The following is a 143,942-nucleotide window of genomic DNA, read 5'->3' as shown; positions in this document are numbered from 1 at the left end:
TGGTCTAGACCAAGGTTGGACTAAACAGTCCGTTCTCAGAAGTGATGAAAACCCTGGAGATCAGTAAACACAAGAGGATTACGGCCCTTGTGGACTTAAGGGTAGCCCAGGAGAACAACGGGGTTGGTTCAGGACGAGGTTCACTAATGTGGACCATGCCACATCTAAGGAAGAGTAAAGGGAGATGAAAGGTCCCAAAATGTGGTGCTGCGTTGCTTGGAACAAGAAACTGAGTCACACTATTTATGGCAGTCGGGGTGCTCACAGGATGTCATGGGCAGGTCCCACAAGTCAGAGGGAAACTAGGACCCGGCTTCTGAACAGAACTATAAAAACATATTATCCTTCTGCTAAGTTAGCTCAAGTCTTACTACTGTTTGTTATTCTTTCCTTGTCTTTCTTCCTTTCTGTTTTCCTTCCTTCCTTTAATTTTACTCATCTTTTTCGCCATAAAATTTGGAGGCAGGACAGAGAGGAGGTGAAAACTTGATCAGCCTATTTGGTTATTTGTTAATTGTTACATCAGGAGTCGTCCCTTTTCAAGCAACAGAAAACCCATCCTTAGCTATTAAAGCACAAAGAGGACTTATTGTCTCTTATAACTGAAAAGTCCAGGGGTATGGACTAAGCTCAGGCCCAGCTGTGTTCAGGAGGCCAGATGACATCATCAACATCTGGGCTGGCTGTCTCACCAATGTTTTGGTGTTTGGGCTGTAATAACATAAGACTCAGCGAATAGAGGCTTTGATAAAGTGCGATTTGTTTTTTTTTTCACATAAGAAGGCCAGAGATAGGTTTATTTTTCTCAGATAACAGTTAGGCCCAGAACAGGCATCGATGGCATTACTATGCAGCAGCTAAGTAATGTTATCAAGAACGCAACTTCTTTCTTCATTTCTACTCCAACATCTTCAGGGTCACAGGAGGTCTGCTCCCGCCCCAGGCATTCAAGACGTAAAGAACAGGTAGCTATATCTGATTCTTTTATCGAGAAAAGCAAATTCTTCCCCCAAACGCCCAGCTGATCTCTGCTTCTAATAGATTGGACATATCAGGGTCACATGCATATGTCTACATAGCCACCAAGGAGGCTAGGAAAGCATGTTTTTAGGTTTTTCTGGCCCCTACAGTAGAGGCAGGTTTTGGCTTTTGTTTTGTTTTCTTCACATAACAGTCAAAGAGAAGCCATACCCAGAATTGTGGGATGATTCTGTCTCTGCATCACAGGGTTTGATTGGTTGCTCCATTGTTGTCATTTCCCAGCCCAGAGGGGAGAAAGTAGAAGACAGGAACAAGAAGCTTCCTTTTAAACATGTGATGCATAAATTGCACTCATCACTTCTCTTCTGATCACATCCCATTGGCCAGAATCGAGTTACATGATCACAACTAGCTGCAAGGGAATGTGAGAAATGCATAATTTGGGTACCCACATGCCTAGCTGAAACTTGGAGAGTTCTGTTACTAACATGAAGGGGAGAGTGGTATTGCAGGATACTTAGCAACCTCTTCCAGAGCAGTGATGGGAGAACGGGTTTGAACGGGTGTGGGTTAGCCAGCCGAAAATTTCTGCCTCTGCCTCCATCTTAGAGAGGTTTACCTTTATGGTGGTAAGATACTTTCAGCTTCATAGCCTCCCTGATCCAAGCCCATAAGTAAAAGAGCCCAATATCTTTGCAGCTACTCTGGACAGACTTACTATATCTCCTTAGTTCTGACTGAGTCCCCTGCTTATCCCTGAACCAAGGGGATGCATTGCAGTGTTCTCATTGGTCATACCTAAGTCACTATCTCCATCAAATCACCAAGATCACCCTGGGCCTCAGTTTGCTTATCTGTAAGATAGACATAATAATAGAATCTACCTCACAGGGTTGGTGGGAGAATGCTACTGGTGGCCATTGTCCATAAATGTATCCTCACTCGACCAGACTCACCTTAACAATGTCATTTTTGAATAGAAGACTTCTAAAAATCAACGTAAAGAAAAGGTTGTTGGATAGCTAGCCTACATTTCACCTCACAGCACATTCTGAAGTAAAAATATTTATTCAGCACTTACGAGGTATCTAGTACTGTGCTTAGCACTTTACATACATTCTATTATAATTCTCATACTAACTCCATAGGAGAGTTACTTTCACTTATTTTTATTGAACAGATAAGGAAATTTAGCTCCTTACCTAAGGTGGCAGCCAGCACAGTGGTGGAGCCACAAACCTAGGACTAACTTTGAATCTCCACCCTGTGCTCCTTCTTTTTGTGCAAAAATAAATAACACCACACATTTGTGGAATCACGGAAATCTTGCTGATTGTGGCAGTTACGAGAGAGCACCCCTCAGAGCTCCCTTTAAGAAACTGCTGCAAGGGGTTTAGCGGGCTGACAGCCTCCAGCTACAGCGCCTTTGCGATCCCTGTATTGTTGACATTGAGGCCTTGCTGTCCCCAAGCACAGCAGGGGTACTTGAGCCAGGCCAGGCTGGCCCAATGGTGACTCCCTGGTTCTTGGGCTTCCCAGCAGCCCGGCCAAGATGTTCTTGTTGCCATGCTATAGTCTGACATTCTTCCTACACAACGCTCTTTCCTGTCCTCTGTCCTTTGACCAGGGCCAGGCCTGCACTGTTGCCTGAAGCCTGTCCTCCCCTTTCCCTCCTCCCTCACCCTTTATCCCTCACAGGCATTGTCCCCAATACACTTATTGTATACCTAAGTCTATCTTGGCATCTGTTCTCAGAGGTCCCAAAATGACACGCTTCGTGTACTTGCCTTGCCTCACTTGCATGGACTACACCACGGGTATGTATGATTCCAACAATTCTTGACTATTAAAGAACAAACAAGTAACAAAAATAATAATTCAAAATTTGGGGGTGGGGAGGATCTCATGTAGACCAACGAGGAGGTTGCTGGCCTGGCACTTAGAAACTGGAGCCGCCTGCTCTAAGCAAGTTTCTGAGCAGAACGGAGAGCAATATCCATTGCTGAGCTTAAAAGGGTGGAAACCCAGCTGCGTTGAGTGTGTTGGTGGGAGAGGGTGGGAAGGGTCCGGAATTTGCCAGGAATCACACCTGAGGGTCGCAGATAGATACCAGTCATTTCAATTCTCCATCCAGAAGCTTCTAGCACTACTTAGATGAGGAACTGATTCTTTATAGAAAGAGCAAAAGACAGCTATTTAACTCAGCCAAAGGGAGAAAATGATCAATTGAGCAAAATAAACTGGCTTTAGACAAGGCTCTCCAGACTGAAGTAGAATTACTCTTGTCACCTCTGGGAACCCTGACCGTGTGTCAAGACTAACCCACCCCCACCCCACCCCACCCTACCCCACCCCCACTTTAAGGCTGATCCAGTGATTGCTAACTGGTAGCCAGAGTGGATGGAGCCTACAAACATGTGAGATTTGGTTCCCACAGAGATTTTTACAAAACTGAAAATTAGTTGACAAGATCTATTAACTGGAATATTTCACATAAAAATATGGAGTCCTTGATTCTCTTGAAAAATGAGAAAATCTGACCATACTTGGCCACATCCCCACTTCCTGCTTCAGACAGGGCTGGAATCCTCCCTATTTCTCTTATTACACCTGCTGGCACAGAAGTCATTTGAGTTCATGACGCCAGGCTTAGACTGCCCAGGAAGGTAAACCTGTTGGATTTTGAGGCTCAGATTCTGAGACCTGGAGAGCACTGGGCTCAAGCTCACTGCGAGCCCTTTAAGGAAAATGAATTACTAAGCAAATGAATGGCGTAACGAGCATTTCAGGAGGGAATTTTTTTAAGTTATTTTCAAGCTCTCCAGCAGGAATGACGAACATTATTGTCAGCACAGCTGGGAGACTTGTTAGCAGGGACAGCTGGGGGACGAGCGGTGGTCAGAGGCAGAAAACCTGCGGGAGAAGAAGTGGGACTTTTGTCCTGCCTTTGCCCTTCCTAGTGATAGGACTTTCAGTGTTTCCTTCACAGTGAGATCAGGTGCCTGATGTTGTAACAAGAATAGTGAGAGCTAACATCTGCTGAGTGCTTATTACCTGCGAAGTAGCCTGGTAAGTGCTTTGCGTGCATCCTCTCATTTCACACCAAGCCCAAGGTCAAATACCAGTACTATCCCAAAGCACAGGAAGGCTTTGTGACCTGTCCGAGAGTCAGTAATTGACAGAGCCAGGATTGGAAGCCCAGACGCTTACCCCAGAGCCCGCACATGTATCTCCTCTACTGTGATTCTTTTACGTGCTTTGCAGGGATGTTGTAAGAATTACATAAGCCGAGGTAGGCCAAGGGCTTTTTGTAAACTGTAAAGTACTATAGAAATGTTCACTATGAGCGCTTGAGCACTACTACTTTTGTTTTTCAAAACTGGTCATTTTTTCTTTTAAAGACAGTATCAAAGTGAGCTATAACTCAAACCATTAGTCCTGTAGTGCCCTCTGCTGACGACAGCCAGGAAAATTATGAAATTCTAGTAGCAGATGATGCTGCTTTCCTCAGCCTCCTTGAACAATTGTTTCTAAAGCACCTCCTTTGTCCTGGGCATTGTACTGGCTGACACATGGTCCAGAGAGAGTAGAAATGGAGGACATGGCAGGTCCCTTTCCAGCCAAACCCACCCTCTGTGATTTAGGTATAGGAAAAGCAAAACAGAGAAAGCCACAGGCAAGAATAAACCCACACACCACTTCTTTTATCTCTAGAAAAAATATACCTCCTAACCAATCAACTGGACTCCAAAATTCTTCTAGCTGGGCACATTGATGAGTGGGGATAGATCAGCCTCACCCCAGCAAGGCTGACTCCAAACAAGAATGGAGAATGCCACCTGGAGGATAGCCCCTCAGCATCCTCAGGTGGCTCTAGCTAACGGTCTGCTTAGCTTTCCCCTCCCTCGCGCCCTCTTTCCAGTTCTTTTCATTTCTAACCAAATGCAGAAAGAGGGACAGCCCAGAACATCATGACCCAACTCTGAAAGATGGAAGAAACATCCTAACCTGTAGAGAATTTTTATAATAGTTTATTTGAGCCAAACTGATGACATATGCCAGGGAACAAGATCTCAAATACTCCACAGAATATAAGTTTTGCAACTTCTTTTATGCATTTGAAATTAAGGCGAGACCATAAGGAAGGTTACATGGAGGTAGGAAAAAGCAAGGTAGGGATTGGATTGCCCGATAGTTAACAAGACTTTGTATTCTCTTAAGGGTGGTTACGGCTTATTTCAAAGGTACGTGAACCTAGATGCACAGAAACCATGAACAGGGCTTGCTTAAGGCAAAGATAAACTTTTTTCTAAAAAGTTATATGCCTGGGGCATGACTACCCACCAAGACCTGCCCAGTTAGGAATTTATGATCAGATCACCCTGTGAGGTTACTTTCTATAGAACCCCTTTTTTCTCATCTACAAAGAGAACTTTCTTCACAATCCACCTCCTTGCCTTCATCTCCAAATTCCCTCCCCATGGATTGGGTTCACAGGCCTGCCTCAGCCCAGACACCCCCACCCCAGCAGGGGCACCTCCTGGCTCCGGGAGGAGTCCCAGGACCTCTATGTGAGGTGACTGGCCAACCCTGCACCCTATGCCTCTCATTTTGTCCCACATATAAGGAAGAAGGCCCTGCCTTCGGCCCAGGAAAAAAGGAGGAACCAGTAGGGCCATGTATGACTTGTCTCCAACTAGAGAGGTGTGCCAGGAAGAGCCAAACCCAGCTACTAGGACCCCCAGAGGACCAATCTCCCGAGGGCATGCTTTGTACTCAGCCTGGAAATTGTTCCAGGGCCCACCAAACAAAACAATAGCATGATGTCAGTTATCCAAACAGCAGCTACCAAGCCCTCACCTCCCATGAGGTTAGCAGTTCCTCTCTCTTCCTCCCACAACTTATCCTCAAATTTCCTTCTGCAACCTCAATCCAAGATACTAGTGTCCTAAGGGATGAGGAAACCTACAGTGAGAAGACCAAGTTCCACTCTGGCTCCGCTACTTGGAGTTGTGTGTTCTTAAGAAAGTTTCTAAACCTCCTGAGGCCTGTGTTCTGAAGCCTAAATAGAAATAATCAGCAGAGATGGCTGTTGAGAGGATTAAATTAGAATGGATGTGAAAATAACTTTATAAATTAGAGTGTTAGATAAATGTTTGTGATTTTTTTTCTACCCGAGAGATGTATTTACAACGTTTTCTTCCTCCTTACAAATGGAACACGCATTCTTTGTGGAAATTTTGGAAAACACATTTGAGTATTTTTTAAAAATTAACATCACCCAGAGTTAATCAGCATGCACAGTTGGTGTTTTCCCAGGTCTCCTTTCCCTATGTGTATATACATATAATTTTGTTAAAAGAAAGGATGAGGGTACCTACCACTCGAGAGTAGTGGCCTCTCCCTTCACCAACCCGCAGACCTGACAATGGCAGTTCTTTCCGTTCCTGAAATAGGAAAGAGGGTGGAGTTAGTGTCCCATTAGAAAACTGGTCAAACAAAGCTGAGTGGCCTGCTGGGTCCCCAAATTAGGAGAACTTGGAACAGAACCTGTTCTTCCTGACAGAGGCCTTCAAACTTTTTATTCTGCAAGCCTTTTTGAAAAGACCATACACCTTAATGGATCGCCTTGTCTGCCTATCCTAATTTGTCAGATACATTTTTAAATATTAAAATTGGGAAGCTTTTCACTTAGTAAAGCATACATTGCTGCAGCCGTGTAATTAAAATGCTCATTCTTAGGCCCTTTTCAGTGCGGAACTAAATTTGCTGTAGGAAATACTTTCAAAAACCTCATACATTTTTCTGTGGCTGGGCCATGAATTACCAGAGTAACCCATGTAGAACATAAGTGCAAATTTATTCTGCTGGGTTCTCTCCGTATCTGACAAAATGTCATCTTTCCACCCATATTATCAAGATTATCTCTCGCTTCTAAAACAGGTGTTTCTTGCCTGTCAGAAGCGGTGTGGGTCTTTTTTCCTCTATAATGATAACAGCCGGCCCTCCTACCCGAGTCCACTTCCCCCTGACTATTCCAATATTCCAGTCCAACTCGGCGTACGGGGTAACTTCAGGTCTCAAAACCCTTGGAAGGGGCAGCAGATGCTCCCATGACTTAAAGTGCCTTGTTGGGAGAAGGTGTCCTACAACTCAAGTCTAAAATGTCACTTCTGGTGGCTGCAGGTACTAGAAGAGCTTGTGGCTAACTATTTCTAATCCAGATGTTTCAGGCTAGTGTGAAAACCAAGGCAAGCACTCTTCCCACAAATGCTTAGGATAAGTACAGCAGCTTCTAGCCACCGCTTCTGTCCAGATACACAGAAGTTCAAGGAGCAAAGGAGGAGCAAAGAATGTCCTCTGTTGATTTAAAAAAAAAAAAGTCTCAGTGACTTCTGTCTCCTATGAGAATGTTTAGCTTTACCCAGAGGTCAGAGTCCCTTGCTGTGTGTGCAGGGTCGCTAGTGTCCATGGTAAAAACTAAGGCTTCGACCCCAAGTTGAACCGTACTGGAATCCTGGCTCCACTGCTCCCAGGAAGTTTGGCTTCAGGCAAATGCCCCTACCATCTGAGTTTGAAGAAGATGGCTATGAGTATGTCCAGAAGTATTTTGTAAAAAAAGAAAAAACTGCTTGTAATTCCAGAATACTGCCTGGGGTATACCAAGTACTCAGGGAATGGTCATGAGAAAGAAGGAGCTCCTGAAACAGGCCACTCAGCATTTTGCTCTCAAACAAAGCTGCAGCAGTGGGACAATCTGGCTGGGCTGAGCCAGAGGGCTCTCCCTGCTCTCTCTTACCTGTTGGCAATTTTCTCTTTTCACTGAACTTTCACAGTCCCACCACCTTCTTCCAAAGTCAGCAGCAACCAGCCAGAACTTTTCTCTCTGATTGAGCTGAGCTTCTGAGGCCAAATCTGAGATCTTTTCCCGCCTCTTAACCAGGATGCCCCTCATCAAGTCTTCCATCTAGATAAAGGTGTTTGGCTATTTCCAGTTCAGCTCTTGGTAAAGCACATCACCTTACGATCTCCTCTTTGCAGGCTCACCTCCCAGAACCCAAGGATAACAATTCTCTGATATCAGTCCAGGACTCCAGAACCGACTTCAAAACAGGACAGGAACCCTTAAGCTCCTTCCCCCTCCCCTGCCAGCATGCACATAGCCTCCCCTTCGAGGGGCATAAGTCAGTATAGAGGCAGGAGCCCCCTGCCCTGAGACCATCAGGATAATTTAATTACATCCTTCATCAGCCACCTAGGATATCCACTCAACAGTTGTCCCTGATTCTCTTCTCCATAAGGCTCAGATGTCACTGTCCGTGAGTCTGCCCCAGCAAAGCCCACCCTCCCCACTATCCCTGTGCCCCATTCTCCCTATTGAATGCAAAGTTTAATTTTCCATAAAGAAAGTTTTAGAAAAGCACTTCTCCCAAATTCTCTTGAGATGTGACTCAGACGATGTCACCCTGCCAACTTCTTAGAGTCCTTCCTAACCCTCAGGAAACCAGACTTCCGGCCCCTCCCCAGCCCTGGGAGCAGCCAGAGCTCTGTGGGGTCAGTAGAGCTGCTGTGGGAAGCAGCCATCACAGCCTTCGTGGGTTCACATCTTTGGGGGCCACCACAGCAGTATAAAAAAGCCCATTTCAAAGACCCTGACCTGACAAATGGGGATCCCCTTGGTAATGAGGGATAAACCCCTGCTAGTTCCCCAGCCTACAGCCTCCTCCCAGTTACTGAGCCCCATCCTCACCCCCACCCAGGCAGGCCTGCTGATGGGAAAGGAGCAGAGCTGAGAGCAGCAGCTTCTAACTGGGAAACTGAAAGAAACCAAAAGCCAAAAGGCTCAGATTACTTGTAGGGGCTGGTCAGCGTGGACAAAGCCAATGCTTTCAGCTCAAAGGAGACAATGGAGAGAGTGTGGAGACAAGGAAAGTGAAACAGCCCCTCTGTTCCTCTGGCCTCAAAAGCCATGGCCGCTGCTGGTTTGCTCACCCACCCCAGGAGGAAGTCACCTGCTGAATCTGCCTTGAATACTTCCAAGACCCAGTAATCACTAAGTGTGGCCACAGCTTCTGCCAGACCTGCCTCACCCACTGCTGGGAAGAGGCTTCGCCCACCTCTCTGCCCCCTTGTCCCCAGGGCCACCAGAGCCTCCAGGCTTAGAGCTTCAAACCCAACAGGCAGCTGGGAAATGTTGTGGATGTCACCAGGCTGCTGCTGGAGCCAGAGGGTCCTTATACCTCCAAATCTGCACCTGGATGACATAGGTGAGGAGGACCAGGAGGCCGCCCCATCACCACCCTCTGTGGGTTTTGCCTGCGCCCACTGAACAGAGTGAGAAATCCCATTCACGTGAGCTAGGGGTTTGGAGGAGAGGGATGGAGAAGAGGGTTTAAGCTGCAGACAGGAGATGGGGAGGGAAGGGAGGAAAAAGGAAAGGAAGGGAAGGGAATCTAATACGCAATGCCTACTTTTAGGGGAGTGGAATATTTTCCCAGCATACAATTGCCCATAGTGTGTACACAGTTATCATTAAAAGGCTGACAAGGGAAGTCATTTTTTCAAGTGGCCTAATGGTTAAGAATCAGGCATTTGGGGAGTTAATAGGTTAATATCCATGCTCCTCCTCTTCCCCCAGGAGTCATCTCTAAACTTCCATCTCTTCATCTATGAAATAAATGATGAGAGTTCCTACCTCTCAGGGTTGTCGTAAGCATTAAGAGAGGTAATGTTTGTAAAGCACTTAACACAGTGCCTGGCACATAGAAATTGCTTCTCATTATTTATTACTACTGTCATTAGTGGTGGATGAGCATTTCCCCAGGCTAGCCCTTATGGAAGATGCATCTCCAGACCGAGGACAACAAAGACCCAGAAAACCAAATTTTAAAATTGCCAAGGGTAGGATGCTAATGTTCCACTTATGGTGCTCAGTGGATCTAGGAAAGCAGTCGTCAGACCCACTGGGAACCCTCACTCTGTTCAGTCGGCCACGGAGCATGAGCCTTCTGGTCCTCCTAGCAACACAATGTGCTCCACTGTAATCAAAGCAGACAATTTGATCTCCCTATTTCTTGTTTCTTTTTTTTTATGGTAAACTTTCTCTGCCTCCCTCCTAGATGGGATCTGCAAGGGCCAGTAGAAACAGGGGAGAACATTGACACAACACGGCCCAGTTTCCCAGACCTCCTCACAGCGATAACTTGGGCTACAAGCCTTCTGCTCCTCTCAGAATGCTCAGGGGAGGTGTGAGGATGTCACGATCCATCTCACAGTCTTAGGCCTTAACTGTGGTGTCAGGAGACTGACCCAGCATTACGGCTCGAGGCCTCCTTTTTAGCTCCATATTCACGAGGTGACCTTTTGATCTTCAAATTGGGAGAAGATAGCAGGCGCTTAAGCTCTACAGATGTGGTACATCAGTGAGGAGCCCCTAGCCCCACAGCTTGAGTGTAGAGATACTGCAAAAACTGCCCCCAAATATTCCTTCTATACCCCTGCCCCATTACCGGAAATTTAGACCAAGAAGGTCACTCTTTGTGTCACAGGGATGGCAGTAGTTTCCATTGCCAATTATAACTCCAAATTATTGAGAACGGATTTTTTTCCAGAAAGGTTCTGAGGCCTTTTCTGGGCTCAGCAGGAGGATATTTGAATCAGTTAGCAAGTGTCTGCCATGGGCCCTGGGAAAGACGTGCCAATGGTTTGTTTGTCATAGAATTGTTCTCCTTAAATATATATAGATTTACATTTATAGTGCAACTGTATGGCCAGGAGAGAACATGAACCTGTTATGACTAGCAGCCATATTGGCAGAATCCTGAGGATACAGGAGTCAGTCAGGACAGACTTTCTGATGAGGGGGTTTGAGAATGGCATGCTGCCTGAGACCTGGTGTTGGCAGTTGAGGAGAAGCCCAGATGGAAGTACAGATGGGAAGCTGAGATGGCCTTGGAGCAGCCCCAGGCCTTGGGTTACTTGGAAAGGGACCAAAATGGAGTCAGCAGCCTCCAAATAGGTCGTCAAAGCAAATTCTAGTGCAACCCCATATGTTCTGCCTTTGAACGCACCCTTTTGCCAGTCTAGGGCCCTCTCTTGCCCTCTCTCCCAAGGGGAGCATCTGGGATTCTGACTCCCATGTAAGTAGCAGGCATCACGTGCCTTCTATCCTCCAGCTCCAGGCATGGTGCCTTTACCCAGACTATTCACATTTAACCCAATCCTATGTGGTAGGATTTTCCAAATTCACCGATAGTATATGTTATTGATATATTTATTTTTAAAATACCATGTGCTCATGGTTTTTTGTTTTTTGTTTTTTGTTTTTTTTTTTTTTTTGTGTGTGTGTGTGTGTGTGTGTGTGTGTTAACTTAAATAGTACAGAAGAATCTAAAGTGAAGAGTAAACGTATTCTCTGAGCCCTGGTCCCACTCCCAGAGATGACTACTCTTAAAAGTCTCTTATAAAACACCCATGTTTGTAGCAGCACTGTTCACAATGGGCAAAAGTTGGAGGCCACTGAAGTATCCATCCAGAGGTGAATGGATAAACAAAATATGGTATATTATGTACAGAATATTATTTGTCCATAAAAAGGAATGAAACCTTGACACATGCTACAACTTAGATGAACCCTGAGTACATTATACTAAGTGAAACAAGCCAGGCACAAAAGAACAAATACTGTATGACACCACTTACCATGTTTTCCCGAATATAAGACCTAGCTGGACAATCAGCTCTAATGTGTCTTTTGGATCAAAAATTAACGTAAGACCCGGTATTATATTATATTATATTACATATTATATCCGGAATTATCATATCATATCATATCATATCATATCATATCATATCATATCATATCATATCATAGTATATAAGACCTGGTCTTATATTATAGTCAAATAAGACCGGGTCTTATATTAATTTTTGTTTCAAAAGATGCTTTCGAGCTGATTGTCTGGCTAGGTCTTATTTTCAGGAAAACACGGTATATGAATAGGCAAATCCATAGAGACAGAAAGCATGAAAGTCGTTACCAGAATCTGTGTATGAAGGGACCTGGGGGGACAATGGGAAGTTGGTGTTTAATGGGCACAGAGTTTCAGTTTGGTCTAAGGAAAAAGTTCTGGAGATGAATAGTAGTGATGGTTACACAATATTGTAGATATTATATCTTAATATCATTAGTAAATTGTGCGCTTAAAAATGGTTGAAATGGTAAATTTTATGTTTTGTATATTTTGCCACCTTTTAAAACAACAACAAAAGAGTCTCTTACCATAGTCTTCCAGGAGGAGGTAGAGGCAATCCTTGCTTTGCATGGCAATGTAGGACCATAAAAATGACTGTGCAAGCTGAAACTATTCAAAGTGACCTAAATAGTAAATTGGAAAAATTATTATTGTTCCATGACGATTAAATTTTTCATCAAAACATTAAAAACCCTTTGTCAGTTATAAATATAGATGAAAAATTAAAAAATAGGAACTCTAATATTTACATAGTTATTTTGTTTACATTGTTATTTAAAACATTAGGAATGTTGAGAGTTAATGTGTTCTATTTCTTTGTAAAAAAACTTACCAAACAGTTTGAATAGTGCTTCTTTTCCTCATTATATAATTTACCATATATAGCAAGCATCATTTATATGCCTTGGTGAATTTTCATGCTCCCTTGGATCTTTCCAACACTTTATCCATTGCATTTTCAATGTTGTGAAGTATCTCTGAGAGTTTAAGTTTTTTTTTCCTGATGTCACTTTCTCTGGGACATCTCCCTCTTTTTTGTCACAAGCACTTTCGTCATTTATACTGACAAGCCCCCCTTCACTAAGATCCTCTGACTGCATCTCTAGAGTCTCTCTGATGGTGGCAGTGTCAACATGACTATGGCCAGCTGTTTTTTCTCTAATTTCATTTATATTAGATTGAAATCGGCAAAGATATTTGTACAGTGGAGTAAAAGTTACTGCCACACTCCATGTAATTCAAAGCAGACGTAAATGCTCTATTTCAACCATAAGCAACTTTCTGTTCCCAGTGCAATTTAAAATAAAATGTGTTGAAGTAACTTTAGTTTGCTTTTCTATTCATCGGACTTTTTCAATACGATTTGCATCATAGCTTCATGCAGGTTTTGATCTCATCCTATTTTTGCTGTGCTGTCGTCATTTTCAGATATTCTATTTATATCCAATTTCACCTCTGGTATTATCACTTTTCATTTCTTTGCTGCACTCTCATCTTCGTTGGCCAATCCTCTCTTTTGATTAACCATTTCTGTAAACTGGGTTTCACTGAGTTTCTCACTGAGAAGCAAGGAGGCAAAACAACCAGGTGCTTTGTTGTCTGTGCATAAATTGAATAACAGATGCCCAGTAACCAATAACCAACAGACTTAAAACAAGTGACATAAGTAGTCACTGATCATGATATCAACCATTATTTACATAATGATTTGCGGACTGAAGAGCTAGCAGCAAAGTCTGTACATTATGCAATTGCTCACATTTAATACACCGTGATAACTGAACTTTGAGTTTGTCAGGCACTAAGCCAGGTCTTAGGGATACAAGATCACTGCCTGCAGGGACTCACAGAGTGGCACAGGAGTATGACATAGAAACAAAAGACTAGTTATATGCAAGCCAAGCCCTGTGCCTCATGAATGAATGAATACATGAACTGAATTAAAGTATTATATCAAAATAGCAACATGAATAAAACAAATGTGGACCTTGACCAACATGAGGGCTTCATACACTGTGCACTGCATAAATCCAGCAGGTGTCATTTGCATGGACTCCAGTGTAAATGGTGCCCCCTGGAGTTGTGCAGTGGCTCTGGTGGGAACCCAGAGGAGGAATATGAATTCATCCGGAGGGAATATAAGAAGGTATCAGAGAAGGAAAGATACTTCAGCTAAGTCTTGAAAGCTGAGTAAGAACTTTGTCAGACAAATAAAGCAGGATCGGGTGGGTATTCCAGGAGAAGAAACAGCACAAAAGAACATCATGTGTACATACAGAAAAAAGCAAGCAGTTCTGTTTTAGCCCAGGGTGTGGAGGTGTATGCTATAGAAAATGAGGATAAGAAGGGAGCATAGGGGCCAAACAATGAAGGGCCTTGAGAGCCATGCTAAATAATTTGCATGTTATCCCAGACCTGCACTGTCCAAAACAGTAGCCATTAGCCATTTATGGGTATTTAAATTAATTAAAATTAAGTAAAATTCAAAACCTTTCCACAGTCACACTAGCCACATTACAAGTGCCCAGCAGCTACATAGCTAGCGGCTGCCATGTTGGACAGTGCCATTCTCACAGAAGTTGCTTTGGGCTTGCTGCTCTAGCCTCTCAGGAGCCTCAGGGGATTTTAAGCAGAGGAGAGGCAGCACTACCTTTTCATTTTAGAAATATCACACCCAAGTGGGCAGGGCACATTAGAGCATGGGGACTAATGCAATGATCCAAATGAGAAATGTGGACTATGTGAAAATGGTGTCATGGGAAAGGGAAGAAAGGGACAGATTCAGGAGATACTAAGGTGACAGAACCTGGTGACAGGTGTACATGGAGCTTGAAGGAGAGGACAAATCCCAAATTTCTAGAGTGAACCTGTATGGCTTCTACAACTTCAGTGAAGTAGCAGGAAAGTCAGCCGCTGAGACTTGGGTAGAACACTTGGAGCAGCCATTTGTCCCCTCCAGAGCCGTTACCTTGTTATATAATAGAGTGAGGTGAATATATTTTTTTAATGTTTACTCTTTCATTTTAAACTGCTTTTATTTAAATGCCATTTATGGGGCCAGCCTGGTGGCTCAGGCGGCTGGAGCTCCGTGCTCCTAACTCCAAAAGCTGCCGGTTCGATTCCCACATGGGCCAGTGGGCTCTCAACCACAAGGTTGCCCGTTCGACTCCCCCAAGCGATGGTGGGCTGTGCCCCTTGCAACTAGCAATGGCAACTGGACCTGGAGCTGAGCTGCTCCCTCCACAACTAAGACTGAAAGGACAACAACTTGAAGCTGAACGGCACCCTCCACAACTAAGATTGAAAGGACAACAACTTGACTTGGAAAAAACTCCTGGAAGTACTTACTGTTCCCCAATAAAGCCCTGTTCCCCTTCCCCAATAAAATATTTAAAAAAATAAAAAATAAGAAAATAAATGCCATTTATGTTAAGTTACAGGGTAACTCAATAATGAATTAAAGCCAAATTTTTCCTTATAAGTTATTATGTCCTAAAACAGTTCTGTATCATGTTATTTATCAAAAGTTTCAAGATTATGAACAACAATCTTAAGATTCTTCTCTAAGCATTACGTTCTTTAGCATTTATTGATTGACTGCTATCTTTAAGACATTCAGGATATAATGAGGAATGAGAGACATGATTTCAATCCTCAATCTTTGATGTAAAACATTTCAAATCATAGGACTAACATTAGATGCCAATGCTACCGATCCCCTCCATTGACTCTACTTTATGTTGGTGTTTGAAAAAATGATTTGTCTTAGCTTACTACTATCAACAGAATGTCTAAGCCGCTTCAGGACCTTCTGGATATGAACTTTAAGGGTAAGAAGAGTTTCATTTCTTGGCAAAAACCAGTATAAGCTCATTTTCTTAGACATGAAGAGGTTGGACTTTGCAAACAGACAGACCTGGGTTTGAATCGGGGCTCTGGCACTTACTGGCTGTACGACTCTGTACAAGTGTAACCTCTTTGAGCCTCAGTTTTCTCATTTGTAAAATAGGATATAATTCACCTCATAGGATCAATGTGGCAATAAAGTGAGATAATGCATAAGAATGACTTGGTAAGATGCCTGACACTTGGAAAATATTTAATAAATAGTGGTTTATATCAGTCATTTATTTCTTATGTATTCAATGCTTTCAGCCTGGGCAGGTGAGCTAAACATGGTCACTGCCCCTCATTCCTCATGTTCTCCATTGATCTATTCTGATCAAAACCAGGTTGGCTGGGCATAAGTGATTCTATTCCTCCTGATCTTAGAATTTTTTCTGTAAAAAATGTATTATGTATTTTTATTTGGTGAGAGGGCCTCTTGGCACGTGGTCAGCGTTTCCCCCAAGTCACATGGAAGCTGAGACATGAAGTAAGAACCAGAACTTAAGCTAAGATCTGTCACCATCCATCTCTGCTCATTCCTGTCACCAGCAATTAACAGTAACAAATCAAGGGAACACAAGACCACAGTTAAATTTAATTCTAGTATAGAGAAATGCACACAGTAAAAATAGACCACTAAATATCCTCAGATGATTTTAACTTTTTTTTTTTTTAACATGTTCCCCATAAAGCATAAGTCGTACTACGGGAAACGCAAGTGTTGCCCATCTGGCTGTCTCCACGTCCTCCAGCTGGCTCTGGTCACTTGCTCGGTTGGAAACCCAAAATGTCCACATGCTCCCAGTGGGACTGCGTTCTCACGGCCACCTCTTGTCCCATTTCTTGTTTATGCTGAAATCTGAGTCTCCTTCTAGCCTTGCCTCCTTACTACTGTTTTGTTCCCTCGGCTGGCACAGACCCAAAGAAGGAGATCAGTCCCTTTTGCTTTTCATTTGCCAAAACAGCCGCTGGCCCAACACATGAAGCAGCTTTTCATCAAGGGTGTAGAAATAAAGGCATGCGGATAATTTCTTTTTAAAAAGTAAAAGTGATTAGGCATCACCAGAGCTGGCTTCATGGGTGTGCAACTAATGCAGTCCCATAAGGCCCTGTGCTCACAGGGGTCCCATATTTGCAGTTTCACGCTCTGTGGTCACCATCTTGAAATGCTTAATAATTTTATCTTTGAATTTGTGTTTGTAAGGGGAGTCGAATGGATCAATGGTGCATGTGCCAGGGGCTCAGAACCTCACACTTAGCCTGTCTCCCACCAACTCTCTGACTTCGTGGGCAAGGTTCTCAGCTAGCCCCCCCAACCCCACTCCCACCCAATTACCTCACATCCCTGCCTGGTGTCCCAGTGCCCACCCCATGCTCACCCAATGACCCATCCTCCACCCCGTGCCTCTCCCCAGTCCACCATGATTTGAGGTGGCAGGCACAGGGAAGGGGAGAGGCCTGGGCTGACTTCCCCACCCCCGGCCTGGGCACGGTCTCTGGGTCCAGAGGCTGGAGAGAGGGGCAACCTGCAGCCAGCGGGTGGCGTGCACAGGCACTGAGTCACGGCGCAGGAATCCCGGTGCCTGGAAGGATCTGCACTCCCGGATTCCGTGTGCCTGAGGAAGCACGACATTAAACAGCAAATTAAAAACAGCATGACAGATCAACAGAGAGACTGCAGTTGAAAGGAAAAGCTTCATATTTCAGTACCTCTAACAGGACTTTTTACTGCATTTTGTACGTTATCATTTTCGTTTTGCTACGGGCTCCACAAATTATCTAGCCGATCTTGGCCATTATTGTTCCGATGTTCTGTAATCCTCTCTGCTGTAGGGAGTTTCTCAGTGGCTAAGGTTACCCACCAGGATGTACCTTTCTCATCTCCTTCTTTTCCTGTCCTGTTCACCTCTCAATCTGTCCTCCTAGATGAGCCCCAAACTCCAAATCGCCCTCACTGTACCATGCAGAATTATTTAACATTCTCTTTGTTTCCATTTTCCATCTTCCAGATCGAGTTCCTGGAACCTAACTTTTCATGACCAAATGACCTACTAAAGTGTTTCGTGAAACAAACAAAAAAAACAGGTTTCCCTCTAAGAGAAATTCTACTACCAGTTTTTAAAGTAGCCGTGTTTTGTTTTGTTTTTCTCCCCATTGTGTATATATAAATCACCAATTACTTTTCAGCAGTATTTACCAACAGGTCATGTTAGTCCCACAAAAGGGCCCATTACGAAAAAGAGAAAGAAAGAAAAAGATTCCACAGCCAAAAAGTTTGGGAAATACCAGATACTTTGATTCCCTCTTCCCCCCACTCTTTTTTGTAGATTTCCATGTTGCATTAGCTTATTAAAGAAACAGGTTTGATTTTATTGAAAATGGCATTTCCCAATTTATATGGCAATGGAACCTGTTCTTCCGAGAACACTACTCACGGCCCACTTTGCAAGAATTGTTTTAGAGCAGGCAAATTTTTCTGTAAGGGGCCACTAGTAAGTTTTTTAGGCTTCTAGGACCTACAGGCTCTGTGGAACTACTCATCTCTGCTCTTGCAGCTTGGGAGCAACCATAGACAATACATAAATGAATGAGCATGGCTGTGTGCCAATAAAACCTTACTTATGAACACTGAAATTTGAACTTCCTGTCATTTTCACATGGTACATATTCTTTTGATTTTTTAAAAACTATTGTAAAATGTTGAAACCATACTTAGCTCAAGGGCAAACAGAAGCAGGCAGTTGGGGCGGTTCTTGTCCAGCAGGCAGTAGTTTGCCAATCCTTGACTTAGAATAAAACTAAGGGAAAAAAAGTACTTGTCGACACAAATTGGATACAGTTTCTCTACCTTAACTGTTATCGATTCTGAATTTTTTCTAATTGATCATTTTATATTTGGACTATTAAAAAAGGTATTTTTTTATTATTAAATTTATTGGGGTGACAATTGTTAAAAAATAAAAAAGGTATTATTACCACTCACGTCTCAGGTGGTTTCAGCTCCTGATGTACTTCAGCTCTCGGTGGTAAATAATTTTCATGTCTGCTACTGTCTCTTTCAGCTCACACCCTCGTGATCCAAGCAGGTTAGCTCTCCAGAGTGCCTGCTTCCTGCCTCCTATATACACCGTCTTCATTCTCCGTACTGGAGTCATTCTGTTACTTGCCAGGAATAGAGTCTGGACACAGCAAAACTAGTCATGTTCCTTGAACTCTTCTTATTTGTATATTTTAAGATAGAAATACTTGCCTAGAGCCCAACACCAGAGCCAAGGAACCGAACCACAAAGCAGACACCCACATGCTTTACAGAGTAACTCACTCATTACTAATCTTTTCATAATTACACCCACAGACACATGTTCTTGACTTCATGATACATCCCAGTCTCCTCTTAGAAATGCATGGGTGCATCTATTTTTTGACTTAAAAGTAATTTTCTAGAACGTTCATAATTAAGATTATTCCCTAAGATAGCTGGAGATATCTTCAGAGTTGCAAAAAGCCAATTTGAAATCACATTACACGACATACACTTTAAAGTTCTTAAGTACATTTATGTTTTGTCTCTCTTTTTTAATTCCCTGAGAATGAGTATGTGATGGGAAGAGAATCAAACAAAGAGGAAATTATAAGGCAGCATCTGTGGGCAATGATGAAAAGGGAAGATGCATGTGGTCATTTCAGTGTTCATGTGACTACTTTATCTATTTTAGAAACAAACAGAAATCAAATGATAGAAAGTCACCCGTGAGTTTGAGAAACTCCATCAATACCTGGAGGACAAGGAGCAAAGACTTCTGTTCCAAATGAGGAACATTGACAAAGCCATTTTAAGAAATCAACATGAAAATAGGAATATAGTCTTAAATGAGGGGTCTCTCCTCAACCATCCCCACTTGGTCAATGAAGTCTTACAGATGGATGTTTTAGGGGACTGGGAATCAGGATGGTGTGTGTGGGGGGGGGATTGGGGTGGCAATACTCATCTTTCGGCAGCTCCAAACATGTGGTTTGACTAATCTGTGGGAAGATATGCGAGAGAAGCCATTAAGCAATACTCCAGGAGGGAAGCCATTAATATTGTTCATGTCTAAAAGCTCCCTGAAGACCTCAGACCTCACTCTAAGGAAGGGGAAGTTGATTACCTGACTCCTTGATTCCTTTTGACATAACACACTTAGAATAATTACACCTGCAGCACAGCCAGAGCTAGTGGCTGGGGCATTAGATGGTGAGTCAGAAGACATAGACTATTGCCTTGGCGGTACCACTGACTTGCTGGGGTTTTTTTCCCTCTCCAAGTTCTGCTTCTGCCATCATCATTACTAGATGCTTATTAGCATATCCAGGCCTTGTGGTTTAGTGGTTGATAACATGGTCCCTGAAGCCAGGCTGCATTCAAATTCTGTCTTTCACTTGCAAACTGGGAGACCTTCTTCATGTTACTTAGCATCTATCTCTGGGTTTGGTTTCCTTTTCTGTAAGCACTTGGCAAATTTTAGTTATTATCGTGAAGATTAAGAAATGCCTAAATCCCCTCCTAGCCCTACCTCAAAGGGTGGAGAGGGAGCCAGGTCTAGCCAGGTAAAAGATCTGGGGATTGCGGGGATGACAGCAGAGGACCCTCATTCTGATGTAATGAGACACTGACAACAAGGAGGAGACAAAGTGCTTACTGAGACTTGATGATGTTCCTTTGCATGTGGTGTCACGTGCACATAACAACTCTATGAAGTCTGTTATTCTGATTCTTATTAGCTCCATTTTGCAGATGAGTAAACCAAGACTTACAGAGATCAGGCAAAATGTCCCAGAGCTAGGAAGGGGCAGAGCCAGTATTCCAACTCAGCATCCTTGGCTCTAAGGTGTACCCACTTAAACACTGCATATGCTAAGATCAACATGTCTAGAGATGGGAAGTTATTTCTTAGTGGGTACAGACTTTCTGATGGGGTGATGACAAAGTTGGAAATAATGGTGATGGGCACACAAAATTGTGAAGGTACTTAAGGCCACTGAATTGTACACTTAACAGTGCTTAAAATGGTAAATTATGTATATTTTACACACACATACACACAAAATGCCAGGAGAGAGGTTGAAAGGGCCCTTCAACTTCTTGAGGTCAAAGACAGATATGGAAGTAAGGGACCAACGTAGGAATTAGCCATAGAGAAAACAAACAAACAAACAAAAAACTAGAATGTACTTTTGTCCATTGCAAAGAAGATATTTTGAATACAACCCATTTTTATATTTCACAAATATCTCAACTTGGAGATCCAAAATGGTGGAGTAGATAGACACTGTGCTCACCTCATCCCATGAACATATCAAAATTACAACTAAATTATAGAACAATCAACCTGAAGAACCAGCTGGACTAGCTGAACAAAACTTCTATAACTAAGGAGATAAAGAAGAGTCTACATGGAGACTATTAGGAGGAGCGGAGATGCAAAACGGGCTGGTCCCACACCCACTATGGCAGTTGAAAGTCGGGAGAGATATCTTGGCCACAGAGGTTCTCCACAAAGGAGCAAGGAACCCCAGCCCCCCACACCAGGTGCCCAGCCCGGAGTACTGGTGCTGGGAAGAAGAGCCCCCACAACTTGTGGTTATGAAAAACAGTAGGGATTCTAACCTTCCAGGTGGGATGCAAGGCTGTGAGAAATCCATGCATCCTTGTAAAGGGGCCTGCACAGGCACTCACCCTGGGCTCCGATGGAGGGAGAGTGACTCTGAGGGTATCAGAGACATATGGTAAGAGACTGAGTTGTGTAACTTCAGGGCAAGGACTAGAGGGACAGTCCCCATTTTCCATGTGTGGGGCCCTCCTCCTATGCAGCCAGCAGGCAGGTGCCATCATTCCTGTGTTGGGCCTGCCCCCACAGGCCAAATCTGAATCTGATTGGCCTGGCAAGCTCTACTGCTCCACCCTGCTGACTCACTGAAACCCTGCCTCACCCAACTTGCAAACTGCAGGAGTCTTTATCAGCAGCTGAAACTTATGGAAGCCGACAGGTGGCAGCAGGCCTTAGAGTATCCTGGCTTTTTGCGGAGCTACCCCAGACCTGGTACTGGTGGTAGCCATCCTTGGTTCACAGCTTAGCCTCTCCCATGTGCCTCCAGGTACAGCACAGGCAGTGACTAACTGTGGAGCACTTTGTAGTTCTTACCAGGTACTCCCCGGCCAATCACAGGCAGTGGCTGACCTGGGCCTCCACCGGAGCCCCTCCCAAGAGGCCCCAGAACCAACATACATGGAAGTTGGCTACGGACCACAACAAAGCACCACCCAATTAGCCCCACAAGCAGCACAAATGAAGTGTGGTCTCAACAGGCACCAGAGCTCACTGGAGCAAATCTTGCTCCATGGGCTAAGCCCCCTGCACAGCAGCCCATAAGCTGTGGACATGACCAAACCCCATAGCCAATCAGCCTGCAGGTCAATACCACTCACTGACATGCCAATAGCAATCAAGGCTCAACTATAACAGGAGGGCAACACACAACACACACGAGGTACACTCCTGGAGCACCCAGCTCAGGTGACCAGGGAGACTGTGCCACTGGGCCCCACAGGACCCCTGCTACATAAGGCCACCAGGCAAGACTGGGAGACATAGCAGCCCTACATAATACATAGAAACAAACACAGAGAGGAAGCCAAAATGAGAAAACAAAGAAATACATCCAAATGAAAGAACAGGAGAAAACTCCAGAAAAATAACTAAACAAAATGGAGGCAAGCAACCTACCAGAGACAGAGTTCAAAACAATGGTATACGGATGCACAAGGAACTTAGTGAGAACTTCAACAAAGAGAAAGCAAGCATAAATTATATGCTATCAGATAGCCACAGTTATCAGATAAGAAAAAGAAATAAAAGGCATCCAAATGGGAAAGGAAGAAATAAAATTGTCATTATTTGCAGATGACATGATACTACCCTGTTTCCCCAAAAATAAGACCTAGCCGGACCATCAGCTCTAATGCATCTTTTGGAGCAAAAATTAATATAAGACCTAGTAGTATATTATATTGTATTATATTATATTATACCTGGTATTATATTATATTATATTATACCCGGTCTTATATTATATTAAAATAAGAACGGGTCTTATGCTAATTTTTGCTCTAAAGATGTGTTAGAGCTGATAGTCTGGCTAGGTCTTATTTTCGGGAAACACAGTATATATATATATATATATATATATATATATATATATATATATATATATATATAGAGAGAGAGAGAGAGAGAGAGAGAGAGAGAGAGAGAGAACCCCACATATTCCACCAAGAAAAGTTAGAATTGATAAATTAATTTAGTAAAATAGCAGGATACAAAATTAATATTCAAAAATTGGTTGCATGTTTATACACCAATAATGAAATATCAGAAAGAGAAATTAATAAAACAATCCCATTTACAATTGCATCCAAAAAAATTCTTAGGTGTAAATTTAACGAAGGAAGTAAAAGACCTGTACTCAGAAAATTATAAGACATTGAAGAGAGAAACTAAAAAAGATACAAATAAATGGAAAGATATACCATGCTCATGGATAGAAAGAATAAATATCGTTAAAATCTCCATACTATCAAAAGCAATATGTAGATTCAATGCAATCTCTATCAAAATATAAATGGCATTTTTCACAAACCTAGAACAAATAATACTAAAACTTATATAAAACCATATAAGACCCCACAGCCGAGGCAATCCTGAGAAATAAGAACAAAGCTGGAGGTATCATCCTACCTGATATCAAATTATACTACAAGTATAATAGTAATCAAAACAACGTGGTATTGGCATAAAAACAGATACATAGATCAATGGAACAGAACAGAAAGCCCAGAAATAAATCCATGTCTATATGGTTATTTAATCTATCACAAAAGAAGCAATAATTTACATTGGGGTAAAGACAGTCTAGTCAATAAATGGTGCTGGGAAAACTAGACAGATATATGCAAAAAAAATGAAACTGGACCACCTTCTTAGACCATATACGAGTATAAACTCAAAATGGATTAAAGAGTTAAATTTAAGACTGAAACAATAGAACTCCTAGAAGAAAATATAAGAAGTAAACTCTTGGACATTATCTTTAGTAATATTTTTACTGATATATGTCCTTGGGCAAGGAATCAGAAGAAAAAATAAACAAATGGGATTACATCAAACTAAAAAGTTTTTGCACAGCAAAGGAAACCATCAATAAAACAAAAAGACATCCTACCAAATTGGAGACGATATTTGCCAATATTTTCTTCAAAGAGGACATAAGATGGCCAATAGACATATAAAAAGATGTTCAACATCACTAATTATCAGAGAAATTCAAATAAAAACCACAATGAGCTATCACTTCACTCCTGTCAAAATGGTTATCATCAATAAATCAACAAACAACAAGTGCTATTGAGGATGTGGAGAAAAGGGAACCCTCATGCACTGTTGGTGGAATTGCAAATTAGTGCAGCCACTATGGAAAACAGTATGGAGGTTCCTCAAAAAATTGAAAATAGAACTACCTTATGACCCAGCTATTCCACTCCTCAGTATTTATCCAAAGAAATCCAAAACACTAATTTGAAAATATATATGCACCCCTATGTTTACTGAAGTGCTATTCACAATAGGCAAGATATGGAAACAATCAAAATGCCCATCAATAGACAATTGGATTAAAAAAATTGTGGTACATTTATACAATGGAGTACTACTTTGTGATAAAAACAAATGAAATTTTACGATTCGCAACAACATGGATGGACCTAGAGGATATTATGCTAAGCGAAATAAGTCAGACTGAGAAAGACAAATACCATAGGATCTCACTTATATGTGGAATCTAAAGAACAAAATAAACTAGCAAACAAAACAGAAACAGACTCATAGATACAGAGAAAAAAACTGATGGTTGCTAGATGACAGGAGGGTTGGGTGATGGATGAGGTGAAAGGATTAGAAAGTACAAATTGGTAGTCACAAAACAGTCACGGGGATGTGAAATACAGTATGAAAAATATAATCAATAATGTTGTAAAGACTATGTATGGTGTCAGATGGGTACTGGACTTATGGGGGGATCACTTCATAGATTATATAAATGCCTAACCACTGCGCTGTACATCTGAAACTAATATAAAATAACACTGAATGTCAACTATAATTATATATATGTGTGTATATAATATATTAGGTTGGTGCAAAATTAATTGTAGTTTTTTGCAATTATTTTTAACTTTTTAAACTGCGATTACTTTGCACCAACCTAATACTATACATACACATATATATATACATATATATGTAGTCACAGGATGTGAAGTTCAGCATAGGGAATATAGTCAATGGTATTGTAATAGCTATGTACGGTGTCAGATGGGTAGTAGACTTGGGGGGAGGCTTATCACTTTGTGAGGTGTATAAATGTCTAATTATGACGTGTTGTACACCTGAAACTAATAATTAAATTTAATTACAAAAAAATCTTAACTCAAATAAATTAGTTTCTTGAAAAGTAAAAAGCAAAAAGGAGATAGTTTGTAAAACTCAGGAACAAGAATAATCTTGAGTTTATTCCTTGAAGAAAGCATTTTGCACTTATGGAAACCCACAAGCTCAAACAAATCATTCTTATGAGCCATTTTTAGGGCTTCATAGAGAAAAAAGCTGGAGATCTACCAAGGAGGAGAAGCCCTACCTGTTAAATTAAGAAAACTTTAATCAATACAGTAAGGGCTGAGTCTGTGGGACAATATTTCTTTCTTATATAATTAAGACTTAGAATTCAAAATGTTCTTACTGAGTAATGAATAAAGTTAAATGAATGTGTGAAAGAGCCAGAAAAATAGAGCAGACGACAACTCTGTAAAACCCACAAGGGAGATTTACAATAAGCAAGTTATTTCCAGTCATAAAACAGCCTATAAAACAAAAGTGCTGGATGAATGCTGGTCTGCTTTATTAAGGAGGCTAAGGATTATCCAAGAAAAGTCAGGAAGTCTCATGGAGGACGGGACTAGGATTGGCATTCAGAGAGTACCTGAGCCCTCTTTGTTTTCTTTACAGACTAGCAAGAGCATCTTAAACAGGTTAAGTAAGGGGAGCTGTGCCGAAGGGGAAGGACAGTGGTGTTATCATAATGTCTTGTTTTTGCTTCCCTATCAAGAAAGTGAAATGGTCTGAAGATGAGCAATTAGCCTGGCAGGCTCAGACATGATTGACAACATTCCCTCTGCCTCCGTTCCATACAAAGCTTTTGGCTGGATTCCATGGAAGCTGGGAATGGCCATGTTTCCACTGGGGAAGTGTCTCCAATCCAATGCACTGGCTATTAGCAATTATCAGCCTGGGAGCTGATAAGACGGTGGATCACTGAATTCCTTACAGACTTGTGTCCATGTGGCATTGAACTCTGGCCCAGTGCCTCCCTACTGGCCTCTTCTCAGGTGGACAGTGCACATGTGAGGGAAAGGACTTAGAGAAGACTGTGCCTTCACAGAAGAGGAAGGTCCTGAAAGGGGAGCTGTTTATTCCTGGCAGTACTGCCTTCACACCTGGGCAAGAAGCACTCCTGCCCTAGGCCCCATGCATTAAAAGGCCCCTGTCTGGCCCTGCCATCCCTCAGGGCCAAAGTGACATACTCATCAGACACCCAAGCCCCAGGCCCCTCTTCTAGATAACACTCCCAGAATTTCCTGCCCAGACAGCCCTGAGCTCACTTCCAGGGCCTGCATTGTCCCCTTCTCTGGGTCTGTCCTCCTAAAGACAGACCTCCGCAAAAGCAAATATTCCCAAAACTAAAGGAGTGGCCAAAGGGTGACATATGGATGGAGTTTGGACATGTGGGCGGAGGTGTCTACACCGCTGTGCACAGGCCCCTCACAATGCAGAGCAGAGCCAGGGTAGGAAGAGAAAGGGATGGGTGGGAGCTGGGTGGGCACTCCCTGGGCTGCCCTGTTCTTGTGCAGAACCCGGAGAAGTCCAAGAATTCTCAATTTGAACATGAGTCTCATGCAGGGTCTCTGGTCCTGCTGCCTGCACAAGAACGCAGCCATAGATAGGGGAGTCATACCGCTATATTCTCGCTGGCAGCTGGGTTGGAGACACAGGAAGCACGATCCACAGTCTGCTGTTCACTTCTCTGCCAACCAACCAAACCCCTAGTGTAGCCACAGCAGTTATATTAGTGGCTAATGGCTAACCGGCAACAGCTGATGACCACCCATCTAATAACCGAGCCAACACCTTTCCACGTGAAGCCAAGAGCCAGGAAACTTCTCTCTGGGACTCTGTCCCCACAATGACCTTCTAGGTTGTTATGAAAGTATACGTGTCAAGGTAGGAGGATACAACTTATTTTGTTAAGCAATTTGTAGGTTTGATGTATAACTTTTAAAGATGTAGACACATGGTGTGTGGCCCTCCATTTGTTCTCTTGCCTCAGGCCCTGCAAATGTGAGGGCTGGGCTAGTTCCTAGGTTGCATCCCTTTCCTCCACTTCTGGGGAGCAGAGTGTTCGGTTTCTTCTTCTCTCTCTAATACCTGAGAAGTAAATCAACTCATCCTTGATTTACAGAAACCTGTGTTTTTTCCTAAGGGTGGAAGCATTAAAGCTAAATCATTGGTCCTCAAGTTAACTGGTCAAGAAAACCCACCCTTTCTCCAGGCAAGGTAAACAACTCAGTTCTATCTTGCACAAGTTAAACAGCAATGAAAAGGCCTACTCTCTCTTGGGGTGGTCACTGTTGATCTAGAAACAGTGGAGGGAGGACAGGCTTCTCCCTGCAGCTGGGAAGCAGCCCTGACGCTTTTTAAAGGACGATACATGTGGAAAGCACCCGTTGGCTGGGAGCTCAAAGCATTTTCCTTTTGCTGTCCCCAGAGAATCTGCTGACCACCCTGGAGGAAATGGGAGGTAAATTGCTCAGAATAACAAGCCCTATGAGGAAATCTAAACGGGCACCAGCCTGTGTTCTGGAATGGAAAGGGGATAAAAAGTCTGACAAGCCGAAGAGATGTGGAGACAGGTTTGACAGCCATCTGCTGCCCTGAGTACACAGAGAGGGTGCCAAGCAGGGCTCCTTCTCACATTCCTTGTGGTCCTAAAGTGTCTCCAAACTCTTAAGGAAAACACCTAACTGATGTTGTTGATATTCATGGTACAGACAGAGGAAGGAGGACAGGACGGAAGGGCATCTGACAGAAGGGAGGAGGGAGGAGAAGGGAGGAGGGAGCAGTGGGTCTGGACGAACTGTCTGGCAGAGCTTGGCCAGTGGCCTCAGGATGGCAGTAAAGCTTAAGCCTGAGAAACGCTGGCTCCGGACTATTCAGCCCAATGCTGGGGAGAGGGGCCAGAACTCCAGGAAAAGGCGCCTGCCTGACCCTAAGAGTAAGCACCTCCCTAAACTCTATGCTCTAGGCACCTCGCTAGCCAGCCGGCATCCTGGACTTACCAGCCTAGCAGGTGGTTCTGGGAGTCCTATGCTGACTGTACACTCACTGGCAACCGAGCCACACCTGGGTCTCACAGGATTTCCCTGTATTAAGAGAGAAAAAGCAAGTCCTGTTAGAAGGATTCTTCTCACAGCCAATGGCTCAGCCCAAGGCTGGAGCAGGCCTGGCTCCCCTGCTGTGGGAGAGTTGGGGAAGGTCACTCAGCAGCCACAGCTTTGCCCGACTCAAGGCTACTTTCCCAAAATGACCTCATCCCTGCCCTCAGCTGCCTCCCAACACTCCCTCTTCCCCTCTCTCCCCAGACAATGAGATTCTAGACCCAGAAACTGCCAGTGCTTACCTCCAAGTAGTAGGTAACCTGAGCAAAATAAACACAAGGCAAAACTGTCCGTACCTCCCAACCCAAAGAGACTCTCCTACCCCGCCTGTGTGCTGAGCCCTGGAATCTCCTCGGGCGGTCACTACCGGGATTGGAGGACACTACTGAGGGCTCGGCATGGTCAAAGAATCCGTGCATAGGAAAGAGTGGTTTCAACTAAAGCCTGAAGACGACGTGCGCTATAAGGCTCTACCAAAGTCACTTTCAGACTCTCACTTACCTCTGCACTGAAATCTTAAAAGACAGACCCAGGGAGATTTGAATGTCTGCATGTTAACTACAAAGGGGGCCAAGTGTCATTCCGCAATATGGAGAATTTTACCCCCGTCTTCACCTTTTCTGCCATAGTTACTGAGAAAATCTTTTCTTTTTTTCTGGTTGCCCTCAAAATGGGTCCTAAAAACTCTCTGCCCCTAATAGGAAGCCCCTTCTGAGTATATCTCATCCCAAAAACTCAGGGTGTGAGAGTCACGAGTGTCCAGGAGCTGCTTCTTGACCCATCTTTGCTGATGGCAGGAGAACACTGGCTTCTATTGCTTATGGGACAATTGGTGTGGCTGACTGCATAGCAGAAATAAAATGCACAGGATGTCCCAAAGCATGCACCTGGTATTGAGTAGTCATCAAGCAAAACTTTTCAGAGCTCATTCTTCTACTTTCATCTTCGTCAAATGCCATTCCAAACTTTGAGTCTCTCAAATAAAACCCAACTCATCTGCTCTCAAAACTCTCTTCCAAACAGTGGCAAGGACAATAGGTGAAGATAATTGTGTATCCACAAAGGCATTATTAATAATCATATTTAATATATACACGTTATTTCTAGAGCAAGATCTGATGGGAAGGCAAAAACTATTGACTCTTTATGTTTAAGACAGTGTCTTAAGTATATTCCAGACAGACCCTGCTACATGAGTATACCACCAAATAATAAACTTTTTTTTTTCTAGATTTCAAAACATGCATAGCTTAGGGAGGCTTTTTCAAGGACTGGCAAAATTAGGGGAACTCTTCCCTCTGGTCTAGATGATGCTTCTGCTCCTGTTCATAGTAACAAGGTAGGCATTATAGAGCCTTAAGACAAAGTCTGACAAAAGAATTTTACTTTGCCTTTATTTCCTATTAAATGCAGCACCAAGAAATGTCCACACTGTTCCTGTCCTCTTCCTGAGTGTTGCTACTTCAGTCTGAATGGTCTCTAACCCCAAAACCAGGCAGCTCACCGGGATTGGGATTGAGGACAAAAGGGACAGCCCATATCCCTGATAGGGCCTCTGGCAACAAGGGGGGGTGGGTTGCCTCCATTGATCAGTTTTCTCAGAGCAGAAATTCTCCTTACATGGTGACATCCCATCACAATTCTCATACCACATGGGACCTGAGAGGATGTGCATTCCTATTGTAAAATCAAAAGCATGCATGATTTCTAAACAGAGCTATTTTTACAGGAAATTTGTAGGCATTGTTTCTCTTTTATTGCAATTGTCAGCCTATCATCTGGGAAGGGAATTCAGATCTTGGAGTTCCATGCACACAAAAATAAGCATCATAGTGTGATGTTTGAAGAACATAGACTCTGATGCCTGATTGGACTGACTAGGTTCAAACCCTAGCTCTGCCACTTACTAACTATGAGTGCTTAGGTCCGTCCCTCACTGTCTCTGGGCCACAACTCTATGAGACTAATGATTGTCTCACCTCAGAGGGCTGTTCGAAGACTTACATGAGTTACTACTCATACAATATCAAGCACATAGTAAACACTATAAAAGAGTTTGTAAAATAAATATATAATTACAAATCTATTCATCTTATATGCCTCCCACAAGAAGATAAAATCGTTTCTTGGTAATGTTAGGAGGTATCAGGCCCCATGGGGGATATCCTAAGGGTCTCCTTTACCAGAAGCTCAAAGAGTTATAATGTCAGCATCACAGAGCTGAACAAAGTCACAGAGCTGAGACCACACCTGATGCAGACCCTTATCTTAGAGAAATCTACACAAAAATCACCCTCAAGGACGGTCCAAACTAAATTAACCCAGTAACTATTATAAACTAATAATTTTAACAAAGAAGTTTAAATTAGTTATACTTTGAGTTGGGTTTTACAAATATCCTTATATTGAGTTGAATATGGGCACAATTTTTTTTAAATAACTTATTAGGGTGATATTTACACAATTAAAGAAAAAACTTTAAACCATTAGCTGAAAGAAGAGCTTGAAAGAATATCTCAAGCTTTCATCTGCTTACAGATAATACTCCCAAGCCTACTCAACATGTGCCCTACAGGCAAGATTTCACCACCTCACTTGGTGAATGAGAATGGTCTTCCTCAATAGTATAACCGTACTAATTCAACTGTATGACTGGAATGTTTACTATGTAGTTATTAGTTTTTACAAGACCCTTCCTTGTGTGGGGGGATTCATTTGAGTGAATCATCCCAGAATGCTTCTAAAGTGGGTGGGGCCAAAGACATACATAGGAAGGGCGTAAAGATGTCCATCAGTATTACCTGGCAGCTCAGCTATGAACTCTGTGTAACTTGTACTAGAAGAAATTGACAGGCTTCCAGAGGTTCCAGAAGGTTGAGTTTTAATGGAGTTGGAGTTTGTCTTTACATAGAGCAAGATATAGTTGTTGGATCACCTTCCCTGGACTAGGAAATGAGACAGCACCCAGAGACGACATGGCTAAGAGGCAGGCAGAGGAACTGGGAGGCTAAGAAGGCAGACCTGATGCCTGCAAAGTTATGCTAAGCCTTTAAGAGCAGGGAAACTTAGAGCTGTGCACAGATCTCAAATATTTTCATAGAGTTGTTTTAAAATAAGGAATCTAGATATGCATTACTTAATGTTTTTATGTTAATTATCAGGCATTGTTTTTGTTATATATTCCCTTGCTTTTTCATAAAATAACTTTTGTTCTTTCAGCTCTATTAAGGGAGTTCTGACCGGGCTTTCCCTGGAGTGAATTAAGGGTACATTTTACCCCTAGGGCCCTGGACAGTGGGGAAGGAGGAATCAAAAAATGAGAGAAGTTAAAGGAAAGACAAAAAGGAGGGAAAACTACCTATTACGTCAGCTAAGTATATCCCTAGCTCAAATCTCTGAACCAGAGGCCCACTTCCCCACTCTCAGAAAATAGCCCTCTCTTTGCTTCCAGTGACCCTCCCCTCTGCAAAATCCATCTCATAGCCAAGACCTTTACAGTCGTGCCCCATTTGTTCAGTCTCTCCATTTCCGCTGGTATCAGTCTTCCTTCCTTTTCATGTCCTCAAACATTATCTATTTTAGAGCTGTAGTTTACCTATAAATTTGTGTTTATTCTATGTTGTTTTGATAAGAATTCTGTAACATACAAATAATGTTTACATTGTTCTATTAGATTGGAAGTTCTTTGAGGGTGAATACCTTTTATCTCCTTTGTAAGTCTCTGCCTCACCATTTATATTAAAAAGTTCATCAACAGTAAAATATCTTTATTATTTTTTTTCAAATGCATCACTCTTAAAAATCCAAACAGTACAGAAAAAAGAAAATTTATAATTCCATCCCAAAGAGATAACATCCATTAATAGTTTGGAATACGTCCTTCATCACCCCTTGGTTTGTGCATGTACAAAAATTAACAAAAAAGGGATCTTACTTAATATTTCACAACTTTCTCCATTATTTTTATGTTGCTTCCAAACCTCCTTTATTTCTCTGAATAGCACCATGATATTCCAAGGCACAGCTATTTCATAATATTATTGATCTTTTAATAGATATTTAGGTCATTCCACCCACAAAAGAAAGCTGTCAGCAATGACTCCCCTGTTTCAAGTTTGAGTTTCTGGATAGATGGTGGTGGCACCAATTAAGAGAGAAACCCAGAGCAGCAGCAGGTCTTGGATGGATAAACTGTTGATTTTCCCTTATGATTTTCTCTTTACAATGACATAACTGTTAAAATCATGAACCAATATTGATACATTACTGCTATCTAGTCCTCATATTCCATTCCAGTTTCACTAATTGTCCCAATATCATTCTTTATAACAAAAGGATTCAATCCAGGATCATGCACGTAGTATTTAGTTGTCATGTCTCTTCAACTTGCTTCAATCTGAAATAGCTCCCCAGTCATTCTTAGTCTTTAATGGCCTTGAAACTTTTGAAGATTACAGGCCAGTTTTTTCCTTAGAAAGTTCGTTATTTGGGGTTTATCTGATGTTTCCTCAAGATCAGATTTAGGTTATGCATTTTTGTCGGGAATATCACAGAAGAGATGCTGTGTGCTTCTCAGTGCATTCTGTCCAGAGGTGCTCAGTGTCGATTTGTCCCATCACTTGTAATGTTAACCTTGATCACTCGATTAGGTGGTGTCCGCCAGGCTTCTCCACTGTAAAGTTACCTTTTTTTTCCTTTGTAATCAAATATTTTGGGGGAGGTACTTTGAAGCTATGCAAATATCCATCCCTTATTCAACATTCACCCACTATGTCTAGCATCCCTTGATGGTTCTGAACTGAATTATTATTATTATTCTGGTTGCCAAAGTGATTTTATAATTCCATCATTATTTTACATTTGTTAGTTGACATTTCATGGTAAGGAAAATCTTTCTCCTCTCCCCGCCCCATTTATTATTCATTTATTTATTTCAGCATAGACTCATTGATTCCCATTTTATTACATGGGTTATAATCTGTGACTATTATTATTTATCTTGATGCTGAAATTGTTCCAGATTTGGCAAGTGGGAGCCCCTTCAAACTGGCTTCTATGTTCTTTTGACATGTCTCCGTTATGCTTTTAACACTTCCTTAATTCTGACACAAAAAGATATTCCAGGTTCATCTTGTACTTTCCCTGCCCTAGCCCTGAAATCAGCCATTTCTCTAAAGAACCTAGGTTTCCTTTAGTGGAGAACGGTATTTGGAAGCCAAGATCTGGGTACTAGGAGGTATAGTCATTGCTACTGAGGTGTTGTTCCTCCCAGAACCTCTCAGAGGATAGAGCTAGGAAGAGCTATAATTCTATATCTATTTACATATAGGAAAACCATAAATTTACAGTTACCTTCAATTCTAATCCAACACCATGGGATTTATTACTATATTAGTCATCTTCCTCTCCATATCATAACTTCTCTCTCTGATAAGGAGACACTTATTTTCATTATTCTCAATATATTTATTTGATCAAGGGCCCTGTGTGTAAACAATCTCCTCTTGTTGCCATCACACCCCTGCACAAATGCCCTCACCACCTCACCTACTCTGGGCCTACCCTACACTGTCCTAGAGGCCCTCTTCACACAATTCAGACCCTGACAGCCCAGTTGGGCCATCACCACCCCCCATTCATAGGTGCAGACTCAGCCCATTTATATTCCTATATCTGTGACAGCCACCGAGACTACCACTCTTCATTCCCCACTGATGCATACTTTGGCCCACACGAATTGTTTTACACTAACTTTTTCAGAAGGAAGGAAAGGAGAGAGAGAGAGGAAAGTTTCCCTAATTATTTTTTAATTTAAAAATTAATGCAAATATCATTAAAGATAAAGAAAGATTAAGGAAAATTTTTTTTTTAATAAAGGCGTCTAAGGAGACATGACAACTAAGTACAGAATGTAACCCTGGACCAAAAAAAAAAGCCATTATTGGGAAAGTAGTGAAATTTGAATATGATCTATGGGTTAATTAATAACATCATATCAATATTAATTTCCTGTTTTTGATAATTGTATTATGATTATGTAAAATGTGACCGCTATGGGAATCTGGGTGATAGGTATATGGGAACTATGTTATGTTATGATACTATGCTATATATTATTTTGTAACCGGCTTCATCATGTCACTTTTCATTATGGATATTTTTCCATTGCTCATCAGCACATAAAAATCTCTCTCATCTCCCATGTGTGGACATCTTTTTTGTAAAGAATAGAGTGGGTTTTCTATAAATGTTGTTGAGCGTCTCTGCTTGCCATGAGTCAACTGGCCAGAGAGGGTCGGCCTGACTGAAAAGAAGAACAGACTTATTCCAGCAGCTGTCAGCACCCACAGGACACTGTGTTCTTTGGGCCTGTTACCAAACCAACCAGGTCAGTTTCTCCTCCTATTTCAAAGCAAATTTCCTCTCATTCTCCTTGAATTACCACAGCATTTGGCCTGTAATTATGTTACAGAGATGGGGGGAAACAGGGTGTGGCCTTCTATAAATACAGAATAATTGTTTGCACATTATCTTTCCTATTTACTTATTTGTTTATTTATTTTAATCAACATGCTTAGAGCTTAAACACTTCCACTGATCCTTGAGACACTTGTTCCATGTCACACAAGCCATTGGCCGCGACAGGAAGGAAGAGGGTGAGGTGGCTGCATTGTCCTCAGCCTACAGACAGGCTGTGCCAGGCACTGCCATTCCTACCAAGCCCAGAGGGGAATGCCAGAAGCTCAGGGTTCTGCATTGCCAATTGGAAGAAACAGTTGGATTTTGGAAAGTTATATGACAGCAACATTTTCATATAACTTTCTGTCATATGACAGCTTCAGCAACATTTTCCCCACTGACTCTTAGAAAAAGCACCTGAGTTCTCTAGACACCTAACTGTCTACTTCTCAGCTTCAAGGAACCATCACCTCAGACAGCTATCTTTCATTACCCTGACACGCCTTCAAGTTGCATCTCAGTCAACCACATGGCGATTTCAGACATAAAAGTCTCAATCCACATAAGGAATTCACAAGCCAGGGTTCTCCAATTCACTGTTCTACCAACTAAAGGAGGCAGGGAGCTTATATGACTTGATAAAGACAGAGGAAAATAGGCTGAAATCGATTAAAAGGAGTAGTTTGGGGTCATGTGACTAGGTCATTTCCAAGGTTCCTTTTCATTTTTTATTATGTTCCTGATCAAGGCAGCAGTGCCATGGTGAAAGGTACTCATTTCAGTATCAGAGACTTGAGCTCAGGTTCCAGTTCTGCCACCTACCAGCTAAGTGATGTTGGGCAAGATACCTGACCATGGTCAGCTTCAGTTTCTCCATCTTTGCAGGGCTGTCGGGAGGTTTCTGAGACATGATTCTGGGCTTAGCACAGCACCTGGCACAGCAAAAACACTCAGTACGGTGGCTATCATTATTACTATTGCAAGAAATGTATCTTTCTGGGAAAATAGACAGAAGGTTTTTCTAGACACAAGGATCCTTTCTTCTAAAACTGTTACTGAATAGAATAAAGGAGAAGGTGACAATCTGAAGGAGAGGACTGGTCAGACAGTTCTTTCTATTTTTCTTTAAAATGTCGGAGTGAGTGGTAACCCTAAGGAACAGTTCTCAGAGGTAATTATTGAAGAAAAGTGAGAGGGGAAGTTAAATGACTGCTCTAGATCACAAAGCTAATTAATTTGTCGATTTGTTCTTAGCCTCAAATTTCGGCTGTGTCCCAGCCAAGCATCCCATTCGAGGCACCACACTGCCTAACTCTTAACTCTGCTCTGAAGAACATTGGTGTTAGAAGTGTCACTAAAGGACTCGGGGTTGTATTAATGGAAAACTATCGTTTTTTTTGAGCACTTGATTTGCCTGGCACTGTGCTCTAATCATTGTTCATTCAGTCCTTACAACACACTGTGTATATAAGTATCACATCCCTATTTTATGGGCAGAGAAACTTAGGCACAGAGAGGTTAATCACCTTGCCCAAGGTCACACTGCCAGTAACTGGCAGTCAGAATTTTGGCAGTGATTTAATTCAGTGGGTCCTAGGGGTCAGAATATGTGATCTCCAGGGTCCCTGTAAGCACTAAGTCACAGCTTATGGATCTTAGCATTCCAAAGCACTCTGAGGCACCCAACATTTGGAGCACAAGATGATTCCCCTAAAACCCTGACTCTTTGTGCTTCCGTGTGGCGGTGGAAATGGACTCACATCAAAGCAAGAGCTGGAGAGGGAGAAGTAGATCCACCTCTTAGCAGCAGACTCTCCACTTGACCTTCTTAAACTGGAAGAGAGTGGTCGTTCTATCAGACTTTCCCACGTTCAGTTAGATCAGCAAAAGGCTTTATTCCCAGAAAATTCTCCAAAGACAAGCTATGTGAGTTACAGCATAATTTGGAGGAAGCCAGTAAGGCTGAGAGCCGAGCGTTGAGTCTGGCAGGAAAGCCCTGTGGGTTTGGACTAAAAGAGCAGTGGCAGAAGGGCTCAGGACTATGTGGTAAAAAGCTTGATTTCTGCCCACTGTTCTTGGCCCAGTTTTTGTGTGCAAGGAAAAGCAGAAGGTGCAATCTGAAGAGTGTTAATAACTAGTAGTTATTAGTAGCTAAAAGGCCATCATAGGGGAGCAGTTATAGGGGTACAGTAGTTGGAATCCAACACACCTGGGTTTCATTTCCTGATAGGTCTCTTATGATCTTGGTTGCCTTTGGCATATGATTTACCCTCTGGGCCTCATGTCCTCATCTGTAAGGTGGGGTAAAAGAAGGGTCATTGTGAAGATCCATGTAAAGCGTGAAGCTCAATGCCATGGGCATGGTAAGTGCTCAATAAATGTCTGCCAGTATTAACTGTGATTCTAAATACTGTTCTTTGCAGTACTGCTCCTAAGACTTAGTAAACATTCTCAGCTGATTTCTGTGGCCTCTGTTCGCTAGTTTGGCAAACAATTTAGAGTTGTCTCTAAATTGCTATTCCCAGTCCTGGGAAAATTGCTTTTTACCTGCCTTTATAAGTGATGTGCACAAATTTTTAGTTTTCAAAATATTGTCACAGATTGCCGGTGGAGATACAACAATAGTACAGCTACTTTGGAAAACAGTTTGGCAGTTTCTTATAAAGTTAACACATACCTGCCACATGACCCAGCCATTCCACTCCGAGGTACTTATTCCAAGAGAAATGAAAATGTTATGTTCACATAAAAACCTGTATGGAAATGTTTATAGTAGTTCTATTCCTAATCACCCAAAACTGGAAACAACCCAAGTGTCCTTCCACTGATGAGTGGAGAAACAGCTAGTATGTCCATCAGTGGAATACAACCTAGCAATAAAAAGAATGGACTGGTGACATATGCAACAACTTGGAGGCATCCCAAGTGCAAAGGGAAAGAAGCCAGACCCCAAAGGCTACCTGTTGTATGCTGCTGTGACATTCTGGAACAGGCGAAATTATAGATACAGAAAATAGGTCAGTGATCATTTTCGGGCACTGAGAATGGCAGACGGGTTGACTAGAAAGGGGTATAGGAGAATACGAGGGGATGATGGAACTGCTCTATAACTTGATTGTGGTGCTAGGGTGCGTGACTATATGTGTCTGTCAAAGCCGGCAGAAATGTACACTAAAAAGGGCGAATTTTACTTTAGGTAAATTACATCTCAATTAAAAGAAAACCAAGACAAAAAATTGGCGTATACATAATCTCATTTTATCCCCTTATTGCCATCACCGAGGGCAAATTCTCTCATTTTTGCTATGGGAAGGTGAGGCTTGTAGAGGGAAGTGCACTACAGTGGAATCCAAACCACACCCCACACCCCCACATCCCACCTGCCACCCCTCACTTAGAGCTACCCCCACCCTGATTTGATGAGGTGCTCCAAGATTGTAGCCCCTGCAGTCAGTTTTCTCTCCCACCTTCCCGTTCCCAGGAATGCCTAACATTTTAAGTCGTCAGTTTAAATAAACCAACAGTTAATCAATTAAGTTGTTAATTGAAAGTTTGGTGATGGGTATCTGAATTCCACAAAGCTTCAGAGAGCCATATTCCTTCCAAGGTCCCTAGTTTTGTCACAGGGAGGAGACAAAGGACACCTCTTTGAAGGAACCACGTACCCTGGCACATGTTCCCCTACTATAAAAGGAACTTGGGGTTTGTAGGCAAAATATTCTTGCTGTGGTAAGCAAGAAGCCGATCAAAGCTACGGAATCTGTCACACTTCCCAGCGGTGACTTCAAAACTGCCTCGGAATAAATTTTGCCTTTTGGAGAGCGTCACAATGAAGACTGAATTATTATTGTTTTAAGTAGAAGTGATTGTTTAATTTAACCTCAAACATCTGCATTAAAGAGCTGTGATTTTTCTTCCTTTGTAAATTGGGCTTTGACTATATGATGGAACATATAATATGTGCAATTTTGTTTTATTATATTGAAATTTTTCCTACATAATATGAAATCTATTGTATATCACTAACAGTAGTCAAAGTGAGCAATGGAACAATTTCCATCAACAAACTTCCAAAGTCTATAAGGAAACTAATCCTGGCGCTCAGGAACAAAACATACTCTGTGGCTCTTTCTTACAAAAGCTTTGAACACATGCCTTTGGTTTTCTGACAAAGGAATCAAATTAGCTCAAGGACTACAAGTAAGGTATAGGCTAAACACAGATTGGCTCTTGACATAATCTTCTCCTCTCCACCCTGACCCAAGTCCTCAGAATTGTTAAAACACATTTTGAGAAGAATTCAGAGCTGGGCATCGTCAGCAGGGACAGCACTGCCAAACACACTGTGTGGAGCAGGACCAGACAAATAGTCTCTTTATTTGCCATCAACCCTGGGGGATGTTTATGTCAGGTAGGGAAGCTCTACTCAGCTCCCCGGCAGAGGTAAAACCATCTTCATGATTTTTTGCCCAGTATTTCTAGGAGCGAATTAACATTTATCAATGCAGCCTAAAGCATGATGGGATTGAGATAAACAATTGCAAGGTTCAGTACCACAATATTCATTGTGTACCCACCACAGGCCAGCTACCACACTGGGTGCCAGGGACATAAGTAGGAGCAAAATGGGCACAGTCCCTAACCTCATACAGCTTATGCTCTAGTGGGGTGAGAGTCCATAAATAAGTCGACAAACACCAAATAAAAACAGATGCTGATTATCTTAGTCTGTTCATGCTGCTATAACAAAATGCCACAGACTGGGTGGTTTCTAACATCAGAAAACTATTGCTCACAGCCTGGAGGCTAGAAGTTTAAGGATCTTGACAGTCCACTCTGCAGGGAGGGAAAAACATGAGAGGAATATTCTGACATCTTGGCCCCCTCCTTCATGCCCTTTGAAGGAAGTGACTCATCAGCTAGGCCAATTTGAGAGGATAAACTGGTTTTCTGTGACTTAGCACATTCTCCCTAATCCAGTCTTGGAGAATCAAGAAGGACTTCCTGGAGGAGATTGTGGCTATGCCAAAAAAGGTGGATAAGTGGGAAAAGTTTGGGGCACATACCTCTCAAGGCAGAGGGAACAGCATGTGTCATGCGGGAGACCCTGCTCGCTGCGCCATTTGTTGTGAGGGAGACCCTGTGGGGTCTCTGCTCCCGCTCCCCACACAAGAACGCAGGACATGGTGAGGCCAAAAAGGAACACCCATGGAGCCATAGGTAGGGGAGTCATACCACTATATTCTCTCTGGCGGCACTATACTCTCACTGGAGGCTGGATCCACACTGTCCGCAAACCGCCATCCACGCTTGCCAGCCCAGCCGCCATCTTCTTGCTAGCCCCCATTCTTCTTCTCTTCTCTCTCCCTCTCTCTGCTAGCATAGCCACAGCAGTTATATTGTGGCCAATGGCTCACTGGTTACAGCTGACGGCCAACTAGCCACAGCTGATGGCCATGCAATCACAGTTGGCCATTTACTACCTGAGCCAGCACCTGTCTATGTGAGGCTGAGAGCCTGGAAACTACTTTCTGGGGCTCTGCCCCCACAGCATGTGGAAATTCCTGGAGGTAAAAGGAAACATGGTCCTCTGGACAAAAGGCGAGAAATTCTGCATGGCTAGAGTGTAGAGAGTGAGAGAGCAGGAGCTAAAATATGAAACTGGCCAAGGAACCAAATCATGAAGGGCTTTATATGCCAAATTATGGAGTCCAGACTTTATCCTGAGGATATTGAGATGGATGGAAAGGTTTAATCAAGAGAGTAAAGATATGAAATATATCTGATACATCATTCTGATTACAGGGTGGAGAACACACGGGAGGGTTGGAAATTCCCAGCCCTCTCTGAAAATGTGAGAAGAGGAGGAACGCATCCTTTGCTGTGCCTCAGAGATCTTCCTTTTGGCCCTCCAGGTCCAATTGCCCTAGGCTCCGGGTCTGAGCTCCTGTCAGAAGGCCCTTTCCATATAGCCCTCTCCCTAACTCTATAACCACTCATTCCCTGCCGCCGACAGGCCTAGGGGTGGGCACAGAGCCCCAGTGGTACTGTACAATCCTTTATAGTTTCTTTACACTCTGCCCACATATTTGTAAACAATCTCGTTATTAAAAAACTCCTCAAGTGATCCTAATTTGTATGTGCCAGCTGGTTCCTTCTGGGACCCTTGAAGTTATACCTCCTCCCCAAAAAAGGAAAAAGCAAGTATAAATGACAGAGGGAAAGCATGGGACTATTGTCCTGAGGATTGTGGCTTGAGAAGTTTGCTGCTTAGGAAAGACAACGGACTTACTGAGATAGTGGTTGTCTATTAATAGCTCTACTATTTTGGTGAAAATGATACTGCTCACTTAAAAAGAAAAGAAAAATCATTGGAAATTCCACCTCCCAGAGACAAATGTTAACATTTTTGTGGTATATCCTCTCTCATCAGAGCATCTTAAACTCTAATGTGCATATGAATCATTTGGGTATATTGCCATGTTTCCCCGAAAATAAGACCTAGCCAGACCATCAGCTCTAATGCATCTTTTGGAGCAAAAATTAATATAAGACCCAATATTATATTATATATTATATATTATATTATATTATATTATATTATATTATATTATATTATATTATATTATATTATATATATTATATTATATTATATTATATTATATTATATTATATTATATTATATTATATTATATTATACCGGGTCTTATATTAATTTTTGCTCCAAAAGATGCATCAGAGCTGATGGTCCGGCTAGGTCTTATTTTCGGGGAAACACGGTCTTACAATGCAGGTCCGATTTAGTAGATCTGGGGTGGGGCCTGTATTTTTAACAAGGTCCCTGGTGATATGGATACCACTGGACCAAACTTGAAGTAGAAAGGAGCTAGACTGGGCTGCCCAGTGACAAGTCCGTCTTGAGAAGCTCACATAGGGCTTTGGTGAGCTCACATAGAAGCTCACCAAAGACACTCACGCATGCAGAGATGCAAATGAATTCTAAGAGTCTTAGATTATTATTCACATCATAAAAATACTAAAAAGGAAAACTAGAGGAAATTTATGTTCTCGTATGTCTAATTCTTTGCTGTATATATGCTTTGCCCGTGAAAGTACCTCCATTTGGGTCACTTAAAAGTGTTTAAGTTCCAAACTTGTGAAGATTTTCTAGTTTTGTTTTTGTTTTTAAAGATTTTATTGGGGAAGGGGAACAGGACTTTATTGGGGAACAGTGTATGCTTCCAGGACTTTTTCCAAGTCAAGTTGTTGTCCTTTCAATCTTAGTTGTGGAGGGTGCAGCTCAGCTCTAGGTCCAGTTGCGTTGCTAGTTGCAGGGGGCACAGCCCACCATCCCTTGCAGGAGTCAAACCAGCAACCTTGTGGTTGAGAGGACGCGCTCCAACCAACTGAGAGCTCCAGGAGCTCCGTGGCAGCTCAGCTCAAGGCCCCTCTAGTTATCTTTTAGTTATTATTTCTACTTTGTGTTAGGTCCAAGAACTTGTCTTCTAAGATCACAGTCCTTTGAAATTTGTTGATATTTGCTTTAGGGCTCAGAACATGATCAATTTTTATAGATGTTCCATGAGAGCTTGAAAACAATATATTCTACAATTTTTGGGTGCAGTGTTTTATGTGTCTTAGGTCAAATGTATTACCTGGGTTGGGGCCGGCCTGGTGGCTCAGGTGGTTGGAGTTCCATGCTCCTAATGCCAAAGGCTGCTGGTTCGATTCCCACATGGGCCAGTGGGCTCTCAACCACAAGGTTGCCGGTTCGACTCCTCGACTCCTGCAAGGGATGGTGGGCTCCACTTCGCACAACTAAGATTGAACACAGCACCTTCAACTGAGCTACGGCTGAGCTACCGCTGAGCTCCTGGCTGGCTCAGTGGTTGGAGCGCGTCCTCTCAACCACAAGGTTGCCACTTTGACTCCCGCAAGGGATGGTGGGCTGCGCCCCCTGCAACTAACAACGACTACTGGACCTGGAGCTGAGCTTCGCCCTCCACAGCTAAGATTGAAAGGACAACTTGACTTGGAAAAGGTCCTGGAAGTACACACTGTTCCCCAATACAGTCCTGTTCCCCTTCCCCAATAAAATCTTAAAAAAAAAAAAAAAAAGTATTACCTGGGTTGATAGGTCTTCATATTCTATCATTTACTAAAAACATATCTGTTAAAATCACCAATCTCTCTACCTGGAAAGACTTTCCTCATCACTTCTACCTACTTCTCCAGGCCTCCATCCCACAACTGGGGATTCATGTTCACCAAAATATGATCCAGTCTCTGCAGACCCCGTCCTTAGCCTGATGGAGCTGACAGCCTAACAAGACTTACCTGATCACCAATACCTCCCCACCCCACCTCAGACCTGGAAATAGTTCTCCCTCCTCTGAGCTCTTACAGCGTTCACTGCCTGCGTAGCTAATTTAACACTTAGTTTGTGTTCACTCCAATTATTTGTATTCATAATTTACTCCCCTATCAGGTTTTAGATTCCGGGTGGGCAAAGATTATCCTATGTTTTATGTCACTGCTTTATTGAAATATAATTATTGACAAACCATAAAATTTGCTCTTGTAAAGTATACGATTCAGTGGAACACTATCTTATTTACCTTGGCATCCTCTGTAGCAGTGGTTCTCCATCGTGGTTGCACATTGGAATCACCTGCAGAGCTTTAAAAAAAAATACTGCTGCCTGGTTCTCACCCCCAGAGGTCCTGACTTAATTGGTTTGGGGTGCAGCCAAGGCATTGGAATTTTTAATAGCCCTGGAGTGATTTTAACTTGTAGCCAGTGTTGCCCTATAGTGCTTTGCACATAACTGGCACCCAATAACTGTTTGTTGTAACCATGAATTAGCTCTAACTTCTAATATCTAGCTAACTAACTCATGCAAGAGCTTCCTTCCCTGTCTCCCTTATAGCCCATCAGCTTTTATATCATAATGGTCTGCTTACGTCTGTCTCCCCCACGTAGTGTGAAAGAAGACTAGGAGACAAAAGCATTTAGAAAAGATGTTTACTTGCAAAGCTGTGCAAACTTCAGGAGGACTGGATCACTGAATAAGAAATACAAGTTATTTAAAGGGGAAAAATGTAAAGATTACCACATTTACATGTCTCTTCAGCACGAATGATATGGGGACATATGTCACAAAGGTTGTGACAAATATCCTCAAACATCTGTATTCAAAAGTCAGGGATAAAATGGTTTTCATGAGGGCATCAGTAATTTAAGAGAAATGCTCAAGATTTCATTCATTTTGGAGACCAGATGTCAAAGAGTAGTTCGGGTACTGTTTCTGTCAGGGGTGAAAGTGTCTTGTTTTTCCTTCCTGTGGGACTTGATGTACACTCTTAAAATGGCAGCAGGGCAATCTCGTTTTTGTTTCCACAGCTGTGAGCAGCATGAAGTCTGGGACTGTTCCGGTCTGATACATGATGGTATCCCCATGCTGGCACATGTTAGGTGTTCAATAAATATTGGTGGAATGGATACAATCACACCTCATGCCACCGCATCTAAACATGATTCTAAACGGACAGGGAGGTGCAGTTTCACGTTTTGATACTTTTTGCAGTTCTAAATTATGGTATTCTGAACTGGGGCACTCCCTAAACTGCCTCGACTGCAACAAACTCAGAAGAGGCTTTTACTTCCACAGAAACGGTTGTTAGAGGTGGGGGTGGGGTGTCTGGGAATGTATGAGCCTCACGTGAGTAGCAAAGATGGTCATTCGGAAAGATTCTCGCCTCTGGCAGCTGTCCCTCGGTGAGGCCGGTCATCCTGACGGTCCTGTAACACTAACACCTGACATTGACCCCTCTTCATAGCCAGATCCTAAGGGTCCTCCTCGTGGACATCCCGAGCCTCGTCCCCTAGTCTGCCGCAGCAGGATCCCCCAGCTGGAGGGTTACGCCCCAGGACGCAAAGCTGGGAGACTCGGGAATTAAGAAGACAAAGTAAAACCAGTCGCACCAAGGAGAGGCAGCGTTATTTAGGAAGCTGGCTACTCCCCCAGAGCCTCCACCCTGTCCCCTGGGCCCGGCGCCCGGCGCTCAGACCGTGCCCGGCTTCAGGAGCTCCAACTCCCTCCACGTGTCCTCTCTTCCCAGGAGTCTCCACGGCTGCCTCGGGAGAAAACCTCCTGACAACTAGGAGTCGCAGACTACGACTCCCAGCAGGCACTGCGCCGCTTCTCTCTTCGCCCACTCCATGGGACACGCAGGCGCTCTGGGCTCCGTCAACAAGCTGGGCTGGCGTCGACTAGTTGCAGTTCCTTACGGGATTTGTAGTTTTCTTGGCGCCAGCTGTGCCGTCAGTCAAAAGAACGAGAACTACAAGTCTCGGCGGCCCCCGCGTGTCGAGCCTGGTCACGTGAAGGGGGCCGACCGGGCGTGCGTGCCGCCGTTGATCTGGTGCTGCAGTGAGGAGGTGGTTCTCGCCCGTGTTGAGTGTGTGTGTGAGTGAGAGAGTGAGTGAGTGAGTGAGTGAGTGTGTGTGTGTGGGGACTCGGCTTGTTGTTGTCGGTGACTTCCCTCTCCCCTCCACCCTTCCCTCTTCCCCGCCGTCGCTGCAGTGGCCGCTCCCTGGGCCGTAGGAAATGAGCGATAACGATGACATCGAGGTGGAGAGCGACGTGAGTCCCGGGGTTTTTTCCTTCCCTTGCGGGTTGTCAGGCAGGGACTGCGGCCGGGGCTCTCAGCGGGGTGACGGCGGCAGGGGGCCGGGCAGCCGCCGCCTCCTTCCCCTCCCCCGCCCCCCGGGCTCGGACCGCCTCCGTCGCGCTCCCGGCTTGCTCCCCTCCGGGCTCCTGGCCCGAGCGGCCTTCTGAGCCTGGAGGTGGGAAGGAGATACGCGGCCTCTAGGACCCTCACCCTCCCCTGGTGGAGGAGGGTGCTGCGGCCTCCTGCTCCCACCCTATACCGCTCAGGATCCGGGGGACAGGGACGGGTTGTGCCGGGATCCCATTGTCCGGACCCTAGGGAACGGGACGGCGCCCAGGACCTGCCCCATCGGTCCGTGATCCCCTCTTCTCTTGACCCGCGGATCTTGGAGGGGGTGAGGGAGGACGGTGAGGGGTTGGGAGTGCCCAGATACCCAGAGCTGGGTCCGAGGAAAGGAAACAGTGCTCTGGTCCCCTCCAGCCTGGGTCGGATCCTGGAAGGAGGGGCGGCGCTCGGGACCCCCCTATCCCGCCACCGGATCCCGCTGGGGGGGTTAGGGGTGTGGGGGAGGGAGGGAGGTCGGGCTGACTCCCCACCCGCCGCTTCCTCCGCCGCCGGCATTTTCTTTCTTTAATGAATGTGAAGTGTAAAAATAACTTCTATATTTTCTATTTTTTTTTTCTCTCTTATTCCAGGAAGAGCAACCGAGGTTTCAATCTGCGGTACGTCTCCTACTCTCCATTTCATTTTCATTTCCATTCAGTTCTAATCCTTTTTGGGGTCAGAGAGAAAAAGATCATTCTATTACTTTTAATAATGTAGTAAGCTCTCCTGTTGATCGCTAAGGTGAGGTTGGGGCCTTGCTCTGGGGTTCTAGTGGGGAGGTGGGTTTGCAAATCTCATAATTCTAGGTTCTCAGGTGACAAGTTGCCGTGACTGGATGAGTGAGAGGAGCTATATGCAAAGGAATGAATCGTTCCGAAGTTTTCAGATGGAGGAATCTAGCTGTCACTATATAAGTTGTAGATGAGAAATGCATCATTCTAAAGTAAGTTGTAGTATTATTTCAGGGCAGAGTGGTCGAAAGATTTACTTTGGAACAAGTAGATTCTAAACCATATCTATCTAGTTGTGTGAAGCTGAAGCCACATGCAGTGATCGCCTTTAACCAAACGTCATGTGACTGCTGTAGACTTACAGAATCTAACACACCATGGTATTATTCTAATACAGAAATTGGAAATGTGGAGGAGCCAGAGGTTGAATATGAGAGACACACACAGCTTATTGTAGTCTGATGATGTTTAAGTTGAAGGAGAGAGAGAAAATAGAAAAGTAATTGAAGAAAGGGGGCATTGCAGAGGTAGTTTTGCTAAAAGGTGATGGTTGAAACCATACGGTATTATCACTAAGTTGTCAGGGTTTTGATATTAATGTTCTCAGTAGACGGTTCTATGGATGTAGATACAGATGTAGATATGGATACAGGTATTGATATAGATATACACTAGTAATATCTTTGGAGTCTGAGACAGTACTGTGGGTGTTCCATGAATAGATGACAGAAAGAACAAAAGAACAGACACAAAATAAATCAGAATCAGAGGGGAAAAGAAATAAGTATATTAGCGTGTCCACTGTGTGACAGCTGGGAACAGTAAGTGTATAGAATGGGGGTCACAAATTCCGATGCCTCTGGGGGACACAGGCAGTAAGATGGTCACGAATAAAGTGGAGCGCAGAGGGCACGACTGGGGTAACGTGTTATTTTTCTGATTTTTAAAATGATGTGTGGGACAATCAGGTTGTTTGGAGGCTTACTGGACTTTGCAGGGTGCCACTTTGATACCTCTGGTCTAAGAATTTAATTACCACAAGATAAAAGCAAGCCCTCTTGTATTTTCATTAGAGCAAGCAAAGATTCTGCAGTTTGTCCAAGCAGATCGGCATTAAGAAAAGTTTTATTTATTGAGAGCTGATATTTCAATAAAAATCTGAGGATACAGTTTTAAAAATTAAAAATTACCCTGGCTAATAGTCACTAAAAAGAATGTATTTCTCCTTGAAGTATTGTCAGATACTGAAATTTATACATATATTTGAAAATTCAGTTCCTTTTTTCTCAGTTACTATTACCATTAATAATGCGAACATGGAATTTCATGTTTGGGACCCAGTCTATTTAAAACATCTTTTTTTCTCCAAGTCTCTATAAAATCTGCTCCAGGGTTTGATCAGGGTTGGAGGATACGGATTTGAATTGGAATCATTATTTGAATTGGAATTACATTGGCATTTCAGTGGGAGAAAAGTTTTTCATGTGAAATTTTGGCTTACTGTTCTTGAAAGCTTTCTGCTTTTCAAAGTATTCATCCACATGGGCGTTGATGTACATTGCTTTATTAAATTATTTAAATGTTTCCACTCTCCTAGAATGCTAATCTCATTGTTTTGTCTAGATATCTTGAGTTTGTTGTTCAGGTGCCTACGATTTTTCTCTTTGATTTTGGTGGGTGGGCAAAGGGAGTGGGTTTGACCCTTTGTTTTTAATTTGACATCTACTTGCTGAGACTTTTCAGTATTAATCTGGCACAGGAAATTACAGTAGCATGGAGAGAAGAAGCCATAGACAAATTTTATAGTGTATCAAACAATTATAAATATGTAGGGTAAAAAGGATTACATTATTTTTCTCTGAATACATGTTCCTGACACAGTATAGATAATAAGTGTATTATTTAAAAGTTAGGGGGAGCTATTCTTAAGCTTTACCTTAGTTCAGAAAAGAATGTGGACTGTGAATAACTACGTACGTATTTAGGACTACAGGAGAACTTTAAAAAAAGTTACTTGGAAAAGGTTCTGCTGGGTCCTAATGTAGAAAGAGACATTTGTGCTTTATAATGTCACTACAGTAGCTACGGCCTTACTACATGAAAAATGTAGGATACTCCACAAGAACAGCCTTAGGAAGTGAAGCTACCTAACAGAAAGTGAAACTGATTTGATGAATATTTTTTCTGTTTCCTCAGTGCAAACAAAACAGCTTCTCCAGTGACCAATAAACTGTGTTCAAGGAAGTAACCCACAATATTTTTATTACTAAATTTAGTATATCTCAGAATCCCACTGATGTTAACGTTATTTTTCTTATTTTTTGGAGGGAAAAGTTTACATTTTAAAGAGAATTTTCTGTGACAGGTATATTTCATGCAAACTCATCTTTTAATTTTATTCCTCTTTGGCAATTTCCTTTTGGAAAGAACAAAAATATACTAGAAATGTAAGGTTAGTGTGTTCGTTATGAATCCCAAGATCTTTTTCAATTTCTTATCCTTCATGATAGCTGAATGCTTTGCAGTTAGAGTATACCTGTTGGGGGGTTAAAAACAGTTGTGCAGTTTCACTGTTGGACCTTTCTGGTATGAAATATTTTTAACTTCTCAGAGCTCTTTGCTTCTTTAGGAATTGTGGTATATCCAGAGGAAATGAGCTTGGTCATCTTTGAGATTAGAATTTTTATTCAGGAAACTAGTGTCTGTTCTACCTGGAATTAGTTGGCTTGGCAAAAGTGCAGTGTGATGCATGTACTTTGTATTATCAGCTTAGAGTGTTCACAGTGATGCAGAAATGCCGGGTTTGTTTTCTAAATATGCCTGTTTGTTAGAATAAAGGGTGGTCTTACATTTGTCTTTTTTCAAGATGCTGGTAGTGGTGAAATAGTTGAACAAGAAATGGTTGGTTTTCCATGAAAATTTCCTGACCAAGGCATTTTTACTCTCTAAAATAGCTATACTATAGTGGCATATTTGGGTAATAGCATTCCCAAGTTCTTTTAGACACCAAATGATTTTTTTTTTAAAGGGGTCGTTGAAAACACATGTATTTATTACATAGTAGAAATGCGTAACAGGCTTCAAGCAGGAGACGTTGGAAAGTAGAAATTTATAGCTTCCTATTAAGGATGTTAGTGAATTTCTCATTCTAGTTGCCCGTTATTTCATGTTGCATTTTTCACGTTGATTAAAATGAATATTTTAAGTTGCTTAGAAATTCAGTTTTATTTATTCTTCTTCCCATCTATCAGAAGTAGTAAATAGGTCTTTTCTGTTGAGAATTTTGAGGCTGTGTATTTCTAGTGTTAGTGTTTAATTAAAGAGTAGCTTATTAATAATCATAAGCAACACTGTCTTCCCTCTAAAATGCAACCTTTAAATTTCTTAAAGGCAGTAAATGGTTAGTGGGCAACTCTAATTCCCTACATGCTGAGAATTTTCTTTATTAGAATTGAGAGGACCACCCTTATAGACGGAATTAGTGAGGTAGCCTGCAAGAAGTGGCATTGTCCTGGAGAACCTCTGCATCTTTGAATAATGAAGCATTTATTTCCCCATGCTTTTGCCTACCTAGAACTTGCAGGAAATAAGGCTCTGATTGATGTAATGCTTTGGACGGTAATGCATTCTCTATGCAATAAATTGGAAGGAAATGAAGAGATTCCCCTAAATTTTGAACAGATCTCCTTAGCTTGAATGACCTTCTGCCAGTTTAGCAGCTTCTTGGCTAACAAAATAATCTTTGCTTTCAACATTTAGCAGCACTTACGATGCGCATGCTTGTTAATGTCAGAGATGGACAAATTGTAGGTGAAGATTTTTATTCTGGCGGCCAGTATGGAAAGTTTGGTAGAAATAAAACGGCTGAATGAAAACCTTGGCAGAGATGTCAAAGCTGGAAGCGATTTGGTGCTGGAGTTCCTGTTGAGCATCTGTGGGCCACTCTTCAGTATCGCTCAGCCCTTTAGTATTCCTCTTAGCCTGGGATGCCCTGAAGGAAGGGTTTTCCGGCAGAAACCGCAAATCCGGTGTACTTGGAGAATAGCGGCATCCAACCACTGCGTCTGTAGGATGTAGAGGGGAGGTGTTTGGGGGCCTGCTGTCCAGCCCAAGAATGCCTCCACTGTCTCCTAGAATTTGTCTGGTACCACCCACCCATTTTCATAATCAGACATCTTTCTCAGTACAGGTGAGACAAAGCTGGCTTATCTGAGTTGAGCTTTATTTGTTCAAGACACATAATTGTTTGCCACCCCCACCCACGCCCCCTTTTTAAACTAGTTTTGAGTTTTGTGGGAGGATCTCCGGTGCACTGGGAGTCTTCACCCAGTTTTTCATCCTCAACTCTGAAATCTTGGCCTTTTCAAAAAGGGTTGCCAGCAAATGAAGATAGTTAACAAAGCAGTGATAAGCTTGGCAACTGGCCCTCCATTTGAATGAATTAGGTTTGGGGGTAGCAGTGTTATCAGGCTGGATGGATCTGTGGTTTGGAAATGTTTCCCAAATAGAATTCTCTGCCTTTGTAAAGGTTTTTCAAATGTTCTTTCAAGCCACTAGAGGTATCACTTAGTTCAGCGTTGCCTGGAAATAGGCATGTTAGTTCTGCATATTTTTAACTTGCTCTTTCAAATGAGGCTTGGGAAGTAGAAAAATACATCATTGCCATTGTCTTTCAGAGCTTTAAAATTGACTCTGGTTAAGTGTAGCAGCTTCGGGATGGACATGGCAGCAGGGATTGGTCTAAGATTCCACTCCTCTCCTAGTTAAATTGGACCTGGAACCACCACAGAAATTCCATCCACTACTTTGAGAACAACAGTCCCCAGCCCAGGCTTTCTACCAGGCAGTGGACTGCTGCCTTTCTTTGTTGAGCCAACTTCTCAAACTTGGCTGGCTCCCCAGAGGAGAAGCCAAGATTTCTACTGATGGTCCTCAGCCAAGTTCACTTAACAATCCTTTAACCGAAAGACTTGTCCATTTGAGTCCTTTCAGGGCTCAGTGAATGGGAAGGGGGTAGTGCATTGTGGGATGATTTTGGTGTTAGATTAAATTCAGCTCCACCCCTCTAGTGCAGGACTGAGTGAAACCAACTTCAACTTGATGCTAGCTTTTTCAGATTTGCAGGGCTCTCCCAGAAAGAAAACAGACAATTAGGATTTTATTTGTGTCAACAAGAGGGATTGTGGGTAACTCTGGTGTCACTGCTTCTGTGCATAGCTCTTAAGCCGGGAGGAGGGCCAGGAATCAGGGTGATTTAGTAGACAGGAGTATCTTGGGCTGCTGCTGGAGACCAAAGCTGGGCGATTAATTTGCATGTAAATAAACCATCTTAGGGAGTAGGTTGCAAACACTGGAGAGGCAGTTAGATGCCAAATGCCACTTCAGCCTTCTAAGCTCTAGGTATAGTCCAGGTTAGAACCCAGCTCGGCTTGTGTAGGTGACAAGAGGGAACAGTAAGTTAGAAAAGGACTAGGTACTTAAATATGTTTAATTCCTTCACGCTGTTTTACACTGCTTTTAGAGGCATCTGTAATTTTCTTGCTCTACCTCTAGCTTCAGGTTATCTGGTGTCCAAGCTTGATCATTCAGTTTACTCATAGATTCCATATATCACTGCAGTTCAGCAAACACTCATTTAACGGTGAATTCACGTGTAACAAGATTAGGAGGACTTTCGAAGTGCTCCAGGCATCTGCCCTGAAAATGAGTATTATGCTCTGGAGAACCAAGGCTATGATGAGAACCATGAGTCCAGTTCAGCAGAGCTATAGGTTAGGTGTTGTGCTTGAGAGACCCGGAAGTGACTGAAATCACCACAGCTGTTCCCAGCCTCCACTTCCTCGATAACGACTCAGAGTTTTAGGATTAGATTATAGAATTTCAAGTCCTTGCATTCCCACAACTCTTGTCTTTATAGATTTTTGCCTGTACATCTTGTCTAGTACAAGGATTGATTTGAGGCTTTCTTGTGCTAAGCCAAGTTATTTACTCTTGTTGCTTCCTTTTGAAAATTCCTGATGCTCTGCTTAAAGCTACCTGAACTTCCCACGTACAGATTTGCTGTTTAGGTTGCCTCAGTGCACCCCGCGTATTCAGGGCAAATTCTTAGGGTATGTTATTTTCCCTAATTCCCAAAGTGTGGATGTGACGAAGTTCTTGCTTTAGGTGAGCAAGTGTTTGTGTTCCGTTTGGAGGGAATACCCTTTCATGGGGGCCTGCTGAAACTCTGTTGCAGTCTTTCCAGCACTGTTTCTTCTGCCTAAAAGCCAGTGTCTTGCCATTCCTGATTTACTGGCAGTCTTCGCCCCTCTCCAGCTGATTGTTCTATGTGAGTCTGAGCAGGACAGGATAAAGACTTTGGTCCATGGGTATTTAGATACTGCCAAATAAGCATGACCCGCCACAGGTGCCTGAGGAAATTTATTCAGAGCATGTGTGTGTCAGAAGAGTTGCCGTCTAAGAACTACCTTTCAGTCAACCTGTGTGAGGGGAAGCCCTTGGCAGGATAGCACTTAAAAAAAAAACACAAAGAATTTAGAATGCACTTAGCATCTGTATCAACTTTGTCGTAATGATCTCAGATTCATGCATCCAGGTTTTCCAAAGGTTTTGGTTTGTGTTGTATGATTTGGTGAGAAGGCCTTGAACGGGTACCTTTTAGCGATCTGGAGACCAGAACAGACTCATGGTGATGGGGTTTCACATGGAAAGAAGCGCTGCACCAATGACCTAACTCCTTTCCTGGGCACCCACTGTGGGAAATCTCTTACAGTGCGGGTGGTCACATCTTATGAAGGGGCCCACTGGAGCTTTTCCCTGGTCAGCTCCCGGCCATGGACTGGTGGCTTTTCTGTCACCTAAGTAAGTTGTGGGTTAAGACTGATGTTGCAGGAGAGTCACACTTTGTCCCCTGAATAACTTTTATTTTACTTATGCATGCGCTGGATGCATCGAGCTACTTTGGATGTTCCTGTCGCAAGCCTTGCTCACCGCTTTCTCCCCCTTTAGCAGAGCCTAAATCTGGAGACTCCTAACTGCCCACCTCGACAAGTCCTTCCCAGTCCACTCACCAGGGACTGCGCTGACAGCATATACTTCCAGGCTATACCCCAGCCGCCTGTATCAAGCAAAAGGAATGACTTTGCTAATGTGCTCTTTCTCCTATTCTTCTAGGCTGACAAACGGGCTCATCATAATGCACTGGAACGAAAACGTAGGGACCACATCAAAGACAGCTTTCACAGTTTGCGGGACTCGGTCCCATCACTCCAAGGAGAGAAGGTGAGCTTATTGAAGCTGTTTGGCCATCACTAGCTTGGAACTTGCAATGGGATACACTCACCTATCTGGAAAGAAATGTAGTCAGGGATATTCAGGTGATAGGGTTTTCTTAACTTTTTATTCTTTGGGAGATCATCACACACCTTACCTACTCTAATTTGTCGTTAGTAAACAACGTGAGATGTCATGGAGCTGCTTGTAAGACATCAGTAGGAGTTGTCTTTTAAACTAGTATTATTTGTAATAAATTACTCATTTAAAAAATTATAACAATACAGTAGAGAGTAGCCTTTAGTAGTTTGGAATAACACTAAGGAATCCTGAAGTGAGTGATTCCCAGACTTTCATGAGAATTTCTTTCGTATGGTTCAAAGTTAGTACTTAAATCAAACCTCCCAGGAATGTGTCTGAACGAACCTGGACACCAGTGAGCTCCCCATCCCAACAGCTGTTATTTGAAAGGCATGTAAAGAGCATTTTAAGCTGTGGGACAAACAACTCAGGTAAACAGCCATGTTCAAATGAAATGGAAGAAAAAAAATTACTGTTCTTCTCCTCCCGCCCCCACCACACTGGTGGCCTTCTAGAAACTAATGTTTTTCCTGGAGAGGTAGGCACCAGCTGTTTCCACATTTGAAAAACAAAATTGGAAGCTTTGCATATAAAGCCTGTGGGCTAGGGTCACTCCTTGGGATTTGGCGAGAACATCTGTTTGCACAGTTAGTTCTATCCTTGACACAGAATATAACTGGCCACTCTCTGCAGCAGTTCAGTGGTATAAGTGGCAAACTGGGAAGAGGGCCTGTGTTTTCTTGGTTCAGTGATTCAATGTTTAAAGAAGCAGCTGTTTTAAGAAAAATCATTGCGCTCAGGTGTGCTTTGAGTGGGTCTTCTGATTAAGCTTTGTGTTGGGGGTACTGGGTTTGTTTGGTTATCTAGAATCAAGTTTGGAACCATTATGGTGTCATGTGCTTTATACCTTATCTGAGGTGTGGCTGAAGCATGGGGTAGGTCTGACCTTTATGAAAACAATAAAACTGGCCATGTGAATACCTAGTATTGCAAAACCAGAATTTGCCATGGGTTAGGCCTACTTAATATGGACTTGGTTTAATGGCCTTGGACCAAGGTTCTTACCTGGAATAACAACATTCTTTGGCACAGCACTGTCTAAGCAGCACAGGAAATCTTTATGATGGGGACAGACTCGCCCTTTTAGTCAAAGTGCACATGTGCAAAGAATTATCTATAGTGCTTGTCTGAACTGTTAGCAGTCGGTGCTTATTCATATGCCATGGTATCACTTAAAATGGCTTCGGTGAACTAAATGGACAAGAGCTGCCTTCTCTTAAGTCTCACATCTGAATGAGGAGTGGTGCCAAGGCAGTGTTTTCCCGAGTGGCCTGTGGACCACCCACATCAGAATCACTGTTGAATCGCCTTTCTGGAAGCAGGCCTGGGATCTGTATTTATAACAAGCAGGTGATTCTTAGGCATTCTCAAATTTGAGAACATTTTAGGAGAGGTGGATCATAGGAGCTCAACTATGCCTTTTTCCTCTAGCCTATTTTACATTACTGTAACATTCTTCCTTATGTCCTTAAAACCACATCATCCTAAATCCTGTTATCTCCTTTCTTCAGGGAAATTGACAGTTTGAATTTGGTAGTCTTGCAGACTGAAGAGTTTGTTATTCATTGTGGCCCGTTAGGTTATTCATTTATTCACTCACTCCAACAAATATTTATTCTAGATATTAGGAATACAGCAGTGAACAAAACACAAAAGCAGAAGCTCTTATTTTGGTGATGAAAAGATAGAAAATGAACTGATAATTAAATATATACATATTTATATATAGTATGTCAGATAAGTGCTATGAAGAAAGTTGAACAGGAAGGAAGGGTTGCAGTTTTCATTAGCTCAGACAAGAAAACACTGGCAAGGCAACATTTGAGCAAAGATTCGAAGGAGGTAAAGGAAAGAAGTATGCATCTGATTGGTGATGAGCATCTCAGGCAGAGGGAGGGCGAGTGTAATAGTCCGGAGGCAGGAATCTGGAGCATTCCTGGGCCCCAGTGAAGGAGAACAGAAGCCACAGTGGCTCGAGTGGAATGAGTGAAGGGACTGGGCAGGAGATGAAGTCAGAGAAGTAGGAGACTGGGGGAGGTCAGTGGTGAGGGGCCAGGTTTCATAGAGCCCGTCAACAGAGCCCCAGTGTGGGAATTCACAGGTGCCCCTTGGAGTTCAGAATCCTGTCCTGCTTTTCAATCCAGATATTACTGAGCATGAATAAAGGAAATGGCTGTTAGCTCTGGTTGAACCCAACCCCTTCCCATCTAAATTCCATGCTCCTGATTAATCTGTGTGTCTGCAGCCCTATCACACGTGCTGCAGGGAGTCTTACGGAATACTTGGGTCTCTCAACTTCCGAGTTCTCACTAAATGTTGCAATTTTTTTTTTAATGTGGTATTTGAACCAAAGGAAATTGGCTAATTCTTGATTTGGATTGCAGTAATTAAGGTTGTGACATTATAAATAATCTCGAAATGATTATTTTATCCTGTGAGTTTTAGGGAGCTTAGATTAGATTCCTGGAGGGAAGGCCTCCAGTCTCCTTTGTGACTCTTCATTTAGTATTTGAATTATCTGTCATATGTATTCTAAGCTTTTTAAAGAGAACCCAGTACTGATTGAATTGGATCCTAATGGGGAATAATTGTATTTAAAAAAATAGTTTTACATGTAAGACCCAGGCTCCATTTATCCTTTGTTTCTTATATTTCTACATAAAGAATGGTCACCTTTTGCTTAAATAGAAAGATCAGTGATAAAGTTAACATCTGTGTTGCGGTAACTGAGCACAGCAATTCTATGAGGTGAGTGTTATACTACTGTTATGTTATAATTGGACAGTTACCACTGCTGCTTGCTGCTGCCATCATTACTGTATCAGAGGTAAGGAAGCAGACTCAAGATCATGATGCCAGTCTGTAGCTAGACAGCAACTAGAAGTCAGGACTGCCCATGGCCAAGTTTTACCTTTCTGCCACACTGTAGGGGTAGTTTCAGGTACAGGTGCTCCTCTACTTATAAAGGGATTGCATCCTGATAAACCCATCGTTGTTTTTCCTAACTCGAAAGTGCATTTAATACACCTAATCTGCTGAATGTCATGGCTTAGCTTAGCCTACCTTAAATGTGCTCAGAGCATAATATCCAAAAAACACTGGCAACACAGTGCACTGAATCAGTTATTTACCCTCGTGACGGCTTGCCTGACTGCTGTACTCACTGCCGCTGCCCAGCATCAGGAGAGAGTATTACACTGTATCCTAGCCCCGGAAAAGATCCATGGGCATCGCTTTTGCACCATCGCAAAGTCTAAAACGTAAGTCAAACCATCGTAAGTCAGGGACTGTCTGTATTTTAAAGAAGTCTTGCTTAAACACATCTTATTTTTATATTGGGTGCTTCCCCTGGATAGATCCAGTAATCTTGTCAGTATGTATGTCATGCCGAGGCTACTACTAAAATACTCTGAAGTGGCCTGTGTAGGTAACACTGGAGTGCAGAGTTCATTTAAAGTTTGTATATTTTTCTGCGTCCATGTAGTTTCTCTGAAAAATAGACCTTTGTAGTTGGCAGTCTATTTGGGTTTTGCCGTAGTTCCCAGTGTTAGCACTAGGGCTCTTGAACTCTTGTTTTAGTCTTTTGTTTCCCATGTAGTTTTTTAGCTGGACATGCCACTGGGAAAGGTGGGATGGAGTAAGGACCATCAGCCAGTAACTACCGTGTTCCCCAAAAATAAGACCTAGCCGGACCATCAGCTTTAATGCGTCTTTTAGAGCAAAAATTAATATAAGACCCGGTGTTATATTATATTATATTATATTATATTATATTATATTATATTACATTATATTATATACAAGACCCGGTCTTATATTAAGACCGGGTCTTGTATTAATTTTTGCTCCAAAAGACGCATTAAAGCTGATAGTATGGCTAGGTCTTATTTTCGGGGAAACAGTAGAGTAAGGGAGTAAGAACAACTGTGGCCCCATTTCTTATGGGAAGACATTACTTTCCTCGCACAGAATTTTTCTTTGTTTTAAGGGTCCTAGGTTGGGTATTAGAGAGTGTTGCCCAGTGGCTTGCCCCACCCTTTTTATGCGGGGGCAAGACCTGGTGGCCACCCTGTCAGTTTGCCTTTGCATGAGGATGTGATTCTGCCCTCCACCCAGTAAGTTAGCCCTAGTGCCTGAACTGGAGTGACTACATCCAATCACACTGTCTCCTTAGCATGGCTGACTCTAGTGATAGAAGGGTCTGTTTCAGCATTGCCATTTGTGCTGTACAATGCTTTATAGACATTTCTCATCTTTTAAGTTTCTTGCTAAATGTTTATCATACTTAATTGCTCTTGTGGGCAGTTGTGCTCTGGATTTCCCCTTTCTGGATAGAGCTGTGTTAAAGAGAGAGACTATAACCTAAAATGAAAATAAAAACAGGGTTTCTTCTAGTCAGCAGTAAGCTCAGAATTCCTTCACTTTGGGTGAGAATATAGGGCACTGCCTTTATCAGCTCCTGTCACAGACTCTAGCACATGGTAGTTCTCAGTAGGTACTTGGAGTGAGGGCGCCAGAGGAAACAGCCGGCTTGCTCAGCCCTTTAACAAAAACAGCACCAGCCAACAAACATGGTTGTGCTCGGCTGCTTAATTAGGAGCCATGTGAGTGCTGTAGAGGATTAAAAGGTATAATAATGTGTCTACTCTTGAGGGTCTTGCTCTTATTGGAAGAGAGAATTTTTCCTAACAATTAACAATGATAAGGTAACATTCTGAGCATCAAATAAGAGGTTAAAACACTGAGCTAGTCTGTTTCATCTCCATTAAAGCCTGGTTTCCTTAACAGGTACGTACTGAAACCAAAAGTAGTGATTCTTAAGGCTGAAGGTCAGTCTCCCTGTTAAACCCACCCAGCACTGTGACCAGGGCACTTATCCCAGTTGTAATTACATATATATTTGTGTGGTTGCTTCATGGATGTCTGCCCGTCTCTAGCACCACACCGTCATAAGTCCCATGAAGTCAGGAAAAACATCTTCTTTTGGTCATATATGTTCTCTCAGGGCCTGGCACACAATAGGGAGCAGAGTGAGTGTTTATGAACTGCAGGAAGGAAGCCCCCTATCTAAAGGCTTACTCTGGTGGACACCTTTTAAGGCTGGCAGTTTACTCAGCAGCACGTCTACATCATATCTGGGCTGCTGGAGGGATCATCTCTTAAATGAAATGTAAACCACAGCCCTGGCCATTTCACCTCATTACTCACTAAGGTTAGTACCTGGCTAGACTCCAACTTGGGAAAATTTATCTCCTTAAATTTTCTAATCAAATTGTCCATAGCTGTCCTAGTCTCCCTTAGCTCTGGGCTCAGCTACTATAAATGCATTGATTTATTGAATTCTTTGTAAACTGTATTTATGTGTTGCCAAAAACCTCCAAGGGCTTTTCACTGCCCATCAAAGTAAGAACTGGAATTCCATGCTCGCTAAACAAGGTATCCAACTTGCCCCCTGCTTTTTCTCCTCCTTCCTTTATTCTGGAGGGGTATATGCCCTCCTCTGTGTCCCCAGAAATGTCGTTCTCAGTTATCTGAGTTCTTTCCTTTCCTCAAGGTCCAACTCCAACCTCACCGCACACATGATGTCAGGGTTTTGTGGTGAAGAGACCCACTCACAGGGCTCCCTCTCCTGTAAATTCTTTTTCTGCTCACGTGCTTCTGCGTGTTTTTCCCGGCTGGTCAGTCCCCACCTGCCCGCCTTCAAGGCTCATGTCAAACACTTCGCCACCCTGTGAGCTCCATGGTTTCCCTCTCCCTTTAATCCTCTATGGAGCCTCTCCTGTGTCTTCTTTCTGTAATGATCTTAGACCTAACTGAAGGGTGCACTCTGAGGGAACTAGCCTTCTGGAAGTCTCTGCAGTGCAGTAGGGAGGCTCACTCCCATGGAGAGGACTAGAAAGCCAAGAAACTCTACCTAATGCTTTTTCAATCTTGAGATTTGGAAGAATGGGGATTGGATACTAGGCCTTCCCTTGAGCCTTTTTCTTTCTTTTCTGTTTTTCTTTTCTCGAACAGAATTGCAAAAACTAGAAAAATGGGAAGAAATAAACAGCTGCCCCCCAACACAACTATAACCTTTCCTTTATTCTAAGATTATAAGACAAACATTACCCAATAGAAGTTTAATGTGAGCCAAAAATACATTTTAAATATAATTTAAATACAATTAAAATTTCTAGTTGAGACAGTAAAGTAAAATAACAGGTGAAATTAATTTTAATATATTTTATGTAACCTAATATGCAAAAATAGTATGACTTCAATATGCAATCAATATGTTAAAAATGACTGAGATATTTTACTTTCTTTTCTTTCACTGTGTTAAAAATCTAGCATGTATTTTATCCTTACAGCACTTCACAATTCAGACTAGACACATTTCAAGTGCTTATTAGCCACATGTGGCTAGTGGCTATTGCATTGGACGGGGCAGTGCAAAGATACCCTCTCTCCGCCCCACACCCCATTTTAATGGCTGAAATTGGGTCCATCTTCAAGTGGATGTCAAAAGAAACTTGCCTCCTCCCCCACCCATCAAAGCTGCTATAATTAAACCCATGGGTTTATTGGTGGAGTCTAAGAAGCAAGGAAAGATGGTATCTGTATTCCCTCCTGGTCTCTTCATGTGCATGTTTTATGTGGGTAAAATGTTACAGCTTGTTTTCACGTAACATGCTTTTCCCCCAGATGATAGAGTGTTCATATTTAGTCATTAGGCATGTTTCTGTTGGCCATTTAGCTTGCTTCCAGTTTTTTATTTTTACAAATAATGTAGTGACGACCATCTTGGTGTATGGAACTGTTTTCATCACATCAGTGGAGCGCTGGATCTAGGGGTCAGAACATCTGGCTTTTTGCTGTGTGTTGCCAAAATGCTGTCCAGGAAGATTGTTTTTATGTCTTATTTTTCTTGTTTCTTTCTAAAGACTAGTGTTTTGGTGTAGTGTCTTTTCAGAGTACCAATTTTACGAACACTGGAAATTTTTTTTTTTGAGAGGTGACTAACTTAGTAGACAAAAGGTAGTACTTTTGTATTTTATTACCTATGAGATTTAATTCTTTTCCATGTGTTTATTTACTAGTGGTATTTCCTCTTGGGATAACTGTGTGCTCCTGTCCTTCATGGTGAAAGTTTGATGGGAAAGAGTCACACGTAACATTTCAGACAACCAAGGGCACAAGAAAAAAGAATACAAAATTTGAAATATGATTTGTATTGACTCAAACAAATAGCTGACTCCTGGCTTTCACTAGCCCCTTAAAGGTCTGCCTTCCCCTAGTAATCAACAGAATGGTCCTTCGGGTTGGGGAGGGCCTAGCAACAAGAACCCTTTGAGGGGTCTAACCCCACAGCCTTCCGGCCTCCCTTACTGGCATTGATGGGGCTTCCATATTGGAATGAATTAGTTTAATGCAGAGCCACATTTATTGTGCACATTCTTTAATTTTTGTTTTCAGAAGATGGCTTATTCAAATGGAAGTGGAAATGTACACTGGCTTTGCCCTAGCCCTCCCTTTACCTTAATTTGTGTAAAATCTTGTGCCGGTTTCAGAAAATAATGGTTTTATTTTTTAAGAATAACTAGTGCAAATTCAAACAGATGTCAGTTGGTGAGTCAGGCAGTAGTTCTTTTTTCATTCCCCAGGATATGGCATTTTGGGTCTTGGGGTAGCAAGGCAGCTGAAGCATCAGCCCAGTAGGATCTGATTTTGACAATGAGGAGGAAAAATGACAAATACAGCTAAGTTCATCATTTCTCGAGTCAGTTGGACGCTAGGGAACAGCAATGGTATTCCTAGTGTTAAAGTGTAGTACCACTCTTCTCATTCTTGCCTTTCCCAATCTGCTTTCTAAAACAACTTGGAGTTCTACACAAATCCAGGTTATTGAATACGACAACTCCAGAAACGTGGAACTCCTGCCTCAAAAAGTTTTGAGAACCACTGCCTCACATGGGATTTAGTAACTTTGGATGTCATCCTAAGCATCACGGTAAACTACTTCAGGAATCATTGGGGGCCTTAGAAAGGTACGAATGAGAATGAAACTCAGGTTTGGGGCGTTTGGTGAAGTGATGTAGTTGATTCTTGCCTCCATACATGAGGTGGGTGCACTCTGTTCCCACGCAGAGTTCTGTTCCAGTGGGTGCCTCTGGAGGCTCAGTAGACCCTTTTCTCTGTCTCCTTGTTGCTGTGGGGAGGGATGCAAATTTGCAAGCAGCTGCAGCAGGAGAAGGGGCAGGAACCTGCTGGGCACCTCTGCCAGCCCAGGTCTTCTCCATTGTCCATGTAGGTTTGTCCTTCTTAAGTAATAAGCCCAGCACTGTGGGGAGTGGCACTTGCCCTCCCCCTGCGGCCTGGGGCAGGCAGTTCCTCAGACTCTCTTGCCGCTTCAGGCTCTTCCTCTCTAGTTGCTTGTTCTCTGCTAGAAGCCTAGTGGGTTTACACCTGTGTTCAAGAGAGACCGGAGACAGCCTTCCTTCATTGCTGCTCTTAACAAACTACTTTTTTCCCAGTTTTGTTTTTTTCAACCTAATTCTAAAAAGTTGTCTTCGTCTTAGCTTCAGCTCCAACTCACTTCTGTACCTATAATCTGTGCAGAGATCATTTACCTAAACTCGCACTCCTCTAAGAAGACCACCGTCACCAGGGTCTTCATTGACATTCTTGTGGACAGTGGGGTCACTCTTTTATAGTCCTTTTTCTCCTACTCAGACTCCCCTCCCCATGACGGTACTGTCCCTCTAAATCTATTGGTGTTTTCTATTAGTTCCACAGCCTCCTTTGTATTCCCAAGGTATGGGTGTCCTGGAGGCCTGGGTCAAATTCTGACTCTCCTATCTAGTAGTTACATAACATTAGGTAAGTCACAGCTCTGTGCCTCAGTTTTCTCATTTGTGAAATAGGGCAACTAATGTATCAGCGATTGTGTGAGGTTGCCTGGCATTTAGTAAGTATTTGCTGTTGCCATTATCATCATACTCATTTGTATTGCATGTGCAACCATGGCTTTGGACGAGATCTGGCAAGGTTGTCCATTGTCCCGTTGCGTGGCTCCCACAGGTGAGAGGCTGAGGAGCCACTGCCTTCACTCACTGCAGTGTGTGAGGCCCAGTCCCCCCTGGGTCCCCTCAACCATGGTTAATCCTGTCTCAGGGCTGTGTCCAAATCATTGAAGAGACCTGTTTCTGCTCAGAAAGACAGAAGAAGAGTTCGTGCCTTGTAACTGTAAAAAAGCAGGAAAAAATACTCAGGTCCTTACTGAGTATCCAAGGGCAAGAGTTGATCTGTGGACATGTTGCCTTACCACGTTCTGTGTGCTCAGGCACACGCACACGAAGATTGCTGACTCAGCCAGCTGAGCCCGTGGCAGAAAACAGAAACTGAAAGCCCAGGGTCCTGGGTGGCCTCATGTTTACTGTTCCATTCTATAAACTCCTAAAGGCAGGCCGGGCCTGGCTACACCCTAACCCTGGGGCTGGTCATGTGATTTTGTGTGCTTTGGGTAGCTGGGAGGGGAGAATTGGGACAAGTCTAGGATTTCGAGCTTCCGCGTTTTGCTTTTTCTTCCCTGGACTAGATGTACATGTACATATTGAGAAGTTTTTTGTATTTTGTGCTTTAAATTTTTTCTTGTTGGATTTTCTTCTTGTTGAGTACCCTGGGAAGAGCAAAATAAAGTGAATTGAACCATTCTTTTGGACTTGCTAAGGAGTCGGGCACCCCGAGTGGCCTGGGGTTCTGGTTTTGCTCGGGAATGGAGGAGCTGTGCTTAGCATTCTGAAGGCCTGTGGTGGGTTTGTACCAGTCCCGCCTGTGGACACCTCTTGTTCCCAAGGCACTCGGTGTCATTCATTAGAAGTTACCACACTGGACATTTGCATGTGCTCTCGTTCAGAGATTTTGCTTTTTTTCCCTTGTCCCAGATGCAGCTGAGTAGCAATGAGAGCTAATGTTGCTTTCTGGCAACTGTTAATTGAAAAAAATCAGCAAATTTAAAGAGAGACTGTGATGTAAATATGCATAGCAATTAGATCAGTGATGGAGTGCATAAAATTTTGAGGGCTAGGTGGGGTCTGAGAAAAATTCTAGTCAAATAAAGAAAAGCCATGGAGAGAAATACTGTGTCTGCAGTCACAGAGCCCGTTAATGACAGAGCCCAGAATGCACCTGTCTCCTGGATTCCTAAACTCTTCCATGTCACTCTGCCACCTATCCTACAATACTTATTTTTAATCCCATCTCTAGCGTCCAGAAAGGCAGGGTATTTTAATTAGCCCTTTCTAATTTTTTTTTTCTTTCATTTTATCACCTAATAATTAGACCCTAATAAGTCCCCTTTGACAGAAATGGGAAATAGCATCTGAAGTGGCCTTGCAACCAGAGTTAGGTATTGCTAGGTATTCTCATTCCTCCTCCTACATAAACTGATTTATTTAAAGAAGTACACCTGGCTTTGTCTCCACCCCTCTGCCCTTGCTTGTGCTATTCCTCCCGGCCGAGAGTGGCCCTTTTCCACCAGTTCTACCTCAGTCTAACCCAGGGTTCACTATATCAGATGGGAGCAGGGGCACACACGTGTGTGCACGCACGCGCACAGCCAAGGCCAGTGCCTGGCACAAAGCAGGTAGTCGCCCAGCCAGAAGCCATCTTTCCTGTGGCCTTTCTAACCTGCATGTTGCCTAATCTGTACTGCTCATGTTACACTTGTTGGTACTGCCCTGTGATTTGTCTGTGTAGATATGTTTATCTCCTCCACTAGATAGTAAGTAAGCATCTGGGCAAAGGAATCCATGACTAATAACATTTTGTTTCCCCACAGTGTTTGCTCAGTACCTTGCACATAATTCACACCAGATAAAAATGGTTGAATATGAACAATTTCCTTTCGAGGAAATTGCCATAAGGGTGCTGTAAGAAGAAAGCCAGGAAATCCTAGTACTTGTGAAGACTGGTGAATAAACCCAGGCCTTGCAAACCTCTCTGATACCCAGCCCAGCCTGGGGTCTATAAATTGAGATTGTCAGGATTTAATACAATTGGATTTAGTTTTGCTAGCCTAAGTGTGGGGGTTTTCTTTGCCCTTTTCCACCCTGCTGTGTTCTGGTTGTTGAGGACCCGCTGGGGTTATACAGAATTGGTCAAGTACAGCCCTACCCTGAGTAAGAAGTTCTGCTACTTCTCAGGAGCCTGGGTGGCATGAATGCCACACTTCAACTACCAGATCACCCTGCCTTGGGCTTCAGTTCTCTTGGCTTTGTATCATTTTACCAATTCGGCTGGTTAACTGCCCAGTAATTCTGGCCGTGTTTACACCTGCCATCCATTTTATTGACTCACTAACTTGTTCCTCTGACAGGGCAGTGCCTCGGCTGCCCACGTCCATGGTATAGGTGTGGTTGCTTCCTGACATGGCCCAATCTCATGGCCTTCCTGTGTTGACATCAAGCTCTGACAGCTTTCACCAAAGTGTTTTTAGCCAGGAAGGCTGACATAGTGACGCAGCAGCATGGCCTAGCTGGAAATAGTTAACAACGGTCTGAGGATCTGGCTGAAATCTAGGACCTTGATGAAAAACTCTGCTCTCTCCCATCCTTAGCCAGCTCCCACCGAGATCTCACTTTTACCTCTGGAGCAGCTGCCTGTAGTCAGGCCCCAACAGAGTACTGGCCTAAGCTCTCAGTTAAGTAGTGTTTTCATGTTTTCAGACATAGCCAGGCTGAAGACTTGAAAGCAACCTAAAGAACCAAAGGGGATGGGAGGAGTGGAATACAAGTTCAGGAGTCAGACGGACCTGAGTTTGAATCCAGGCTCCACCACTGTCTAGCTGGTGATTTTGAATAACCCAGTAAACTTCTCTGAGCCTCAGGTTCCTGTGGAGCTACCTCTCTGAGTGCTGGTGAGGTAAGCTATGGAAAGCAGTTGGCGCCTTGATGGCACACAGAAGACTCTCAGTAGCAGTTCCTTTGTTTCCTCGGCCTGTCCCACCTCACCCTCCTGCTTCCCTTCCCCCACGCTGCTGTTGCAGAAAGACATAGTTTCCTCACCACTTGGACTAGGTCTTTATTTTGTTCCCTTTGCTTTTTCTTATATTGCAACAGGCATCCCGGGCCCAAATCCTAGACAAAGCCACAGAGTATATCCAGTATATGCGAAGGAAAAACCACACACACCAGCAAGATATTGATGACCTCAAGCGGCAGAATGCTCTTCTGGAGCAGCAAGGTGAGCACCTGAGCTTGTGGGGCAGCTGGCCCTCCTGTGGTCCGGCCAGGTCAGGGCTTCGCACCTGGGCCTGCAGAGCCAGCACCAGTTACGGAGCGTGTGCTCAGAAGCAGCTGCGGCCCTGTGTCTGCGGCCTGAGTAGTTGAGTGTTAGAGCCATCCTGAGGAAGGACCTGAGCTGCCAGTGAGGGAGCAGTGGAGTCTAGGGTTAGGCATTTGGAGACTTGTTTTCTGACCTGATCCCTCCTTTCTTGGGGCTCAGGTGCTCTGCCTATAGTAGGAGTCACACCTGACATCAGGTGTCTCAAAAGAGCTGAGGTCCTTGGAGTGGAGTGTGCTGTGTAAGTACCAGAAACTCCAGGGGTTCAGGGACAGTGAGCTCTCCCCATTGTCAATGGTAGTCCAATCAGGGCAGCCTATGGGCCAGGCCCATGCTGTTCTCCAATGCTCACATCCGCCTTTTCCTACAACCACAGGGGAAAGCGAGAGCTGATCAAGTTCTTTGTTCCTGGGGAATTCACTTCTCTTCCTCCCTCATGGAAGATGCAAGTAAAAGGAAATGCAAGTAACCACCTGGGTTAGAATACCTCAAATAAAATAAAATAAAATAAAATAATGGGTTGACAATCCAGGCTCAAGATGAGCTAAACCGAGGGATGGGCAGAGGGAGGTGGCAGTGGGTTGGTTACTGGGCCGAGCAGCCTGCATGTAGGGGCTTTGTGTCAAAAGGCCCAGGTATTCTGTGTGTATTGGTGACTTGCTTCCAAGTGTCCAGCTTGTCTTTCCAAGTGGATCTTGTACGTGAGAGCTAAGCCCGAGCTTTTCTTTGGCTGATCCTTCTTATAGCATCCTTTCCTGCTGGTGTGGCCTTCACACTCTTGTGGATCCTGGCGTCTCCAGGCCAGCTTCTCCTCTGTTACTGCACTGTTGGGTCCCACAGGGAGCTCATGCTCCTGTCTACACTGGGCTTCCAAGGCAGGACGGTGACATCACGTGCCTTCTCTTTAGGGTTGGGTGGCATTGCAGAGTGGCTGGCCATGTCCACTGGGCCCCCAGGTCTGGCTGGGAAAGGAAGAGGGGAATGAAGTGTGCTGGTGGAACAGCCACCAGAAGGGAATTATTTCTAAGCCACTCTGAGCCTCGGGGGCCAGCAAGCCCTACGGAAGAACAGGCTGGACCCTGAGCTGAGACTCGCTTACATCCCCAGTCTCCAGAAGGCTGTAACCTTCTCGCTTGGTTTCCTTTCAGTCCGTGCACTGGAGAAGGCGAGGTCGAGTGCCCAACTGCAGACCAACTACCCCTCCTCAGACAGCAGCCTCTACACCAACGCCAAGGGCAGCACCATCTCTGCCTTCGATGGGGGCTCGGACTCCAGCTCGGAGTCGGAGCCCGAAGAGCCCCAAAGCAGGAAGAAACTCCGGATGGACAGCTAAGCTCCGCGGGGCAGGCCAGCAATAAAAACTGTCTGTCTCCTCCGTCGTCTCATCCTCCTTTCAATTCATCCTTAGAACCCCAGAACCATTTAAGAGACTCTGTTTTTTTCCTTTCTTTTTTTTTTTTTAATTTTATTTTTACATAGAAGCTCTTGGACAACAGCTCTCGTTCGCCCTCCCCATTCCCACTTTTTTTTTTTTTTTTTTAACGTTTCCCTTCAGGGATTCCCTGTCCCCACCAGGAATTTTTAAACCAAAACACCCCAACATGGCAGCTTTTTCTATGGAGGAGAGACGGCCGGCCGGACCTCTGAGCACACGGTGTCCTGACACCCACCAGCTCCTCCTGCCCTGCTGGGCGCAGCCCGAGGACTCCTGCCCCTCCAGGCCTCTCCTCCTGGGCCACCCTCACCTCTGTTTGATAGACTTTGTGAATCTGTGGACTGCTCGCTCTACTTTAAGAAGATGACCGGTTTAAGAAGTAATCAGAATTACCCCCTCTTCTTTGTAAGGATTTTTTTTTTTCCTAAAAAGCTATTTATCGCTCCTGTTGAAAGACCAGATCCTTGAAGTTGTGGCATGGAAGGAAGTGGGGACAGATTGCAGCACAGAGTCTTTGGCCTGTTTCACTCCTGCTCTGCTCAGCCAGCCTTAGGGAGGGCTGCGTGACGCTTGCGTGGTATGTGTGGGGCACCGCAGCAGTGACGTGGTAGCTGCCAGAAGGGGCTCGGGGGTGGGGCAAGAGGGAGGGTCGGGTGGGGGAGAGGTTTTGTATTGAGAGCCAGTGATGATGTTTTGATATTTATTTCCTGCTACTGAAATTTGAATCTGAGTGAATCGTCCCTATTTCTGATGATGTCGGTATTGCAAAGCGACAGGTTCATAAAGTAATGATCAAATCTTCCTTTCTTTCCGTGTGTATTTCTAAGAAATAGAGCCAACTGATTTTGTATGTAAATACCAAGAGCAAGTTACCTGGTACTAAACCCGCACCCTAGTGCGGCCCCCTCCCCACCCTCGCCCCACTCCCTTTCTGACTGTCAGAGAACCCGTCCCCATTGTGTGATCCAGCCCTGGTTCTGGCTGCAGTCCGCAGATCCCAGTGAAGGTCTTTGTGTGTTTAGGCTTCATTTCTTTGTCTTTTCCCTACTCCTTTCCCAGCATTTGCTGATTTCTAGTGTATACTCTGTAGTCTCGGTCCGTGTTTGATTCCATTCCATGGAAATAAAAAGTATGTTGTACATACAGCCCAAGAATTGTCTTGCAAGTTAAGGCTTCCCCCTTTACTATAAGACTATAAATAAAAACTTATTTTATCCTTCTTGGTCGTGGTGTCTTCTTGCCCTTGCAAAGGCCCAGGTGGTTAAGAGAAGAGCCCTCTGGAGGCCGCTGGACCTGTGTGGAAGCCTGAGAGCGGGCTGAGCAAGCTCACGTGGCCTTGCAGAAGTGGGAGCAGCCGCAAGCCAGAGCGGTTCCCTTTTTGTACTAAGGGCTCAGCTCAGCCTGGGCAGAGGATGGAGACTTTGCTCATTGAACAGGAGCTTTTTAAGTTCCAACAGGGATAGTATTATCTGGGGCAATATTTCTAGATCCACTTCCTGCCAAATAAATGACCCTTGGGGAGTTGGTAGCCCAGAGCTGTGGGTTTGCGTTTCTCCTAGTAATAAGTGCCCAGTTCAGAGGTGACTAGTGTTCTCTAGGACTTCAAGTTTCTAAAGAGTTCAAATATAGGTAGAGGAGGCTGCGGAGCCAGCAGGGGCTAGAATTAAGGAGACTTCAACAGCATCAAGTTAACTACTTAGTCTAGGGGCCAACACCAGCCTGAATTTGTTGACCTTGAAAGGAAGAGGATTTATGGCCAGAACACAGCTGAGTTTTGGTTTTCCTGTCTGGCTGACCGAAATGTTGCTGTTCCTAGACCAAGGGAGAGAGTCAAGTCAGATCAGTTCTTTGATTTGTCACTCTCTTTAGAATGGTAGTGCTGAGGCCCCTGTCAATTGGATGTCAAAACCATAGTATCTCTTTGGTTCATGGGAGTTGACAGGTGGGTCGTGTTTTTACAAGAGGCAGTTTTTAACATGATAAAACCATGATTGCAATAATGGAAACAAAGATGCTGGGGGAGCGCCCTCCCATTTATTACAGGCACTCTACTTCAAGACAAGAAAGAAACAGGAAAAAAAAATTGGAATGAGAAGTCAGGTGATTTCTTAGGCCCAAATTAGCATGCTTTCCTCTTTTGCATTGCCCTTCCATATATCTCTTCGTATGTCTGGCCTTAGTTACAAACTCCTTATTACACACAGTTGGCTTTGTCAGAGGAGGCATTAGAACAGGGCTGCAGGTAATGCCATGTTGATGAGATGGAGGGAGTAAAGCTGGGCACACAGTAGGCAGGGAGCAAACTAGAAGGGGCAGTCGACCAGCCCAGGACAGGTGACGTCCCTGAGAGCCAGTCCCTGGCTCCAGCCCATTGGCTGGACAAGGGTTAAGTTTTGGGCTTCTCAAAATTTCAATCAACCAGTTGGAAGAAAAGACCCACAACGAATAGCTCATCACTGGGGAAATCGGAACCATTTGACTGACGTGCTGAGCAGACTGCCAAGAAGTGGAGGAGAGGTGGGCCCACTGGGAGCAGCTGCCTGGAAAGGAAAACAAGGTAAGAGATCTGAGCTGGAGATCGTACTTGCTAAAAGGGGATAAATGAAAGTCACAGCCAAGTTCATTCTGATTTTTGTGTCTAGGAAGCCAGTGTCTGTACCCCCCAGGACACCAAAGTTTGACCATGGTTTACAATCCTACTGTGATGTTTTTCTCTGTGGTTCTCGTCACTGCACTCTGGACAGCCCTGCACAAGCAACCTGGTGATTTGCTTGGTCACTGCAGCAGGTGGCTTCACTGAAGGTCCTGTTAAAAGCCACCTGTTTCTCTTAATGCAGTGGTGAATTTGATATTTTCCTACCTTTTCAATCACCCCAAGTGAAAATATATTTTAAATGGCCCAGCTTTTTAAATTCTTGATATACTAATCCCACATGTAAAGTAGCTACAACTTCAGCAAAGAATTACCTCAGCCCACAGAGCTATCATCTTAGCTGGGAAAGGTTTTAAAAATAAGACTGAGTAGATGACAGGAGATGGAGCCCTGAACTCGGACTGAAAAAAGCAGAATTCTATCCCTAAAATCAGAATGTAGTGTTTTAGGCTTGGGCTCTGAAGTCAGACTGCCTGAGTTCAAAATCCTGGCTCTGTCAAAGCTGGGTCATCTCAGGCAAGTCACTTCTGTCTGCGTCGGTGTCCTCTTCTATAGAATGAAGACAGTAATAGTACTGACCTCATAAGGTGGTTGTATTACGTGAAATACGTTTATAATGTGCTTGACCTTGGGACCAAGCGAGCCCTCAGGTGCCAGCTATCATTATCTACACAAAGCATTTGACCAGGACTGAATCTGCAAGATGGAAAAATCCAGCTCCTGCAGCCTTCTCTGGAGTCTGTGAGGGTGGATTTGGTGTCTTGCAAATGCTTCCTGCCCCTGAGATGTGCCCTGTCCTTAGGAGGCAGAGTGAGTAAAGAGGCAGCAGGGGAAGCCCAGGATGGGACTGATGCATCTTCAAAACCGAAGAAGTCTCCACGGCTGCCTTAGTCAGATCTGGTGTCAGCCCGAGTGAGGCTCAGCCAGTCCCTGCCCCCAGCCATTCAGTCGCATCTCAGAACTTTGGACACTTGGCGTTCTGCTCAGGCAGACTTGCTCAGAAGACCCCATGGTGATATTACTCAAAGTGGGGTCCTTGGGCCATGCCTAGGGATGCTTGTGGAAAGGATTCCCGGGCTCCTGCTGCCCTGACCTAAAGCATACTGTGGCCCAACAGCCGCAGTCAGTTTAAGAAGTTCTCCTAGGTGGTTCTCACGCACTCAGGTTTGACTCCCAAAAGTAAAATAGCCCAGGGAACAAAAGAAAGCTGCTGGGCACAGCTGAGGCACAGCTGAGCTGAAGTAGCAAAGTGGGGCTTAGGCCAGGCTCTTTAAGGCTGCTCTTGGAGAAAGGTGAGCGAAGAGCGGGGCTTGTTAAACGGTCCACCTGAGAGGTGTTTCCCTTCCTGCAGGGGGTTTGAACACTTGGCTGGCCAAGGGCAGCCCAGCACCTGCTTTTGAGGCCCCAAGTGAGGGTGGTGTCATGGGACAACACCCATTTTTATACCACGTACTGGCTGTCCTCTGGTCAGCAAGCAGGTTTATATGCCAGCCAGAGCAAGGCTACCTCTCAGGCCTATTCACCAGGCTCCATTCTGGACAGCCTCCAAGAACATGGAACTAGAGCCTTTCTTTGTTCAAAACAGTTTCTGTAGCCTGAGGAGGAGACCAGGTAGGGAATACGAGTTTCCCAGCCTCTACACTGGATGTACAGTGGGAAAACCATGGTAAGAATGAGGACCCGTTTGAAGCGCTGCTAGATTATGAATGGGCAAATGTCCTTCAGTGTCTGGGCTTTAGTTCACTAAAGCATGGGCTGATTAATACAGCCCAGACTTTCCCTGGGAAGGAGATGAAATGTTTTCTAGTTAATTCCTCAAGTAGAAAATCGAATTGACCAACTACCCCTTTCCTGGACTAGTTTGGATCCGCAGGCTTAACTATGCACAGGACTGCAGTTACGGCATCAGGCAGGCCCCCACTTGAGTTTTGGAGGCTCTCCCGGAAAACTGTCATCACTCAGCTGGGTAAGTGGTGTCATTGCTTCGTCAGGGTCAGGATAGGGCAAGGAGCTTCAGGACCAGTGCCTGCGTGGTGTAGGTCACAGGCTGAGCCCGCCTGTCTGCATGGGCTCTGATTGCCCTGTTTTCCGAGGACAACAGTAGCACAAAGTACCGTTGTGAGGCATAAAGGTGGACATGTGGGAGCCCTTGAACTGTGCCAGGCACTTATTAAGTACTCAAATATTAGCAACTCTTAAGGGTCTGCCGTCCTAGGCCCCGGGTCGTGCACCCATTTCTGTTTGAGTTTTGTTGAAATAATGGAGTGAGTTAACTCCATCCTTCAGTGCATTAAAATCCTTAAAAGAAAGGGCAGGTAAATATATGTTGAATACCAAAGGGCGGTAACCAATAGGCTTTGCTTGATTTCTGAGGGAACTCAAGCAGACCCCAAATCTGTTACCGTTTAAAAAAATCTGGACTTGGAATATGAAATATATGAAATACATCCTTTCTGGCTGGATCAGAACCATTAACCATTAACATGCTGGTTACTTGGCCCTGTCTGCAGTGCCCGGTGTCTGCACTGTGCTAGGCATAGAGAAACGGCAAGCCCATCTAGTGCCTGCCTGGCATTTCCCACCAGGGCCTGGTTATAGTGGGGCTTGAACCCTCACTATTCAGCCTTTCCTGGGTGGGTGGGGACAGACTACCCTGCTGGCTCTGTAGTGTCTGATGACTGAACCCAGGGTCCAGTGCTCTGGCTCACCCTGGCTGACATGTGCCCTGTGCATGTGTGTACACACCCCGCAGGTTGGGTGTGTCGAGAAGAGAGCCAAACAGGTGGCCCTGGACAGTTCACAACCAGCTGAGCAGGTTCCCTCCTGCACCCTGTGTTGGATGCCAGCTGTACCAGCAGGCCTGTTCTGACTGCCAGGCCCCATTGAGGATTGTTTTTCTCTGATGTCCATTGCAGGGTGAGGCCCTTGAGCACCTCCAGCCTTCTCTGGGCAAAATTATCCAGCTCGGTCTCTGCTATTAATTTTTTCCTGTAAATTAAAAGCCAGAGAAAAACAAAAAAGAATCAAGGATCCAGTGTTAAGAAATCTGTGCCAGAACCTCCCACTCTAGTGCTGACCGTGGTGAAGGTTTGAGCCTCCTGCCAAGAAAAACAGAACCCTGATGGCTACCAAGGCAGGCCAGTAGGGAAAGGAACCCACTCCACAAGCCGGCTCCTGCAAGGATCCAGTGAGCCATGCAAAATCTGGTTCCGGAAAACCAAATGGGCATGCCCGGCTGCCACCATACTCCTGGTCACTCATCACCAGCTGGAGGCCTCCAGCTGGCAGTATGGCTCCCACGCACATGCTTGAGAGCTTCATTGTTTGCTATCTCCCTGTGCCATCAATAGCTTGGAGGTGGCAGGGGCAGAGCTGGGGCTAAAGGACAGTGGCCAATGGCTTTGGTCCAAAAGGCCACAGCAAGGCCAGCCAGCTGAGGGAAGGAATGTCACGTCCGCAGCATATACCTACTGCAAAGCTTGTGGTAGACTTCAGGTGGGGTAACTCTGGTTCAAACAACCTGACTATGTTTCCCATCCAGGAAAGGAGTCCAGTGCCTCCTCTGCAGAGAGCTACTGTCCCAGCTGGGAACTCTCATGAGGCCAGGGACTGGTCTCATGCTTGCTGCTGTGCACCTAACGCAGTGCCTGACCTATCACAGGTGCCCACAAGTACACAGGGGTGGGTGTGTGCCAGTGGACTTTAGTCCCCAGTGTATGTTCATCTCCACTTTTAGGTCAGCTCTGGGGTTGCCTCTGCATGTTCAACCCCCAGGTATTGGAGCAGCATGTATTCCCAGCCAGCACTCTGTCAGGCGCTGGTTAGATTGAGGGCAGCTATGAAGCTGAGGCCCTGCTTTCCAGGAGCTTAGAGGCCAGATTCGTGCACATGGCACAAATGTGCACGTCAGGGCTCGATTGCCCAAGGAGTTCAGAGGTTGAGGTCTTCAGTGAGAGGGTTGGCAGACGTATGGGAGGGGCAAGGAGCAGGGCCAGGTCATCACTTATCACGCTCTCAGGGTGCTCTCCTTCCTTCCTCCCGCCCCATGAGAGCTGGCCTCAGGCTCCCTGTGCAGCCAGCAGAGAGGCTGGGTAGAAGCTGTTAGTGAAGGGAAGATGGGCCAGAGCCTCTGCTCTGCGTGGGCTGGATCACCCTTCACATTCCACCACATTCACTGGCTCCTTGGGATCCAGGCCCATGACAGCCAGTGCTCGGAGAGGGAGGGGTGGAAGCCAGCAAAGCATCAGGCTTCCTCGGCAGCACAGCGTAGCTCTCCCAGGTACTTATTTCACCAGCAGCATGCTCACCCCCTCAAAGAGGTCACCCAGCACTGTCCTGCCAGGCACTGGTCAGCATGCCTGGGGAGCAGAGCCCCTGCAGCCCTAGGGTCCACCTAGCCTTTGCCTTGACAGAGCTGTGACATTGATCCTGCTCTGACTCTGGAAGCTGAAGTCCCAGGGTCCTGTCACCCCGTTTGTCCCATCGGCTCAGGCCATCACAGGTACAGCAGATACTGCGTTTCCTCAAAAATAAGACCTAGCCGGACCATCAGCTCTAATGCGTCTTTTGGAGCAAAAATTAATATAAGACCTGGTATTATATTATATTGTATTATTTAATATAAGACCCGGTCTTATTTTACTATAAAAAGTAAAAAAAAGTAAAATAAGACCGGGTCTTATATTAATTTTTGCTCCAAAAGACTCATTAGATCTGATAGTCCATCTAGGTCTTATTTTCGGGGAAACACGGTAGCAACATGAAGTCTCACATCCAAGATAACCAACATGCAGTGCTTTCTATTAGAGAAGAACGTAATGTGACCAGAGGCTGAGAGGACTATGGTGAACCCCACCGTCCTCATTCTCCAGTGTCAATGATTATCAACATGCAGTGCTTCTTGAAAGAAAAGGGATGAAAAAAATGTATAATTATTATTAAAAGTAAGAAAGTGTGGATATATCACAAGAACCAGCTAAAAGAGCTCCTAATGGCCAAAGCTGGAACTTGAGCAAAAAGATAACATAGTACTGGAACATAACCCAAAGTATAAAATAAATTTTCATGAGTCCGTACTGATATAAATAAGTGATTGAATAAATAAATCAATGCAGACTAGACAAGCCTTGCATACAGAAGGATTCCCACTAACTTATGAAACCCGACAAACACTGGCCCAGCCAGGTCAACAGCATCAGTGATAAGCATGTGGAGGGCATGTTCCCTTGATAGGATGTGATGAGAAGGCATGTACCTCTGTGGTCTTCTTCCCAAAAACCCAGAGCGCCAGCCTAATAATCACGAGAAAAACTTCACTCAATTGAGAGACAGTCTACAAAACACCTGACCAGTGCTCCTTAAAACTGTCAGTCACCCAAAACAAGAAAAGTTGGAGGAATTGTCATGGCCAAGAACAGTCTAAGGCGACATGATGACTAAGTGCAATGAGGTATCCTGGATGGGATCCTGGATAGAGAAAGGGCATTAGATGCAAAATAAGGAATCCGGATAAAGTATGGACTTTATTAATAATAATAATGTATCAACATTGACACATTAGTTGTGACAAATGTACCATATAAATGTAACGTGATAACTCAGGGGAAACTGGCTGAGGGGTATATGGAAACTCTGTACTGTCCTTGCAATTCCTCTGTCAATCTAAAACTCCTAAGAAGGAACTAACTCTTCTTAGAGGAGTTTTGGATTGACAGAAAAAAGTTTATTTTTAATAATGCAGTATTGTTACAGTTATTTTGCAAGAGATGTGTTTCTGCAGCGTGGTGGGGAGGGAGTTTTCTGTTAAGCTGGTGATGGCCACTCTGTCCCCACCTGCCTGGTTTTATTCTTGAAGGAGCCGGACAAGTAGGAGGGAGGAACATCAGCTGCCAGTCCTCGTCCTCTAGACCTTCTGCACCAGCTGGTGCAAAGCAGAGGTAAGGCGGTTATTGCCGGGAAAAGAAAGGAGGTCCAGGAAATGGTCAGGCGTGCCGGGCCGCGCTGGAGCAGGCTGGTTGCCACTGGAGCTGTGGTCAGCTCCCATGAAGACTGATTCACCATGGCCTTGCCGTGAGTCATGCAGGTCGCACTCTGCTGTGGAGTGGGACGCATTTAGTGCAGGGACGGTCACTCTATGCCAGGGACTTGGCAGAGGGCGGGGATGGGTGAGAAAGGTGAGAGGAGCCTGCCCCTGCTTTTTGCTGTCACCATCCTCGTCCAGGTACAAGACGGGGGCAGGCATTCAAGACCTCCGTCACCCAGGCCTGGAGGGCCCCCCGCCCCAGCCCCTGAGACCACCATTTCACCTCCTTTAGAGACCTAAAGGAAGTGCATGGGCTTTGGAGGCAGCAGATATGGGTTCAGGTTCAGGCCCCAAGACTCGATAGCTAGGAAACCTTGGGTGACTCACGTAGCTCTCTGACCTGTTTCTCCAGTTGTAAAATGCAGATAATACACCTGCCTCACCCACCTCATGAGGTTGAGTCAAGGATCAGATGAGGAGAAGCAGTGCACCAGGCAGGACTCACTTAGGGTCATTGTTTGGGTGGAGGTGGTAAGTTGGTCAGCGTCCTTCAGTCAGCAGGTGAGGACGTTTGTGGGCCTAATCTGGGATTCAGTTTTGTATGACGTAGGATGTTTATGGTTGCAAGTAATAGTAAATCCAACTCATATTGGCGCACATAGCTAAAAACTCCAGAGGCAGGCAGGCTGCAGGAGGAGTGTGATCAGGGTTCTGGTCGTGTTTCTCAGTCTCTTAGGGGGTCTGTGTGCACTGGCTTCTAAGGCTGGCTTCCTCTGGGTAGGAAAATGGTTTTGTAGCAATCCCAGGGCATACATTCCACCATCCCTAACAGAGAGCTGCTTTTCCCCGTCATAACATGTCCAGCGCTTCTCTCTTTGGTGTGTTTTAGACCACATGCTTGGCCCTGAATTGATCGCTGAGGCTAGGAAAAGCCATGCTGATTGGCTTAAGCTTGGGTTATTACCAAACCTGAACAAATTACTGAAGCAAAGGACGGAGTCAAATGATTGCTTTAGGCCAATCAGGCCTTGGCCCTGAAGGTAGGGGAGGGTCAAATCCATGCAAGCCTTTTGGCTGCCACAGTTGGGAGGGGAAGAAACGGATGCCAGTCATGTCCACTACAGGTTTTTATCACCGGAAGAATCCACCGCTGTAGAGAACGATGGTGATTGGCCTCGATCGTTCATTTCCCCCTTTTGGCCTCTAGCGTTCATTTTCCCGTTTTTGCTACAACTCTAATTTGCATTTGGGGCTCCATTCCTTCCCGATTCTTAGACTTTGTGCTTCTGTTGGAGCTCCATTTCTCACTCATGGGAGAAGCATGTTCAAGACTTAGGCCAATCGTGAGCTGCCGCGGGCTGCTCTGTGCTGCCGTGGGCTACTGTGCGCTGCCGTGGGCTACTGTGCGCTGCCGTGGGCTACCGTGTGCTGCCAGGAGCAGCCGGTGTCCAGCATGAGTGGCCGGCAGCTGGCGAGAGCTGCTGTGAGCCGTTGACCGACAACTGGTGACTGATTGCCTCAGCCACGGGGAGCACAAGGCTCATAATACCAGCATGGGCCAGGGAACTGTGTCCTACACAACTAGACTGAGAAACAGTGGCTTAAACCGGAGTTGGGAGGCAGAGGGGAAAAAAAAGACTTAGGCCAATCAATGTCATCTCCTGGCCTCTGGTTTGCTTCTCAGAACAGCACTTGGTTTGATGAAAGCCAGTAGATGTAATGATAACTCATTGGGAAGGAAGGCTGGGACAGTGCCAGCTGCTCTTGTCTGCTGAACTTGACCGTAAGAGGATGGAAAGTCTGGAACTATTGCTGCTGCCATTTTACAACCACATGGAGCAAGCCTGAGATTGTAGCTAATAGAGAGAGATGGAGAGAGAGGGGAGAAATCTACTGAAGTCACTCACACAGCCAAGCTAATCCTGGACATTTCAGTTTATGATTAACACATTTCCTCTGTGCTTTAAGCCAATTTGGATCAAGTTTTCTGTCCGTTGCAACAGTGTCTTAAATCATACAATTCTCCTTCCTGTTCAAAGGCAATGAATACCCTGAGCAGTGCGGGTGGCTAGAATGTTTGTCCAAACTTCTCCATTTGTCATTTAACGCTAATATTACACAGAAAGCATCCCAGCCATGAAAGATGTGGAAGAATGCTGAATGACTGTGGATGGGGTTTAGTCTAGATCAGGGGCAGGCAAACTACAGCCCATGGGCCAAATCTGGCCCACCACCTGTTTTCATAGTCTTATTGGAACACAGCCACACTTTGTCTACGGTGGTTCTGTACTACAATGGCAGAGCAGACGTAGTAGTTGCTTGCAAAGCTAAAGTATTTAGTATTTGATCCTTTACAGAAAAAATTTGTTGCCCCCGGGTAAATGGTAGAAGAATAAAATATTAACAAATTACTTCCCCCCAAACGAACACCTGCATCCCAAAATGGAAGCAAAACTGAGTGGCCCTCCATCACAGACCTCTGTATCCCATTAACATCAGGTCCAACTATTAGCAGTAGCAATGTAAACTTTCCTGGAACCGAACTTATCCCAGGCAGTGAATGAAAGACGTCCTATGTCTTTGTTAAGATTTGTTCTACGCAGTATCTTTATCTTAGTAGCCCGGGTCACAGTGTCTCAGAAGCCTACAGGGATAAGAACATTATTTTCCCAGCCCAGGCCATTACTCTTCCCTCTGAGTTGGGATGCTATAGCTACTGGCAAATTCCTACGTGTAGCCCAGTATCCATTTCCATAAGAAGGTGGGATCAATGTAAACATGGTGGGAATAAGAGAGAAGTTCTTCAGTTTTCATAATAGAATGTCAGCATTGTTATCTGTACATCTGACATCTCAGGCTGATGGATTCTACTTGTACCAACAATATAGTTCACCCTGGGGCAACTGGGGAGCTCCATTTTTAATTCCTGGCTAACAAGCTCTTGCCAGAAGTGGCAGCATAGACAGTTAAGATTGGTGAGAGAACCAAGGTTCACATAAGCAACCACCCCCTCAGTGTTTTCTAAACTGAATCTCTAAGTTAAATCACCAGGAAGCAACATAGCAAGACCTAAGCCCTCAGTGGAAGGCCACCATGGAAGTTATTTAATATGGCCTCTGCTTTTGTGTGAGGTCTTCCTGAGAAGTGGCTTCCTCAAGAATATGACTGCATTGTCCACAACACCGTGGCTAGAATCTAACTTGTGGCTTCTAACTTAGAAATTAAACCATGAAGAGAAGGCAGTTTAGGAATACTGTTAACTAGTACTGTGTTTTTATCTCAAGGGAGTTTCCACTGGCTTATCCATGAGGCTCTCCTGCTCCCGGGAGGGTCTGGCAGGCTTCCCAACTTACATGACACTCAAGGTGCATCTAAGATGGATCCAAGGGGGAAGTTGGGGCTCATCTGGATATAGATATCTGTAATAGTTTTGTATTTATTGATGGGGGAGATATTTGGGGTAACCTACCTTGAATGCTATACATAAGTGCCTTCTACCTAAGCATCCACATGATAAATCTGAGCATTTACCTCAAGGACCCACTCTGAATGCTCTTCAAGTCAGGAAACCCTCAACTGGGAGCAAAAGGAAGTCTCAAGGATATACCAGGGAGATTCTTATTCTGGGATAAGAATACCATTAGACAACCCTCTTCTCTGCTTGACCAAACTTTACCTTCCCTTTGGGACCCAGCTCAAATCCTGTCTCCTTGGTATAACGACAGCTCAGACTGAGCAATCCCTTCTGTCCCTTCACCACACCTATTATCACTGCAATTATTCTCTTAATATCTTTAGAATGTTGGCTGTAAACAAACTCAGATATTTCTCCAGCAAAATAGGTTTATTCGGGGGAGAAGGAATTGCAGTCCTGTGATGCGACCACCAGGAACTATGTGCAAGTCGACTAAAGCAAAGAGGAAGCTCCTTTATAGAGGGGAAAGGAAGTTGGGAAAGGCTGTTACAGAGTTTCCTGTTGCACTTAGCAATGGCGGTAGGGCACGAGAGCACCCCCTTCTGGCCGCCCTACTTCACTTTAAATGAGATGTCTGTTTAATTTTTTACAAGGCTACTGCTGGTGTAATGTATGGATAGTAGTTAGGAGTGGGAATTTGAGAATTTCTGATAGGATTTGGCCGTTTTTATTGTAGCGATGGGAAGGGTACATTTCAATATGTTGCTTTGTAGCCTGAACCTTTGTTAACAGGGCAAAAATAGCACAGGGGCAGGAGTTACACTCCAGGATGTGGATCTGGTTTATACTCTACCTCTGAGGACACCCTCTTCTGATCCATCAAGGAGAGTCAGGCCACAGAGCACCGACCTTCTTGTTCTCCCTTGAGAAAGTCTCTCACCAGATGAGGAGGAAAGCCGGGTGATCACAGGATTCTCCCGTCCCTGTGACAGCCCCCACATCTCTGGCTGGGACGACCACCCACCCACTCATTGCCAAATGCCTGCTTCAGGACTCAGGAGCACAGTTCCTGCTTTTAGTCAGGTCGAGGAGACAAGCACCCAGACAGCCCAGGAAATGTAGGGTGCAAAGTGCTGGGACAAAAGTAAACTGAATTGCTCTAGGGAACTTGGGAAACACATAGCTTTTCCCACTCCTTGTTATCGTAACTGGAGCAGGTATGAGAGGGCGGAACCCAAGTCAGACCTCTTTGTAATCACTGATGTGCATGCTCTGGAATCTCTCTCCCAGGAGGAGGCTGGCAATCCATGAGCAATTTCAATAACTCCTACCCGGGGCATTCTGAAGGAATTTTCTTGGTACCAGTCTAAATGAGAGACATCATAGAAAATGTTAATCTTTTATTATTTCAAGGAGGTAATACATAATCCAGTATGCCAAAGCACTAGGGAATTAGAGGCAGCAAATGGCCAGAGTTTTTGAGAAGAGCCTCCTGCTGCATCTCTGAGCTCCCACCTGCCCACAGCCCATGGCTGCTTACATGAAAGCCTGGTCTGTGACACGGAACTTTCTGTGACTGTAGCAGTGGACAGATGACCCAACTCAACGCCCCACAGATGGAGAAAAGGTTGTGTGTGTGCAGCAGAGGCCCTGCCAGGCTGAACACACCAGGCAGCCCTCAGTCCTGTCACAGCCAGGTTGATGTGGCTATTGCCTTTGCAGCAGCCAGCCTGTCTAGCACTTGGTTTTATTTCTCTGAGCCTGTAGTGGGCAGGATGTGAATAAATCCTGAGTCAGAAATTAAGGAGAAAGACTTAGTAGTGTTAATACTCTGGGTGAGAAGAGACAACACTTGTCTTTGAGGAGGGTGGGCTGGGAGTCTTGTGGAAGAAAGATGGAAACACACAGAATGGCCATGGGCTGCAGGCGTGGCCTTGAGGCCGTCAGAGGGGATTTTCACTGTACATGATGGGGTGGGGTAAGGGCGTGGGCACTGGACTGCTTCCTCTGGCACAGAGTTGAATCAGAAGTTCATTTTCCACTCATAATTGGTTTCCCACCCCTCGGGCTGAAGCAAATCCTGCCCGGGCACCATGGGCGGCCTTGGAGAGATGTGTGGCTCAGTTCTCCAGTGTGGAGGGGAAGGGACTCACAACTCAAGGAGACCTCTCTCCCCCAACCCAGCTCCTCTCCTTTGCAAAGGACCAGGGAGGGAGGTGAGAGCCTTGGGCACCTCTTAGTAAAGCCCCATCACCATTTTTTCTGGAGAATTCATTTTGGTGGGACCCAAAGCCCCTCCCTTGGCATGGAGCAGATTTATTTCCACCCACAGGAGGGCACCTTCCTAGAGACTTAATAGTGGCATGCAAGTGGGAATCACAGCAGTGGCTCTGGATGCCGTAATACTCGTGGATGTCATTCACTTCAATAGGACTGCCTGGGCTGGAGAGCTGGAGGGAAGGGGCTGCTTCTTCCCAGCATGCACTGTTTCCCAACCAACCCTGGCCAGGCCTGAGCCGGGTTTAGATGCCGCATAGGCTGATAGGTTTTTGGTTTGATAGGAATGGAAAGAATTTTTTTAAAACCATGCCACTGTGTTCTCCAAACCCAGAGTCATTGCTTTTGACAAGAAAGGACAACCACAGCTCCATAGTGGCCAAGGCTTGTGCAGCACAGAATGCAGTATGTTTCAAACATATAAGCCTTGGTCTGAACAGGTGAACAATGAGCTGCAGTGAACACAGAGACTCAGGACCCAAATCCTCTAGTCAGTGGAAGGCTCTGTTGTTGCCTTATCCTCATGCTCCTCGAAGCCCGGGACCGGCTTCTGCAGAAAGTGCATGGTGGCCTGAATCACCTTGTCTGGTCCAATATTGTACACAGGATGAGTAGGCTGCTGCAAAGATAAGAACAGATGCCAATTAATCACCCCAATGGTCCTTGGAAATTTGACCCATTAAATGCACTCGTAAGAATTCAGCATAAGGAATTATTAGAGATGCACACAGAGATTTATCACACAAGGCCCTAATATTCAACAACAGGATAGTGGTAAAAACATTTTTTAGTGCATGGGACACAAAGGAGTACTATATAGCCATTAAAAACATGCTTTCAAATATTTAATGATATGGGCAAATGCTTATAACATAAGTGAGGAAAACAGTATGCACATTATTATCCCAAGCTTATTTTTTTTAAATGTGTTTGTAATTACAGTATGTGCAATTCAGAGTAAGGATATTTTAGGTATGCCACTTGGAAAAATGCCATTTTTCTGAAAAATGTTTTATCAGTATTTTACGTTTATCTTTTCATTAGAAAGATGCAGTTAAAAAATAAAAAATAGGGCCAGCCCGGTGGCTCAGGTGGTTGGAGCACCATGCTCGTAACGCCGAGGTCACTGGTTCGATTCCCACATGGGCCAGTGAGCTGCGCCCTCTACAGCTAAGGTTGTAAACGACAGCTCTCCCTGGAGCTGGGCTGCCCTGAGCAGCCAGAGGTCCGCATGAACTACTGCGGGCTGCTGTGTGCTGCCAGGAGTGGCCGGTGGCCAGCGTGAGTGGCCAGGAGCCACCGTGGGTGGCTATGTGCTGCCGTGGGTCACCGTGTGCTGCCATGAGCGGCTGGTGTCCCGCAGCCGGCCTGAGCTGCCATGAGCTGCTGTGAGCAGCCGACCGACTAGGGGAGCGCAAGGCTCATAATACCAGCCTGGGCCAGGGAGCTGTGTGCTACACAACTAGACTGAGAAACAATGGTTTGAACCGGAGTGGGGTGGGGGAGGTGGAAGAAGGGAAAAAAATAAAAAATAAAAACGTGCTTGTATATGTGATGCATATATATAGGCAAAAATTGGACAAATACCAAAATAGGAAGTGATATGATCAAGTGTTTTTAATTTTCATATATATAAATATATATAGATAGATATAAATAATATATATCCCAATTATTAAAACAAAAAACATTTACATTTCTAATAAAGAAAAAGGACCACTATGCTATTATGCAGTAAAGGTGTCAGACTATATTTAAATACTTTTACATTATTCCACTATATCACAGAAACCCAAAAGAAACTTTAGATCTGAGATAGGGCACAATCCTAGGCCAGTATTCAGGACTCTTCCACTCTGGGAGAATGAAGACGGGGACATAACTGCAGGAGAGATTTTTAAAAATTTAAAATCTATGAGCAACTTCATGCCAAAACATAAAAATTCAGATAAACTGAACAATTTTTATAGAATATAAATTTTCCAAATTGACTCAAGAAGAAATTATTTAAAACCCATATGAATAAATTAAATTAAATCAGTAATAATAATTGCTTATTCTGCCACTACCCCTAAGATGCCAGGCCTAGATGGTTTCTCAGGCAAGTGTTATCAAACCTACAAGAAACAGATAATCTCTAACCCACACAACTTTTTCAAAGACTGAAAAAATGTAGGGGAAGGAAGAAACCCATCTAATTTTATAAGGCTGTGACATTATCCTGAAACATAATCTGGGGAGAACAACAACAAAAAAATTTTAGATCAACCTTATGAACATACATGCAAAAAATATTAAATAAAAATACTAGCCAAAAATATCAGCAAATTGAATCCAGCAGTGTATTAAACAAACATGCACACTCACACACTACTATGACCAAGAAGGGCTTATCTTGAGAATGTAAGGTTAACAGCAGAGTATTTATTAACATACCATATTAGATTCAAGGAGAAAAACCAGATGCAGAAAAAGCATTCGATAAAATTTAACACTAGATTATGATTAAAACAAACAAAAACCAACCTAGCAAACCAGGAATAAAGAGGAACGTCCTTAATCTGATATGAAGTATTTATCAAAACCCCATAGTAAGTATCCTCCTGAGTGGTGAAATTATAGAAACCTTCCCATTACAATCAGAAGCAAGTCAGGCACGCCTTCTACTTCTACCTCCAGTCAACACTCTATAGGAGTCTTAGCCAACATTACAAGGCAAGAACAAGAAATAAAATTCTTAAGAATCAGAAAGGAAAAGGCAAGACTGCCCTTATTTGAAGATGACATTACATTCTAAATAGAAAATCCAAGAGAGTCTACAGACAAACTATTATAACTATTAAGAGAGCGCAGAGATTTCCGGTCAAGATGACAGAGACGGTAAACACTGTGTTTACCTTCTCTCACGACCACTTCAAAATGACAACTAAACTACAGAACAAGCATCATTGACAATCGCCTAAAATGTAGCTGAACCGAGGCCCTACCGCTAAGGACCTACAGAAGAAGCCACCTCCAGACTGGTAGGAGGGGTGGCGAAGCAGAACGGGCTGGTCCCACACTCACGTGTGACCATTAAAAATCAGGAAGGATATCTTTGCTGTGGAGATCCCCCACCTCCAGGAGCGAGGGGTCCCAGCCCCACACCAGGTTCCCCAGCCCAGGGCTTCAGTGTCCAGGAGAGAAGTCCCCATAACTTCTGGCTGTGAAAACCAGCAGAGATTGTGGCTGAGTGAGACCCAGGGTGGCTGCAGTCCCAGGCAATCCTCTTAAAGGGCCCACACACAGACTTACTGACAGACTCTCTTGCTCTGAGTTCCAGCACTGGGGCAGCAGCTCCAAAGGCACCAGGGACATACGGGAGGATTTCTCAAGTAACACCCTGCCCCCCCCACCTCGCCCCCCCAAAAAAACTCAAAAAACAAAAAGGCAGATTAAATTTTTCATTCTAAACTTCAAATGTTCTATTCAACAAAAAACATTGAAAACAAAGTGAAAAGATAAGTCACAAACCAGAAGAGATTCACCACACACACACACACACACACACACACACACACACACACACACATCACTGACAAAGGATTAGTATAAAGAACATACAGACAACTCCTATAAATATAAAAGAAAAGGGCAAACAATTTAAATTACAGATCAGGAAGAAAGTGAGCAAAGGATATGAGCTGGTGGGCAATTCACAGAAGACATAACACAAATGGCCAATAAACATGTGAAAAGATGCTCGACCTCAGTAGTCATCAGTGAAACGCAAAACAAAACTGAGATACCATTTCACATCTATCAAATTGGCAGAAAGGAAGTCTGACTGGAGCGTCTCCGTCAGTGCTGTGTGAACGTAAAACACACAGCCACATAGGGGAGCAGCTCAGTGCCTTGTAGTGAAGATGGAGGTGTGGACTCTCTTCAACCCAGCAAGTCTCTCCTCGAGAAATTCACAAAAATGTTCACTGCAGCACTGACACCATCAGCAAGAACTGCAACCATCTCAATGTTAACCAACAGGAGACTAGAAAAATAAATCAGGATACATTTATACAAGGGAATACCCTATAGTAGTTAAAATGAATGAACTACAGCAACATAAATGAACACAGATAAAGCTCAAAAGCATAATGGTCAGTGAGAAAAGCAATGCAGGATAAGAAGCACAGCAGATCCTGTTATAAAAAGTCTGAAAACATACAAAACTATTTTGTTTATGGATACATACATATATAGTAATAGCACAAACACATCTGCAGGCATGATAAATGTCAAATTTACGACAGGGTTATGCTGGGGAAGGAGGGAGGGGAAAGAACGGAAGAGGGTTGCATAGGAAGCAAACAAAAAAATGTTAAGACTTGACAACACCGAATGGCTGTTACTCTGATTTTCTCTGATTACTAGGGAGGCTGCCCATCTTTTCATTCATCTACTGGCCATTTGTGTTTCTTCTGTTGGAACTATCTTGCGACAACCTGCACAGGGCCTGATTATCTGATGGCTGTGGACAGTCTTAGCTGGACTCATGTCTCCGGCTCAGGAGCGTCTCCTGCAGGCAGACTGGTCTAGGGCTGGATGCAGTGGTTAGCATCCTACCCTCATGGGCTGACAATTTTTCAGGGCAGCAGACACACACAAAAACGAATTAAACACACGCATTACAAATTGTGATGAGTGCCATGGAGGGCACAAACAAAGCACTGTGGCAGAGCATTTGGGGCCATCTCATTTACAGATGGTTTGAGAAGGCTTCTCTGGAGAGATAGTACACAAGCTGAGAGTTCCAGAAGACAACCATACAGTGAGGGCTGTGTGGCTGCAGGTGCCAGAAACTTCCTGCCTCTGAGCAAGTTTCCTTGCAGAGGGAACTAACCCTAAGTGGTCCAGGTCCTCGACTCTGGGATAAAGGTACAAAACCTGTCACAGATTAGAACCCCCGCCTACAAGCCTGAGTTTGCCTCCAGGTGCATTTCCTCCATAGTCATCCTCATGCACGAGCTGCAAACCAGGGGAAGGTGGTGACTGCCGGCTCACCAGCCTGTCCAGACAGCAGAGTCAGTTCTGCAGAGCAAGAGCAGCTGTTCTTTTCTTTTGGTAAGCCCCTGTCCGGGGAGCGCTGTAGAGAAAGGGTGTTAAGTGCCCTTGTCCCACCTTACCAGAGCGTTTTCAGGTACACCCAGGACAACATCGTGCAACATGGCTCCACTGCCGAAGTGCTGAGCTATGGACAGGCCGCTCAGGCAGTAACAGGTGTGGTAGAAGTCCCGCGACCTGCAAAGACAGGGTGGCTTTGAGCAGGTGCTCCTCTGCTCCCCACAGCCCCCCTCCACCAGTGCCGCCTCCAACCATAAAGTAACCACACCAACTCAGAGGCCCAGGACACACCCACACGTCCCACTCTGCCCTCCTCACGGAGCTCCAGGCAGCCTGGTTTTCCGTGGGAGCATGTTTCAAAGCCCCATCCTTCAGCCCTAACAGACAGCAGAAATTGTCATTTTAGAGTCAGTCTTTCCAGCTGTCTTCCAAAAAGGGCTCTCTTGGGTAGTGCTAGGGCTAAATTAATATATTTCTCCAAGAAAACCCACCAAACTGTCCAGAAATGGGCCAAATTCTTCCTGATAAATTGCTGGGGACCAGCCTCAGCTGGGCCTTACCTTGGATGCTGACAGCAGCCGGAGCTGTGTGTGTGCATGGGGGGGTGAGAAGCAAAGGGGGCAGAGCTTATTTGATTTCCCTTTTCTTTTATTTGGCACCTAAAGGTATTTATTCCATAATAGTTGTGATTACAATCTCTGTTCATGATACTCAAGGGTTTTAAAATCCTGTTCTTTTTAAATCAGTTTGGTTAATTAAAAAAAAGAGGAAAGAAATACTACCACCTCGGCAATCCGTTTGCCTATCTGGAAAGGGGAGTGCATGTCAGCTGTAGGAAAGGTTGGGCACTGGAGGTGCCAGGATGGATGGCACTCAAAGGGGGTGCTCCCAAGTGGGGTGCTTCTTCCCACACCACACCAGCACTAAGCATCTGCATGGAAAGGGACAACCCTTGTAAAGGTTGGCACCTTCTGCCATCTGGCTCTGAGTTGGCCTGAGTTACACGCAGCTCTCTCCCCTTCTCGTCCCTTCCTCCCCAGAGAGAAGGCACTCACTTGCCAGGTTTATCCAGAAGCCCCCCAGCGGGGCACTGGCAGCACATAAGAATGTACTCCTGCAGGGCCTGCTGATGAAACATCCAGTGGCTCATGCTGAGGGCAGGGTCACCTGCAGAAAGACAAAGGATCAATGAGCCAGGCCTGGGAGAAGACAGCACAGCATCAGTGACTTCTTTGTATTTTATCACCCAATGGGAACAGTCAAGGTTTCCTTCTATTCTTCTTGGACCAACGTTGAAAATTACATTCTTGGGACACTTGATGTCTTCACCCAAGTCCCATGACATGTCCCTTCTCTTGAAACTTGACATGGGTCAAAGAGCAGTAGTACAGAGTGGCACTTTTTGCTTGACTTGAAGGGCACACATTACCCTAGATGACCATCTGCAAACACCTCTGTGGCAGGCATGGACTAGCTGGTTAGCTCACCTTTCCAGACTCAACTCTGTTAGTGCTTCTGAGTTGGTCCAAAACTCTTTCCTCTGGGCTTCTTAAGACATTTCCTCTGGTTCACTTCTGAACTTTGTTAACCAGACTCTAATTCGCTAAGAGAACTCTTAACAGAGGTAATAATGTCTGTTTCTTCTACTTTGCTAATCCTGAATGTAATCTATCCCCAAAGGGAATTCTCCACCTCTTCTCTTGGCTCAAAAAATGTTCCCAAGAAGCATGACTAGGAACTGCCCTCCTGCATCATATAATGTGGCAGCCCAAGCAGAAATGGACAATTCTGGTAATAATACCAAAGTACTGATAACCAGCTGGCTTCTTCACTCTAGAGGTCAATTGGTATGGTCAGAGAATTCTGTGGGCCACAGTGATCAAGTGGGGAGGAGGGACAAATTGCAAGACAGATGAGTGAAGAAACATTTACATGGGAAATGATTTTTTAAAAATACACATGTAGGATATGCATTAAATGCTTTGTCAATTTTGTACCTTGATACCTGGGCTACAAAGATAGCAAACAACCTGTAAATAGCAACTGAAAGTTAATTTTTCTTTCTTCTAGTCATTTTTTTTTCCTCTAAGCAATTTTCTATATAGTTATTATCATTATGTATCTTATGTTTTTCATTTAACACTATAGGCATAAACTTTCCTGTTATGCTACATAATCTTTATAACCATCGTTCTGAATAGCCACATAGTATTTCATTACATGGATGGACAAGGTAACTGCATTAATATAGGCACTGGGCCAAAACTCTCATATATATGAGTATAGAATCTTCTATGGTAAAAATTTATCAGAGTTTGCAGTAAACACAGCATATAAAGGGAGTATGTAAGCAAAATATTTAATTGTGGAATATTTAGAATACTACAGAAAAAAGTTTTTAAATTTCTTAAATGAGAGAGGAAGAGATGAGGGTGGTTGGAAAGTGATTGCTATTTCCTGGTTTGAGCGCTAGAGGAGAGACAAGGTGCAGTGGTTGGCTGACATTTGAGGGTCACGTACAAAAACCACTCATCTCCAACACCTGAGTCACACGTGGCCTCTGAGATGCTCATACTAGACGTGGTGCACAGGGACTGAGCCCAGTGGAAGGGGGAGCACTTGCAGATCCCCCCTTCGCAGGCTCACTCCGGAACACATGTTCACTGAAGCACTCGAACTGTTTTAATTACTTCCCTTTCTTCTTTCCCCACCTATGAGCACAACTGACTTTGTAGACAATACGATGAGACTTCACCCTTCTCTTACTTATTTCCAAAGTTGTTTCCAGTACCTTGCAATTATTTAAAAAATGCTACAATAAACATCTTTATGATTCTTCTCTATGTTTAGGATTATTTTCTTCAAATAGACTCACAGGAGTGGAATTATTCCGTTAAAGGGAATAAACATTTTTAAGGCTTTTAACAGATACTGATAAACTACTTTAAGAATTTAGATAGCTGCCAGCAAAATTTAAGATGTTTCTGTACTACCTCCAGCATTGGTTACTTATTAAAAAGTTCTCCGCAATTAAAATGTTAAAAAGAAATAGTACCTGATCATGTTTTGATATGCATGCCTTTGATTACTAATTAGGGTGAAAATTTCCTATATCTTTTTTTTTTTTCCGCCTAAATTGTATTTCCATTTTATTTCTCAAGCACATGGAATGTATTTTTAAGCTTCGGGTCACTTAATGATCACCTAATATATTTGTCTGCAATAAATATATTTAAATAAATTAAATCAAAATGTATAATACCATAAGCCTTCATTTTTAGAAAGTTTTCCTTCTGGTTTGAATTCTCATAAATTATTATTAATCAAAATGATTGACTAATTATCATTACTAAAATTATTAGTCAAAATATAAACAATATACATATATTACAAAGTCTGATAGTTAATTATTAAATATAGCATAATGAAAAAGATATTACAATTTGATTAAGGAATACTTCAAAGATGCCAATTTTGTGTTTTGTCTTGTTTGGTGTCTCAGCAGTTTTTTGTTTTTGTTTTTTTTCACATTAAAAATAAGTTTATTGCTAAACATTTGGAGAACAATATGTCTCAAATGGTTATAGAAAACGTTAAATTTGTACAGTAACATTAAAAAAGAAAAACATTTGGGAAAAGTCTGTTTTATGTTTATCCACCTCTATTTTGATCATTGTTGTCTTGCTTTTGCTATATTCTGAAGCTCAGGGGATAATGTGGTTGGTGCTGGTGTTTGTCAAATGCTTTTATGCTATCTAGAGAAAGTTAAACAGCTAATGTTTTTCTGTTTGTTTGTTTGTTTGTTTTTATTAGTTTCAGGTGCACAAGACAAAGTAATACTTAGACGTTTATCATTTATATCCCTCACACTGTGTGAACCCCCTTCCCCCATCCACTATTCCTCTGCCATCGCACAGAGCCATTACATTTCCACTGTCTCTATTCCTAATACTGTACTCCGCTTCTTGTAAGTATATACATACATATACATATACATATACATATACATATACATATACATATACATATACATATACATATACATATATATATATATATATATATATATATATATATATATATATAAAATTATAGTTGGCATTCATTATTGTTCAGCTTCAGGTGTACAGTGCAGTGATCAGGCATCTACATCATCCCTGAGGTGGTCTCCCTAATGAGACAAGTGTCCATCAGATACCCTACAAAATCTTTACATTATTGATTACGTTCCCCAAATTAATTTTCAAAACCCCGTGGCCATCTTGTGGTTACCGACTGTTTTCTAATCCCCTCACCTTCCCTCTTATCCTCATCACCCCGCCCATCTAGCAACCCTCAGTTTTTCCTCTATGTCTCCAAAACTGTTTCTGATTAGTTCATTCACTTATTCTTTTCTTTAGATTCCGCATATAAGTGAGATCATATGGTATTTATCTTTCTCTGTCTGACTTATTTCACTTAACATAATGTTCTCTAGGTCCATCCATGTTGTTGCAAATGGTAAGATTTCTTTCTTCTTTATGGCTACGTAGTACTCCATTGTATAAATGTACCACAGTTTCTTAATACAGTCGTCTACCGATAGGCATTTCGGTTGTTTCCATGTCTTGGCTATTGTGTATAGTGCTGCAATAAACATAGGGGTGCATAAAGATTTTTGAATTGGAGTTTTGGATTTCTCCGGATAGATACCTAGGAGTGGAATTGCTGGACCATATCCTATAACTTTTGTTTACTAGTTGTATTTCCTTTTGAGAGTGCCTTCTAAGATCCAAGAGTCATTGTTATTAATCTAGCTTTCTATTATATTTACCCTTGTTTGTATCATATCCTACACCTATTTTTCCCTTTTTGCTCTTTTGTTTTGGTTATACGTATGCATTTTAAAGAAATTACACACACATATATATAGAGGATGCCAAAAAAATGTATACACATTTTAAGAAAGGAAAAAACTGTATTAAAATTGTAATACTCAATATATATCAGTAACAGAAGATGAATACAAGTCATGTGTATACATTTTTTGGCATCCCAGTATACGGTTTACACATATGCTGTAATCACATTTGATTTTTTTCTTTGTGATTTCTTCTTTAAAGAAGCATATATAATTGGTTCAGGGATTCTTGGGGGTGATAAAAATTCTACACAGATTATGCTGATGGCTGCACAACTCTGAATGAATACACCAAAAACCACTGAGTTGTATACTTTAAATGGGTGAATTGTCTGGTATGTGAATTACATCTCAAGAAAACTGTACTTTAAAAAGCATATTTATTAAACTTCAGGATAACTGCATTAAATATCTGTACAAAATATACCTTTACTTCATATCCTATAAGAAAGAAAAGACTGTCATTATAAGGTAAATGATAACTCATTGTTAAAAACGGAATCTGAAAAGAAAATGCTAGGTTTATTATTAAATAGATCACAGAGTGCTTCAGTTACCTCCTACATTACTGAAATCTAAAAGCTCAAAGTTCATAAACTTGACAAGGAACTCGCAGAGATCTGGAATTTGCATACCAACACACAGAATTACAGTGAGATGAAGGGAGATACGATTACAGGGAGATAACTGCACTGGAATCAGCCTTTTAAATCCATTATACCTGGACTGGAAATTCCAGAGCCTCATTGTAATGTCATTTTGTGTTTCAAAGGTTCTTTGTATCTAAGAAATCACAAGTGTTTCCAGAGACAGGTGCAGCCACATGCAGCTCAGTTTCACAGGTGGACAAATACAGGCCTGGGGTATGTTCCAAAGCACAAACAACCAGCTAGTAACTATCAATCCAGACAAACTCATAGGCCTGCTGCTTTCTTATGGATCCACAAAAACAAAATCTCTTACTAATATTTAAGTCAGCATTTGATATTTTTAAGACACGAATAATAACTCGTGCTTCTACTCACACTGTCTCCTACACATGCTCAGGCAGCCACTTGCCAAGTCAGGGTCCCCCCCCACCCGCCAAACCCGGATTCATGGGCTGGCGTGTGTCAGTGCCTTGTTATCGTTTCAGTTAGCAATAGGATCTCACCTTTTAAAAGGATATACATTCATTTACTAAATAAAAGTAGTAATGCACATCGTAAAAAAGGAAAAAGAAGAAAGAAAAGGGCAGAGTATGGTAAAGACAGAGAAGGTTTAAGAAGGACGGCTCCTGCCTCCATCTCCTCCCCTGCCCCAGAGGCATCCACTGTTAAAGGGGCCTTGTGTCGGCTTCCAGGAAAAGCTGTGTAGATGCCAGGCTGTGTGCACACAGACTGATCTACGCCTGGCCTTTTAAACTTTAGGTTGTGTCCTGGAGAACTTTCCACATCCTATTGTATGCAGCTACTGTATATTTTATGATCTTAGACTGTATAAGATCATAATTTGATCTTTTGATGGGCAGTGGGGTTGTTTGCTATTAAAATTCCATTTCAATACACATTCTTTGCTAATCTCTCTGCAGGTAAGTTCTTGACAGTGCACTTGCTCAGTTCAAATAAGCCAAACAGATGTCTCCAACTACCCTCCGAAACATGATGCACCTATTTCCACCCCTATTAACAGAACAAAAGTGCCTGTTTCTCAACTCTCCCTAACATACATACGGTATCAAGGTTTCTAATCTCTGTCAGTCTGATAGCAAAAACAAATAGTGTCTCTCTGTTTTTATTTGCATTTCTTTAAGATCTTTTCATTTGATTAATGGTCCCGAGTAGTGGTTACAAGCAGGGCTTTGATACCGTTGTAGGTAGCAATCAGGTCTTATAAAGCAAGTCATTTACCTCACTCACTGTACTTTGTTTCCTCATCTGTAAAATGGGGATAACAAGTACCTATTTCATACGTTTGTTCTGAGGATCAAATGAGAAAATACATGTGACACAGGTTAGTCCCTGTCTTACGATGAGGGCTTGATAAGTCTCAGCTGCCAGTCGTTGCAGCAGTTGCAGTAGAAGTGATAATAATCGTTCTTTTTCTCTCTGTTCTGAACCTGTCTGTTCAGATCCTTTGCCTATTTTTCAGTTGGGCTGTTCATCTGTTTCTTATTGATTTAGATGACGTTCGCAAATGAAAGAAATTAGCCTTTCATCATTTGTCACAAATATTTTTCCCACCTTGCTACTTATTTTGTTTACAGAATTTCTCTTTTTGTAAAATAATCGTGGTTGTTTTTCTTTATGCAAGAAATACGTATTAATTATAGAAAAATTAGAAAATGCACATAAAAAAGAAAGAAAACAAACATCATCTGTCATTTCACAATGCTTCTATTGATTTTTTTGGAGTCAACTCTTCACTGAAACTAGACTTATATACATACTGCTTTGAAACCTAACTTTGATCATAGTATATTCTGAATATCTTTCTACACTGCATCTCCTTTCAACTCCCAACATCAATATTTTGTCCACTGCTCAAAACACTTCCCAGAACCCTGCTTGGTCCAAGTCCACTGTTTCTGAAAAGTGGGTGAGTGTCACGCCCAGTACCGGCCTTCTCCCAGGCAGTGAAAAAAGTTGGAAACACCAAGATTCACAGACAACCTTTTCCCCAGGCAAAGCTTTGAATGTGCCTCATCCTCCAGAACTTGTGCTACAATAAACAAAATGTCAACCAGGACCCCCCTTGGAGACGTTGGCAGGTACTGCTCCTGTTAGAGCTCTCTCCTGATTTTCTTGGCCACTGCACAATGACTGCGTCTGATCCCTGCCAGGGACAGGTTTGTGAAAGGCTCTTGGTTTTACCAGGGGTTTGACCTCACCAGTTCCAATAAAGAGATCACTAAAACCCCAGGTTATTTATATTTAGAAAATGTTGGACTCTGGGAGAATTCCTGACTTCCCCACTATAGTGGTCAAACCAGAGAGCGTGCAGGCTCGAGAGTCAGGGGACTGACTTGTCTTAAAGCTGAGGGGCCCCAGGCCAGGAAATCTCAGGACAGATGAGAAAAGAATGGGAGGGCAGGACAGAGGCTCTCTTGACTTCAATTCAGTATCAAAAGTGGCTACAACTCAAATGAAATTAAGAAACTAAAGAAAGGCGCTCAGAAAGAACAGCCAAACAAGAAGAAAACAGTGTGTGTGTGGCGGGGGGGGGGGGGGGGGGCAGTAGAAAAAAAATCTAATCTACATTTGAGCAATTAATTGCCCAACTACTAAGTCCAAACAAAAGCTTCCCTCTGGGCCTCCTCTTGGCGCCCTCAGAGACACCCTGTTCTCACACTAAATAAGAAAGATGATTCAGGAGTCAGCAGGCCGTCTAAGATTTCAAGAGATAATAAGGGACGGCTCCCAGAAGCTTTGCTTACCCTCTAACTGCCTTGGTTTTATACTCCCATTTGAGAAGCCACAGAAATGAACGTGGGTCTTGCCATCCCACTGGTGCAGGTGGAACAAATGTGCATTTAGGTTTCTTCAACAAGTTTAAAATACATTTCTAATGTCAGCAACTACGCAGCCAGACAGACACAGTGGGTCTTTCCTCTGTGAGTTCTCGGCCCCTTTATGCAATTGTATTCTTTGTCACTGTTGTGACCATGTACACGGCATGGGTTTTCAGTTCTGATGTGACAAATACGGAGCTCTGCATTGGAAACCCAGGGGGCCGTCACCGTGTGGCCCAGGACAGGCACCCACCTCCTTTCAGCCACAGCCAGTTTGAAGCAGCCATGACACCTAAACTATTGGAACTAACTCCTAGTCTGCACGCGCATGCCTAAGGTAGAAGGTTCCAGGCGGGGCATTCAAAATCCAGGACAGACAGAGCTTATGTCACCCTCTCTGAAAAAGCACTCTGGCTTCCTGAGTTGGTTAGCAGCCGAGGGAAATCACCCAGCCCTCGCCAACAGCTCTGGCTTACCTTGAGCGTGCAGTGCCCGGTGGAGCAGGGGTAGGAGCCCCGCCTGCCAGAAAGAGTAGCAGCCATCCACCAGCTTGTTGCAGCGGCCCTGAAATCCACCTTCAAAACGCATCTGCCGGCTTGTCACCCATTGCTGAGAATGAGACAGAGAAGGGAGAGGCAATTGTAAGCTAAAAGAGACACAGAATCCAGCAAGACAAGATCTCCAGAGGCCAATCTTGGGAGGGAGGGTTCCTGTCTCTTAGTTTCTTGGTGCTGTGACTTCTTACTTCTCATGGCCACAGATGCAGAGTGGACCATTTAAGCTAACTTTTCCAGGCAACCAGCACTGATCTATGATCAGTGCCTAACACAGAGTTAACGACCTTTTCCCAGGTTCTAAATGGCTTCTGGTGCTGAGAGAATAAAGAGGGCAAGCTGGCTTGTAAGGAGACCTGCAAATGTCTCTTAATTAACAAGACTTAACTAGGAAATTTAAGGCAAGACCACCAGGGTCTCATTTCTAATCACCACCCCTGCTCAGGGAAGTTTATTAAAAGCAGATAAATGGAGGGTGGCTAGTTAGCTCAGTTGGTTAGAGCGTGGTGCTGGTAACACCAAGGTTGTTGATTCAATCCCCACATGGGCCACTGGGAGCTGCACCCTCCTTAAAAAAAATAAAATAAAATAAAAAGCAGATAAACGGAATTTTGTGCTACATCTCATCAGATGACCTCAAACTGTTCCTGACTTTTACTTGGCTCCTGAGGAAATTCATCCTGGGTCTCTTAGCAAGTCACTCACAGGCCTGGAAGCAGACGCCATTAGTCCCAATGACCAGTGATAGCTTTGTCTGGTCTAGCCTCTCTGCTTCTCCAGGGAACCTGGCTGGCTGATAAAAGAAAATCTTTTACTTTGAACCTGTAAAGTGGCTCCTGATGTCACTCAGTGGTCACCCATGATATCACCATTCCTTGCTTATCTCCAAGTTTTCTAAACACACTCTACTATTAAGATCAAGATAGTCACATGGGTTGGGCCTCTAGCAATGAGCAGAACCAACTGGCTGAGTAGATAATGACATTTCCATCTCCCTCCCAGACCTCCAAGGTAGCTGCAGCCTCCAGCCATGAGCTTACAGAGTAGGGTATTTCCCCTGTACCTAGATGCTCACTAGACTGAGTTCCTGAAAGTAGTCACTGCGGACCCTTGTAGAAAGAGGCGGGGGAAGGGAGTTTCCCAGCCCTCTTTTAAGTTCATGGTTGTAGAGTTTAGATTATATGCCTGTTCAAGGCAACACCCACCCATAGAGAGTCATAATCCCCAATTCTTAAGAGAAAGACATAAAAATTGCACTGCAAATGCAGGCAGTAATATATCCCTAGTCAGTCTTAAATGAACCAAGTTTTCAGGATGATGCCATTTAATGAAAGTAAGCTAAGCATTAATCAAGAAAACAGTCACTAGAGTGGGAAGTCCATTCTTCATTTTTACTTACCCCAAAGATGAAATGTTTTTAAGCCAGACTAATTTTTTCCAGTGCCTAAGCTCATGGGTTTATTCTCATGACTACAGGCAGGAACTCTGTTAGCCCTTCAGATGTGGATACAAGTTCTCCCAAAGCAAATGGAGGGGAGGGAGTAGTTTGGGTAAGAAGGACACCAACATTATTTGAGCACCTACTATGTGCCAGGCTGTTTATATATGTTCTCTTCTTTAACTTTCAAGGAACTATTATCTCTATAGAGGGGGGGAAAATTGAACCTAAAACATTTAAATTAAGCAATTCTCCCAAGGTCAAATGGCTAGGAAGTGGTAGAGATTGGGTTCAAATCTAGAATGTTGTCTTTGTAACTGAGGCATTCACTAATTATATTCTTTATTTCTGCCTGGGAGATAGAACTTTTATGTTTCATGCCTTGTTAGTAATCAGATTTTAGTGGATTTCAGAGTCCAGTGCACAAAGCTGGCCATTTAAGTATGAACTTTCAAGTCTTTAAGGACCTTCAAAAAGCGTGTGCTAGCGGAGGCTTCCCAAGGATGAGGACAAAATGCTGCCGATCATACGTCTCCAGAGAACAGAAACTCTCTTAGAAGCTCACAGTGAGTCTCACATTGCTCCTATGATAGGAGCCTGACATCTGAACTTGAGGAGAAAAGATGAATGTCAACTGTAGCTCATTTGCTTTGAGGTCATGGTCAGGAAGTAAATGCTTCCTAGAGACATTTCCTTGGTGGCTGTGGGTGTGTGTATATTTGTACACTAGGTCTCCAGGGATAATTTAACTATAGTGACTCCCTGAAGCTGACTGCTTTCTGAGTTCATTCTGAATATTGGTCAGGAGCTTGGAGTCCAGACATAAATGCTTGGGCCGTGTGCTCAATGTAATTACCCAGCTCTGCCCAGCTCATTTAAATGTAGTTACTAATTGTTCACATAGCATGGTAGGTAATAAAAACTTGGCTTCAAAATGCCTCAAAGTTCATCTCAAAACTTTTTCTCTTAGGAGATTTTTTTCTAAGACACATGATAACCCCTAATTTTAAGAGACTGAAGCAACACTTTTCTTAGACATATGAGGAAGGCAAGTATTGCAACTCATACCAGATATCTAAGGGACTCATGAAGACTCTGGAGTTGGCCTAATTCACTATGTAGAAAGTTCAGAGCAGGAAGATGAAAGGCAGGAAGAAGGGAACAGAAACAGAGAGATGTTCACTCCTTCCATTTTCTCAGAACTGTGCTGAGCATTCCCACAGCTCTTATCTATAGCTTCATCACAGGACTTTTCATTCGGGAGCTCAAGGCAGGAACTCTGTTAGCCCCTCTCACAGCCAAACCTTCCCCAAAGCCTGCCCAAGTAGTCACATCACCAGGGGCCTGGCAGGAAAACGGATCAACACTTACCAATAAGCTCTTTAAGTTTAAGGAACGTTCCTTCTTGAGGATGACCAGTGCGGCCAGGCCACAGAAAGTATAGCCTCCATGGGCTTCCATCCCTGGCACCCCACCAATTCCACCTTCCCAATTCTGACACCTAGGAGAAGATTGAGAAAAGCAGATTAAGGGGTCAGTGCAACCAATGAACAGCTGGGTTGCATGGATGGGTACAGGTGCAGGACCACCCTGGACAGAGAAGGATGAGTTCACTTAGATTACGGCATAAACCATCACAACTATGAATGGAAAAATGCTAACTAATTAACTTTGGAAGTGCCTTTCCTCAAAAAAAAAAAAAAAAAAAGGAAACTTAGAAATAGTCTACTTAGGTTACATAGTACCTACCTCAAATCATTACTTTTTAGAAAGAAGTTATAAAATCATACATGTAGTATGAGAACCATCAGGTTAAAATAAAATAGAAAAATAACTGCTAATTCTGGTTATCTTTTAGTACAGGTCTATTGCTGATCATAGCAGAGTCAAAACCTGGCTCCCACTCCCTGGATAGACTCTTGAGCATCCTCCGTTCCCCAACACCACCGCCACCCAAACACAAACACTCCAAGTTTTCTTTCCAGTGCATTTGGCTACGTGGAGCATAGAAAATAGCTCAAGTTTGAAAGTCCTGATGAGTGAAGAATGCGCAACAGACCTTTTACAATTTATTGTTCTTAACTTAACTTATCTTTGAAATTTTTTTAATTAAAAAAACTCAAATGGTATAAAAATAATGAAAAGTAAGTCTCCTACCCACCCTGGCTTCCTGGTCCCTCTCACCAGCAGTGACCACTGTCAGTTTCTGTGTCTCAGTCTCTCTCTCTCTGTCTTTCTCTCTCTCTCTGCACACACACACACACACACACACACACACACACATATGCACACACACATGCACACACACACTATACACACACGCACGCATGCACACACACACACATGCACACACACACACACACACACACACACACACACACAAATATTCCACTTTCCCTCCCTTTGTTTTTACATGCATGGGAGCAACTTACTTTGGGAGTGTCTTCTAGCTAAACATAATAAATTGAACACAAGAACCCAGTAAAATAAAAGCAAAGGAATTTAAAAAGGGATAAATCCACAGGGTAAAGAGAATAGAGAGGATGTGAATAGAGACAGGAGATAACAAATTTTGCTAGAAAAGGAAAGGGAAGTAACTGACTTAACAGAATAGAGAAACCTAAACCAGCCTCAGGGTGGGGGTTGGGGATGGCAACAGAAAGCAAGGTGATTTACTCCAATGAAAGGTCCAGGGACGAGACAGCAGGTGACTCTGAAAGTGGGATGCATTTAGACAAAGTTGATTGGTTGCAAATTTATATAAGAATCAGTTAGACTTCCAGGTACCCAGTCAAAGCACTCAAACCCAGGAGAAGCTGGGAGGTTTCAGGGCTTTAACCAAGTAGATGGGAATTCCAGGATATCCAGCATAGGCTGAAAGCAGGAAGAACATGCTGTACTGAGCAGGGGGATTAAGTGAGAGTCTACGATGTGAACACAAACACCCACAACCTCTTTCCCTACTAGTGTTTCACACAGCTGGCTGTCAACTTCATACCCCAACCAGGAATATGGAAGACTCTTCTCTAGGGAAACTCATAAGCTCAAGGAGAAACTCCTACAGATATGGATATATGAGCGGTCCCCAATGAATGGCTGGATCCTAGCCCACCCTGGCACACGTAGCTCCTTAGCAACTTCTGACTCCTAAATATGAACACCAGACATTTGAGCAGTCTCTAATATGAAAGAGAGAGACCCAAACAAACAAACAAAAATAAATTAGAGAAAATAATGTAGGAAGCATAAATAAACTTTTTAAAGTTGTATTTTTAGATAAAATATTATATGAAATAAAAACACCACAAGTATAAAATATTCCTGAAACAAGAACAGGAGAGAGTATTCTTTTTTTTATAAATAAGGACAAAATAAGCTCTGGAAAATTTTAAATAGAATTGCAAAAATAAAAACTCAACAGAAGGTATTAGAAGATAAAAGGCAAAACGCTCTACGAAAGTATATAAGAAAGATTAAGATGGAAAATAGGCAAAAATGTTTGAAAAATTAGAGGACCAACCGTATTTTTATAGGATAGTATAAAAAGAGCCAATACAGAAAATGGAGGGGAAGAAATTATTAAAGAAATAACATAATAAAAGTTTCTTGGAACTAAAGGAAATGCAATCCTGATCAAAGATACCTGCTGAGTGAACAGCACAAGGAATGAAAATATATCCATATCATGGTTCATTGGCATAAAGTTTCCAAATAGCAAGAATAAACATTCCAAAAACTTATAGGGAGGGGCACAGGGTGGGGCAGAGAAAAAGAGAAACAAAAGAAAAGCACACAACAGATTGGGAATACAATGACATTGGGAGGCAAGAAAGCACAGTGGTTACCAAACAGGTTTTGGTCACTTAATTTCTTTATATTTCAGCTTAACATCAAACCCAATATCCCACCATGTAACATATAAGGAAACTATGACATGTAGAAGGCACAAAGCTAATAAACGGCAAAACTGGGATTCAAACCCAGGCAGTAGGAGTTCTACATCTAGTAAGTCCCTAACAATCCAATCCTGCAAATAACAGCTCTGGACAAAATACACAAATCAACTTCCCAAGGGCTCAGTAAACTGAAAAGAAGGCAGGCAGATTTGGGTGATGATTTGAAAATTGGAGAGTCAATCCTGTCCCTCCTCCACCCTATTCCTGGTTTTCCCTGAGAGTGGCGACAGTGGGCCAGTAGTGGCAACGGAAGGTCAGGTATCAGGTGCAGACACCTGAAACTAACAGAAAGCCCACCATTTTTCTGGCAGGAACCAGGCTGATAGAAATTAGGGAGGAATCCTAGAAAGAGGAGAGCCAGAGAAGGAAAACCCCAATTTCTGCGTTTAAACTTCACTCTGATTTCTACCTGACGCCTGAATCACACAGACATTGGGCAAACCGAAAGGTGCTTCTGACCAAGAACTGATCTGAGAGCTGAGCCACTGGCCCCTGAAGGTGTGACAATCTACAGCTTGCGTCTAACAAAGTTGACTACCTGCTAAAACAAAACATCAACATTCTTTAGAGCAATCTAACAGAATCCAGTCTCTACAACAGAACATCACAATGTCCAGGATACAATCCAAAAATTACTTGACATATGCAAAACCCGGAAAATGTGACATACTAACTCCAAGATACTCAGATGTTAAAATCACCAGACAAGAATTTTAAAGCATGTATTATAATTATATATTTACTCAGTGGAGAAAAATACACTCATAATGAATAAAAAGATGGAAATCTCAACTGAGAAACAGAAAGTATAAAAAAGATCCAAACCCAGGCAGTCTAGCTCAAAAGCCTATATACTCTCAATCTCTAAACTACAGTTACCCCACTACTGACTATTACATAGCAAGTACTCAGTAAGTGTTGATTATTATTATCAGCCTTTTTTTTTATTAAGACTTTATTTTTATAGCAGTTTTAAGCTTATAGAAAATTTAGCATAAAAGTACAGAGAGTGCCCATATACTTCCTCTCCCTGCCCCCTAGTACACTTTTAAGAAATTACTTCAGTTTTATAGTTTTTCTTATGTAGATCTGGTATATGTTTTGTACATAACTATATATAGATATATATAGATATATATAGATGTATTTATCAGCCTTTTTAACAATGACACTGGAAGCCAGAAGATAATGGAGCAATGCTTAAAAATTCTGAAGGAATACAATTTATACAGTTTCCAATTTAGAAATCTCTAACCAAATAAACTATCAATCAAATGTGAGACTAGAATAACGATAAATATAAAATCCTAAAAATGTATCACCCAAGTGCTCTTTTTGGGACCTATTGGAGTATGCGCTTTATTAAAATGAAATCAGTAAACCAAGAAAAAGGAGGACAGGGCTTCAACAAAGGAGAGAAGTGAAGTGAATTTCATGCTGAAAGGAAGCTTCTGGATGCCTGCTGTTCAGCAAGCTGAGAGCAATCTGTCCAGGAGGACAGAGAGCTCCAGGTGGGATAACTCAGAACACATAAATGCACGCATGCACACATGTACACGCACACAAATACACACACACACAAAAGAGAATCGATACACTACCTAAAGTGTTTGACTGTATTGGGAGTAATTTTATAGCTCTGACAGAAAATATGGGAATGAATTCATGATACATACATTTTTTTAAAAGAGGTAATGATTAATCCTAGGAAAATAAAAGTTATATGAAAAAGTAAATATGATCATAGTGTATCATCTGGTTTAGCTGTAAATTATATTTTCATAGTACTAAGTACTACTTTAATAAAAATAAAAATGTAAAAATGAAACAATACAGTTTAGATATTATTTCATAATAGTACATGTGTATCTACCTTTTGCTTGCTTTTTCTAAATTATGAAGTATTTGAAGCATCCATCCAAGAAAGTATAGCAAATAATATATAGAACATAAACATACATGCATCTAACACCTAGCTTTGATTTAACCATATACATTTCAGGGTTTGTTTGTTTGTTTTTGTAATATTTTAAAGAACTGAACAATTACAGATACAGTTAAAGTCTGTTTGTTTGTTTGTTTTTGTAATATTTTAAAGAACTGAACAATTACAGATACAGTTAAAGTCTGTTTGTTTGTTTGTTTGTTTTTGTAATATTTTAAAGAACTGAACAATTACAGATACAGCTGAAGTCTCTTGTGGAGATGTGTAGACCTCCCCTATCTCCTTTCCTTTGCTCTCTCCCCAGATGTAACCATCATCCTGAAGTTGGTGTTTATCTTTCCCATGCATGTTTTTATATTAGTATGTTTGATTCTTCTCATAAGCAATATAGAGCTGTTTTGCATATTTTTAAATTTTTAGTAAATATGCTGATCGTCATGTTTTCTTTAACATCCTTTTTTTTTCACTCAACATTGTTCTTGAGACTTATCCATATTGATACATGTAGCTCTAGTCAATTTGTTTTAACTGCTATATTATATTCCCATGTGACTATACCAAAACTTACCCATCTCGTGCTTATGAACATTTAACTTGTTTCCAGCTTTTTATAACAAGCCCTATGTTTGTCTCTTTCATGCATGTGTGTGAGAGTTTCTGTAGGAATGGAATTATTGGGCCATCAGCAAGGGCTACTTTGAGATATTATCAAATTGTTCTCCAAACTGGTTAAATCCATTTAGTCTCCCACCATTACTGTGTACCCAAATTTTTGATCCTGGCCAATCTGACATTAAAGAAAGTTTGGAAAAAAGAAACCTTTTAAAGCATTTTTGAAAAATACACAATGCTACACCCCTAACACATCTCTTGTAATTTTATATCCCCTTCTAGTCCTTTTTCATTGTCTTCATTTTTCAGAAGTCTTGACCACCTGCTGTCTTAGAGGTCAGGACAAATCCCAGCTTCTCTCACCTTGCTATCCATTCAGCAGTGCCCTCAAAGAGGTCTGGAGTGACGACGTTGGTCAGAGAAGCTACTGAGGCGGCACAGTATGCACTTCTGGAAGGACAGAAATAGAGGGGTAAAGTGTTAAGCTTTGAGGAACAGCCTAAATAAGGCTCGCTGCACTTCTTGGATGGATTGCTCTCTTTGCCTAGTAAGCTGTAATCACCTCCTGTCCTCACTCTTGGCTCACGGTCCGTCCTCCTGGGTCTCCGACTGAGAGGTTTGACATTCTATTTGGATAGAGTTGCTCACAGCATGGCTTCAGTGAAAGAACATGACATTCTATTCTCCCTACCTCCACATGGTCAAATCTACATCAGAGGAAATAACAGCCATATCAATTCATGTCAAAAGTGAATTTAGCTCTTCTTTCAAAGACCTATAATCGTTCCCAAAATTCCATGGTGTCATTCAGGTATTTCTGATGTGCTCATTCACTCAGATGTCAGTGCTGTTTTAGATCCAGGATTTCTGTCTGCTGATGGCATGGACACATTAAAGGTTAACCATATTTTTCCTGCAACTAACACATTGCAAAGCAGGTCACGAGACTCTAATGGCTGCTTAGACCAGACAAGGGACAGGAATAGATAAGCCCACTGAGATATGTCCCTTAGGCCTCTAGGGGGAGAAAAGAGCTTTGATTTCAAGTACTCCAACAGTACACACACACACACACACACACACACACACACACACACACAATTTTAGTATTTAAAAGAAAGGGCACGTCTTTTCATTTTTTTAATGTTATCCTACTAGACTTGGAGTAATTCTTGCCATTTCATCCTGCCAGTCCTAAATCTTCTCAGGACACATTTAATTTTGGTTTCTCCCTCTATTACGGAACACATCTATAAACTCTCTTTTCTTCCCCTCTACAGTCTTTTCAAATACCCAGCATCTCAGCTCCATTTTATATTGAAGACAAAAATTCTAATTCTGCTTACAAATCCATTTTTCTAAGGCCTCCTAAGAAATAGAAAAGGGAGAACAGAGAAGGATCTAGTTTCAATAATATTCAATACAGACATAATACGAAGCCAGACTTACTGAGATATTCCAAAGAAATCTCTGCAGAAGCTGTGAGCATTATTATCCTACCAGCATTTTTATCAGCCTGCTGGCCAAAGGCACAGCAGAGGTTGAGTTATGCCTGCAGGCATCAGAAGCATGCAAGAGGACTACATGCCAAATGTTATCATCTACCAAAAGCTAACTTCGAAGGTCTTATCTAATTTCCTTCAAGTCTTGAGCCTCTCGAAGGGGTTCAAAAGTATTTGCTCTTGAATCCTAATGTAACCTTTGAGGTAGAGAAGTGGCCAAAAATGTAGTTTGCCTCTTATAAATGGAAGAACTGAGGGTGTTGCCAGAAGCCACTAGTCCTAGATCTCACATTGAGATGGGGAGGGAACAACATACATCTTTCGGGTGCAGTTTCTTCCTCTCTCCCTCCACCCAGCCATCACATCTCTCAAATTTGTCCACTACTCTTCATCCATGGTGTTGTCACTCAAATCCAAGTCACCATTACCTGGATCGATTTCCTCCGAGCTTTACTAAAACGCTACCATCTATTCACTGCAACTAGGAAACTAATAAAAAAGTCAGAACACATCACTCTCTACTTAAAACTTGTCAGTGGCTTCCCACGGCCCTTAAAATAAACTCCAGGCTTCTTAAGATTTCAGGGCCCTTCAGTCTAGTCCCAGCCTGTCCTTCCAGCCCCAATTCCGGTCCTTCACTATCCAACAGGTCCTCTATACTTCCGTAACACAGAACTTCTTTCTTGAACACAATCTATGCTCTGTCACCTGGTATGTGATAAAACACTAAAGCAATTTTGCCCATGATCTCAGGAAGTTTGAAAAGCTACATTTTGAGACTGTGTATATTTAGTTGGAATAGCTATAGAACAGGAATGAAAATGTAGTGACTGTAAATGGAAAAGAAATCTTTTTACCTTTTCCTTAAGAAGCATCAACGCAGTACTGTACACTGCTTTTCCTCAATAGTTATATTGGCTTTGTTTCCCTACACAGTGTTAGAAACCAGACAACAGGTCCAAAATGGAGCCGCTTATGCTAAACCAATACTTAGTTACAGTTTTGGCTCTTCCAGAAATGGAATCTTAAACCAGTCAGTCCATCAGGAATTGCCTGAACAGCACTAGTTAGGTGATCTGCCTGATAAACTCCTGCCAGGCTCTCAAAGAAAGGAACCTTGCAATAACCAACCCGCTTTTTCGCCTGGTATAACTTCCCTGTTCCTGCTCCATTCTGCTTATAAACGTCTCTCATTTTGTATAGCTCCTTGGAGCTCCTTTCTATCTGCTAGAATGGATGCTGCCCGATTCAAATCAAGTTTTGCTCAAGTCAACTCTTAACATTTTTAATGTGCCTCAGTTTACCTTTTAACAACAGATACTGAGATATTGTGATATACCAAATATGTATTTGGTCTGCTCCCCAGTTCCTGGCACAGAGCTCCTCAAACCCTTGGAATTTTCTGAGTGTGATAGGGGAGTCTTTTGTGTTAGGTTGGTGCAAAAGTAATTATGGTTTAAAAGGCTAAAAACAACTGCAAAAACGCAATTACTTTTGCAACAACCTAATATTTTATAACAAGCCCCAATCAACCATCCTGACTTTGCTAATGAGGTGACTCCTGGAGGATGGGGGCTGGTTGCCAGAGGAAGAACTATGCGATTAGAAGGTTGGAACTTTCAGCCCCTCTCCAGAGGAAAGAACTAGAGATTGGGTTAATCACCTATGGCCAATGATTTCATCAATCATGCCTACAGAATGGAACCCCCCCTTAAAAATCCTAAATAGAGGGGTTAGGGGAGCTTCTGTGTTGATGGTCACATCCATGTGCCTGACAGGAGGGTGGCGTACCCCAGTCTCACAGGGACAGAAGCCCCTGTGCTCTGGATCCTTCCAGCACTCGCCCTATATAGGTACCTCTTCATCTGGCTATTAATTTTTATCCTTTATAAAACCTTTAGAATAAACCAGTAATAGTAAAATATTTCCCTGAGTCCTGTGAGCCATTCTAGCAAATTATTGAACCTAAGGAGGAAGGCATGGGAAACCCCTGATTTATAGCCAAATCAGGCAGAAGTGCGGGTAACCTGGGTACGCAATACGGATGATCGGCGTCTGAAGTGGGGGCAGTCCTGTGGGACTGAGCCCTTACCTGTGATATCTGTCCTAACTCTGGGTAGTTAGTGTCAGAACTATTTAATATGAGGGAAAAAACCACCTATTTGGTGTCAGAAGTGTCACGAGTAGAGAAACAGTTTTTCTGGTAGGTAACTAGTCTAAGTTTTTGGTTTGAACAGACAGGTCGCAGATAGAAGAAAATCCTTCATGAAAGGCCTCTGTAGCCTGGTTACCTACTTTTATCTGCAATGTGTTTTATGCTCCACAACGTTCATATTTTTTTCTTCCCCTGTATTTTCCAATCAATGGTTAAGCCAGAATGTTCATCGACTTGTGTAGAAGCAAACACATTTACAAATAGACAAGAAGATGTTTTGATACAGAAACCTCATAAAAAATATATTTCTTAGATGAAGTAATAAGAATTTGGTATAAAATCTCAATGATCCACTGCTGTTGAGAAATGAATTATTCAATGAATTCCTTATATGCTTCATAAACAATCTCCTGCCAGGTTAGTAAGCTACTTGCTAGGTACATCAGACAATTCTTGAGTAAAATAATAATTTTGAGCCAACTGGTTACAATCAGTTAACGCAAGTCTAGTTCACTGCACTCCACTAGCCGATAAGGGTTTCTGCACCTCCCAAAGCAATTCTCACGCAGGTGTTAAACATCTCATGATTTCATTAAATTCATTCACAAAAGATTTACTAAATCCCTACTGGGCTTTCTTCTCCCTTATCCCAGAGAAATGAAAGATTATATGACACTATATAGTTATTATATATTCCAGTTTATCATTTTATACCAAACAAATGTATTTTTAACTTTTAAAACAAAAGTATTTGATTTTGTGTGTCTTACTGATAGTAATGTTTTGACATTTACATAAAAGAAGTTGAATGGTAATGACACCTGAGGACATCTGTATCACATCTGCAATGATTAAGACACTGTGTCACCAACATGTCATTCTGTGTGTCGTTCTGTGACAAAGCAGCAGCTTTGCCATGTTGTTCCTTGGGTTTGGCATCTCTAATGGCAGATACGCTCTAGAATCTACTGATGCAGCAGCCTGAGAAAAACCCCACTCACCTCACATCCACCTCACCTCCAACGTGCATGAGAAAAGAGCCATCAGGTTGCTTCAGCGAGTACAAATACTGAAGAAGCTTCTCTCTGAGAAACAAAGGAGAGACAGGCAGGAGACAGCAATGGTCAGTGCAGTGTCAGCAGGCAGGGAGCCCTTCTGTGTTTCTGTCACTGCTGGCTTTGGCTGTACCTGTTAATGACGTCATAGGCCTCCTCGGTGCCAATGATGCATAGTGCATTGACTGCTGCATATGTGGGTGCAAGGTGTGGGTGCTGGCCAGGTCCCCCTCCAAAGCCACCTTCTGGGCTTTGACACAGCTCCAGGAAATGGCACACACTAAGTAAACAACCAAAGGGAAAAACAAAGTCAGAGAGCATTCATTTCAAAACACCAAATTCCACCAGAGTCCGTGCCTTTCCAAATGTCCCCCAGCCCTCTCATAAGGAAAAAAACCCTCTTCTCCCACCTATTAAATATATAGTGAAAATAGTTAACCCCTGAAAAGGGCCTAACTCTCTACCCTGCTATCATCAGCGTTGTATGCCCTCCTATCTGAGTTTTATAGTTAAGCACTTGCCTAGCCATGAAGCAAGGAACAGAAGGCCAGGCAGAAACAGACTTTCATAGAACTGGGGGTAAGGGTTATGCTTCTTGACCAAATCTTTCCCATACTTTTCACTCAATTTGCCACCTTGGATCTGTGGTACCAGCCTCCTTCTCCACGCCTTTGGGGCACCTCCCCAAATTGTGCCTAAAGCTTCTTCCCACACGAACCACCTTGGTCTAGATCCATCGCTGAAGCCTACTAAGAATATCTAAAGAGATGCCGTCTACTCCCATTGCCACCTAAGCCCCAGCATGCTAAATGATGTTTATTCCTTCAACTGACAAGAAACAAACTTCCACGGAGTCTGCCTCCATGGTTAGGAGAACCATGCTCACCTCAGTTGTGGCAAACTTAAGGCCTGTGACTCATATCACAAGAATGCATCCCAGTCTGTGGGTTCTGGGAGAACTTTTCACACCAACCCACAGAGGCTCCAACGCCCTCACTGAGGGAAACTGTTTAGTGGGGGTTTGCCTTCAAGCCCCTGCCCCCAAGCCTGGCATCAGTTTAACCAGAAGCCACATTCTTGGTTCAGGTGAAACCAAGAATGTAACTTCTATTTGACCAAGGTCCTCTGAAGTTCTCCAGAAAGGTGTACCCCGGGAAAGTCCTGGTTATTAACTTGTGTCCCCATGACTCAGCTGGGGTCACAGGCTGAGGACAGGCCTCCATGTAAAAGAACAAGGTGCATACCTGTGTCCTTATAGTGCCCAGGTAGCCTTTTTTCCTGGGCTCTTTTATCTCCTATTTTCTTATCTATGGCTGCCAGGGACCACACAGAATCTAGTTAATCTCCACTAAGACACAGTTTATTACTGTTTTCCCACAACATACTTGATCACTTTTAATTTCAGATCATCCATTATCTGGGCAAGGACAGCAACAGAAAATGCTGCTGATTTGCTGTTGGAGTCCTGAAATTGTCACAGTTAAAAAACAATACATTCACTTTTATTTGCACCTAAAATTTTGCTGTAGGAAACACTAGGATTGAAACTGGAGTGGATAATCAGACAAAGGAAATAGTTTTGTGGACGTTTTGAACAGCAATTAATTGTCATAGAGAAAATGAGTTTGTTCCTAGCATATGTTCCAGAGCGTCATCGATTCTTAGCACATTTCCTGGGAACAAGTAGCTAATAAACTCATGTTCTAGCAACGGCTGGCTGCACTAACATACAAAAAGTATTCTATGTCACAAAAGCAAAATGTTTTAGCACATTAAAGAGTCACCTAGTTATCCGTTCCCTTTCCCAGCTCCCAAGACAGAAGCGTGCCAAATGAAACTGTCCTGACCCAGACCCTGAAATGAGCAGGGGTTGGAATGCAGCAGACACCTCTAAATCATGCCTCCACGCCAATCTCCCTCAGCTGACACACTGCACCTGACTGCCTGTGGGGCTAGCTGGGGAACCAGGACTGGGGCTTTTCTGGACTCTCAGACACTTCCATATCATGGAACATTCTGATCCAGAGCAGCCTTAAGGAACTGGCATGTTGACCATGAAGCTACCAGCTGTCAGCAGCAGAACTCTTAGCTGTTCTGAAACCCAAAATGTGAATGATACGTCTAGCTATCAAAAGGGGGAGAAAAACTTATCTCAGAGACCAGAAATTCACCAACTGATAAAAATAAAAATATCACAAGCAGTAAACACTGTGCAAACAGCAATAGTGGCAAACTTTGTAAAAAAAACAAAAACAAGTATTCATAAGTCAGTCATATGACTTTTTAGTCATATGATCTAGTAGATCAATTTTCTTTCAAATCAGCAAGGCATTTTATTCTAGGTTATGTGGCAATTACCAACAAAGTAGGAAACTATCTTCTAGATAGGGGAGATTTTCTAATCCAAAAAATGTGTATCAGAATCATTGGTAAAGAATACACAGAGGCAGGCTTGCTGAAGCAGGAAAGAGCCTGGGCCTCCATAGTTTTATCAAATTCCCAGGTGAGTTAAATATGCACAAGTTTGAGTATCATAAAAATTTGCTGTGCAATTAGAATTACTTGTGGGATGTTTTGAACAAACCCCAATGCCCAGGCCACACCTCATAACAATTAAATCAGAATAGCTGAGGTTGGGACCCAGGCGGCAATAGTTTTTAAAACTCCCCATGTGACTCCAATGTACAACCAAGTATCAGCACTTCTTAAACTTGAGGGTGCAAAGAAATCACCTCGGATCATGTTAAAATGCAGCTCTAATTCAGTAGAGCTACATGGGCCTGAGATTCTGCATTTCCAGCAAGTGCCCAGGGGACGGCAATGACGCTGCTCTGGGGATGTCACATTTTGGGTCGCAGCGCCACAGCTCTGCACTGTCCAGTAGGTAGACACCAGCTACAGAAGGCTATTTAAATTTTAACTTAAACATTTAGCTCCTTGGTCACACAAGCCACATGGCAACTGCTCAATAGCTACATGTCGGCAGAGGCTACTACAAAATACACAACATTTCCAGTATCGTGGAAAGTTCTATTGGATACCACGGCTCTATCATTCAACTATTAAAGAAAATGTAAAACTTGTAAGAGGATCAAGTTCAAAGCAAGAGTATCAATATTTTACTGTCAGCCTTACGAGGAGTGTACTCAGACTTTTAGGAGCTGGTTGAGGACTGACCTAATGTGCTTGAACCTGGACATCACTGTCACCAACTTGGATGAAGGACTCAAAAGCATGTATAGTGAATGACACAATAATGCAAAACGAGCAGGAATTACCTCCAAGGTAAGACTTAAAAGTCCAGACTAATACAAAACAAATCAGAAGCCAATAAGAATAAAACAAAGGAAACAGGTACAAGTAGCAAGTAATACACATACTTAGGGAAGGCAGGAGTGGGGGATGAGTAAAGTATGTAAATGTAGGATGGGAACACAGCAGAAAAAGCACCAGAAGTTAGGGCCCATGCGTTGTGAACAACAGTAACAAAAACACTAGTTAAAAGCCTCATAAACACAGTATTGGTCAGAATTATGTTTGGCTCAAGCCTCCATTTTTCAACTCAAAAGAAGTTCAGATTCAAGTTGTAAAAACGGCTAAATATAAAAATTATTAAAAGCCTTAATATTACAGGCAACCACAGAAAAATGAAGAAGCGACCCAGCAAAATACCTCAAGTATACAAAAGATAATTATACAAACTTTCTGGTAAATAAACAAACATAGAAGCTAATCTGAAGCAAGACAATTTTAGGCGAGATTTAAGACACACGTGAGCACCAGAATATAGGTTACCACAGACAGATTTCAGGCCTAGGATAAGTTACCAAGATTATAGCGTTGGAAATAGGAACAGTCATCCTTGAGCAGAATGGCTCAGGGGTAGAGGCAAATGCAAGATGAACGAGGTGACATCAGGCTTCTCCTGGTACGGAGTCTTTCCGATTTCATACTGTAAAACAGCTTCAGCTTAACACTACAAGGGAGAGGAAAACGCCTTTCCTAGGTAGATACAGCCATGAACAGGTGAAAGGCAGGCTCTCTAGTTGATTCCTGAAGGCCAGGGCTGCCTGTAGAGTGTGGCAGGTACCTGACTCCATAACACGCTGGCAGCCCTCGGCATACTACTGTTTTGGATGTGTGGTCAAATCTAAAGTCGGTTATTTTAGAGCAGGGTTTCTCCACCCAGGTAGTTGTGACATGTTGGGCTGGATAATTCTTTGTGGGGTGGACTGTTGTGCGGAGGATATTTAGTGTCATCCTTCGCCTCTACCCACTTGGTGCCCAAGTGTGCCCATAAGACAAGATTAGATAAGGTGTCTTCATTAAAAGGTACAAAAACAGACAAATTATGTTTAAATTTAAAACTTAAAAATATTTAAGGAGTTATTCGGGGAGAAGCTATTAATAACCTTTTGAAAGAGAAATAAAATATTGACACACAAAAATGTTAATTTAAGCTTTGGAAAAACTTTACAAGCAGGAAAGTCCTAAAACAATTTTTTCAGTTAAAGACAATTTTTAAGTCTTACAGAAAATAAAAACCTAACTTAACAGTGCAGTGGTCTCCCTGAGATTTCCATTTTACTCCACGCATTTCATTCAAGTGTCTTGCAATAACAAAGCAGGGGATTCTCATGGAAGGATCTGCCTTCAGTGCTAAAATCATTAGCAAAGCAAATGTACTTAGTCTGGTTCCAAAATGTTAATTTGTTTTAGGTAAACATGTATGCATTTGTGAGTACACTCTCTTAAGAGAGGCAAGCTAAACTCGTACCTACGATTATATGATTCTTGAAAGGTTTGCCACCAGCAGTAAGAACCTGGCCTTGCTGGCTTCAGTCAGCAGTCACACTAGCTGACAAAAGTGATTGTGTCCACTGGAGGGAACTCTGCATGCATATTGTTCCCTCAACAAATAGAAGCCCAATAGGACCACAAAACAGGAGAGAGAAGTGTGCTTGTGTATGTGTTGCTCACTAGGTGAGGGAGTGGGGAGAGAAGAGGGCAGGAAATAATAAAACTTCAGAGCTAAACTCAGCCTCTAGGTCACCTTAATATTTGTAAAAAAGAAGAAAAACGAACCTGACCACATTTTCAAAGCACTTCTTTTTCCTGTGCAAAATAAATAAAAAGGCAATATCCGATACCAGATAGTCTAAAAAAAAAAAAAGTCCACATATTTTTGTAGAAGTCACTAAGATTTCTCTGTATCTTACTAAAAATAATTTATTTCCTTATATGTCAGAGCTACTAGGCTCTGTTCATAACAAATATGATCTGCACCTAGAGTTAATTGCCTGCTACGCACAAAACAAAATACATTATTATTGGAAAGTCTAAGTAATTCTTCAAAAGTCTGTTAAATCAATGCTCAGAAGAACCACAAGCAAAGCTTTTAAGGCAGCCATGAAACAAAAATTCTCAGTCATTAATTATCAAATGGTCCTTGAAATTAGGACAAATCAGCTTTGCAGTTTTAAAACATTCTTTTAATTACAAAACAATGAAAGTTCATTGCAGAAATTTTAGAAAATGCAAATAACCCTAGAAAAGAAAAAAATCACCTTTAACTCCACTATCCAGAAATAATGTGTGTGTGTGTGTTCCTCTGGTTTTTCCTATGAATATAGTCATCTACATTTTTAATCTATCAAAGTGAAATCTTTTGTGCTTAAATCATGAACATCTCTACATAAATATACACATTTATATATAAATTCTGTATTGAGGTATAATCAACATTAGTTTCAGGTATACAACATAATGATTTGATATTTGTATATACTGCAAAATGATCATCACAATAAGTCTAGTTAACAACTGTTAACTTTTTAATTTTTAAAAGACTACATAATATTTGATTGCATGTGTTGCACCATAATTTACTTAAACTTGTACTTGAAAGCATCCCCTACTGTTTGTTGCACTTAGGTTGTCTCCAATTGTTCAATGCGAAAAGCCGGTTAAAGGGATGCTCTCTTCCTATCTGATGTTGCCACAAAAGCTGCTCTGACACTTATTTCCTCAGAAAAGACTTACCTATAAAACACCAAGTATACAACCTAGAAAAAACTCAAAATCGATGCTGACCCAAGGAACGCCCTTATCACTATCTTCCCTTTTCAAATCGGTCTATGTCCTCCTCTAGGAGGCATCTGTACTTCACTCTCATAATCCCTACCATTTCCTTCTTCTCTCATGAACGACTTTCCCATTCCCCTACCGAACACCCTGATTGTGTATGTGTGGGGGGCGAAACCTCCCAAACAATCCACAACCTCCAACTGGTATTTCAAAAACACATGGGCCTTTATTTTAACAATTAAATTCCTGTTACTGCAGAAACTGTATCCAACTCTCCTTCCAGAGCTAGAAGCAGCTAGGCCAGCAGCATCATGAGGAAGACAATGCGTATTTTTCCTCTCCCTCAGAAAGCATCGTATGCATCACAAGGGTTAATGGCCGAATTCTTTATTATCTTCCCTATCCACATTCATCACAAGACACCCTGCCCAGGAAGGCAAGAATGAGAGGTTATTGTTAAGACAGAATGAATGAGACAATGTGTGGTTCTGTTCTCCTGACCTGACAGTGTGACCCATGCACTGTGGCCAGGGAGGGGCACGACTAGCCTCTAAGCATCCTGGTACAGCCACCTCTATGTGCTGTGGAAAAACTGAACCTGGCGCAGGGGCCTCCCCTCCCAGACTCCTGTCCCTCAGGAACACCATGGGGGGTAGAGAAGCTCAAGTGGCTGCCTAGGGGACATGCCGTCTCTCAGCAAGAACTGGGGCATTGGATCCAATTGCTGGCTGCCCTCTCCTCCCCCAAGGCATCCCTAAGACTGGACTGAAGAGCAGTTTCTTCTTCTTTAACATATAAATCGTGACGAACGTCTAAGGATGAGGTGCCACGCTGAGAAGACCTCTGCCCCTGCAGTTTGGGAAGAATCTTAGTGGCTTAGATCTCTAATCGGAAGAAAACTGTCAGTCATGGCATTTGCACACCGAGACGGTAACACATCTGGTGCCATTAAGAGCTACACTGTCCTCCAGGCATTGGTGAGGGGGACTTCTGTGGAGGTGCTTACGGAAGGCAGAGGCATTTCTGTTCCCTGGGTTGGCACCTGCTTCCCCACAGAAACTATTCAAGTGCATACTGTGCTGTCTGGGAAATCATGGCATCCGAGTTGATGATGAAGGCTTTTCTCAAAGACCAGAACAAGATCAAAAGAAAAAGCCACAGAAGAAATCAGAATCCTTCTCTTGGGAGTTCAAAGTCTTTTTCTATCCATGACCTTACAACAGGCTTCTAAAGTGGAGGAGTTTCAGGAAGTTACTGAAGGTCAAGAGAAGGACATGGGTTTCTCTGAAGCACTCTTGTGTTTTTCATTTAAAATAAATAAAACAGAAACAAAACAAAAAGCACCCCAAACTCAAACTACAATTCCAGGGAACACCCTAGTTCCCCGAAGCCAGACTCACTCTGTGGCCACCACCTGGGGGATGGGCTCGTCTAGTAGTTCCAAGCTGTGCAGGATCCAATAGCAGAGCCATGGGCGGCTGGCATCCAGACACTGTGAAAGGCACAGGGGAGAAAACACACCCCTTATTCAGAATCAGTCCCAGACACTGCTGACAAGGAGACATCTGTCTCACTCCCTGCAGCCTGAAAAGGGCGAGGAGGGCACGCTATGAATGGTCAGGGAATGAGGGACGCTTTGCTTTGTGGCCAAAGCCAGAAGCTGAAATAACCATATATGAGAAAAGGACAATGCGACAAAGACGTTCACCTTGAACCCGATGGGTCCTTCCCTGACCGGCACGGAAGGAAGGCTGAGCAGAGGACTTCTCGCATGCTCAGCAGTTAAGCGCTACTGTTTTCTCAGTGTCGACCCACAGAGATATATAATCTCAGAAAAGGATTTCCGGGATTAACTCATCCGCGGATTAACTACATATTTAATAAGTATCTACCTTGTGTCAAGCACTGTATTACATATTGGGAGTGTAATAATAAATAAAATTCAGTTCCTATTCTTGAGATGCTTGGGATATAGAATGTGTATAGTTATCGGTAGAGGAAAAGGGCACTAGACAGACACATAACGATAATTACCTATGTCTTTCTGGAACAAGATGGAACATAACACATGTGTACCTACACGTTGAGAAATGCTGTAACAGGCAGAAGCAGTCCTGAGGGAACACATGAAGAGACCAACTAACCCTGCCTAGGGGCGCTGGGAAAGGCTTCCAAGGTGACGTGTGAACAGAACTTGATCCTAATTCAAGCTGTAAACATTGAGCATTCACGGTCTAGGCAGGCAGGTAATATTACTGCCCCTGTTTTACAGGTTAAAAATACATCAGTGAGGTCCAGAGAGATGAACTTTTTCCAGATGACAAAGACAGTAAATGTCAGAGATGAGACAAGAACCCAGGTTTCCGGCCCATGGAGCCCTCCTCATACATGTGCTACGGTGAGCTCGCCACCTGGGGGCAGTAGTGTGGTCCCCGAAGACACTGCTATAGATTCGGCCTGCCAGGGTTTGAGTCCCAGCTCCTCTTCTTATTTGCTATGTGCCTTTGAACAAATTAATTCATCTTGCTGTGCCTGTTTCCTTATCTGTAAAAAATAAAGACTCACCTACCTCATGGAGTCGTTGTGAGAATTAATGAGACAATGCATGGTGAGCTTTTAGCACACTGTTCAATGAATGGTTCGTTGGTAATGGGATTAACTGCATCAGGACTGACTGGATCCTAACTATTGAGGACTGAAGTCCATGGATGTGCTCTGCTTGCTCCCTGTAGTGTTTTGTTTCATTGAAATTGGTTGCAACATTTAAGCATTTGGAGAATCATACAGAATCTAGATTTCTGGCTTCATTTAGGAGAGAGAGAGAGAAAGAGAGATCTGGCAACCTGGGTCTCCATTCCTAGATGGCAGCTATGGGCAGGAACAGAGTAAAAGCATGGGGCCTCTGGTTTGCCTCAGTCTCCCCCAGTCCACCTCTTATTTATGCTACCTGCTTGGGTCTACATTTGAGTTGGTCAATCCCTGTAGTAAATAATTAAATATACAACCCCCAAATAGAAAGCAAATTCAGAGCAGCCTGCTCTCTGTAAAGCGGGGCAGGAAGATTGGAGCCCTCCTGCTCACATTCCCCCTCTGCCTGCCACTCAGCCCCATTCCCAGGACCCCTCCCCATGTCCCCAGGGCCCCTGTGGAACCCTAGGGACCTGAGGAATGTGAGTTTTACAGTGGGCATGTTGACAATGTTAAACTAGATAGTACTCTCTGGGATTTGTATACTGATCCTTTGGCCAGTGTAGGAATTAGATCAGCTTATAGGGCAAAGGATTGGGATGAACAGGTAACTGCCTCTGTGCTAGCTGTCAAGGGGTGTCTAGAAGAAAGCACATGAACCCCTCAGCTGTGACCTAATGGCGGAAGAAAACCCACCCGATCCAGGGTGCTCCACGAGCTCTGCGGGAGGAGAAGATAGGAAGAGACCTGGTCCTGCCCTTTCAGAGGTGGGGCTTCCAGCTCTGTGGGACCTGGCTCCTGTGTACCTGGTTCCTGCCGGAGCCACATGGTACAATGAGTGAGCCTGCAAGAGGTCAGGCTCGTAAGTCTTTTATGTTCAAAGAGAAAAAAGGGAGAGAGATCTGGCTGAGAACTTGATAGAAAGAGCTCCTGGACAGTGTGTTTACCTCATAGGCATCTGTCAGCTGTCGAAGGCCTCTTTTCAGGTAATGAAAGTGCTTCTCCCTCTGCAAAACGAGCCTGGAAAGACAAAGAGCGTGTAAACTTATTCTAATAGCATATGTTTCCACCTGCTGCAGAAAACATGTGCAGATGAGTGCGCACACACGAGCACCTACACACTCTCAGCTTCAGCACGTCCCCCCACAGTCAATGAATGGAAAACCAGCAACTTCTATAGCTCCCAAGGGCGGCTAAGCTAGAGAAAGGAAACCAGTATCTGAATGTCCCTAAAGTATCTGAAAATGTACTGGCAAATCTTCTGAGATCCTCTTCTTCATGGCGGGTGACTTTAGGCTGAGTAAAAAGCCACAACAAACACACACAGCCAGGCAGTGACAAACCACCCAGAAAGTTCCCCCAGGGTCTAACTGTAAACAGCTATCGCACGGCTCCCCATCCTGTAAGCAATTTAAATCTGAGCCTCGCCACTTCCCTGACTTGGTTAGCCTCTGTCATTGCAGTCATTTCTTCTGGGGTCACTTCTCCGAGGTTTGTAGTTTGTATCCTGCCGTCTATGATTCCCTCCCTAAATTCCACCTCCTACATGACCCACAGCCTTGGCCAGAGGATCGTCTGTATTCTGCAGCCCATTGCTCTCCTTGGCACTGATGTCGGCAATACTGGCTTCAGGACAGAATGCGGCACCCATGGCCACCTGCACAGGTAGGCCAAGCACGGGCGCTGCACTTGGTGCTTGGTCTGGCAGCAGAGCCTGTGTGATTGCGGAAGGAAGGACAAAAACAGAAAGGCAAGACATGCACTGCACTGAACGATTTCAGAAATGAAAGAAGAACCATTCTCTTTTCTAGATATTCAATTCAACAATTGTTTATGGAACTCCCACTATGCTATGCACAGAATAAGATCATTGGTGTAGTCTTTATCTCAAAAAGTCTTCCAATTCAGCACTGGAAAGGAAATAAGGATAAAAGTGGCTACAATAAGAGAAAAAAAAAATGGGTAGGTTCCATAAAGGAAACATAGATAAAATACTACTGAGGCTCTCAAGGGAGGGCCCATCTCATTAAGAAATAAAAGAATGATCAGCAAAGGTTATGGGGAAGAGGTGAAACATGAGGGGGGCAGCCCCAGTAGAGGGAGAAAAATTGTATAGGTTGAGACGGCAAGGAGGGGAGGACACAGGGGGAGGACAGCTTAGCCAGAGGGAACAGAAACAAAAAAGGTACAGACCAGCGCTGTCCAGCGAACTTTCAGTGATGGCGGAAATGTCATCTGTGCTGTCCACCAGGTAGCCACTAACCACATGTGGCAATGAGCACTTGAAATGTACTCGTGTGACTGAGCAACTGAATTGTAAGTTTTATTTAATTTTAATTAAATTAAGTTTAAATAGGTGCAGGTGGCTGACGGCAGCACAGGTACGAAGTGTGCAAGAGGATTTGGCCTGAACATTAGGAATGAGAGGAGAGATCGAAAAGGCAGCTGAAGTCGTTTTTGCAGGGGGCTGGGATGCCAGCTGAGGAATCTCTAGTCAATTTAGCAGGCAAAGGGAAGCCCTGCAGATTTTGAGCTAAGAAAAAAATGACCAGAACTGTGCTTTAGAAAAATTATCTGACATCAGCAGGTATTCAGTATGTGTTTACAAACAGAACTGAATGAAAGCACTAAGTGGGGGGAGAGAGGAGGTGGGAAGACTGGTTAAGATGAACCATTCTCTTTTGTAGGTATTCAATTGAACAAATGCTTATCGATCAATTATTAAGAGTCAACCAGGTGGGAAGTACTTAGAGTTCTTCGGGTTTGAACTGGCACAGTGACCCATGATAAGCTGACTTCTGGACAGGTGGACTTTAAAGGCACTGAAAGTGTATGCAGGTGAGGCTGCCAATCGCACTGTTGGAAACACATGTGAGACTCAGGAGAGGGATCCAGGTGACACAGACAGACTGGGAATCGTTTATCTGGATGCAGGTGAGAAGTGAAGCTGCAGGAGTGGAGGACAGAGCAGGGAGAAAATCTGAATGCAGAAGTGGGGGAAGGCCCATCTTTAAGGGCTGGGAGGGGGACAAAGAGCCAGAGGAGAGAAATGAAGAATACGACATAAGCAGGGGAAGGACACAGGCAGTGTCAGGTCACAGGCAAAACGGGAGGAGAGAATATCATGGAGGTATTTAGCAGTGGCAAATCCTGCAGCAAGATTAAGGGAAAAGAGGGCAAACCACAAAGTGGCTGGCAACCTTCAAGAGAGTTCAGGGGGTAGTGAGGGCAGATTCCAGATCATAAAGAAGAGAAGGCAGACTCAATTTCTCTTTCAAGGAGGTCCAGAGGGCAGGACTCAGTGAGCAGCCCTCTGTGCGGACTGGGGGTCCGGTGCTGGGGTGGCTGCTGACTCTGCTCCTTCATGCTGTGCTCCAGAGGTGGACACAGACAAGTCAGTGGAATCACAGCCCAGTCTGACAGGAAATGCGGTGGGCTCTGGCAGCTCCCCGGAAGGCATGGAGGATCAGAACAAACTTCCCAAAGGACAGTGCATTGAGTCAACGAATGAAGGAGACCTGATGGACGTGAATCAGCCAGGCAAAATGCAAGGGACAGACAGTGTTGCAGGAAGGGACCACCAAGGTACATTCCAGTGAGTTTAGTCCCGCTGGAGCCAAAGTACAAGGTAGTGAGCAGTGAGAAATCCGACTGGAGAGCTACAGAGATGGCAGATCATTCAGGACTTATAAATACTTTGGGAGTTTGATTTTAAATCAAAGAACGGAGTCACTGTGCTACAACATGGATAGCCCTTGAAAACACTGTGCTAAGTGAAAGAAACTGTCACAAAAGATCACATTTTGTATGATTCCGTTTAAATGAAATGTCTAGAATAGGCAAATCCATAGAGTCAGAAAGTAGACTAAGTAGTTGGCAGAGGCCAGGGTGGGGATGGAGATATTGGAGGGTGATGGCTGATGATTTCTTTTTGGGGTGATGAAAATGTCCTAAAATTAACAGTGGTGATGCCTGCACAACACTGTGACTATACTAAAAACCACTGAATTGTACACTATAAATAAGTGAATTGTATGATATATGGATTACATCTCATTAAAGCTATTACTAAAACAAGGAAAATTAAAAAAAATTTAAGGGAGTCATTGACGTCTTTTAGGCACAGGAAAGACATGGTCAGATTGGCATTTTCTAGATTATCCTGGCTGCAGCATCCTGAATGGACTGGGGAGGGGGTAACACTTGTGACGGGATACGAAACCCACAATCTAACAGTGCTTGTGGTGATTGTGAGGGAAGAAAGACAACAGAGTGGTGGCCTGTGGGGCCACTGGGGTAAGGGCAGGTGGTTCAGACAGACAAGAAGCGAACATGCTTGAAGCAAAGGGGAGAGGCTGAAAACGCAAGAGCCCACATTCTACATTCTTGGAGACAGAGTGATGGGAGACAGTGTGAAGTTAGACAGATACAGGACTTTGAAGTGGGGATGAGGGAAACCAAGGAGACTCAAGGGTGACGGCCTCAATTTTCTCAGGAATTAGAAGACAAGAATGTGGCAGAATTGTGGATTGGCCATTGTGGTGAATGTGTTAGGGAATCTATAGGAGATAAATAAAAGGACTAGAAAGCAGGAGTGAGGGCCCAGCTAAAGCTAAGTAGTATACACTTTTGGTGAAGCCATTCAATAGGCAGTGTTACACGATCTTTTTTCCTGGAAATCTTGCTGGGACCCTTTAGCAGAAGCAGCGATGGGGAGGGAGGGTGTGGTAAGGACTGGTAAGATGGGGGAGCAAAAAGGCAGAGGTGTGACGGAACAGGCTGAGATCAGGGAATCGCTGAAACAGCTCACGTGCTGGCCCGGCTGAGCAGACTGGGTGTGGCAGGATCGACAGGATGAAAGAGAAGAACCAGGCAGGTCCCAGACAGCATTCATGTGGGCAGGCAGGGACCCACTCGGGAAGTGAGGGGAGGCTGAGAACCCCAAGCAGGAGAGGGCGAGCACAGAATTTAGCGGCAGAACTCCGGACTTCTACCTCTGAATGGACCGATTCACAGAGGGGTTTTCTGTAGGTCAGTTCTTCTCTGTCCGAAAAACAGTCAAAGGAATTTGAATATGCCAAATACCTTGAGCTGCTAAGCCACAGAGGAGAGAAAGGAAAACACTCTGTTCCAAAAGAGAACACTAGCCTCCTCATGTCAGACAAAACAGCATTAAAGGTTTCTTGTAAATAAAATTTTGTGACCCTAAGTATAATGCTGGGGAAAGGGATGATGCGAGAAAGGGGGTGTACTTATTGGAATTACCTGTTCAGTATGCCTGCCTACTCCACTGCCTTGTAACTCAGCGAGGGGAGCTCATGTCAGTCTAGCATCTGTGCCCAGCAGACACAGAGCAGGCTCTCGACATCTACAGAGGGTGCCAAAAAAATGGATACACATTTTAAGAAAGGAAAACTGTATTCAAATTATAATACTCAATATATACCGATAACAAAAGACAAATAAAAGTCATGTTTGACTTCTGCAATGACAAGAGGTGCTCAAAGTGGTTACCATCAGCATCCAGACACTTCTGATTACAGTGAACTACTGCTTGAGCAACGTTGATCAAAGGGTCCACTTGTATACATTTTTTGGCACCCCCAGTATTTGTCAAATGAATAAAAGAACAAAGGAATTGTAAAGCTAATTTCTGACTGACCAAAAGAGACTGTTCTCCCTAGATATATGTCCTTTTGATATAAAGAATGATAAGTCTCCAAGGGGAAGTTAAAATGCAATCAAGCGGAGAGCCCAAGGAGAGGGGTGATTAGACTCAAGGACGTGTCTGCTCTGGCTCAGGGGTTTGTTCTATCAGTTCTCCAGTGTGTTCTTACACATCACACTGCAGGACACCCATCAGCCAGAGGTTAACCTTCCCTACAGGACTTAGTATTTTTAGAGAGCTGAATGACGTAACTAAACAAACTCTCCCCCTTTTTGGAAAAAAGAAAGAAAGAAAGAAAACCTAGAGAAGGAACCCATTTCTTGTCTTCTCTCAGCATTCCTTCTACTTGACAAGGAGCTTTTCAGTCGCTAGAAAATGAGAGACCTAAGACGCAAATGCTTTTCTATTTCTAGGGAGTAAGAGACACTGGCTTACTCCTTAGGATCCTTAAGTGACAGGAAACTACCTGAAGCCTCAGCTTCCCAGAAACATCTAATTGAAAGAAGCCTCAGTCACATTTTCTGCAGCCCCAGGTTGTTCCATAGGGACAGGACCTGAGGAAGCCCAAAGGCGGCTCCCTGATAGCTCTCCTCCCATCTTGAACCTCTCTCACAGACAGCCAGGCCCTAGGAGTCCTGCTGGGAGAGAACCAATGAGTTCTCTGTTTAGCTTATTTCAAAACCAACTTTAGCCACAAACAGGGGGAGAGAAGTTCCTTTCAGTGACCATTTCCACAAGGGAAAATGTTCTTTCATTTTCATCTGCTTAATCATAAACACACACACACACACACACACACAAATGCTAATATGCGTTATTGTAAAATCCTGGAAAAGGTTTCTTTAGATGTTTATCTAGAACTTCAAAGGCCACAGTACCAAGTGACTGAGTTTTAACTTCTCCCTTGAGGTTTATGATTCTTTTAAATTGAAGGGACATACATCCAGTTTCTTCTGGTCAGCCAGAATCTGTAGTAAGAGCCATGTTGCCATGGATTGAATTGTGTCCCCAAAATTCATATGTCGAAGCCCTAACCTTCAGTGTGACTATATTTGAAATAAGGCCTTTGAAGAGATTATTTAAGGTTAAATGAGGTATGGTGACAAAAGAAGAGGAAGAGACACCAGGTATGTGTGCCTACAGACACAGGGAGAAGACAGCCATCTGCAAGCCAAGGAGAGAGACCTCAGAAGAAACCAATCCTGCTGGCACCTTGATCGTGGACTTCTAGCCATCAGAACTGTGAGAAACTAAATTTCTGTTGTTTAAGCTACTCAGTCGGTGGTACTTGGTTATAGCAGCCTGAGCAGACTAATACCCTTCCCATTCCTTTATTCTCAATGCACCTCTCTCAAAAATGCTTTTCTGTGTAGGGCGTTAAGAAAAGCTAGAGCTCTTTCCCTTTCCTTGCTGAACAAGTCAGCCCTCAAGACATTCAGTTAGGTGGAGCAGAACGAGGTGGGCCCTGCACAGGAGTGGAGCAGTAAGAGGGGAACGCAGGGTGTCAGCCCTCAAGTGGATCAGGGAGCTGGAGACTGGGACACACAAGAGGAATCATCAAATCAGTAAATGCATGAAGGATATTGGGAGTCCAGTTCCATTGTCAGAGAAGGAACTTAGGAATATATGTGTACTGGGCAGGAATGTAAATCGCATGTATCATGAGTGAGGCCTCTGGGCTTCCAGACCCTTCACAACGTGCCTGCCCGTACTTCTCTCCAGTCTCATCTCACTGAGCTCCACTCACACTGCCTTCTTTGCACTTGCTCTTTTTCAATCTCAGGGCTTTCGCTCGAGCTTTCCCTCTGCCTGGACCCCTCCCACCACCTCCGAAACCGGCCAACTCCTACTCACCCTCCAGGTCTCGGTCTAAGAGTCACTTTCTCTGAGAGGCCTTCTGCTATAGACTGAATGTTTGTCTTCCTCCAAAACCCCTACGTTGACGTCCTAATCCCCAGAGGTGGGGCCTCTGGGAGGTGATCGGTTCATGAGGGTAGAACTCTCCTGAAGGGATTAGTGTACTTTTTAAAGGAGGCCCCAGAGAGCTCCCTCATGCCCCTTCCACCATGTGAAGACACAACAAGAGGATGGCCATCCATGAACCAGGAACTGGGCCTGCACCATACATCGAATCTGCTGGTGCCTTGATCTTGGATTTCCCAGCCTCCAGACTGGGAGAAATAAATGTTTGTTGTTTAAGCCACCCAGTCTATGATATTTGGTTATAGCAACTAGACTGGAGTAAGACACCTCCCCTGACTTCCCAACCTACACTATTTCTCCCTCTTATTCTCTCTTCCTTGACACACATCCCACTGGTAATTACCTACGTATTTGCATTTGTTTGTTTAATGGCCACCTCCCTGATGAGACTGGGAGCCCAGCAGGACCGGGGGCGGCCTCACTCCCTGTTCCCAGAGTCCAGCAGAGCGCCTGGCCCTGTGGAGCCCCTCAGATGCTGTGGCTGAAGGAGTGAAGGATTGAATGACTTTAAATGAATATGGCAGACGGAATGACAGCAAACACACTTCCTCCCCCTAAACCTGGACCTTCCTGGAGAATCATGCCTTTGCTTTTAACAGATGGGATGACAGGGATTCAGTCCATTGTTGGCTCCTGGGAAGGTCTTAAACTCATCAAAGCCAGGGGCATCTCTAGTCAAAAAGTAAGCCTCTGCTACATAAGCAATAAGTCATTTGCGGGAGGCTGGGAGGGGAGATGAACTTGTTTGTAAGGATCTTGGAAAGAACAGTATGAAGAACTACATCTCCTAACTGCTCAGGATTTTGGGGAATTCTGAGGGGGCACCACATACAGGAATGGAAGGACAACATGGAAGCACAGCAGGCACCTGTGTGAGAACTGCTTTGGGAGCTTCAACTCAGAGTATTTAGCTTCAGGTCAATTGTCAACACTTACCTTCAGTGCTCTACTAGCATTGGGTCACTGTCAATATTTCTCACCTCCAAGGAGCACTAGGCCACTTTTTCCCAAGGAAAAACAATTTTAAAGGTATTTGTGAGCATGGGGGCGGGGGTAGAACGAGTGTGTATGCTAAGTTTATGCATTTCAGATTTCTTACTAAAGGTAATGCAATAAATGGAAAATGGTAAATTCATACGTGTGTGGAGCAGTGAGAATAACTAACTATGGGGAAAGAAAAATTAACTTGTATGGGAAAGCAGGACGCTGCTACACAAAACTGTTAAAAGCATGGTCAAAAAGCGTCTTGGGATGGACCACCTCCTCCAGGATAGGATGCATGTTTCACCGGCTCAGAGAGAAAGGAAAATCATTTCTGGGATGGGGAATAACTGTAGAATACACCCACACTCAGCTTCACAGCTTTGATGTTCAGCCAAATCTGCTATGTGGCTGTGGCTCTGGAAGCCTGCCTCCCTCAGCACCACTCCTGGATCCCTGGTCCTGTGCATGGTCAGTGGTCCTGGGAGTGTGTGTGATTCTACCACACCCGGTCAGCATCGTGACCTCAGAAAAAAACACGGCGTCTAGCCTTAATGCTGATCTCTGAATAGTCACTTTAGCTAACAGTACAGGTTTGTTACTACATTATAATGTCAGACTTTTAAAATCTGACTACTGAAATGTTAAATACTGAAATTGTGATAATAGTTTAAAATTTTGATAATTTTATAGATTTATTCTTATAGCTTATAAATTTGTTCTGTGACGGTGATGTTTGGCTTCAGCCTTACATTGATATATTAATTTATATACTCAGCCATTCAGCCAAAATATGTAATATCTAATATATTACTTAGCCTGCTGTGACATAATAAGATGCTCATTAGCATCCTTTAAAACACTTGTTTTCATAGGCAACAATGATAAAATGGGAAATGTCAGATTCCTGAAATAAACCCAGAGCCCTGATATATTCTATGTCCACAAAGGATCCAAACCAAAGAGGAACGTTTTTGTTTCCCTCCCACAGCAGACCTAAGACCTATGAATCATGGGGTTTTACTCCCCTATTGTTCTCTACCAGCACTCCCCAAACACAGCTTCTTCTTCCTCCCCGACCATAACCTCCCATTCTCCCTCACAGTCAGTAAGAATGAAAGAAAAGTCCAAGGGTTCTATTCTGATGGTGGGTGAACAAGGAATGTCAGACGATCAAAGGTCCCTTTGGAAATGCAAAGGACGTGTATACACAGAGCTGCAGATAGTAGATGGTGACTCAGAACTCAGTCAGGTGAGTCACCGGAATGCCACCGCTAACCACAAAGTCCCTCCTAAAGGAATCAGGCACCTGACCGTCACCAAATCCCACCACCTCTGGGGAAACTGCCTATCCCAGGCAGACAGTTCAGGCAGAGAGTTCTTTCTCCCGGAGCATTTAAACAAACTGTCTTTTGCTAATCTCTAGTCGTGGCTCATGACAAGAATGACATTTCATTACTGAGGTCTGAGCTTTGGGTGAGTACAGAGCTTCATCTTAGCTATTTGAGGGGAAGATTCCTCTTATGGATATTTTCCTTCTTTCTTTCCCCAGGAATGGAAGATGAAGATAACATTCCCACCTATCTTTCCCTTTTTCCAATTAGCCTTTTCCTATCATTTTCTGTCTTGGCTAATCAGAATTTTCTGACGGAATTTGTTTTTCAAGGAAATAGTGGCAAAATAGAATGGTGACAAAAAAGACACAACATTAACTCAGGCTAGAACCATTTGTAATGTTCTAGGAAGCGGAAGTACCCAGAGGCCAACGTTCCAGGAGTCAGTCTGTTAGGTCTCAGGAACTCAGGAGACCTGATAAAGATGGTGAGGCTGGACTTCAGGCCCTCAGTTTCCATCCAGAGTGAAGCAGCCTAACTACACTTTGCTCAGCGGTTATCAAGGAAAAGTGCTGTATCATTAAGATAAAATGATGACCACACGCAGTTTTGGACTTCTAATCCATTCTGATGGCTGGAAATTTGACACAGGCTGGTTTCAGAGAAACAATTGGTGACTAGAAGGGAAATGCAATTAAAGGAATGAAATAACCTTAGGAAATCCTAGTGTGATACATGACAAAACTGGGGAAAAAAGAGAAAATAAAGGTTCAAATTAAATAATAAGTTTCTGCTTATAATATCTTTTTTGGAATTTCTGACATCAAAGACTTAGAAGACTTCAACCTGCTTAGCACCAAAAAACCCAAAAGGCATTATATTTCTCACTTGAAATTTCACCCTTGGGATCTGCTGCAGAATTACCTACCAATGATAGCCAGGCTGGGAGAAGCTCCTTTACCACCACCAAACTTCTCACATTTTCCCAGTCAAATAATAATGTACATCAAAAGGATCCATCCTGTGCCATCCCCCTGGGCCCTCCATCTGTTTCAATGCAATATGAAAAACTTGAGAGCTCTGATCTGAACACCAGAACAACAGGTCACAATTAAGCAACAGAATCATGAACTTCCTCTCTCCATCTTCACATCTCAGAGTTCAGGCCTCGAAGAGCATCCCCATGTGACACCTGATGGCTCAAGTTCAAGTGGAGCATCTCCTCTAAACAGCATTCTAAGAGAGGGAAGGAGTGGGGTCATAAGCATATCCAGGTAGCCAGTCACAAGGTCAAAAACCACCAGTCTCCAGGAGGAAAAGAGGTGGTGTCTCCCAGATCCACTCAAACGCCTAACCACAGCTTACCTTGGTACAAGGTGGTTGAACTTGTAAGAACTGAAGACCTCTTGGATCTTTTCTTCTACTTTTGCCTGGTAAGGACGCAGGAGACGGGAGAGAGAAAACAAATATAGATAAGACCTCTATCAACTTTTTCTTCCTATCACCACAAATGCCTACTGGCTAGAGTTGCTTGATGTGGTTTTGTACTTCATAGCCCTGTAAGATTGCATTCAGGGGCTCTGCGGGAATGACAGGCTTAGACAAGGAGAGAGAGAGGGAATGCCCTATACTATGCTGGCATCACAATCGACTTCTCCAGGAAACTAATCCATAATATTCAAACTAATAGCAGTCTGGCTCCCTGGCACCGGTTACTCAGGGAGCAGACGAGGACAGTTACATTTTGCTTGAAAGATTTATTCTCACCTGCTTTATGAAGTTGTTTAGGTATTCATTTTACTGGCCATTCTCAAATGCACAATTAATTCCTGCCAAAAGTCATACTTCTTATTGTTTGAATACAGATTTAAATATAGATTGAACAATGTTAAAATCCCCTAAGAGATTTACAAGAACATCAATTGTAGAAACACCAAAGAAATAGCGTATCTGGTCATTGGTACTATCTCACACGCAAGACTAAAATGCAGGATCTCGGAGAGTAAGTCACAAAAGAAATCAGATCACCTGTGTGCTCTGAAGACCACACTATAATGTGGTTACACAGGACAGCTTCTGTAAGGAGAGGGGACGCTGATGTGGGAGGGAGTGGTTAACAGGATACACCGTTTCACCTCCATCCGCACCCCTCATCTTTGTGGTGAGGCATGTCCTTGTTGAGATTTCAAGATACATAATAATGTCCTCTCTGGGAAATTTTTAAAATGTATTATTTGTTTCTGAAACACTCACTGAGTCAGAGTTTCTCGTCCCTTTCACAAGTATGCAGGAATGATTTGCTATGAAGGGAGTAGTGATGTAAATCATCTAAAATGGCAGCCAATCTAAAATTCATTTATATTTGGTATTTGCCTTTGCACATGAGTTTGAGGGATGATCTGGCTAAGAATGTACAATATTTCAAAAAACAGACTGAGGTCGCTGGGAGTACCTGACTCAGATGGAATAAGAAAGTTGCCCCCGATTCCTCATAATTCTTTTTCCGTTCCAGACACTCACACAGGACTAATAGAAAGCACCAGTCTAAATGGAACACAGGCTGCCTTTCTCAGTCAGGCCTTCTAAACTGTCAGCTGACAGAAAAATACACAAGAAACAGATCAGTAAGATCACTAAATAAAGATTTGCCTACTATATAACGTTATATAGCTAAGTGAATTGATGAATTCTGAATGAAACAAAATCAAGTGGGAAGAAAACTCACTTCCTTTACCCAAATACAAGCTGACTCAAATCCATATGACTTAACGTTCAACGGCTAACGGATGAGCCCATCTCCTCCTTAGCATTCTGACATTTAGACCCCTAGAAGAAAAGCTCCAGCCAAGAGCTCATTAATGAGAAGTCCCACCTTCAGCTCCCACTCAGGCAACATATGTAGCCAAATCCTAGATGAGGAAAACGGAGGCTTATTTCTGAACTAAGATACCTGACAGAAATACAGCAGTATGTCATAAAGTATTCTGAATATGTTCATTCTTTAAAATTGGGTTGTCTTTTTATGCCTGAATTGTAATAGTACCTTTTATATTCCAGATACAAGTTTCTTATTAGATACATGATTTGCAAAAATGTATTCCCATTCTGTGGGTTGTCTTTAGGAACTGGTATATTTTTTAATAGAAAAAGATCACCTAAGAGCACACAGTACAGTTTTTAAGAGTACAACTTTACAAACAATACCTAGCAAAGCCCTGAATTTTTTTTTGACAAATAGTAAATGGATTAATATAGAAATTTAAAAGTACTCATCCAGGGAAGAGAAAAATCAAAGTACCACACAACATTCTTTTTTGTCTCCCCCTCTCCCCATATAGCCGGCCAATGATATATAAAATCCGAGTAAATTTGTTACTGAAAAGATACAAGCATTCTTTCTTCTGATTTGCATAGCAGCGGAAAGGAAAAAGCTAGTTATATATAAAAATGTTAACAAAGCAGGCCTGAAACTGCTTTCCTTAGAAAATCTTGCTTGAAAGGTTGACCCTCGGCTGATATCAGGGTGCCCAGATTTCGGGAGGGTTCCCACCATTCCCAGAACTGATAAGAGTGGCTCATTGTGCCGAAACTGTATAAACAACGTGGTTTATACTGAACAGCTCCTTTTCTTCTAGGAGTCTGGAATTTTGAGAAGTGCTAGGCAGCAGGTACCTATGCGACCAACCCCCAGGAAAAAACTGTGAGCGCCGTCTCTAACAAGCTTCCCTGGCAGACAGTACATTCCATGTGTTGTCACAATTTACAATTCAGTGCTGGAGGAATTAAGCCCATCCTGTGTGATTCCACTGGGAGAGGCACTCTAGGAAACCTAAGTTTTGTAGCTTTTTGCTGTAATAAATCAGAACAGCGAGGACCATTATATGCTGACTTCTCTGAATCCTTATATTGAATCACCAAACCTAGGGGTGGTAGGAAACCTCCAACACATTAGTAGATTTAGAAATGTAGCCTTTGGGACAAAATTAAGAGGAAGTTGTCAGAATAACTGTGTAATATCTCTTAAGTAAGACCTATAATTAAATTATTTTTAAAAATTTATCAAAATCCTCACTTTATATAACTTTTTATAACTGAGGGCTAACTATTAAAGAAAAGAAAAGCTACCTAAGTCATGAAAAACTGAACACTACCTAGCTTGAACTGGAACTCAAAACACAAAAATCAGCTTCAATACAGGGATGCTAAAAGAGTGTCCACTTTCCTTGGCCTCTCATTTTATCTTGAATTTCCATGCTTCCTTTCCACCCCAACGGAATGGCCTAGTCTACTCTAGTTAGTTTCTCCTTTCTGCACAAGAACCCCCATAGGCAAGGCAGTTACCAACAGAGTACAATCCAAAGCCTGATTAATAGCCCCCAAACAACAGATAATTTTCTTTCGTATAAGTAGCAAAGGGCCCATAGGTTCTTTTCCTTTGGGCACAAGGCACACAGTTCATGCCACGCTAATGAAATTGATAAGTCTCTTAGGAGGAGGATGACAGCCTAAAGCATCTGATCTGTTTCAGAAACATTGCTAAATGAAATGTTACAAGAAAGGCCACCACAATTAGTCACCAGATTTAATCCCAAGGGATTAGCTCTTCAAATTTTTAAAATAGCCTGAAATAAAGAAACTTTGGTCCAAAACACACACACAAAAAGATGTAAAGAGAATCTTGAGACAATGGGAAATTTAAAAATAAACTGGACATCAGATGATATAGTATTATTTTTTATTTTCTTAGGTATGATGTTATTGTCTTTATATAGAAGAATGTCATTCTTAGGAGATGTGTGCTTTATTATTTAGGGGTGAAAGGTCATAATGTCTTCATCTTACTTTCAAAGATTCAGGAAAAATATTTAGTCACCTACATATATACACATGGACACACACACACACACACACACACACACACACACACAAGGAAAAATTGTGTCTTGGCTAGATGATCCATTGGATTACCTCCACCTTTGTCCTTGATTGGGCTATTTTACAACTCTATAGAGGTAGAAGTTAGCTTGTAGAAAATTGACAGCAATGCAAATAATTTCTATCCACAGAAATGCAAATTGAATCTAGTAAATTGTAATTAATTATCATCTTATGGATATCAATCAGCTTTGCATCCATTTGTAAACTCATTTCAGCATTCCTTATCTGACTTCAAATGTGTGGTACTTTGAGTTCTCTTCTGAATTAGTTGCAATGTCTTACTGGTTCCATGAGTTAAATAAAATCTTCGGCATGTGCTTATTTTATATCTGTATGAGTCATGATTTTATCCTCTTGTGAAATTTATCCTTTAACAGTTTATATGAAGGAGGGAGATTAGGTGGAAGGTAAACAGATGTCAATTTCTCTGTATATTTGAAATTCTTTATAATAAAAAGTTGAAGAAATTAAGAATCAAAACCAAAAAAAATATGCCTGACCACTGCAAAGTGAACAATAATGAATGTCAACTATAATTTTATTTATATGTATATAAATTATATATATATATATATATATATATATATATATATATATATATATGGTCATAGGAAGTGGAGTACAGCCTAAGGAATAAGACAGTGGAAATGTAACGGCTGTGTGTGATGTCAGAAGGGTAGGAGATTGGGAGAGGGGAGTTATCACTTTGTGAGGGGTATAAATGTCTAACTATTACATTGCTTTGAACACCTGAAACTAATAATAAAAAATTTAAAAAATTAAAAAGAAATGCTTAATACTCAGATTGCACCATGATTACTTTATCCAGGTATAAAAAAGATTTTTGAAGTCAAATACATCTTCATATACATACACAATGCATTTTTATATATAGTAGATAAATGCTTAAACTAATTACAAAGTTTTCCTGTCAATTTCAAAACAAATACACTACAATGATAGACTGATACTCCTTGACCAAAGATTAGTCAGGCTCCTCTGAATCTTCTTCCAAACTAGTCCTTTATTTTTGAACTTCCATGTCCATCTTCACATCACCCAATTTTAGCCAGAATCCTGCTAAGTTGGTTTAGCCAGAATCCCCCAATCTCAATGATCGTCTTCAATATCTGACTGGGGTCCTCATCCTCCACCATTCCCCAGTGACATCTGATTGCCCTGGCTGGCCTTCATCCTGTTAGATCAGTGTAGCCAGAATCACCCTTACCCCTGATGATTTCTCTGAGTCATTTTCCATCCACCAATCCCCCCACCTTGCTCCTTGACTATAAATTCCCACTTTTCCTTGTTGTATTCAGAGTTGAGCCCAATCTGTCTTCCCTACTGTAAAACCTCATTGAAACAGTCCCCCTTGAATAAAGTCTTCCTTTAACAAATGTCACAAATAATTTTTTTCTTTAACAATACCACTCCACACCCACCACCAGAATGACTCAAGTTGAAAAGACAGACATTGGCAAGTAGGTAGAGCAACCAGACTTCTTTACTTATACATTGTTGATGACAGTGTAAAATGTACAACCACTCTGGAAAAGGCCAGTGGTTGGTTATCAAACTCAACATGCACCTACACTATGGTCCAACAATTCCACTTCTAGGTCTTTACCAAAGAGAAATGAAAACACATAATCATAAAAAGACTTCTATGAGAATTTTATAGCAGCATCATTCATAATATCAAAAATTTAGAAACATATATATCGTGTTCCCCGAAAATAAGACCTAGCCAGACAATCAGCTCTAATGTGTCTTTTGGAGCAAAAATTAATATAAGATCTGGTATTGTATTATATTATATTATACCCAGTCTTATATTACATTAAAATAAGACCGGGTCTTATACTAATTTTTGCTCCAAAAGACACATTAGAGTTGATGGTCCAGCTACATCTTATTTTTGGGGAAACACGGTAGTAGTGTAGAAAAAATTCTGCATTTCAATGGAAAATTAAGCATTGTCTATAGCACACCCTTTCAGGCTGTCTGGTTCTAGCCCTACTCATTGGCTTTGAACTATTTTAGACCTCTCTGTAAACTGTAGGTAACTGGTAAAATATGTAAACTCTATCTTGTTCTTTAAGTTTTGATTTGATTGACTTCCCTCCCCATTGTGGAAAAAACAGTTTTGTATCCATTTGCAAATCAATTTCTTTACTCCACATGAATTTATGCCTTTTGACTTTTTCTTTGAACTGGTCATAACATTTGTGTGGTTCCCTCATATATGAGTAAAATAAAATTAACACATGCTCATCTTCGTCTGTATGAACTAAGATTTTTACCTTTTTCTGAAAATTATTTTTATCATTACTAGAATGAATTGGATGTACAAACATCAATTTGGATAGAGATGAAAAACGTTAAATAGAAAAAGGCAAGAAGACTGAGTGTGACAATTTATGTAAATTTTTAAAAACAACACACAGATAGAGTTTACAGATGCACAAAAGGACTAAAAGTGAAGAAGTAGAAAGATATACACTCAACTTACGATAGAAGTTACTTCCAGAGAAGATGAGGGGCAAACTGAAATGGGAGTGGGATTAAAGGAGACTCTAACTATCTCTGTAATTGTTGTCCTTTAAACAAATAACCAGAAGCAAAATAATAATGTTAGCAACTGCTAATTCTAGGTTATAGGAAAATGTCTGTTAATTATGTTATTATTTGTACTTTTTAACTATAAATTTCTTACAAAAAAAATGATTTGAAAGTATTTAATTTTGTGATGTCTATCACCCAAGCTTTCCGACACCTACATAGATAGGCGGGCCACAACACGCAAAGAAGCTGTGTTCTGAACGTTCATTGGTAAGTCAGTTGTTTAGACCTTATTTGCTGTCCCATCCAAACAATGTTATACCTCACAGGTTCCCAGGCCAGCCCTCTTAAACCTATTTAATGTGTAACATAACTGTTAATACAAATAGTACATCTCTCACTTTCTCCAGTCATGAGGCAACTGGTTACTTACCATATGGCAAAAAGGAAATACAACAGTTCAGAGTGAAAGTCTACTAGTTTGTTGGAAGTTTACCCCTGCTTCTGACAGGACTCGGAGTAGGCATTTCTAGGTACAGGATGTCTTTAAGTTTGCTAAAGTCAGATTATACATATTGAGGGGTATTGCAATATGCCTTCCTGAAATATGCCTCTTTGGCACATGGAGTATTTTGAGCTAAAGACCATTGATAACCAAGACATATGGGAAAGCTCTAAAAACAGGGCATCCATTTTCCTTCTGTAAAGGAAATTTCCTTTTGTAAAAATGTCTCCCTCTCTGTACCAGGAGGTGGAGGACTCTTAACTCTAATCAATGGAGAAGCTACCTTAAATCTGCATAACAAACCTCACTAAACAACTCTTACTTACCATACTTTTCCTGGGCCCTTCCCATAACTTATCTCCCCCACATAGAAGCCCCAAACACTTTTCCTTTGGTATAGCCTAAGATGATATATAAACCAAAGTTCTAACCATCCCTTTGGGTTACTCATAGATGGGTGCTACCATGTGTACATACACAACGCACATGTTAATAAATTGCTGTTTCTTTTTCTCTTGTTAATCTGTCTTTGGCCAATCTAATTTACAGGGCCCCAGCTGAAGGACTTAAGATAGGTAGAGGAAAATATTTTTTCCTGCTCTACTATATATTTGTATATATTTATATATATATATATATATATATATATATATATATATATATATATGCACATATAGCTTTAAAATATATAATATAAACTAGTAAATATTAGGCTGATGCAAAAGTAATTGTGGTTTAAAAGATTAAAAATAATTGCACAAACCACAATTACTTTTGCACCAACCTACATCAGTGTGTGTGTGTATATAGTCCAAACACATGCTATAAACTGATATGTGTAATAGTTTGTGTTTTTTGATAATGAATTGTGTTAGAATCTAGGGTCTAGAGATGAAGTGACTACATCAAGTCCCCAAAATTTAGGTTCCATGGCAATAAATAAATGCAGAGCTAACCATCTGTCTGCATTCTCAATAGATCTGTTTAAAAGATGTCTCATGGAATTTTTCTAGAAATCCAATCAATAGAAGCACAGAATAATTGCCATTCATAGATGAGTGGTAAAAACCAAACTAAATACACTTGGTACTTTCTCTTTCACAGATTCTATCTAAAGCCAATCTCATGATGCAACAACTTTCAAATCGTGGACCATCAATCACTTCCCTTCTTTCTACATCTCCCCTCTCCCAGAGGAGGATCCTTCCCGAAAGCAGATTTGCTGCCTGAAACTCACGTTAATTCTGAAGATGCGGTAAAAGAATCATTAATAAGTTAAATATAAGGCAAGGATTCTTCCTAAAAAAAAAAAAAATCTTTCAAACCAAACAAACAACTCAGTTTATAAGCAGTCCTTACAAAGTAACTCTTGCTGTGGTGAGTTCAATTCTTTATTTTGAATACAAAGTACCAGTGGGGGTTGACACATCAGCCTAAAGTAAGGTCTGGTCTTGGCTGCTTATAGAGGTGAGAAGAAGATGTCAGCAACAGAAGACAAATTAAACACAGGTTTAGTAATTATTCCTGGGGATATGAACTCATACTTCCATGTGTACATTGCTACTGATCCCTTTAAAAAGTAACAAAGTGGTTAAGTTGTGGCAATCATGGATATATACCAACTGGAAACATTGTAAGAGCATTCTAATTGTAACCTGTGATAAAATATTCACTATCTTACCCAATATCTTCACCCGTACTCAAAAGGAGTGAATCTCAAAAAACTGAAAGTATGGTCTGGAAAAACATACTGGCTGATCCAAAATGTGACTCCAGGGATGATAAAAATACTAAGGTCAAAGACAGATGTGAAGAGTTTGAAGAAAAATGTTTTATGAATAAGAGGAGGGGGAAAAACAATATTTCTAAATTAGTGTGATTTTATAAAGTATGTGATTTTAAATAGGTGTGTATGTACCTAAATTTAAAATGTAAATTTTGTAAGTAGGCATTTGATTTGTTTGCCTACATACCTAAAAGTACGTGTGTTTTCAAGTTGAACCAAAAAACACTTTGGGGGACTTTTTAATAGGGAAAATGGGGAACATTTTGATACCTGAAATTCCCTTATAGTTGGGCAATATTATATGCTGCATCTCAATAAAATAAAATTGATTTACACAGCCAGTCTACTGACAGACAACTCAACCAAGCAGAGCGCTCTTCGCTGTAAGTTTGATCATATTTAATGGCTTGTTCTACATGCATTTAATAATCTTTTGGAGACTATAATTCGAAACAAGTCAACAGCAGGAGTTCCGGATTCAACCTGGACCCCACGTTCGCTCCTCAGGAACTGCAGTGACGCAGTGCCCATCACATGAGGCCAGCTCTCCAGCCTGCCTCTCCATCCCGCCCCACCCACCCACCCCCATCAGCCCCACCCATCCAGCTGACCTAATTTCCTACCACAGCCAACCTGCACCCTCTGTTCCTGGTAAGTCTTCCCTCCTAAGGGTTCCTTGCACTGGAATGGCTGCCCCTGCCCCCAACTCCATCCTTTACAGCCCAGCCCCACTCCCACAAAGTGACCGCCTCAGCCCACAACAGATTAGCTTCCACTCCTTGCGATCTTTGTGCAATACAGTCATAACTTAGCATTGAATTACATGCTCTTATAAGTTATGTTGTGATTGCTTCCGGGATATTCTTTTGTTTTTTCTCTAAGAGAAAAAAATTTTGAGGGAAGGGACTGAAATGAATAACTCCCCCTCAGAATTGTCACTTGACTGAATGTTGTCTAATGACATCATGCCATTTCAAGTGGAGGATGTTTTTGCCCCTGTTCAAGGGCAAACTACAAGAAAAACAGGATTAATCCCTTCAATAAGCAACTGTTTTTGGTAAGTCTGCTACTTCAGAGACTGTACCAGCGTTAACCTACTGGCCTGATTCACAAAGCATTTGGAATGGGTTGATGGCAAAGGGCACAAAACAGGAAGACAACCATTAACAATACACCCACATCTTGCTTTCAGCAGTCATAAAGGTTCTCTAAGCACCAGATCCATCAGCAAAACAGCTTGCCAAGGTAGAGACCTTCAAAAAAATACCCAGAACCTGACCTAAGATACCCTATAATACCAATGTTCCACTGCCATAGCCCAGAGCTAAGCTGCCATCATCTGTCATCAGCAGTATTGCAATGGCCTCCTAATTCATTTCCACGCACCCTCACCTCCTCACAGTGTACTCTCAACAGGGACCTATATGAATCTGCTGAGATGCTAGTGTGTCCAAAACCTCCAATCATGGATCAGTCTGACTCCTGTTAGAAAACAGATGGTACATTCAAAGTGGGCGCTTGGAGGAGAGTTTATAAAGAAACGAATTACAAAGGCAAGGGCAGGTGTAGGGAAACCGTAAAGGAGAATGCAGTACTCTGGGGCTGGCAACAAAGGGGTGCTTGGTCCCCAACTAGGCCTGACGATGTGAAGAGGAGTAGAGAAGGCCACAGAAAGCTCCATGGAGAAGGCACCTGACAAGAGATGTGACCTTAAGTCTAGAGACACTCCAGTCCATGCAATCCTGCAGGGAGGGAATAAATACACCAATTTCATCCTCCCTCTCTCTCATCCCCTTTGCATACTCCCCATGACCAACACAACCACAAGCCATAAAGCCAGAGAGCCTGTCAACGCAGGCCCACCTCCTGGAGCACCTCTACAGAGCAGGGTGGAAAAGGGTAGAGTGAATCTGGGGAGGTAAACTGAAGTTATCCAGCCAAATGGTTTCCCATCTCAATCAGGGTATCTGAAAGTATTTACAGTGGCCTATAAGGCCCTATATGACCCAACCCCGACTCCTATTTTCCTGTTTGTTAACCTCTCTACTTACAGTGTCTCTCCACTCACCAGGCACAAGCCTGCCACGCAGGCTTGCGTGGCAGGCTTGTGCGTGGTGAGTGGGTCTTTGTACTTGCTGCTTTCTCTGCCCAGAACACTTTCCCTCTGGATACACACATGGCTTGTTCCCTCACTTACTTCAGGTCTCCGCTCAAATGTCACATCATCAGAGGTTTTTTCTCTTGCCATCTTATATAAAAACCACCCTCTTCTCATCCCACCCATTCCTTATGCTGCTTTATTTTCCTCCACATCATTTCTTTGTAATTTATGTATCTAGTGGGTGATAGATAAATAGATAGATAGGTAGATAGACAGACACATAGATTCCCCTTTTTTGAATTGACTGCCTCCCTGGCCTAGAACAAGTTTCATAAAGCTGTCAACTTGGCATCTTTTGTTCACTGCCTTATGTCCAGGGCTTAGAACAGTGCCCAACACACAGACGGCACTCAAATATTTGCTGAACAGATGAAAATGAATGAAAACAGAAGGAACCATAACTAAAGTCTCTTTCCACTATTTATAGGTTTAACTCCTATTATCAAGTTGTTTTTTAACAAATAAAGTCTCCTCACAGGGATGTACAGTACAGCACAGGGAATATTGTAATAACTATGCATAATTCCAAGTGGTACTAGACTTATTGGAGGGAATCACGTTGTAAATTATATAAATGTCTAACCACTATGCTGTACATCTGAAACTGAATGTTGACTGTAATTTAATTTTTTTAATAAATAAATGAAGTCTCCTGATAATAAGATAGGAAGCAGGTGACAAGCATTTGTCTTTATTAGCAATGGCACAAAATTGAGCCCTGTCAGTAAATCCCTATGAAGAAATAGTTCAGTGAGAACCAAAATAATAACAGTAGTGTCTTCTGGAAACAACTTCTCCTAGCAAGGTTGGTATTTTTTATGAATATATCATTATTAACCTACTAACCTACCAACCTCTCTCTTGTCTGTAATATGTGTAAGGATTGAATAAGATGTATGGAGAGTCTTTAGCACAGTGATGAGACCCAATGGACACCACGATGATTATTAAGACATTGAGGCAGCCAAGAAAATGAGATACATTATTTTCCCGCTATCTGGGACTATTCATCTTAGACTTTTAAAATGTGAGCTGGCATAACGACATGGAAAAGAAACATAAGATGCTTTACTATCTATCCCACAGTTGGGCCTACATTTGAAAGACACCTGTAACACCAATCAATGTTCCATATCAGAACCTAGCTCCCACTCCTGGTCCAGGCCTTGGCCTACCCTTTTGCAGATCAGAACCTTGCTGTATCATTTCTGTAGCACTCATTTATGTCTGGGTGCTTAGAATATAAGTGCTAGTGTGCTGTTGTTTTCCTGGTAGGAACAAGGCAGGGGCACTCTTTGAGGGGAAAAAAAAAAAATAGCACAAGAAAAAGAGAAAGCAGGTTAGTAAAGCTCCTGATAATGTTCCCTTTTCTGACTTGCCCTTCTAGCCATGGAATTCTCTGTTCTGGTCTCTAAATATATAGACCAACTTCTGATTCCCTTTTCTCCACTAGCATTCTATCCATAGTCTGATCTGCTGGGTTAGTTCACTTAACTGCATAAAAGGTGACCCAGTAGTCTTAGGTCAGATACAAAGAAAAAAGCCTGATCTGAATCAACTCGTCACTCCATCACTTAGGAATACTGCAAAGATCCTGATGGTTTTTCACTGATGGAAGGTTTCTTTGCCATCTTTTGCAAAGACTTCTGTAAAAGGACACGCTGGTGGGCTAATTAACCTGGGAGCTAGATTCAAAAGATAAGGGTTTCGTCTTCTACCCTAAAATCCATGAAGCGTAAATCTCCAGTTATTATATTCTCTCTGCTACCATATGTATAACTGTGTAGCCAAGCCTTTGTTTTTGTTAAGTGACATTTATCTGTATAGCCATATACAGTATGATAACTATCACTACTAATTTTGCCTCAATGAAGGCTTCCAACTTCAGATAAGAAAGTCAAAGCAGGTCCCTCCAAGGTTAAGCCTGGAGACTGATCTTACTCGATCTTATTTTAGTAAGCAGCCTGATGTTTAAGTGCTAAAAAGAATCATCCTGACCACTTCTCCTAGTGACAGTAGTAAACATTTCCACAAAAATTTGGGAACAATTGAGGAATGAGAAGAAAAACAAAACTATAGTTCACTGCTCATCCCTCAAACCCATTTCAAAGTGACAGAGGTCCGATCCTACTTTGGGAACTCAGTGAATGAATGACAAGTAGTCCAAAACGTATACTTTTATTGTAACACTTTCCAAACTATACTGTTTTCCTGGCTGTCTTCCCCAACCAGTCTGTGCCATGCTTATGGTCAGGTGCTGTTTTACTTCTTTGTATTTCCAGCGTTTAACATTATATCCGACACATTGCCGGTGGTCAAATGACTGAATAACTACTAAAACGCCCGCCCACGCGGCAGGCCCCAAACCTGGCACTGTGGGTTAGAAATTAAACAGCTCATGGAATGGCATGACCTCAATCTGACCGCTTCTCTTTCCCTCTATGTCCCCAAACTACAAATAGTGGGTAAAGTGCACTATCCGTCCCAAAACCTCCCGATGCCCCGGCAGAATAGAGCGGGCTGTCTGACCCGCCCGGGCTGATTCTGACCTCCAAGCACAGAACACGATTCTCTCCGCTCTAGAGAGCGGACCCAGGTACAGTTCTCTCCTCCAAGCCCAACCCTGACAACGACCCCTTCCCACAAACGCTCCACTCCCCAACCCAAGCCTGGGCGCCCAGAGCTTCCCAGAGGGGAGGCGCCGCGATGCACTGTGGGAATCGTAGTCCCCTGGTAAATTCCGCACCTGGGCAGCCCAGCGAATGGGACTCCCACTCCCAGAAAACCCCGCGCGGGTGCCTCGCCTAGTCCTGTCACCTCACCTGCTCTATGGAAGTGACTGTTTCCACCGAGTCGTCCTGCAACCGCTCCTGCGCGTGCTCCGGTCTTAGACTGTACAGCGGCTCTGACCAGACAGGGGAGGAAGGTGAAAGGCTATAGTAGGTGAAGGAAGTCGGAGAAGCCATGATCAGGAGAGCTGCAGGCGGTGTATAGGACTCAGCTTCGTCCAACAACAACGCGCATTGAAACTCGAGCGGGCTAAGGCGCTACGGCGAGCGGGTAGAGTCAAAAAGATTTTGAACGCGAACCTCCTACCTACAGAGCTTCAGGGAGTGAGTTACTGGGATGCTGCCGCCCCCCATTGGTCAAAGGAGCTGCTGCAAGCGGCTCAGCTTCCTGGAGAGCAAGGGAGGAAGGATGTGTATATCTGAATTTCATTTCAGAGAAACGGTGTAGGATGCCTCGGTTCGTTATGCAAATTAAAATACTTCTTTTCAGCAGTCTGCCAATTTTCATTTAATCATAATGGCAGTAATTCGCAGTCTCGGGTGCCCAAGAACCTAATGATTGTAACTTTAAAAGCATTTCTGACCGCTCTCCTTATTGCCTCAGTCATTCTATTACTAATAGAAGCCACCAAGGAGAAGCCAGCAGCTTCTCAACAAAGGAACTTGCGTCTCAGTACTCAGTGATGAAGGGGAGGGGCATTGTAACTTTCTCCTACCCCCCTGGGGGTTGCAGTGCAAGTAGCAGTAACTAAAATGCAGTAGAAGGAACAAGTAAGTGAAACAACCAAGGCAATATTCATTCATCAATTTTTTATAGAGCTCCTACTATATGTCAGGCACTGTGGTAGGCCCTAGGAATACAAATGTGAACAAAACAAACAAGGTCCCTACCCTTGGGAAGCTTACAGTCTAGTGGAATAGACAGAATTAAGTGAACGAACACAATAAATATATGAAGACTTGTGATAAATGGTATGAAGGAAAATAGAGTCTATAAGAGAAATGAAAGGAGGAGAGGACGAACTAGATTGCATGGTCAGGCCAAGCCTCACCAAGTAAATGATATGTAAGCTGAGACCTGAAGAGTGACAAGGAGCCATCCATGTAAACAATATGGGGAAGAGCTCAAAAGGAAAGGACAGCAAGTTTGAGAAAACATGCCATAAATATACCTACCTATGTTTCTATTAAGTCTGATGTTTAATCTGAAGGTATTCGGAATAAAATAAAACCTATTGAATGGGGTTAATCATCATATATGCCTCCATAAAAATAATTTAAAGTTGTGATTTTAGGAAAATCCTGCTACCTTTGTATAAGAAATAGAGGAGAATCTTTCAGGGCCCACATCAAAAGGACTACACCAAAATTAAAATACCAAGAGGTTAAACGAGTTAGAGCAGAGGAGATTTGTGTGGGGTGTGGGAGGAGTTAAATGCTAACAGACTTTCCAGATAGACTTGGACACAAGCTCAAGTTCCTGCTCAGAGCATTTGATTCTATTCCCACTCTTTTCCATGTCAGATATCTAGGACCCAGGGAACGGTGGTGTGGTATTTCACAACCAGCCATTCCCCTGTTCCCAGTCTTTGGCGTCAAACAGAAGCCCTCAGAAAGATTCCAAGGATGAGGCCGGGATGGCCTAAAGGCCTCAGGCAGGTAAACACTATCACTATTCCCATTGTGGGGAAGGAAGGCACTTTCCTCTATCCTCATGGTTCTTTTGGCTAGTCTCATTATTAAATCTACATGAGACAGATTAACAAGAGAAAATGACCAAATTTAAATATATACATATGCATGGGAACCCCACATACATGAGAGAGTCCGAGAACCCACATACATGGGAAATTCAGAGACAGAAAGTTAAAGTAAGGTATATATGACATTCTGAGCTAAGGATGAGGTAAGGCAACTTGGAACTTCAAAGGGTCATTGCAGGACCACAAGAAGATCAGAAGTTCAGTAATTAATAGTTTCCCCTGCCGTATTGATAGGTTAAACAAAAAGAAAGGTTATCTCTGATGATCTCTTATT

The 143,942-nt window shown here is 43.0% G+C and overlaps 2 protein-coding genes across 3 annotated transcripts; one reads left to right on the top strand and one right to left on the bottom strand.

The window, feature by feature from the left end:
- The first annotated feature begins 45,077 nt into the window (after window positions 1–45,077).
- Window positions 45,078–68,568, top strand: MAX (MYC associated transcriptional regulator X). 2 transcript variants are annotated; one of them, XM_019733640.3, is made up of 5 exons: window positions 45,078–45,313; window positions 46,037–46,063; window positions 53,351–53,458; window positions 65,692–65,815; window positions 67,063–68,568. In XM_019733640.3, the coding sequence occupies exons 1-5, from the start codon at window positions 45,278–45,280 to the stop codon at window positions 67,245–67,247; spliced, it is 480 nt and encodes a 159-aa protein (XP_019589199.1). In that variant the 5' UTR covers window positions 45,078–45,277; the 3' UTR covers window positions 67,248–68,568. The 2 variants fall into 2 exon arrangements, with proteins under 2 accessions (XP_019589199.1, XP_019589200.1); XM_019733641.3 differs by lacking the exon at window positions 46,037–46,063.
- A 12,256-nt stretch (window positions 68,569–80,824) lies between these two features.
- Window positions 80,825–142,171, bottom strand: FNTB (farnesyltransferase, CAAX box, subunit beta). Its single transcript, XM_019733415.3, has 12 exons — window positions 141,939–142,171; window positions 128,530–128,594; window positions 118,146–118,218; window positions 115,911–116,002; window positions 108,557–108,703; window positions 108,370–108,453; window positions 104,075–104,161; window positions 98,570–98,699; window positions 95,683–95,815; window positions 87,872–87,983; window positions 86,879–86,993; window positions 80,825–82,335 (listed from the first exon to the last, which is right to left on the bottom strand). Exons 1-12 carry the CDS (start codon window positions 142,080–142,082, stop codon window positions 82,204–82,206), a joined length of 1,314 nt encoding a protein of 437 aa, XP_019588974.3. The 5' UTR covers window positions 142,083–142,171; the 3' UTR covers window positions 80,825–82,203.
- Window positions 142,172–143,942: the final 1,771 nt, after the last annotated feature.

This window comes from Rhinolophus sinicus, chromosome 3 (genome assembly GCF_057876585.1).
Source record: "Rhinolophus sinicus isolate RSI-liver-muscle chromosome 3, RSI-T2T, whole genome shotgun sequence".
NCBI classification, from domain to species: domain Eukaryota; kingdom Metazoa; phylum Chordata; class Mammalia; order Chiroptera; family Rhinolophidae; genus Rhinolophus; species Rhinolophus sinicus.
This window is presented reverse-complemented; position numbering and strand designations above follow the sequence as displayed.

Coding starts and splice junctions, on each gene's coding strand:
- MAX (XM_019733640.3), top strand. CDS start 45,278: ATGAGCGATAACGATGACATCGAGGTGGAGAGCGAC. Junction 46,064..53,350: donor AACCGAGGTTTCAATCTGCG/GTACGTCTCCTA, acceptor CTATTCTTCTAG/GCTGACAAACGGGCTCATCA. Junction 53,459..65,691: donor CATCACTCCAAGGAGAGAAG/GTGAGCTTATTG, acceptor ATATTGCAACAG/GCATCCCGGGCCCAAATCCT.
- FNTB (XM_019733415.3), bottom strand. CDS start 142,082: ATGGCTTCTCCGACTTCCTTCACCTACTATAGCCTTTCACCTTCCTCC. Junction 87,984..95,682: donor CCGGGCACTGCACGCTCAAG/GTAAGCCAGAGC, acceptor GTCTTTCTGCAG/GTGACCCTGCCCTCAGCATG. Junction 86,994..87,871: donor CTTCTGGATAAACCTGGCAA/GTGAGTGCCTTC, acceptor CTGTCTTTGCAG/GTCGCGGGACTTCTACCACA.